The following is a 143,878-nucleotide window of genomic DNA, read 5'->3' as shown; positions in this document are numbered from 1 at the left end:
TTTTGACAAGGTTTAATTAAAAGTGTCTTGACATTGTTCAGGGAATGGAAATGTGTTTTCTTTGGCTTTGCTGCTTTATTCATATTAGCCATGCCTGGAAAATGGAAGGAACCCACAAAGTTTGCATAATGCTTTTCTTTGAATGATTGGACTGCAAGCATTTAGTAAAAACACTGGCTTTGGAATGTATTCAGACCCCTTCCTTTCTCTACATTTTGTTGTGTTTAGAAATGTGTGCCAATTCATTGAAAATTAAAAACTAAAATATCTCATATACATAAGTATTCAGATTACGCTGCTCGCTCAACCAGTAAAATTCTTGTCTTCTGTCTTGATTTAACTCACAGGTGCCCAATCCGCCAGGAGTCGCTCGAGTGCAATATGGCAAGACAACCATATTCAACTGCTAACAACCCAAACCTTTATGGGACCCTTGGGCTAATCCACGAGCAGGATTCAAACATGTGAGACAGTATGAGGTGATAAAGACAATTTCTGTAATAAACCTGACCTGAAGACATCCAATGTTGTGGCTGAAAGTTTCAGATACTAATGTTTGGGAAACAAATGCAAAAAAGAAAACCCATAGGGCTGGGACTGAAGATGTAACCCTTTGCTTAACAAACGTCCAGTTATTTTTGCCATAATAGTCATAATTCACTAAAAATATTCTCTTACCAAATAGGTAGGCCACCCAGTAGGTGTTTGTTGCAATTTATTCAGTGCGCACAAGGGAACCAACCACACCCCAAAAATTTTACCTTGCCGTTATAAGGTAATCCTATAACAAAAAGGGGTGTAAGAAAAGCCTCTGTGCAACATATTTTCTCTGCAAAATGGTTGTGCTCAATCATTAGGGGACATCCTTGTATGATATTAATGTTTCTGAGATCGACTGGTTTGGTGTGCCCGCCCTGCATAAATGAGCAGCAATTTTATGATTCGTTTTTGACTAAAAATACTCCACCACAAGCAATTCACAATTCAATTCATCCTGGCCTGATTTGCAAACCTACAGCCTAGCTTACAGTGAAGCAACACGATTGCTACAGAGACTGACCTGAATAGTTGCAGGCATCCTGTCGGTGAAATGGATTGTCAGCAGGTGAAAGATAGAAACGGGGATGAAGACCTTGAGTACCACACTCACCCCGCTATTTACATGGTGAATACATTGTACACAATGAGAACAAGGCAAACTGATAGGGGTTAAGCCAGCGTGGGATTTTGATGATTCTTCTCACCAGAGAAGTTATAGTTGAGGCACACAGTTGTAAACAATTTGAATAGCATCCATATACAGGAAGAGACACATAGATTGAGCCGTATGAATTGTATGATGACCATTAAGCATGGGGAGGATTTCAGGGATTATGTTATACAATCAAATGACTGTCAGGAAATTTAGTTGAGACATTTTTATTATTATTATTAATTTTCATTCATGTATCATTGTCAAATGATAACATGAGTCACATCGTGGGGGTTCTGTGGTTTTCCATTACCTCTGCGCTTGTCTACTAAAACGTGGCCTACTTTGTATGTCTCATTTCACCTGGCCCATGCTACAATCTTATTGAGATGTATACCCTTAGAGACGATAATCTGTGTTAAAAATACACTAAAATAAACACTTTTTCCCAGATCCCTCTAAGTACACTTACTATTAGGAGCTAACTATGACGATCTGCTTACTCCCAACACAGATAATTACGAGGAAGCTTTTCTAGGCCCCCAAACCAAGCCTTAATTGTTTGGCTGAGGACATCTGCCTGTGAGTGAGGCACTGGATTCAAATTGGTATCGGGAAAAGCAGGGACGAGGTACTTATCATCCCATTCTGCTCCATAGATAACTCAGCTTGAAGGTCTATGTGTTACGCAGTATAGATATCAGGAGCAGATATCATGGACAAGAGGGAGACAAAAATAGAGGAATAGAAAACATCCAGGGATACATTTGAAATTAATTCAATGAAGGTACACATACACATTAGGACTACTTTTTCCTTACTGGGAATGACAGAAGAGAAAATTCATAACCAAGTGAGCCAGCTTACCCCAAAAAATGAAATGTATATTTTATGAATACATTTCCAACCATGGCAGAGCTAGCCTATTTCCATTTAATCTCAGGGGTCTGCAAATGTATGCAAACGAGCAGCACATTTCAGATGAGATTAACTCAAGTCTCCTTCCTAATTGTTATGCACAAACAGAAATTAATTAAACTGACTGGCTAATTTGACTTGCTCTGAGTTGACTAATATATACACAAGAGATAATAAAGTCACTGTGCTGCAGTGTCTTGAAATCACCTAAACATTTTTGACATTGGGCAAATCAAGTTGTGCTTGAATTGGGCCTGAAAGGTCCAGAACGGTGTTCCGGTCCTAATTTTAGGCAAACAGCATTCCAGTTCCATCTTTAGGCAAATAGGCAAGCCTTATTGGAACAAGCCTTATTAACACATACATTTTAATAAATATAGTTTCATGAGCTAAAATAAAGGATCCCAGACATTTTTCCACATGCAACTGCATATTGACCTGCACACTCACCAAACGTTTCACTCCTTAAGAATGTTTGGGATTCTCTTGATCAACATGTACAACATCAGGTTCAAGCTCCTGCCAATATCCAGCAACTTCGCACAGCCAATAAAGAGGAGTGGACCAACACATTACAGGCCACAATGACCAGCCTGATCAACACAACACAATGGTGAGATGTTGCACTGCATGGGCCTAATGACCATGGCAACAAATACTGACTGGTTTACAGATTCACATCTTTATATTTTTGAATGCATATGTGACCAACAAATGCAAATCTGGATTTCCAGTCAGGTCAAATCCATAACTTAGGGCATAAACTATTTGCTTATATGAACTGTAACTCTTTATGATTGTTGCAGTTGTTTTCTGCGTAGATGGATAGAAGCTGTACATTATCTCCCTAAGTATCTCCCCAAAATCCAACTTAATCGAAGACAAATATACTCTGCACATGCAACAGACCCCACACAGTATTTGTTACAGTATATATTTTAGCATTTCAAATTCAACCAGTAAAATATACCCTTTTCCAACTAATCTTTGCGTCCTACTCCTACCTTTTCCCCCAGGAAATTACCTAGTGGCATACAGGGGGAGGCTTTGAATCAAACCTTTCATGAACCCTCTTTCATAATCCCATATGCTTGGAGTGAACTGAGTTGGCACTATTTTGTTCTTTGAATATGCTAATTTCTCTGCATTGTAAATATTTCTCATTTACAAGTGCAGTACATCTCTGCCTGGTATGGACACATTAGTAACGGTATTCCCATTGCCTTTCTGATACAGTCAAGAGGAAAAACCATATAGCGTGTCTCATCTTAAACAGAGTTCTGTACACTGTTAGCGAGTTAATAGACCAAGCAGGGGTACAAACAAACACACAAGTTCTGTCCTTGTGGTTGTGCACACAATTTCATTACACATCTTGTTAATAATACATTGATAAAAACAACACTACGCTATTCTTCACACTCATCAGGTCTGAACGGATAGAAAACTAGAACAGCAACCCCATGAGTCGGCCTGCGCTGCGGCTCTCACAAACCCGTGCTCTCAGAGGCCCCGAGGCCGATTCAACCTGATATGTTGTGTTCTTTAGAATCCCATTGTTTGTTGCTCACGTCTGCAACGGAGCAAAGGAGAGGAGGGGGGGATGGGGGGGAGGGGGGGTTCATTCTTGTCTGTCAGCTTGTTGCTATGAGGCATGAATGGGCTAAAACAACTTTCCCATGCAGCGGTGGTGGTGGTGCTTACTGGTGGAGTACCAACTCAGCACGTTGACTGGTGTCTGGCTCGTGTTCAGTGGGCGCCGGGGGTAGAAATGGAAGACAACTTTGGAGAACGTCGGAATCAGTTGTGGGATGACAATGAAGAGAGAGGGGTTTGTTTCCTGCTGTATGTGCGGATGTAGGCACACAGACCAGACCCGCGAGCGAATGACACCCCTCGTGAGGAATTAACAGATGTTTATGGCCCCACCTCTTCACTGTAGCCCATCCCTGATCTGTAATTCTATCCCGGCACCCAAATAATGATTTTCAACATTTCACCACCTTTTAATGTAGCCTCTCATTTTAAGATGCCATTCTTCCATTGTGAGGAATTAATCCTTTCATGGCAGAAAATACTGGGAGCTAAACTTGGGGGAATTATCTTCATTTTGGCTTGTTTTGTTTTGCAGGTTGTACCAGGAGCTGGGACAAAGTGCATTTCCACATGGGAAATACTGTAGTGTAGTTGGAAACCTAAGTAAAATGATGTCAGTTTTAGAGTGAGTTTATAAGACAAAATAAATTATTTGATGAAAAAATTATTTTGGCCTTTCTTCTGTTAGCCCATGTAAATTCATTGAATAGCATTACAATTTCATACATGATAATAACAAAAAAGACTAAAAATGCATGATCAGACAGTATAACAGGGCTTTCTATTACAAAACAAGAATGTGTTGTAATCAGTGCTGTAGAAAGGAGGCCTTTTATAAAGTGTAGTTCTGGGGCCTTTTGAGACCCACATCTGCTGGGATGTGAGGACTTCCAAAGCCAGTATTGGGAGGGGTGACTGAGGAAGCATCCAAAGCTAGGACTGGGAGGGGTAACTGAGGAAGCATGCATAATTCAGTAGGGCAAGCCACACGGCCAGCCTATTAAAGTTAGATAATGTGGCAGGATCTGAACTCTACTGTTACAGAAGTGAATAACTCAAAAGCATAGTTTTTTTTGTAATATTCATTAGTGGTCAGTGTGTGTGTGTGTGTGTGTGTGCGTGTGTGTGTGTGTGTGTGTGTGTGTATATAAGACCTCACAAAGATAGTAAAACCTGATATTTTTTAACCAGTCCCCAGAAGAAAAAAGTTTATTTCCAGTTTAGGGGTTAGGTTTAGGATAACGTTTACAATTGGGATTAGTGTTAGAATTAGGATTAGGTTTAGGCAATAGATTTAGCATTGATGTTGGGCATAAAGATTAGGTAATTGAAGTTTGGGTTAGGTTATGGTTTGAATTGGGAGATATGGAAAATAGGGAAGTATTTCTTGGTTCCCTACAAGGACAGAATAACAAATGTGTGTGTGGGTGGGTGGGTGGGTGAGGGTGTGTGTGTGTGCGTGAATCCTTTCTTCTCTGCCTTTCTTCCTCCTTTGAATATGTTCTTTGGCTAGTAAAGCCACAACCATCTCTCAACCATCTCCCGAGCCACCCCTCTGTTCTCTCACAAGGCCTCTGCAGTGAGCGGGGTTACCCAGGGCCAGCTGAGACTGCCACTCCACGATCAGCTATCATTTCACCAGCTCCCCTCGATCAGAAATGAATCAGGCCTAGCTGCGTGAGTCAGGGCTCGGCCTCTGATGTGGACCACAGCAACCTCTACTCCCAACTCCCAGTACCCATAGTGATCAATGTTTCAGTGTTAGTATTTTCCAGAGGACACACAGACTCTCCTGTATTTTCACTTACATAATGTAGAAGTGTGGCTGAATATATTTAGTAAGATCACACTAGAAAATATAATAGAGATTCTAGCTACCATGCACAGCTTTTGTGTGTTGAATAGATAACTGAAAGATATCAGTTGTGGTAGTATACTGACAGTTTCAGCTACTTGAAGGTATAGTCTGTTTAAATCATATTAAGGTGAAATTGCTCTTACCTTGGGTGCTGTCTACAGACCCATGGTATCATAATTAAGTAATAATTATGGAGTGTGGTAGACCAGAGGCGTCGCCAGGATCACAGTACATTTGGGGCTTTGCCCACCCCCCGCCCTGCCCGGGACAGGAAGTACAGGGATTTAAGGCCTACACTTCTACATTGTAATAATGTGTGATCGGAATTATAGATTAATAGCTCTAACTAGTTACCAGATGAATTGCTCTAACTAGTTACCAGGCAGTTAGAACTGTAAAAAGATCTGGTCTCATATAACACGGATTTCAGATACAGCATACAGGATAACAATGGGTTATTGTGGGTCTTTAGACAAAACCCAAGGTGTGGGGAATTTCCCCAAAATGTTTTTTTTTTTGGTCGACTAACTATCCCTTTAAGACATTGGCTCAAATCTAGGTTTTCATCATGTTTGGAAATAAAACTCAATTCTTAAACAAAAAAAAGTATATCTAGGCCTACATAATTTCTTGTGTAGCAACTTCCAGTCGAAGTCGTAATGTTGTCTGAATGGTTTCGATGGATGAATAAAATAAAAGACAACCATAGAACATAAAAATTATCGCAAAAAAAGTAGCCTACCATCTGTTTCAAGGCTCCTCCCTTCGTGAATAGTGAGATGTAACCGGACCGCAACCCTCATACATACAGAAAGACAGTTGAAGAAGACCGAAATAGCCACTGGCAAAGGACGGATTTAAAATCTCAGTTGCGATTTGCCGAGGTAAATTCTCTAAACGAACACGTCCGATATAAAGTAACGTGTGTAGACTAACATTTAAATGAGTCGACTCCTATAGTCGTTTTGGTTTTTTCCTGGAACATATACTATAGCTCGCCAAAAACACTCTAACGTAGGCGGATCTGCGTGTTTACGCGCTACGGAAATTTGTGGCGTGTTGGAATTGATTTGGAATGAAGAAGGATAAAGTTTGTATAATGTTTTCCAATTTGGTGTTTCTGATCATTCTTGGACTTTTACGTGGAGCAGAATGTCAGTATGGCGACCGTGGAATGTCCGTTCCGGACCATGGCTTTTGTCAACCTATTTCTATTCCTCTCTGTACGGATATTGCCTATAACGAGACTATCATGCCGAATTTATTAGGTCACACCAACCAGGAGGATGCGGGGCTTGAAGTACACCAGTTTTATCCGCTCGTGAAAGTTCAATGCTCTCCTGACCTGAAGTTTTTTCTCTGCTCTATGTATGCCCCTGTTTGTACGGTTCTGGAAAAAGCCCTGCCTCCGTGTCGCTCTCTCTGCGAAAGAGCGAGGCAGGGTTGCGAGGCATTGATGAACAAATTCGGCTTCCAGTGGCCTGACCGCCTCGCCTGTGAATCTTTCCCTGTTCACGGAGCGGGTGAGTTATGCGTTGGGCAAAACGTGTCAGATAGGAGCGCTCATATTAATCCTACGTCGGATGTAACACAATCACCTTATGAGCCGCGTACTAATGTGATTGAAAAGTTTAGGTGCCCCATTGCATTGAGAGTACCACCGTATTTGAACTACCGTTTTCTTGGGGAGGAAGATTGTGGTGCACCTTGTGAGCCTTCAAAATCCCATGGTTTGATGTACTTCAATGAGAATGAGTTGAAATTTGCGAAGGTATGGATTGGAATATGGTCTGTGTTATGCTGTGCATCCACCCTGTTCACAGTTTTGACCTACTTAGTGGACATGCAGAGGTTCAGCTACCCAGAACGGCCCATCATTTTCCTATCCGCTTGCTACACTATGGTGTCAATAGCCTACATAGCGGGCTTTTTCCTGGGAGACAAGGTGGTATGCAACGACCACTTTGACAGCAATATTAAAACGGTTGTCCAAGGCACCAAAAAGGAAGGGTGCACCATTTTGTTCATGATGCTCTACTTTTTCAGTATGGCCAGTTCGATCTGGTGGGTCATCCTAGCCTTGACTTGGTTTTTGTCGGCTGGGATGAAGTGGGGCCATGAGGCCATCGAAGCCAATTCGCAGTACTTCCACCTGGCGGCGTGGGCAGTGCCCGCCATCAAGACCATCACCATCCTAGCGGTGGGGCAGGTGGACGGTGATGTGTTGAGTGGGGTGTGTTACGTGGGCATAAACAGCGTGGACGCCCTCCGAGGCTTCGTCTTAGCCCCGCTCGTCATCTACCTCTTCCTTGGGACATCTTTCCTCCTGGCTGGCTTCGTGTCGCTCTTCCGGATCCGGACTATCATGAAGCACGACGGTACCAAGACCGAGAAACTGGAGAAGCTCATGGTGCGCATCGGCATCTTCAGCGTGCTCTACACAGTGCCTGCAACCATTGTCATCGCGTGCTACTTTTATGAACAGGCGTTCAAGGAACAGTGGGAAAAGAGTTGGGTGAGTCGGATGTGTAAGAACTACGCCGTGCCGTGCCCTAGGCATCATCACCCGCAGATGTCGCCAGACTTTACCGTCTTCATGATCAAGTACCTGATGATGTTAATTGTGGGCATCACCTCCGGTTTCTGGATTTGGTCGAGTAAAACGTTGAATTCGTGGAGGAGATTTTATATTAGACTGGCGAGCAAACAGGGGGAGACAACCGTCTGAGGCTGTATGCTGTTTTCTGTCCCCTGAACACAACCACACACACGAACTGAAGGAAATGTGACTGTGACACTTTAACAAAAATCAATTTTTGTTGTTGTAAATAAGCTTTTTTAAGAGTTTTGTATTTACACGTCTATATTTGTATTTCAAATAGACCACACATTTGGTCCTCCTCTAAGGAGAAAAGCTCTTAGTAAAATGGGGAGATTTGGACTGTCTGAACATTTGATACATTAGTACTATTGGTGGTTCCACTTTTTATCTCCGTGTCATCCCTGTAGTAGGAATGACTTTGTTTAAGTCAACAAGACTCTGTTGCACTTTTGCTATATTTTATGGGTCATAATGACTTTGTTCACAATCATTCCGTAATGAACACTATTTCAAACACTATTGACCTAGAGATAGGCCACTTTACAGTTTGTTTCTATATGCATATTTCTTTTACTTTCTGTTTTATGGGATGTTTGAGCATGCATTATGTTTCAGAAGGTGTATTTTTGGGGATATTTTACCAGTAGAATGAATGCAGACTCTGCTCCAAAGAAAAACTATATTAGGCTATTTCTATTAAACTATGCTGAATTTAGCACTCATTTACAAGCCTTTCACATACAAGGTTAGCTCCAAAATCATTGCTTTTTGCATCCATACAACAATAGTCTACTATCTGATTGCAGTCAAATAATCCAGCTGTCCACACAATTGTCCAACAGCTGTTGACCAACCACTTTCTAGTCACCAAGCGATTTTTCTGTCCATTAAATGGGTGAAAATTACTAATACTGCAACCTACATGTCTTTGTTGAATAAAACATGATCTCAACTTTAATGAGTGGTCCTCTTTGAAACTTGTCACGGGTTAGCGTTATAATTTATGCATCGTGACCTGCATTTAATAATACTTAATGGTTTAAAAAATGGTATTCAAAAAATATGGCAATATTAATATAGTCCCATTCTGAGTTAGATGTCTTGCTCATTGATAAGGGACATCATAATTTTTTTTGCATGAGACTGGTCTTAATAGGGCTGATCATCGTAAAATATGCTCAGCATAAATGTCCAACAAAATAGTGTAAAGTGTAGCCTGTAGAGGAATATCCAACAGGGGTTATGTAATGGCAAATCTGGAAAATTGGTTGTGTATTGCTTAAGAAGGCCACTGATAATAACCAATCATTATTTGCCTAAATATTATGCAGAATAATGCGCCACGTTTATCATCACCAGCCTAGATGTTCAGCATTGCCTGCTTTCTCTCCTAAACACCCTGCCAGTTTGGGCTGAAGACATGCCTTTTTAAATTTGAACCATATGCATATTGAACCATAATGTTTCAGTTAAATATAAGTGCCTTAAAGTCTTTACCTGTCAAAGTCAATACAGAAACTCTGTGGCATGTGCTGTGTGCTCTCCTAGGACAAATACCCATTCTGTGACGATGGACAAGAGCAGCTCGAGGGTTGTATTACTGATACATACATGTCAATGAAGGAATAAATGCATTAAATGTTTTTCTGCAATGCTTCGTGAGTGAGAAGTTTGGAACTGAGGCGTTGGTGGAACTTTAAAACATAATACTGCATTCATGACTACCCCAGTTGGTGGAAATTAAAGGCTTTTTTAACCTGCATGACTTTTAAAACCTAAAGATGGTTTAACCAAGTGGTTTATAATTGATCTTTCCTTGTGGTGAGAGTAAAACAAATAGAATTGCAATAGTTTCAGACACTGTCTGCCCTAATGAACACAATCCTAGTATTAGTGAATTGAAAAGTCTACATTGAAATTAGAATAACATATAGGGGCTATACCAGAGGATCCAAATGGGTTGAATTTGAAACAGTATCTCCAGGAGGGTCTGTAATCTTATCAAACAAATGAAGAACTAAGTACCAGTCATGTTTGTGAAGGCTGAGTTGGTGAACAATGCCTTATGTCTACAGTTTATCAGTACTTTGACCTTCAAATGGCATTTCTGCAACATTTAAAAATTCAAAATTTTTGTTGAATAGAAGGAACTGGTTGTTGATGTTAGAAATAATGTTGGATATTACAATTTAATTTAACCGTTATACAACCAGGTAAATCATTATTTCCAATGATGACCTGGCAAAAATTATTCAAATACAAGATGACAAGACAACATGCATGATCAGATAGCAGGTCAGTAGATTTGTTTTAGAAGAAGTAAAGTTTTCTGGTTTAAAGGTTTTTCAACTCATTTGTGGCTGCATTTCTTTCTGACAGCAGGATCAGTGAACAAGGTGGTTAATAGTAGCAAATTTCATAGTGCACAAGGATGGAGTTTAACAGAGCTTGAATTAATTATATATAAATCATAATTTATGAGTTAGAAAGCCTTAGTATGTGATTCAAAGTTGTCTGGCTAGCCCACATGACTACATCATGAAATACCACTGGAGATGCTATTTAAAGGACTACTCTGTGATATAGACAGCTGTGGTTTCCTATGGCTCTGTGGCTAAAACAAATTAATGATTGTGGTATTAATGTTCTCATGCAAAAGGCATATTTGTTATACCACATCCACGTCTTTCCTGATAGCACTCTCAAACAGACTCAGTCAGACTGCCATGTTGGCAAGCAGGCTAAGGACGAGTGAGTCACTGGAAGGCAACAAGATCAAAGAAGCCAGAGAGGTGAAATTGCATGGAACTTGTGGCATTGCCAAACATCTGTTTTCAGATAAGTTGTTGGGTTGGAAACAGTATATGATAAATTAAGCGAGGATAGGAACTGATGAAACACACTGAATAAAACAGTGGCCAATCACCATGCAGTACACCATATAATTATATAGTGTTGATTAGGGCATCTTGTTTTGTTTATTTGACAAGGTCTTTCTTGAGGAGTTTAGGATAATTTTTCTCCTCAAGCACCAACAAGGGAGAGTAGATTTTTTTTTGGAAAGCAATGCGACATGTGAATACTTAACCCAATTCATCTTTGATGCGTGACGCAGCGGTTGGGTTCACCCTTCAAATGCTTCCCCCTAAAAAAAACTTACACAGCCCAGAATCAGCCCTCATTAATGCCAGGGACTTCTCAGTCCCAGAGCCACCACTAAAAGACAGGCTGCCCAGCCTCCTGAATCCTGGAATTCTAAGAAATAAACTAGGCCCAACTATTGCTTCTGTTTGGAAGCTAAGGGGAAATGAGCCAAAATGACAGCAGACCAAGCTGCTGTTAGAATGTTAGAATAGAAATAGTTGATGCATTAGATCCACCCCTGTAGATGCTATTTGTTTCAGCCTTTAACCTAGAGACCGGAGTGCCTTTACATTGTATATGCACTACTGTTCAAAAGTTTGGGGTCACTTAGAAATGTACATGTTCGTGAAAGAAAAGCAAAAAAAATTGTCCTTTAAAATAACATCAAATTGATCAGAAATGCAGTGTACACTTCGATAAAGTTGTAAATGACTATTGTAGCTGGAAATGGCTAATTTTCAATGGAATATCTACAAAGGCATATAGAGGCCCATTCTCAGCAACCATCACTTCTGTGTTCCAATGGAATGTTTTGTTTGCTAATCCATGTTTATCATTTTTCAAGGCAAATTGATCATTACAAAAGCCTTTTGTGATTGTTAGCACTACTGAAAACTGCTGTGCTGATTAAAGAAGCAAGCTTTCTTTAGACTAGTTCAGTATCTGGAGCATCATCTTTTGTGGATTTGATTACAGGCTCAAAATGTCCTGAAACAAAACATGTTCTTCTGAAAGTCATCCGTCTATTCTTATTCTGAGAAATGAAGGCTATTCCATGCAATAAATGGCCAAGAAACTGAAGATCTCACACAATGCTGTGTACAACTCCCTTCACAGAACAGCGCAAACTGGCTCTAATGAGAATAGAATGGGGAGTTTGAGGCCCCAGTGCACAACTGAGCAAGAGACAAATACATTTGTGTCTAGTTTGAGAAACAGATGCCTCAAAGGTCCTCAACTGGCAGCTTCATTAAAAAGTACCTGCAGAACACCAGTCTCAACATCAGCACTGACGAGGCGACTCCGGGATGCTGGCCTTCTAGGCAGAGTTCTTCCTCTGTCCAGTGTCTGTTTTTGGCCAGTCTGAGATATGGGGTTTTCTTCGCAGCTCTGCCCAGGATTTGCATTCCATGCATACAAAATAATTTCTGTTGTCAAGAACGGTCAAGAAACACTATCATTCCATTATTACTGCAGATATTAAAATGGACATTGGCTGACATTTGCCATTGCAAGCATGCCAGCTAACTATCCTGTTGAATTTGTGCAATATTTAATGGAAGGTAAATTCGGGGGACCTGGTGGAAAATGTTTGGGAACCCTGCGCTACAGCACATTCAGGCTACATAACCCCATGGTGTATAAACTACAACACCACTGATTGCATGGCTCTCCGAAGGATAGTGAGGTCGGCCCGAAGCAAAGTCTGGGGCACACTGCCTGCTCCCCAGGAAATTTACCCCACACATTGCCGCCAAAGGCCACCCAAGCAATGGGCTATTCACACCCTTCTACCATCCAGCAGACAGAGACATTCAGGAGGGTCACAACCAGGACAGAGAGATTGAAAAAAGCTTCTGCCCCGATTGTCAAACTGTTGGATTGTCAAACTGTTGTGAATCTGCCCTGCAATAGCTCTTTTGCACACTCGCACACAAAACACACATCCCAGCTTATTTGTGTGCAATTCCCTGACACATACTCAATCTCATTCTTCCCAGGGACACGCAGTCTCTTTCACTAACACACACCCACAAATAACGTATGTACACGCCCATATATTCACCCACTCACTCTGAGTTCACCCAAGCATTTGGGTTCACACACAACAACATCTGCTATCATGTTCATGCAACCAATAAGATGTTGTAAATCAGGGGCCTATAAGGGAGGACAGTACACGGAGGAAAGGAAACAACTTCCTAATATGTCAGCCTTTCTGTTAAGGGGAGTGGGGAAAGAAGATGGGTTGGGATGTGATGGCTGAATGTTTTGCAGGCAGGGTCCGACCAATGCCGTAGGCAGTATTGGTCGGTATTGACTGGAGTTAGTGATGTGTTTGTTCAGTCTGGGGTACTAACACACCTTTTCCCTATCTTCTTAACTCTTCCTATCTCTTGTCACTCTAGTCTCTTTTTCTCTCTCTCTTTTCCCGTGTTCCAAGCAAATATGACCCAGAGGATGGCTGTTACAGTTTGTTTTCACTTTGCATATTTAAATTAGTGTTATTGCGCTTCTGTTACTTGAATGTCTTGTCTATATTTAAAACTACTCCCTTGAACAGCATTGCCCCTAGAGACTAAACTGAGATGGGACATTTTTATAAAGCTTTTATCAGACAAATCCATGCAGAAACATAAAATATGTATTCGGGTTTTGTTTAATGCATGTTGTGGCAGGGCTACGTGTTCAGAAAAAGATGGATCACAAGTTATGTTTTCTACAGATTATCATAACAGAAGGAAAAAGGTGTAGGTGGAAGCGAATTTTGGGGAATTCCCGAAGACAAACACATTTTCATACTTTTTACAGGTTGCTTTATATAGCAGAGACCACCTGGTCATCTGTACTGTCCAGGTTGCTCAAACGTTAGATAATGAACTATTTTGCCCCTACAAAAACATGTATTTTTTTTAAATATAGACTGCTTAGAACTGGGTTTGAACCCACAAGTCTCATATTTGTAGATAACACTGAACCTTTGTTTTTGCATTGTTGCAAACCTTAGCCTGACCTTAACTAGTCAGAATGAATACATACCAATATTTCCAAACTTAAGCCTAATGTTAACCAATCAGAATGATTCATTATCAACTAATGATAAAACCTGTAACCACATAGAACAAAAAAAACATACAATTAGACCCATTTATATCTGAAACCATGAGGTGCTGTTATAGTGACCATAAGGCATACTACTACTTAACAAACCTCTGCTTTGTAGCCACAACTATTATTTTAAATATGGCAGGAAACTATTTTGGATTAGATGTGACAGCACAGTAAAACATAGGTTTTACATAACATGTTGTAAGCATAACATGTTTGTTACTGTATCTGTGCTATAATATATGGATATCATCTGTGTGTGTATTTTCCACATCTTTGCGTACATGTAGAGACCTGATATCCCCACAAACATAGTAAAAACCTGAAAAATAGGTCCCTACAAGGTTTTCTGTCAGCTCTCCACTAGGAACATTTTAATTTTTGATTTAATAGTAAGGTTTATGGAAAAACGTGATTGGGCATATTTTTACAATTGTGGTTACTTATGTTTAGGCATTACTGGTTTGGTTTAGCATTAGAACCAAGTTAAAGTGTATAGGTTAGGTTATTGAGGTTAAAGTTATGGGTTCGGACTAGGGAATAGGTAACATCGATTACTGGGTCAAGGTTAGGTCTCAGAGGACAGTAAAACAAACATAAATGTCCTATCTCCACAAAGATTTTAGTATAAGAAGGAACTCCCCATAACAGATAGTAAGACCTGACAATTTGGTCCCCACATGTTTTTTTTTAACTAGTGCCCACACGGGAAAAAAGGCTATTTCCAAGTTAGTGGTTAGGTTTAGGGACAACTTTGTCCAAAAATAAAAATGCAATAATAAACATGCATGATAATGCAATTCTGCTGAAGAAACGCTGTTACCATTTGTTATTGCACATAGACAATTAGATAAAGAGCACTGTAAGTAGTATGTTCTTAACTTTATTCACCATGAATACGGAATTGTTTTCTTGTTTTCCTTGTTGATAAAGACCTATTGAGGCAGAACAGTATTTGGCATCCTACCCGAGGCGTTGTTCTCCCTCGGTAGTTTAAGTTGGAGTGTGCTGCGTCTAGACTCCGTGTCTACATGCTGCCTCTAAAGAAAAATGGGATTTAAAACTTTGGCAACGATAAATTCCTGTTTCTGTCGTCAGTTAACTTCAGCTTTGTCTGCACAGGAATGTCATGAATCATTACGAGAAAGTATTTTTGAAAAGAAAACAAGAATGTGTGTGTCTGGAACCCACTCAAGGGGCCTAGAGTACACTGTGCTGTCTGAGGGAAATCTTTAGCAGGTTTCCCAGTACATATGGATTTGAAATGTCAACATTAAAATGTTAGGACTCATTTCTGGAAAATGGCCCACTGATATCAAAGCATGTTATATTTAAAAGTCTAACACACTGGTCACAAGTTAAGATTTGACCCAAAGCCAGGTCCAAAATGGAAATTCCCTCACAATTCCATTCAGTGAAGTTGAATTCAAATATAATGCTGGACTGCCATGGTGTCAGAAGATTTGTCAAACGGTTGTGTCCTTTTAAAGTGATTATTAGACATCAAAAGGTCCCAAACACTCATTCGCACAACAAATGCCTGGTGGGGCAGCATGGGTTGTAGAATGTTTCCTGTATGCAAACAGATCTTGACATTGTCGTGTGAAAGCTGTTGAAGACATGACATAGATGTGTGTAATGTTTCAGAATGTGTGCATGTACTGTAGACGTGGGCATATATGGAACATGGTACCATTTACAAATGAGTAATGGGTGTTATTGTACCTTAGAGATCTTCAAGGCAAATCAACAGATACCTGTTCAAAGACAGATGCATATTCAAAGGCCGCCCCCCCTATATTATCTATTTCTTGTGTACTAAAGGTAAAACTGTGTTGTGATGATGAATGGCTCTGAGACGAATGGGTGTTTCACAGGCAGGTAACTGCATGATACCAGACCTTCTAATAGCCAGGAAGGTATGTCCGCTTTGAACGTGGGGGTAGTGGCAGTGTCTGGTTTACAGTTCACTTCCATTCAGGGGGGCAGTCAGGGTACATTCAATTTACCAAAGTGCTTCAGTCTCAAGATAAAGGAGGGTCTGTGTCTGCTTCCTCACTCATGAATGCTTATAATTTCGAAGGTCTGCTGGTATGTGGGATTTGGTAGATAAAAGAACCACTGGCATATAATGTGGCATTGTTGTCTGGAATTTTAAAGAACATGGGAATTTGATGCTCATTCTCAAACGCATGCATGGTCCTAATTCTTAATAAGATCAGTCAGTGTGTATAGAATTAGCATACATTTTTCCCACATTTAAATTAGCTCAGAGGAAACTTGATTTCATTTTTATTATTCATTTTTACTCATACAGTGTTGCATTTACATTACATCCCAAGACTGCATGGCAAACAAGAAACCAGGCAAACCTAGTTCAGCCAGCCCGCAATAAAATGTGGTAATTGTGGCTGCCCATTCGAGGATCGAACCAGTGTCGCCCACGTGATAGGCTGTGTCGTTAACTACTATGCCATAGTAGCCAGTGAAGTGTCTGTCCATCCTGAACAAATCCTAATATCCAACAGAACGGTTTTATTTTAGGCTGCCTATAAGGTTGTAGCCAACAACGTTTTTGTCTGTCCTGAACCTCAGGCATGCGTTTTGACTGTTACTGGAGTTGAACCCGGGACCTGTTCTTCCGCGTCTCTAACCACTACGCTATTTAACAAGGGATCAGTCGGTCAGTTAATTCACTCTTCTAGGCCAGTTCCGCTTACGCGGTCTGGCAAAAAAGTAATGAGATAAGATCAACTCACTAAATAATTTTTGACATTGAAAGAACCAGAGTCTGTGTGTGTACCATTGTGTGAGATTTTGCATGTGTGTCTGAGGAAGTGAGATAATTGTAGTTATTTTAGGAATGCTTCAAATAACATATTACATACCAACCTGACACACCTATTTAAAAACATGTCCAATAATCGTGAGTACAAAGTGTTTTGGACACATTTGACTGCTTAAATTCCAACAGTTGTAAATTCAAAAACCATTTCAGTACAGCCACCTGGAGACATTTTAGGGTTTTATGTTGTTGTCTGTAAAAAAATAATAATAAGACGATTACATATCTGATCTATCGGCATAGTTAACATCTGATCCAAAGCACTGAGTAGCAGGATATCCGTGGCCTCATTCAACTCCAGCTCCTGGCTATAGTTCTTCACTGGGAGAACACCGGACAGAGGACTACCTAGAGATGCACTGATCTCCTGAGCCTGGAAGACGAAGAAACGTACTCTTTATTTTCTACGGAGAGAAATAATCTGCTTTACACGTGACACACACGAGTACATGATTTAAGAATGACACTGACTATGTAATTAAATGAGCATAATAGCTCACATTTTGTTATATGGAATAGCTGTAATAAATGTTCTGCAGTTCTTCTGACACTAGGGGGCAGGCCTCGTCAACTTTGGTCAGTAATACCAGCTGGGGAATGCCTAGAACAAACGTTGGAAAAACTGTATGTCAGGGTGATTAAAAAGTGAAGTTTCTCATATTGATGAATCTAAATGCAATACACACTTTACTTAGACATCCTTAGGAAGTACTATATGTATTTATAAACACAAGTTAAAAGCACATTACTCTGACAAAGCATTATGAATAAAAATAAAACAATCCCTTACAGTCACAAAATTCATGTCATCTTCCATTGATTTACACATCTCATTGGTTTTCTTGTCAATCGCCGCTAACCTCTCCACGATTTTGGCAGACATCAGAGAGACATTGCAGGCGTCCACCACGTACACAGAACAGTGGATCTTAACCTTCAGACTGACATGCTTATGATATCCAGGGGCATCCTCTCTCAGCGGTGTCATGAGATTAAACTACAATCCGTCTTTAGGGCCCTTTGGTTGTATCAGGAATTGAAATGCAGATGCCCATTGCGTGATCGCACGACATAACAACCGCATACCTAGTAACAGACGGCCTAGCTGGACGCCTTGTTCCCTTGGGTGAATGAGTTAGTGTTTTGTTTGAGAGTCAAATGCTTTTTATTTTTGTATTCATTTTTATAATTAGAAATGTTATGAATGAAATATAAAAATATTTTGTTTTATATATCCAGAATGCATTTCATAAATTATAAATCATGTTAAGTAACAAAAGTATTTAGTTCTACGTTGTAACAGTGGTAAATAACTTTTGGGATGAGGGACGGTAAAAATGTTTTTTTTTAACATTGAGCCCTGTGGTCTTAAGTCTTCTTTCGCTTCTTCGCAGTTTTTGTAGTGTATGCTGTAGTAGACAAGGGAGGAATTGGCAAATCGTCGTCCAGGTCTCTAGCCACCATCATAGTTTCTTACGGTATGCAAACTTTACTTCTATGGCATTCCTATGCTACATACACGCATATCAACCAGGTAAATGGCTTTCATAAAATAAGCCATGGAGGAAGGCCCGCATCGCATAAGGCTATTCGCTGGAACAGAATTGGCTGGAATGTAACGGCACGCTCCAAAAGTTATAAATTGACATTCCACTGGCACTGAACTGTCTGTGTTGCTAAACAACTCTTAGAGTGCCTCATTAGCTTACAAAACATGTTTCTAGGGGACAAAACGTTTGTTCATTTACTTAAATAATATTACCTAGTGCATCTTTAAAGCCTGAAGCACCAAATATTGAAGCACCAACTGGCTTTCATTAAATTAGCGCCAAACTTACCCCATCATAGTACATAATGTTTGCAAACAACTTTATATAGAAAAATACAGGATACAGTTTTTAATACTATTTGAATGTCATTTTTAACCTCACCATGAATAATCTCGGTTATAAACTCAGAACTATTTTGCATAATTTGTTTTGCTTGATCAAGTACTGGTCATGTGTTAAATAAAATTCGTCATGAGCTCCCCCAGCTCTCACTTTAATATTACCACCAAGCTATGGCCAAAATGATCCCCCCCTTCATAAATTCAAAAAACGTTAACACTTGCAAATTCGGGATTTACCCAATGCAATAGAACAAATGCAGCTTTTGATATTATTCTAATTGTTTCATGACAAACAATTTACGTTCACCTATTTTGGGTGATTAGGCCTACCGCGTGATCTAACTGCAGAACCTACATAAAACTTTTGAGAAAAGGCTACATACCTAGCCATGTCCTTCAGTTTTTATGCTATAAGTTGTCTAAAACAACAATTGAAATAACAGAACTTTGTCTTCGACCAAATTAACTGCAAATCGGTCAAATGGACGGTCTCTTCATTGACGCTAATGAAAAGTTAGCTTCACTTTCACAGTAATAAGTTTCACTTTAACGGCAAAAAACGCAATTAAAAAGTCCACGGCTAAGTAGAACCACCTTAGGCATAAATACCATGTTCAGCAGAAGTGTAAAGTACAATGTAAAAGTACTTAGTTATGTTCATATACTTTTCAGAATATATTTTTAAGGCTTATTATTTGAGCTTACTGATTAATTAATTTAAAGATATTCACTTAGTCTCCAATTGGAGTTTCTGATAGCATAATGTAAAAAAGAAATACCCTCCAATCTGAACTTCAACCCCAAAGCCATTGTAACATATCAAATCAAAAGTGCTGGAATACAGAGCCCCCCAGAGAATGCACAACTTGTTTTAAGAGCTATGTGTTTTATAAAGAATATAGACAGAACTCTTCAGGTACTTTTCAGTATCCATTAAGATTGACCAAATAACATGTTTGTCACTCATCAGGGCATTAAAACTGTAAAGAGTAATATCATGATTGAATATTTTAATAATAGCAGGTCGACCATCCCCACAGGTGGTTCCCAGTTTTCATATTCGGACAGAAATATTCTATGCAAGAATGAATAGCCATTTTCTGTAAAAACAAAACAAACAAAAACATATCTTGACTCTCATTGGACAATTCATCCAGCAAAAGACAATTTCAGAATATCTGATTATTCACAGACTTTGAAGACAGTGTCTTGATGCCTTCTAGCCGTTTGCAGTTCTGTTCTTCCATTGGTACAGGTAATGTTTCCTCAGAATTGAAGATAACTTTTTATTAAGTAAGCTGCCTCAAAACCAATCATGAGAAATTAATTGACAAAGTACTATAATATGCATATATAGGCGAGTAATCACGGGTCAGTACAATGAAACTTTAGTTAAGCCTACTCTTCCGCTTTACATTAAAATACATATTTCCATGTGTAACACTCCTGGCTCCATGCATTTAAGTGGTTTGCCTGGGGGAGACAAGAGTTCAATACCAGTCTCTCCTTCAACAGTATCTCATCCTATAATTCCAACTGTCAAAAGCCTTGGAAGAAAAAAGGAGAACGTTTACTCTCCAAAACTGCATTTAATCTACTAAACACCATATAGTTTACTTTTAATAATTTTAGGGACAATTCAATATCTTATTGGTTAGGCGAAGAGTGTTACACATGTAGAGCTCATGTTTCAGGCAGTGATGGTTATCCAACTCATTCATCTGACAAAAGAGCCAATCTTTCCAATTTGGCATCAAAGCGTTTTCGGCTCATGTCCAGAATGTTGATGCCATTCTTTTTAAAGTCATATTGGAGTTTAGTAAGCTCTTCCAATCGCTGTGTGATGTTCTGTGTGCTGTATTCTAGGACCTTAGGTTTCTCCAGTATCTGCGCCATAGAGATCCCTCTTTTTAAAAGACAGTCCAGTTTGGAACTTAGTGTGTCCGGACCTATAAACAGCACAGTGGGGTAGCAGATGATCAGTTTCTTCACGTTGGCTTTCTGACAACCAAGTGACATCATTTTCTCTTGAAGCCTCTTCAGATTTCTCTTTAGATACTCATTGGAGAGGTCCAATATTTCTGCCCCAGTGCCCTGAAGCAGAGCCAGCAACTCAGGGTCACTAATATTGAAAGATCCCTTAAGGAAGTCAATGTTCGCCTTAACCCTCTTGGTGCTGCGGATGAGGATGTAAAGGTTTCGGGAAATAACTGCTTTGGCAAACTGCCTGTGATCTTGGCCACCTAACTCTGCAGACATATCTTCCAGGAATTTCACCATCTGGCGGTTGAGCTCAACACTGTTGGAGAAGGTCCGTGGCGCTGTGGTCAGCAAGCGGTGGAGGTCCTTGGCATCGAGACCCAGCGAACTCAGGAACACAATGTTTTTCTCCAGGTTATCGTTGTCACTTGAGCGGAAAAAGGATTCAGGCGAGCGGTCCAGAATATTGATGATCTCTTGGTCGCTCTTGAAGATGCCCCGCCACAGTGCCCAGCGTTGCTCCAGGTGTTCGCCTGTGCGAGTGATGGCGCGGGGGTACCGGGAGATAATGCTGGCCACTACTTTGCGGCTGGCACCTTTGCCATGGAGGAAGTTAGCTAGGCCTTGCTCATTGGTGATGAACTTACGGAGTACTCCTGGTTGGCGCTGGCGCGCCATCTTCACATCCACCCCCATGAAGGTCAAGCTTTCCAGCAATAACTCATTTTCACGTCCTGCTAGAGGCTTTAATTCGCTGGTATTTGCTGAGATGGTACAAAGCCCCCTGGGAATATCTACAGAGAACAGATGAGTGGGAGACGCAACAAAGCAGCTAATAGCTCGTACAGAGGTTCTGTGAAGGCTCCACAGTGCCCTCACTCCTGGCACCAATGTCATCGTCATCAAGGACAAGACATGGCGTGAGACCTGGGGGGGAATAACAAAAGAAATAACAAATGAACTGTATGTGGCCACTTGTCGAAAGTAGCATACACAGATAACACCTAAAAAATGCTGACACTTCTATGCCAAAAATCACCCCAGGATCAATATCCCTGGAGTAACACTGAATTGCAAAGAAACAACACAATGTCATATCCCAAATGCATTAAAGTAGCTCCAAGCATCAGTCTGATCAGGCTGAAGAAATGACAAGAGCTGTGTATGCACCCAACCGTGGGAAGGTTTCTGCACCTTCTAACATGGTCAAGCCATGAATGTCCCTATTCAGCAAACAGGTAGTACCAAGACTATAGGATTGTAAAACAATGTTTTTGCCATTTTTACATTTTGCACTTTATTTTTGATTTTGCACTGATACGGCATTACATATTCTTCTTGGATAAATGCTGAATATTTTGCCAAATAAACAAAAAATCTTAAACATCAGAAACTGGTTTTCAATAAATTTTTGTGCTGTACCAAAAACATACAGAACCGCAATACATACCAAACTTTGGGTTATGCTACTGTTGCACCCATAGAATGCAAGCATTGAAATTTAGAATCTTTAACATCGCTATCTACTATACTGACATTGGTATCTGTCAAAATATATATGATAACATAATGAAGATGGAAACGTTGTTCTCAACTAATTATTAGGGTATTTTAGTTAGTTGTATTTCCAAGTCCCAATAGTGTAATTTAAACTAAACGGTAAACAATTTAAAGTCATTAGCCCCAGTTCAACTTCTGGTTATTTCAGTGGCTTCTATAGAATATTATTGACCATGCCAGCGACATTATCAAAATAGAGACAGGTACACATGTTATAATGGCACAAGACACAGATGAGACCTCTTTCCATCTCAAGGAAAACAAACACGGACATCAAAAAGCAGTCGTATGTGATCGAAGAACACATCCAAACGGGCAATTGTGAAGAGTACTGTAATACACAACGTCTAAACAGAAATGGGCAGATAAAGCCCCAAATCTTTTCTGGGCTAATATGTTATCCACTGACACTATCTCATCCACTGACTGAGCAAGGAAACATTTCCAAAATAGATGTACCAGTTTTGCAAAAAAATTAACATTATCAAAACATTACTCACCATACTTTAGTTCGGTCTGAATTTTGTTTCATTCTCAACCGTACACATCACTTTCGATCTAGGAAGTTCCAGTGTTCCTCGCTAAAAAAAACGTATCAGAAAACTAAGGGCCTAAGGTGTATGCCGCCACCTACTGTGGTGGAGTGTCATACAAACCCTCCAGGGTTCCATGACTGGAATGCAGCAATTCATGTTCCACTGTTAAATAATGTTTTTTTGTGTGAAAGGGTGGTGATGGGAGTGGGGTTCTGTTCCGTTTAGTATTTTTTCTGTCTTCTTGTTTTGTTATAAATAAAAAATAAGCACGCAATTGTATTTGAAACAGTAAATAATAAATCATTTCTGAAATTCAAATGAGCTAATATGAACCCAGTTGTTTTCAAAAATATACACCTTAGTCCTTTGTTAAATATTTTTTTAAGTGTAACAATTGCAAACAAATGTAGTTGACTAATAATTAGGCACTCTTCTCCATTATACGGTGTAACATTAGGGGATACCATGGAATGGGTTAGTGATGGTCCTGTATGTTGGGACTGATGATTACATTTCTACTGTGGTGGACAGGTGGAGTCGGCCTACATCTCCAAAACAACCATAACTTTGTACAGTGGGGCAAAAAATTATTTAGTCAGCCACCAATTGTTCAAGTTCTCCCACTTAAAAAGACGAGAGAGGCCTGTCATTTTCATCATAGGTACACTCCAACTATGAGAGACAAAATGAGGGGGAAAAAAATCAGAAAATCACATTGTAGGATTTTTAATTAATTTATTGGTAAATTATGGTGGAAAATACGTTGTTTTTTTTTTGCCCCACATTCTCTGAACCTGCTACAGTATCTATCCTTCATAAGTGTCATAAGCTCTGACCCTGACCCCAGCCTCAACCTAGTTTTAACAATTTCAAAATTAAATTTCAGTTTGCAGACCAAGAGAGCCTTACCAAAGTTGTGTACATCACAGAGGCAAATGGAGGGCTGAGGATAATGAGGGTGGGAAATCAGCCAGTCAGTATATCACCACGTTTAGCACTGTCAGCAATACACTAGATGGCACCAGAAGGCTGTGAATAACACCAATCTGCTTTCAAATAAAACTACTGTGCTTTGCAATTAACTGAATATGTCAACAATTTCAAACAATACTATTCTATTACCATTGCTCTATAACTACACCCAGGGAAACAAATAGAGTAATGATCTGTTGGACACATCACATTCACTTGAGCCTTTAAAAACAACAAGTCCCTCCTTATATCCTGGCCTAAGTTATGCTCATCTAAATTCCATTATAGCGATTCTGGAGGGTTTTACTGTTACGTTTTTCAATTATTACAATCACTAAAATGCACTCCAGATGTTCTAAGAATATTTCAAACAAATGGCAGCAACTGCTATATTATTGAATGGGTCTGTGAAGATTAAAAATCTTTTCACATGGCAAAAATGAAAACACGAGACAGAAAATGATTAGGTCCTTTTCAAACCTGCTATACGTTTGTGTTCTATAGCGTGGACAATAAATGTATGTGACTTGATGACAACATAATGAAGTTTGTTTCCAACATTGGGGCTGTTTTACTAAACAACTGAAATATGCTTTTTGTTTCCTTTGCGCAGTACTAACGAGTATCATGGCACTGGAATTGTCCCAGTGCTAGTATTAATAAAGGCCTGCAACTCCTTCAATCAATCCCTCTCAAGGCTGAAGGAGGAGAACTGTCTAGGTGTTGTCTTGCATTGGACGATGAGGCACAAAGGCCCTTATACTTTATTCATACCAAGCTTCCAATGCCCCAGTAGCCAGCTGACTCCTCTGTCAGCTGTCCACTTCAGTTCCCATTGCAGTGACTCAAGGGCTCGACAAGGAGTAGTATCAGCCCCCATCTCTTGATGAGCCCCTGCGCTCATACATATTTTAATATGGCACAGAACAATCTTCATTATTCAAATTGATTTTTCCTCCACCGCTCTGATGTTAAAGAGAGAATGCTTCTTTCTGAAGCACCGGCCTCTGCTAATTTAAGTCGTGTCTGGCAGGGGAGAGGCCCAATATTACTGTTCTGTCCCCATAATCAACAGTACAGAGTGTTTTTCATTATGATAACCCCTGCATCCTAATTCTCCAGTCTCGATCCACAGCTCATTATAAAGAGGGACACGTCTGTGTGTTGGTACTGATGTGATGAACAGTTGTGCTGGCTTAGGTTGCTTGTTGTTATGTTTGCATCCTGGTCACATAAAAGAAAATATATTCCTTATGGCATTGCCTAAGTCTACTGCAGGAATGTGTATACTTTAGTTCTAAGTACACACTTCAAGAGTGAATTGAAAAAGCAAGTACAGATGTTATTGATGCCAATAGGTTACTGTAAGCTAAGATAATTGGCCTAATGAAACATTTTGAAATATAGTGCAGTGACAGTTTTGACATTCTCATCAGACCTCATCTGGAGATGCAACAGCGATCATCTGAAATGACTGCACATTATTGTACTTCATCAGGTCCCCAATGATCCTGTAAACGGGTAAAGCCGCCCATTGATTGGTCTTAGATAAAAGTTACTGGGCAGGCTTAGGATCATAAAATCAACAAGAAAAACTATTTGTGACTACCACTACAACTTATAGCCTACTCTCAGCCTACAACAGTCCCTCTTAAGAAAATAAACAGAGGTTGGGGTCACTGTCGTTTCAATAATGGCACTGAATGGAAATTTGGTAAATTTTCTTAACCAACTAAAAATGTAATGGAATAAAAATGGAATAAACCTCAACCAACCCTGCTGAAAACATTTACCCAAACAACCCAAAATAACAGTACTTAACATTGTAGAGTTAAAATACTTTTGTCCACTTTTGGACTATGAAACCTGCCGTAATTTTGAATTAATTTAAAATCCATTAGTTTATGCCAACGTAACAGTGCTTGGGTTACTGTGCCACTGTTATAATACTCAGTCATCCATTATTAAAGGCTAAAACTTTCGGATGTGCAGCTGGTCTTCGTGGAGGTGCCTAAGAGACGACAAAAAATTCCCAGGTGGGAGCTAAATTCTTTTATTTGGGATATAAAGTGGGTGGATAAGGATGTCAAAGAGAAGATGGGTGGAATTCAAGATCTGTCAGACCATCAGCTGCACAGCTCCTGTCAGCCGAAGACACAGACCTGCTTCTCCTGCTGCTTCCAGTATGTATAGTGTTGGTCTGTGTAGAATCTTAGAAGGTATGGAGTTCATTTTTTCTGTAAGATTTCTTAATCTCAATGACATTTACACGGTGGATTACCAGGGTCGGCACTATGAGATGGTTTCCCAGAAACAGATGAAGCGGCCTTATGTGGAATAACTTGTGATGGGGTTAGGGTGAAAGAACAGAGTGTAAATGTGAGACGCGCGATCTAAATATGTGCCAAGTGAGCTCTAATTTTACATTTTGGAACATCATAGATGTAGATACAATCATAAGACCATTATAGATGAGTATCATAACCATTTTTGTTTACCCTATGCCTAGCTTGAATGACATTGTGCATTTTTTGAATATATGTTCACTGTAACTGGAACAATGTAAAATGACCCTAGTAAGAAATAATGTTGCTTTAATGATATGTAACGTAAATGGGTCCTGTTCACTTTGATCGGGCAGGGAGGGATTGTGTCGTGAGGTCAAAATATATGCAGCATTAAATGTATAATCACCTTTATTCATGATGTACAGTGGATATAAAAAGTCTACACAGCCCTGTTAAAATGCCAGGTTTTTCTGATATAAATGAATGAGACAAAGATAAATCATGTCAGAAATTTTTCCACTTTTAATGTGACCTATAATGTGAAAAATTCAATTGAAAAACAACCTGAAATCTTTGAGGGAAAAAAACAAAAAAAACAACTCACAATAACTTGGTTGCATAAGTATGCACACCCTCTCAAAACTATGGATGTGGCTGTGTTCAGAATTAACCAATCACATTCAAACTCATGTTAAATAGAGGTCATTACTAACCTGCCATCATTTAAAGTGATTAATCACAAATAAAGTTCAGCTGTTCTAGTAGGAATTTCCTGACATTTTCTTAGTTGCATCTCAGAGCAAAAGCCATGGTCCGTAGAGAGCTTCCAAAGCATCAGAGGGATCTCATTGTTGAAAGATATCAGTCAGGAGATGGATACAAAAGAATGTCCAAAGCATTAGATATACCATGGAACCCAGTGAAGACAGTCATCATCAAGTGGAGAAAATATGGCACAATAGAGACATTACCAAGGACTGGACCTCCCTCCAAAATTGATGAAAAGACTAGAAGAAAACTGGTCAGGGAGGCTTCCAAGAGGCCTACAGCAACATTAAAGGAACTGGAGGAATTTCTGGCAAGTACTGGCTGTGTGCTACATGTCACAACAATCTCCTGTATTCTTCATATGAATGGGCTATGGGGTAGGGAGGCAAGACGGAATCCCTTTCTTACAAAGAAAAACATCCAAGCCCGGCTGAAGTTTGCAAAAACAACCATCAAGTCTCCCAAAAGCATGTGGGAAAATGTGTTATGGTCTGATGAAACCAAGGTTGAACTTTTTGGCCATTATTCCACAAGGTATGTTTGGCACAAAAACAACACTGCACATCACCCAAAGAACACCATACCCACAGTGAAGCATGATAGTGGCAGCATCATGCTTTGGGACTGTTTTTCTTCAGCTGGAACCGGGGCCTTAGTCAGGGTGAAGGGAATTATGAACACAAATTTTGGCACAAAACCTTCCACTGTCGTCCGTTCGAAAGCTGAAGATGAAGTTGACCTTTCAGCATGACAAGAACCCAAAGCACACATCCAAATCCACAAAAGCATGGATTCACCAGAAGAAGATTAACGTTTTGGAATGATCCAGCCAGAGCCCAGACTTGAATCCAATTGAACATCTGTGGGGTGATCTGAAGAGGGCGATGCACAGGAGATGTCCTCGCAATCTGACAGATTCAGAGAGCTTTTGCAAAGAAGAATGGGCAAATATTGCCACGTCAAGATGTGCCATGCTAATAGACTCCTACTGAACAAAACTGAGTGCTGTAATAAAATCAAAAGGTGCTTCAACAAAGCATTAGTTTAAGGGTATGCACACTTATGCAAACACGTTACTGTGAGTTTTTTATTTTTTCCCCTCAAAGATTTCAATTTGTTTTTCAATTGAATTGTTCACGTTATAGGTCACATTAAAGGTGGAAACAATTCTGACATGATTTATCTTTGTATCATTCTTTTACATCACAAGAACCTGGCATTTTAACAGGGGTGTGTAGACGATTTATATCCACTGTACATTCACTTATACCCAGAAATGTGCTTGTTGTAAAGGTGCTGCAACATACAGGACAGAATAAACAAAATATACACTCACCTAAAGGATTATTAGGAACACCTGTTCAATTTCTCCTTAATGCAATTATCTAATCAACCAATCACATGGCAGTTGCTTCAATGCATTTAGGGGTGTGGTCCTGGTCAATACAATCTCCTGAACTCCAAACTGAATGTCAGAATGGGAAAGAAAGGTTATTTAAGCAATTTTGAGCGTGGCATGGTTGTTGGTGCCAGACGGGCCAGTGTGAGTATTTCACAATCTGCTCAGTTACTGGGATTTTCATGCACAACCATTTCTAGAGTTTACAAAGAATGGTGTGAAAAGGGAGAAACATCCAGTATGCAGCAGTCCTGTGGGCGAAAATGCCTTGTTGATGCTAGAGGTCAGAGGAGAATGGGCCTACTGATTCAAGCTGATAGAACAGCAACTTTGACTGAAATAACCACTCGTTACAACCAAGGTATGCAGCAAAGCATTTGTGAAGCCACAACACTCACAACCTTGAGGCGGATGGGCTACAACAGCAGAAGACCCCACCGGGTACCACTCATCTCCACTACAAATAGGAAAAAGATCCTCTGATGGCTACTTCCAGCAGGATAATGCACCATGTCACAAAGCTCGAATCATTTCAAATTGGTTTCTTGAACATGACAATGAGTTCACTGTACTGAAATGGCCCCCACAGTCACCAGATCTCAACCCAATAGAGCATCATTGGGATGTGGTGGAACGGGAGCTTCGTGCCCTGGATGTGCATCCCACAAATCTCCATCAACTGCAAGATGCTATCCTATCAATATGGGCCAACATTTCTAAAGAATGCTTTCAGCACCTTGTTGAATCAATGTCACGTAGAATTAAGGCAGTTCTGAAGGCAAAAGGGGGTCAAACACAGTGTCAGTATGGTGTTCCTAATAATCCTTTAGGTGAGTGTACATATGTCTACATACTGTACATTTACAATAGTAAAAAGTGGTGAGCATATCAGTATGTTCTATATATTTATATACAGTAATTTACAGTTTGCATACAGATTTACAGTTCCCTATACACTCAGTGGCCCCTTAAATTGGTACACTTATCAGGTGCTGGGTAAGACTCCCTTTTACTTCCAGAAGAAGCTGAATGTTTCACGTCATGAGAACGATTCCTTAATCATTTTGGTCCTAGCTGACTCGATAGCATCATGCAGGTCCTGCATATTTTTTTACCACAAACTCATGCTGCAAACCTTCTGTTTCACCTCACACAAAAGGTGAGAACAAGGTACTCTGCAGGACATTCAAGGAAACAGAAGTCACCGTCATATTAATGGAACCCGTGTTGCGTATTCAATGAATGACTTCTGCAACCGATTGCTGTAAATATTGGTTATTTGAGTATTTGTATCCTCAGTCGGAAAAGGGTGGATTGCCCACTCCAGGTTGGTGGAGAGTGCCTGCCTCAAGTGGATGAGTTTAAGTATCTAGGGGTCCTGTTCACGAGTGAGGGAAGGATGGAACGGGAGATTGACAGACGGATCGGTGCAGCTTCTGCAGAAATGCGGTCGATGTATCGGTCTGTCGTGGTGATTTACCGGTCAATCTACGTTCCTACTCTCACCTATGGTCATGAGCTTTGGGTCATGACCGAAAGGACAAGATCCCGGATACAGGCGGCCAAAATGAGCTTTCTCCGCATGGGTGGCTGGACGATCCCTTAGAGATAGGGTGAGAAGCTCGGTCACCCGGGAGGAGCTCAGAGTAGAGCCGCTGCTCCTCCACATCGAGAGGGGTCAGCTGAGGTGGCTTGGGCATCTGTTTCGGATGCCTCCGGAACGCCTTCCTGGGAAGGCGTTCCGGTCCCGTCCCACCGGGAGGAGACCCCGGGGAAGACCTAGGACACGCTGGAGGGACTATGTCTCCCGGCTGGCCTGGGAACGCCTCGGTGTCCCCCCGGAAGAGCTGGAGGAAGTGTCTGGGGAGAGGGAAGTCTGGGCATCCCTGCTTAGACTGCTGCCCCCGCAACCCGGCCCCGGCCCCGGATAAGCGGAAGATGATGGATGGATGGAGTATTTGTATCCTCATGATTCACTGTTTGGCTATTTGAGTTAACAACCGTGTACCATCTAGTACGATACCGATGCCCCACCAAAACGACCAAGTAGTACGAAGTTACTTAATTACACCGCTGATTAATCTGTTTACTAACAATTTGACTATACATTGGATGCTCTCATGAGGTGTGTTCTGCTCAGTTAAACGTTTATTCCAGAAATGTCTGCACTGAACTATTTGCACAAAAGTATATAATAAGTTATTGCACAAATGTATCCATTGCATCAAACAAGTATCAAAACAACCAAAATTATAAAATAAAGAATACAACTTTGGAGGGAAAGTTAATAATTTCAACCCTACTCATTATTTTTAATGTTAACCCCGGAGAAATGTGATTGGTCTAAATTTGTCAGCATATAATGAACAAGCCCTTTGTCAAAATGTTTATGGGAAAAGACTGGCCATTCGACTTCTAGGACCACAAAGAGCTTTCCCCAAATTCTCACAGTTTTCACCAGGGCTGTATTCATTTCTCCAAACAACTGTAGTTGATATTGGGCAAATTCAGAAGTCACAAGTCCCTACCTGTTGTCAAATGCAACCCAACAGCTAGGGACCTATATTAATTTGTCCAATGGAAACAGTCTTACTAAACGTTTTACAACTAAAAACATTTTTGGCTGAAATGAAAAACCATAGAACAGCACCGACTCCGGTTAACGGCTCTCCAACCTGGAGTTCAACAACCGGAAGAGGTTGGGTTGTATGGCGCTTGGGGAAATGTGTCAGTCAGTACCAACCATTACACAATGTAGCAAACGTTCAATCAAACTGAACCCACCCTAGGACGTCATCACATCGGTCTCGTGTTTACGTGGATAACATGGCGGCGGCGATGTGGCTGTAGCAAGGAGCCTGGTCCTAATGCTATCCTTCGCAGTGATTTAAGACTATTAAACAAATATTTTAATGTCAACCTACAGTCACTCTACTCACAGACTCTGGGTGTATTAGCTGACACTTCGCATGAAGCCCTTTTCTTCTCTCAGCCACAGGGACAACGGTAATGGAAGACGAAGAGAGGCAAAAGAAGCTCAAGGCCGGCAAAGCAAAGGTATGTTGACCTACTTGCTATCGGACGGGGTCCATATTTTTTTGACGTTTTTAGTTAAGTAGCTTAATAGCCAAATTGGCACGAGATAAGAAAAATGTATCAATTGTGCGTTTTATTTAACTGTTTTGGGAGCACATTCCGTGTTCCCTTCCAGTCAGCTGTCACTAGTAGAATGCGCCCCCCATGGATGACACTGACAGCCCGAGCGCTTGGGTTGGGTGTCTGGTTAGCAAGCATGCAATACTCTCTTTGTCATGCTTTTCATTGCTAACTCATACTCATAGCTAGTGCCATTTCTTCCAAAAAGGATAGTGGTTATTAGAATAGTTGTTAAGCTGCTTTGGCATTTCCTGTCACGTCAAACTTATAAAGCTGAAAGCTTGATATTCTTGTGAGACAGGCTTTTCAAGGAATGTCCTTAGCCCGGGTTTCTAAAATGCTTCACCCGCGTTTCTAAAATGCTTCACCCGCAGTTACAATTAACAAATGTCGATAACCGCTTCCAATTAAGATTGACATTTAAGGTTAATTTAAAACGTACTATGACATGTTTAAACTAACCTGCAATGTACGATACCGTCCTAGATGTATCTTCCAAATGTCAGACATCAGTTGGTGTTTAGATTGGTGTTTAACAAAACACATGCTCGATTATTAAAATAAATATTTTACTCTATGAAATATTCCAACCATTGGTGTACCACCCTCTTGCCTCTTTCACGTGTCATCTTCACTGAGAGACTCGAGTGTCATTAAGACATGGGCGCTTAAGGATGGACACCCACCTGCCTTTATCAATTAAAGGTTTGAAAAATACAAGATGGTTGGAACCAATAATTTCCCTAATAATAATTCTGCAGGTTTTAAATAAAAATGACCCCTACTGTAGACATTTAGATGTATCTTTGACCAAATAAATATACAAAGATGTCCCACAGGCATGGTGTACCATAGAGCACGTTTGCACGCCATGCAGATGTGATTAGAATACCTACATTCTAAGTTATGTGTTTTATTTATCAGTAGCACAATTTCGTAAAAATTAGCAAAGCATGCCATAGCTAATTAGCACATGGGTTTCTTTGTCAATTTGCCTTCTACCAACAAGCACCATGGATATGTGTGTGTGTATATGTACAGTGGGGAGAACAAGTATTTGATACACTGCCGATTTTGCAGGTTTTCCTACTTAGAAACTATGTAGAGGTCTGTAATTTTTATCATAGGTACACTTCAACTGTGAGAGACAGAATCTAAAACAAAAATCCAGAAAATCACATTGTATGATTTTAAAGTAATTTTTAAGACAAAAGGGATAAAATTGTAGACCTGCACAAGGCTGGGATGGGCTACAGGACAATAGGCAAGCAGCTTGGTGAGAAGGCAATAACTGTTGGCACAATTATTAGAAAATGGAAGAAGTTCAAGATAACGGTCAATATCCCTCGGTCTGGGGCTCCATGCAAGATCTCACCTCATGGAGCATCAGTGATCATGAGGAAGGTGATGGATCAGCCCAGAACTACACGGCAGGACCTGGTCAATGACCTGAAGAGAGCTGGGACCACAGGCTCAAAGAAAAACATTAGTAATACATTACGCCATCATGGATTAAAATCCTGCACCGCACGCAAGGTCCCCCTGCTCAAGCCAGCGCATGTCCAGGCCCGTCTGAAGTTTGCCAATGACCATCTGGATGATCCAGAGGAGGAATGGGAGAAGGTCATGTGGTCTGATGAGACAAAAATAGATTTTTTTGGCCTAAACTCCACTCGCCGTGTTTAGATCTTGGCCAACAACCTCCTTCCCTCAGTAAGAGCATTGAAGATGGGTCATGGCTGGGTCTTCCAGCATGACAACAACCCGAAGCACACAGCCAGCGCAACTAAGGAGTGGCTCCGTAAGAAGCATCTCAAGGTCCTGGAGTGGCCTAGCCTGTCTCCAGACCTGAACCGAATAGTAAATCTTTAGAGAGAGCTGAAAGTCTGTATTGCCCAGCGACAGCCCCGAAACCTGAAGGATCTGGAGACGGTCTGTATGGAGGAGTGGGCAAAAATCCCTGCTGCTGTGTGTGCAAACGTGGTCAAGATCTACAGGAAACTACTATCTCTATAATTGCAAATAAAGGTTTCTGTACCAAATATTAAGTTCTGCTTTTCTGATGTATCAAATACTTACGTCATGCAATAAAATGCAAATTAATTACTTAAAAAATCATACAATGTGATTTTCTGGATTTCTGTTTTAGATTACATCACTCACAGTTGAAGAGTACCTTTGATAAAAAACGACAGACTTCTACATACTTTGTAAGTGGGAAACACTGCCGATTTTGCAGGTTATCAAATACTTGTTCTCCCCACTGTATTTGAAGCATCTACAGATTAGCTATCCAAATAACATGTTACCATAGAAACCAATAAACTGTCACGGTTGCCTACTTTATGATGTTATGATAACACAACCTCATAAGAGTAGTGATGATGGTGTAAGAATAGAAATGTCACTTCCCTGGTAGAGTCTAAAAATATAGAAGGGTGCATCGATGCAGATTAGAGGAAAGAAGACCGGACTGGACTTTCAGAATTTGCGGATACAGTGTCATTGGCTGTGTCATTCTCCTGTCTGAATCCCTTGATGAGTTTATACCCTAATCCACCATTCCATGACTTGGCACCGTTATATCACTGGAGATTTATTTGGAGGCATGTGTTCATTTTCTTTTTAACCTAGTGTAACCCTACTGAAAGAACTCCTCTCTAACCTGTTTTTATGTGCTGTGTATAACACCATCTTCCATAAATAATTTTGCAATCGATCTGAGGAGTAACCACGAATGTATGCATCCCCATATTAGGATGTTGCCTCAGTCGTGCTTTACAGTGATGGTGTTATTTGGGTGGTGGTTAGGGTTAGTTACATTTAAATTTAGTCAGAATACTAAACTTTTTTTCCACAAGCCTACAGAATCATGTAGCTCTGTCAAAGTTTCCATTACCTTCTTGGTTCCTTTCTCTGCAGGCAGGCCAGTTTAGCCCCAGGACACTTACTATGGAGCCATGCTGTTGTAATACATACAGACTGTGGTTTGGCGTTGTCTTGGTCAAATTAAAAAGGCCTTCCCTGAAAAATATGTTGTTTGGATGGTAGCATAAGTTGCTCCAAAACCTGTTTGTATTGTTCAGCATTAATGGTGCCTTCACAGATGTGCAAGTCACCCATGCCATGTGCACTAATGCACCCCCATACCATCATGAATGCTGGCTTTTGAACTGTGCGCTGGAAACTTGCCAGATGGTCCCACTCCTTTTTAACCCAGAGGACGCGATGACCATGATTCCTCTAAATAATTTCCCATTTTTATTGGTCAGACCAAAGGACAGTTTTCCACTTCGCCATAGTCCAACTCGGGCCCAGAGAAGGCACCAGCGTTTCTGAATGTTGTTTATGTATTGTTTCTTCTTTGCATGGTAGAGTTTTAGTTTGTATTTGTGAATGCTGGAGCATACTATGTTCACAGATAATGTTTTTTGGAAGTGTTCCTGAGCTCATGCAATGATGCAGTGCCACCTGAAGGCCTGAAGATCACGTCCATCCAATATTGGTTTTTTGGTTTTTTGCCCCTGTTCCAGATTTTTTGAAACTTGTTGCTGACATCAAAATCAAAGTGGGCATATATTTTTCAAGAAACAATAACATTTCTCAGTTTCAGCCTTTGCTATGTTGGCTTTGTATTATTTTCTATTGAATATAGAATTTAAATGGTTTGCCCATCATTGCATTCTGTTTTCATTAAAATTTTACACAGCGTCGCAACAGAGTTGTAAATATAGTCTGTAACACAACAAAATATAGAGAAAGTGAATTGGTCTGTATAACATAGTTTAAACATCTGTAAAATCAATTGTCATCTGTCATTGAAAAACAATGTATTGATAGTAACCAACAAATGTAAGCACCTTGAGTTTGCTAAATAGCTTTGGTGTTTGGATAGGAACTGAATTCTATGGTCAGATGAGGGTACATATACTACTGAAACTAAGGGTCACAATCATTTTAACAGTATGCCAATTCACAAGCAGACAGAAGTGTTTTAAGGCTCTTTATTTCTGTATATAGGAATGGTCTGAAATCTCTAACAGTGTGTCAATGTGTTCCCCAATCTCTCTATCCTTGCAAAGTGTTTTCAGTATGCACAACATACTGAAAACAATGGTGCCTATTCTTTTTTTACATTTGTGTTGATTCCCCTGAATCATTGAAGAACAGTATATTCCTGATGTTGGAAAATTACAATGTAAGATCTGCAGTAAATACCATGCCTTTTTTTGTGCATTTTTATCTGAAGTGTCCTTGTTTGGGACTCTATATTGGACCATAGTAGACCCAGACTGAAGCTTGCCTAAAGATTACAGCAAAACTCTTCTAGTTATAGGCAGCTATACACCGAAACATGGTTGTGTTTTATGAACGAGAGCTAGGTTTATTCTAATTAAATATGTAAATAAAGTAAATAAAATAAAAAAACAGGAAATAATCTGTTGTTTATTCATCTGCTGATGTTGTATCAGTTATGTTAAGATCTGTTGGGCTCTATCTCCTCTTACATATTGTGACTGAGTATCAATATTTGCATATAAAAAACAGACAAAATGCATAGACATCCTTGCATTTCTCTTAAATAATTCTGTATATTTTAAAATGTTAACTGTGAATTGACATTTGTAATAATTCACACAGACCTGATAGTCTGACAGGATACTGTAAATTACTGTCAAATACGCTAAAGAGCGTTCATTGGTCTGTTATAATCAAATCAGCTTCAGGACGGTTTACTAAAAGTACTATCCCGTCCAAACAAGCTGAAATTCCTTGCACAAAGGGAATTATCATTTTTACCCAGTTATTTCAACCTTAATAGTGTGTCGATATCATAAAATTATATGTCTATTTATGGTTATATTGATAACAGAGAGACAGTGGGAAAGCTAGAATAAAGCTAAAGCCGCAGTGGACCAGAACTAAAGCAATGATGCAGCAGTATATGGGCACTGGAGGCAGCAGCCAGAGCATTAGACCACCGCAGGCCACTACAAAAACATTACTGGGCCTTTAACAGTGAAAACCAGTTCCATTTGAATTTATAATAAAATGTGTATGCATTTTTAATGATATATCAAATATTTGGAAGTCATATAAACCCCCCTATGCTCCATTGTGTGGTGATTCTCAGTAGTTGCAGTCTTAATATTAAAATAAGTATTTAAAGGACTGGAGCCATCATGGACTACATTTGTGCCTGAGGGGAATGACAACCCACAGTTTCTGATGTTCTCTGGAGCCCAGATGCCCAAAATCTCTTGCTTAAAAAGAATTCTAAATTCACGGTCTGCAGGGGAGAATAGTTGGAAACATAAAAGACATCTTCAGTCTTTCATTTCAGTTGCAGAAGTGTTATAAAGCGTTGACATGTTTATTTTTTTCTGGAGATCTGCCTTTTTCAGGATATTTAGCCTACTGGACCAAAAGATCCAGTCTTTCCCTGAGCTTCTGCACATAATGTGTATGATGTTCAAAAATGATCTTGACTTTGTTTTTTTTTCTGTTTGGTACATTTTACGGGGTAGGATGGTAGGTTTTAATGGTGTTTATTTTTAATTTATCTGTTACCTTTTTTTTACAGTGTATGTAAAGAATGCACATTGCAACAAGCCACTTGATTGATTTACAGAACTTTGCCTAAAATGTGATGCCTAAGATTATGACAAGTTATGTAGGATATGTTCTGAACCCAGTTCGACTCATTTTAAATGTTATTCCTGGTGGCTAATACCAATTACAGATAGCAATACAAAAAGCAGTTGTACAGAATAAAGCAAGTAGATCTCTGCCAATGGGAGAGTTGGTGATCTAATATCTTGATTTCCCGCTGATGTTCAATGGGGTTAAAGTCCAGGCTTTGGCTTGGCCACTCAAGGAGGTTCACAGACCGCATGGAGGGTATTAGCCAGATGATGAGCTGTACCTTATTTTCGTCAGACTTAGCACTTGGCATTCAGGCTTAATAGTTCTATTTTGCTCTCGCCAGACCAGAGAATCTTTTATGTCATGCTCTTCAGACGGCTTCTCATATGCCTTTTACTTATGAGTGGCTTCCGTTTTAGCCATCCTGCTATAATGGCCTGATTGATGAAGTGCTGCCGATGGTTGCTGTCCTTCTGGCAAGTTTTCCCATCTCTCCAGAAAAACTCTGAAGCTCTCTCTAATTTGGCTGTATTGCTAGAGAGAGAGATTCTTGGTATTTTCAAAATGTCAATTTCTCAATGCTGGAACCCACTTCTTATGGAAACATTCAATGCTTCATGAATTTTTTAAAACCTTCCCCAGATCTGTGCCTCAACATATATTATGTCCAATCATTTGAACCCAGTCAAGTTCTGGAGACTGCTCAAGGAAGATCAAAGAACACAGGAGACATCTCAGGTCAATTTGGAGTGTCATGAAAAAGGGTCTGATTACTTAGTGTGTCAGATTTTTCATTTTTAACTAACTGTCTTATATTGAAAAATAAATATGGTGCTTTGTCATTGTGGGATATTGTCTGTAGATGGCAAACAAACTCCATATACAGACAAGTGTTTGGCCATCACGAGTATTCAGGTCCTTTGCCTTGAGTGCATATATTGCACAGTTTAGGTGTGCAAAGTTAGTTTAGATGTATTCAAAGAGACTCATGGCTGTAATTCAAGTAAAAGGTGGTTTCACCAAGTATTAACTTCAGTGTATTCTCTTATCCAAATAGGGAATTTTATTCTTTAATTTTACATTTATTTTCAGAGATTGTACATTTATTTCTTGACTTGGGTATTGTGTTTTAATGTGTTTATATGAAAAGTCTGATTTTATGTATTTTATTTTAGGCTGTGAAGGAACATAAGGTGAACATTTTGCAAGGGGGTGGTGACATTCTATGGTTTACAAAATCAGTGTTCATATTGAGCCATGTCTGGGGATAAGATTTAAAATGACTGTTTTTTATTAAAGTCTAGGAATTTCTGTATCCTAGTAGGTTTTACTGGATCATAGTTTTTGTAATATAAAGAACATGGTTTGTATTCTGCCGAAGTAGCTGGTAAGATAAACTGTACCCACAATTGGGTTTGATGGCTGTTAATTTTATTCCCTGGTTGTAATATGATTTCTTGACATCCTCTTTTGTTCTTCAGCATTATAATTAACAATTGTTAAATTTCAGCAGCTAGACAAACATGGTCATATAAATGTATACAATGTCCAACATTTGCCTTTTTCTGCCAGCTAGTGGCCGATCAGAGCCAATGGGTCAGTGTTTGTGCGGATTCAAGAACAACCTGTCATGGTTGCTATGGAAGACCTAATTATATTGGTGTCTGGAGTATCTGGAATAACTTTACACAGACGTCACCACTTTGGAGCCATACAAAGGCCCCAACAAATAAAGCTGGTGATGGGGACGAATTTGCAGACACTGGTGAAACATGCCCACTGGTGAAATATGCCTACATATAGTACTCATTTCAGGAAGAAAGAATTACAATGAGAATATGAGTGCCCTGTTTTGACAGTGTGGTCTCATTGCAATAATTGTTCCTCAGATGTTGAGTGATATGTTGGTACGCATCAGGTTGCATCTCGAAACTCTTGTAGTTGCTAATTTCAGAAGAAAATGACATGACTGGTAGAAATACGGTGGAAGACCCAGCCATGACCCATCTTCAATGCTCTTACTGCGGGAAGGAGGTTGTTGGCCAAGAGCTTGCGATACATGGCCCCATCCATCCTCCCCTCAATACGGTGCAGTAGTCCTGTCCCCTTTGCGGAAAAGCATCCCCAAAGAATGATGTTTCCACCTCCATGCTTCACAGTTGGGATTGTTCTTGGAGTTGTACTCATCCTTCTTCTTCCTCCAAACAAGCGAGTGGAGTTTAGACCAAAAAGCTCTATTTTTGTCTCATCAGACCACATGACCTTCTCCCATTCCTCCTCTGGATCATCCAGATGGTCATTGGCAAACTTCAGATGGGCCTGGACATGTGCTGGCTTGAGCAGGGGGACATTGCGTGCGTTGCAGGATTTTAATCCATTACGGCGTAGTGTGTTACTAATGGTTTTCTTTGAGACTGTGGTCCCAGCCTTTTTCAGGTCATTGACCAGGTCCTGCTGTGTCGGGCTTCTTAAAGAAAAACTAACAGGTCTGTGAGTGCCGGAATTCTTACTGGTTGGTAGGTGATCAAATACTTATGTCATACAATAAAATGCAAATTAATTATTTAAAAATCATACAATGTGATTTTCTGGATTTATGTCTCTCACAGAGAGATTCCGTCTCTCACAGTTGAAGTTAACCTATGAAAAAAAATGTAAGTAGGAAAACCTGCACAATCGGCAGTGTATCAAATACTTGTTCTCCCCACTGTATATGTTCTATTTGTATCACTTGTACATTAGATTGTATTCATATTTAGTTTTTCATTATGTATATAGCATAGAACAACAATCCTAGTTCATGAAAGCGTGGCGCCGTGTCCTGGATGATTCCAAATCCCAGCCGGTCCAGAGGCCGCCCACTGCTGCCTTCTTGGTTCACGCCGCTCTGTCTGCCACAAGGTGTTACCGCTGGTGTCGCCTCTTGGTTTGAAAAGCACCATTAGAGAATTTAGTTTGTATTCAGTGTTTTGCAGAGGAAACTCTGATGCTAATGGATGCTGCAATGCACTCTACGGACAGTCCCCATTAAAATGAATGGGCCTTATTCACAAATGTCTTCCTACGTTTTTTTCTTAAATTTGTTCTTGAGAAAGGTCCTAAGAAAAAGTATGTCAGATTCTTGACTTGTTCTTAGACGGCAGAATTGTTGGCACCAATGATTTTATAATGATGAATTCCATTGTCCTTGTAAATTGAAAGTGTGTGACAGTTGTTCCTAATTAGCATAGATATAAATGCCTTGCCAATACCCATGAAATGGTATGCGACTGCAAGGCAGTGTGTGCACAGAAATCACACTCGTAAATTCAACAGACAAGTTGAGGTCAAGGATGCCCAAACCAAAATCTAAAAACAGTGGAGCACCTGACTCCAAACATAAAAATAAGTTCAGTAGTTCTGAAGTGGAGGTACTGCTGCAGGAAGTGAACCGCAAACAAGCTGTCATATTCAGTAGCTTCACTAGTGGATATAAAATGACAACAAGAAAAGATGCATGGGACTCAATTTATTTTTCAGTGAACGCTGTATCCGGAGAAGCGTGCACAACTGAGGATGTAAAAATCGATCTCAAATCTTAGGCCAAAAGAATATTGCCAAACACAGATGAAAATGTTAACAATAGAAATTAATAACAAATATTTTTAATGATGAAATATTATTGTAATTTACAGGTGCTGGTCATAAAATCAGAATATCATCAAAAAGTTGATTTATTTCAGTAATTCCATTCAAAAAGTTAAACTTGTATATTGTATTCATTCATTACACCCAGACTGATATATTTCAAATGTTTATTACTTCTAATTGTGATGATTATAACTGACAACTAATGAAAATCACAAATTCAGTATCTCAGAAAATTTGAATATTCCTTAAGACCAATACAAAAATTATTTTTTTTGAAATGTTGGCCAACTGAAAAGTATGAACATGAAAAGTATGAGCATGTACAGCACTGAATACCTAGTTGGGGCTCCTTTTGCCTGAATTACTGCAGCAAGATGGCGTGGCATGGATTCTGTGGCACTGCTCAGGTGTTATGAGAGCCCAGGTTGCTCTGATAGTGGCCTTCAGCTCTTCTGCATTGTTGGGTCTGGTGTATCGCATCTTCCTCTTCACAATACACCATAGATTTTCTATAGGGTTAAGGTCAGGCGAGTTTGCTGGCCAATTAAGAACAGGGATACCATGGTCCTTAAACCAGGTACTGGTAGCTTTTGCACTGTGTGCAGGTGCCAAGTCCTGTTGGAAAATGAAATCTGCATCTCCATAAAGTTGGTCAGCAGCAGGAAGCATGAAGTGCTCTAAAACTTCCTGGTAGACGGCTGAGTTAACCTTGGACCTCAGAAAACACAGTGGACCAACACCAGCAGATGACATGGCACCCCAAACCATCACTGACTGTGGAAACTTTACACTGGACTTCAAGCAACATGGATTCTGTGACTCTCCTCTCTTCCTCCTGACTCTGGGACCTTGATTTCCAAAGGAAATGCAAAATTCACTTTCATCAGATAACATAACTCAGCAGCCCTTTTTGTCTTTAGCCTAGGCGAGACGCTTCTGATGCTGTGTCGTGTTCAAGAGTGGCTTGATACAAGGAATGCGACAGCTGAAACCCATGTCTTGCATATGTCTGTGCGTGGTGGTTCTTGAAGCACTGAATCCAGCTGCAGTCCACTCTTTGTGAATCTCCCCCACATTTTTGAATGGGTTTTGTTTCACAATCCTGTCCAGGGTGCGGTTATCCCTATTGCTTGTACACTTTTTCTACCACATCTTTTCCTTCCCTTCGCCTCTCTATTAATGTACTTGGACACAGAGCTCTGTGAACAGCCAGCCTCTTTAGCTATGACCTTTTGTGTCTTGCCCTCCTTGTGCAAGGTGTCAGTGGTTGTCTTTTGGACAGCTGTCAAGTCAGCAGTCTTCCCCGTGATTGTGTTGCCTACAGAACTATACTGAGAGACCATTTAAAGACCTTTTCAGGTGTTTTGGGTTAATTAGCTGATTAGAGTGTGGCACCAGGTGTCTTCAATATTGAACCTTTTCACAATATTCAAATTTTCTGAGTTACTGAATTTGGGCTTTTCATTAGTTTTCAGTTATAATCATCAAAATTAAAAGAAATAAACACTTGAAATATATCAGTCTGTGTGGAATGAATGTATACATTATATATACGTTTCACTTTTTGAATGGCATTACTGAAATAAATAAACTTTTTGAGGATATTCTAATTTTATGACCAGCACCTGTAATTCCTATATGTTATAAAACTGTAGAATTTAAGAAAACACTAGAAGTAATTAGTTGGCTCAAATGTGCGTACGTGTGCTCTTGAGTGTGTGTAGATTCTGTTCTTACCTAAGAACCTATCCCAAATAAGAAAACATTGGTGAATGTCAGAACCATTTTACATACTGCGTAAGTGGGATTTAAGAAGGAATTTCTTCTTAGGAATGGTTGGTGACTGAGACCCAATGGTATCATCGGGATTGTTGATGTGGCGTAAGACTGCATCGTCAATGCAGCTGTTGAGGTGGTTTAAAGTGTTTTACCTTGTCATGTCATACTGATATTGTTTTGAAGGGCTGAAACAGTCCATTCCACTTTTTACAGAAATGTGCTTTAGGCCTAGTACGTTTTCAGATATTAATGTGATTGTTTGTTTGTTACTCTCGGCAAATTGTGGGCTTATGTTACAACATTGTTTCTGCTCTTGGAGGTGGCAATTTTAATCGATCCTGCAATCCATAGCGAAACCCTATGTGCTATTCCCAACCCACAAGCAACTTATGTGCTGAATGTTTTAACTGCCTATACAGTATTCCCACTCTGACTTGTCCTTATTGATCACGGGGTAGGCTAATTAATCAGACTGAACTCCCATGGTGACTCAGTTTTGGATTCATGAAGTAGACAACAACATTTGTCTTTGTTTACTGTAGACTGTAGCTGAGTGCACTCTGGTTAACCACATTTAACCGGATTAAGAACAAATTCTTATTTACAATATTGGCCTGAATAGCATCAAAAAGCCTCCTGTATGGGACGGGAACTATGTTTAAATAAAAATCAACAGACAGAAGACCCATGGCAAAAGCACATTCCCAATTAAACAAACATTAAAACATAAAAAACACATTTAGAGACATTACTTAACTACAAAACATAAGACCAGACAGCATGAGTATAGCATACATGCAATCAACATAAACCTGTTAGCAGACAATGCAAAGAACAACAGGGCTAAGCATGTTTTGATAATGGGCCAAGACAACCTCAGGGCGGTATTGCACATCACATGAACTACAATGAACAAGCACGTCACATGAAGCAGTTGCAGGTGTCATTCTATAAATGTGCTAGTGATTGTGTTCTTGAATGTGGTGATTTTGACTAAAGTTTCTAGTTTCTAGATCTATACATTTCTAAACATTACCTCTCAGGCTACCTAGAAATGCAGTCAGTTAATTGTTAAACTTTTTACCTTTGAGCAGCCTGAAGGACAATTAGATGTTTGATGTTTCCTTCTTTTTAAAAGACTTATCTTTAGCGTGTTACAGAAGATAGTGAGCAGTGGTTGTACGTTAACCATCTAATTAATAAAACATTGACTTTATTCCACCCATGTTCTGCTGTTATAATGAGGCTATTTATTGCCAACAATAATGCCTCAGTTTATGTGTGGTGCATGCATTTGTCTATCAGTCGTATGTAGCCATTTGCTAATGATATCCATATATTTAAAGATTTTCTGAGAATGAAAGAAGAAACAAATTTCTTACCAGTAAAAAAAACAACAGAGAATATCAAGGTGAAATATACATTTTCTATAAAACTATACGGGGAAAAAAAAAGTGTAGAGCACCCCCGCAGGTGAGTAGCCAAGAGAAGAATGTGCCCATTGAAAGGAAAAGAGTACAGTATCTGCCATAGTAGATACTGTTAGACACCCCATCATCAAGAAACCTATTGTGATTGCTCTCACAATTGAAATATACATTTTCACCCACTCATAACATTCATTAGTCAAACCCTGTGTCCCTCCTCAAGTTATTCATTCCTACCATCTCTAGTCTGGAGGTTGTCCCACCTAGCCATGTTAAAATTACTTCACTGTAATTTATTCTGGATGAAATGTAAAGGTAATTTTGTGCTATAATTAATTTAACTGAATGTCCAGTAGCACTGAGTCTAGTATGGTATGGTGTCCCGTGTTGGGCGTTAATTGTGTTAATCTATCATTAGTAATCAGTGGGGATCAAGAGTGACACTGAGTAACAGATAATCGCTCTCTTGGAACGGTGCCAGCTGCTGCATTAGCTAACCTGGATTTTCTTTGGAGGTGGTCTTTCGTAGCACCAAGCTAACCACCTCGGTTCGAGTCTTGAGTGTGCCGCTAGTTGAGTGTCTGGGAAGCCTTATGGACAATGCAATTCAGCCAGCATTGCCAATGAGGAAAGCTTTCTGCAATCTTAAAATGTTCCTAATCCGTTGGGAGCTGTGGCAATAGGACAGGGCCGTCTATTCAATTACATGAGACAGAACTGTGGAAGGGAGAAACGAATCGGGGTGGGTCGTGAACCCAAAAATATACTGAGAAATATTGAGTAGTGAAAGCTTACTTTTTCCAGTTACTATGTTTTTGCAAAACACTGTCACTTTTAATCCATCTGTTAGACTGCAGATGGCATTGTACACCTACATAGGCCAGTCTCTTGTGCTTGTTATACTCAATAGTCCTCAAATAGATCAAGACCGCATCCTCTACACTTGGCAAAGATTAGTCTAAGTATTCAGAGGTTTACACTTAATTTTCTTTGGTAGATTATGATTTGTATATGTTTCTGTTGTGCAATTCCCCACAGACCTGTAGGACTTTTCATCAGTGTGGTGTTTCCCAGACCATCTACCGACTATTAGGATCACCTACACTATGCCAGCCAAAACCCTTTTGACATGCATCTACTCATTAGCCATCCCATGTCTATAAGTAAGCCTAGTTGAGACATGTTGTCGTTTTAGTTACCCTAAACCTTTATAGTTTCACTGGATATCAAATGGTGATGTATCACCAAACAAAATAAAGCTGCATGTTATCCTAGCCCATGTCATTAAACGATCATGTTTTAGTTGATACTTAAATTTATTCCAATTGTAAGTCACTACAAACCCTCTCTACGCTTAATATGTAAAGGGTTTTGAGTAGCTATTTTCCTGACATCTTTGTGCGTTATTCCTCCTAAGGCTCTAGTGAGCACCTCTTTAGCTCTGTTTAAGCAAAGCATTTATTTGAAAGGTTGCAACATTGTAGCTACTTTCTACCTGTGGACTTCACCAGTAGGGAAGCAATCCTGGTTCCTGTGAGTCTGTAGTTAGCATAATGAAACTTAGTCATTACTTTTGAAGATCTGCAAATTATCAGTATAAACAGAAAGTATGTTGTGCATATAAGTATAGGATTCCAAGTTCACCTTAGTGGGAGTGGCTTTAGATATCCCATTCTGGAACTTTAATAGGCATGTTGAGTATATCAAATACATTTTTAAATGTTCTTAGAAATTATGTTTTTGGTGTGTCACATTGTTTTTAATGTGTGCAAATGTATGTACACACATTTAAAAATAAAATCCAAATAATGTATTCAACCTCTATAGGGAAGTGTACACATACTTGTGTAGATAATGTTTGGGTACACGCTTTAGCCCTATATTTATTTCCATTTATTTGATTTCTAAATGGGAATTGGTTGGATTTTAAGCAACATTGTTCCATAGTACAGACAGCCTTCTGCCAGCTAAGCCGACCATAGTATCCTTGGCGACAGGGACTACCTGCCGTTCACTGTGTCATGTGACACCTGGTGCCCATAGTGGCCTACAGTGAACACCCTTGCTGTCATCCAGGTACCGTAGCAGGATATTCAGTTCACTGGCTCCTGCATTATCACTCATTCCCTTCCTCCCACTCAGTGGCTGTTACCAGATCCTCATGCATAATGGATATGAGGGCCTTTACTGTCAAAGCCTTATAGTTAGCACCGGCTTTCTCTTGTGGTGATTAACTGTATGGCACCCCTGCTGTCTGGGCAGTGAGGGAGATGTTGTGTGCTTATGTGTGTGTGTGCACGCCAAATGCACACAGAAGGAATTGTGTTTGTGTGTGGAGCACGCTCTGATAGCCTACATAAACAGTGACTACACACTAATTGGCTGTCTGTGTTTATGTGTTGTTAAATTACTCATTTCATCTTTGATAGTGTACATTTGAGCAGCCCTGGTGTATTGTAAAGCACTACAGGATATAAACCCTTATAGGGTTTCTCCCCGGCCTAAGTGCCCTGTTCCAGTGCGTGAAAGTAGGGCCGGTGATACTACCTTCAATCAGACAAACTGCTTAAAGGCACCAGATTTACCCATGTACAACTTTATGTCCACACCCTCCATCTACGTTTATCTCAAAGAAAGTCTTAACCCTGAAAGAAAATTAGACCGAATGAAGATAAGTGGTTGATTAGGACCGACTTTGGTGTCTTCAGACCGTGGCTAATCCATAAACCGTCCTTTGTTGAAGTAGCATTTTCAAGATTTAGCTTCATACAGTCAATTCAGGGGTATTCCTCCTTGCCTAGCCATTTTCCTAGCTATTTGTTCTTCGAAAGACGTCACTTAACAAATTCTGAGGGGAAGCAGGGTTATCAAAAAACTTGACGTGGGTGAAAACCGCAGGACATCAATATGCCCAATTACCCAGATGTAGCTTGGATCCTTTGTGTAAAGGAGCACTCAAGATCTTCCATCATGACAGGATGAGATCACTTTTTTTTTTAAACAGTTTTTTTGTGGAGGTGCTTGGCTGTTTCAATAGGGTGATGATGTAACCGGAATACTACCAGAGGTCACCACGTCTGGGATTTGGTGAACCGCTGAAGGATTGGTCTGAAGAAATGTTACTACTCTCAAATGAATCCACAGATCAATGGAAGCAAGGCTGACTATTCAAGACTATTTAACTATGTTTTGAAGCTATTACCTAATGTGTTATTCGAACTGACAAAAAATGAATATTTGGGGTTTTGAATCTGATGGGGTATGACATGAGATTTTTTATTCTTTAATTGGTATATTTAATAAATCTGTACATACAACAATTTGTGTAGAGACTAAGGATCCCTACATGAAGTCGTACAATGTTTGGCATCGTGGAAGTTTACAAAATCTAATCCTTTTAGCGGGTATTTAAAAGATTATGGGTAGCCACAACAGGAAGCAAAGCGTTTCTGTCATTAGTGGTCTGTGTACGGTGAGGATTCACATTTGCATTCAAGGTTGATGGTTTCGCGACGCACAGAATGTTTCACATGAGCTTGACCAAGCTCTGTAGCACTACTGTAGGTATTTTTTTTTTTCTTGGCAAATTTATTTTTAAGTATATTTTTGAATTAGGAACAGCAACTAAAGTTGTTGATTCTTTGACAACCTGATAGGAAAAACCTAATTAATCTAATTGAGGTGAATTCCCTCCTCAAGATTTAAAATTTATTGTGGTTCCTTTTTTTTCTTACATTATATACAGCCCTACATTTAGCATAACTTTTAGCCCAGTCGTTTTAGATGTAATATAGTAAGTGTTCAGAGTAGCAAAGCATCTTATTAGATGTAAAATGTAGCTTGTTTGACCTCCTCTGAAGCAGCCAGATGGACACTGTAATCTGACACTGTAATCTGTGTTTTACTCTAACTGACCATGCCTGTTTTGCTCCCTCTTCTTCTTTTGTGGACCCAGTTGGCTGAGTACAGGCAGAGGAAAGCCAATGCCGATGGGCAGAAGAAGCAGAAGAAAAAGAAAAAGAGGAGAGAAGCGGACGACGACCCAGATGGAGGAGGCACAGGGAAAGAAGACGCTGAACAAGAGTTGGATAAATCTGTGGAGGAGGAGTCGGGAAGTGGGGGTGGGGTAGGTGGCGGAGGAGGGGAACCGGTACCTTCTACCACAGAGTTTGGCTTTGCCAGGACCCTGCGGAGCGGCGAGACGGTCAGACACGACCAGACGTATACCATCGAGGTAAGGCCAAAAACCTCGGGGCCATCCTTAACCCTTCACAGCCCCATGTGACCTGTCAAACACCTGGTACGCTTCTTTTTTGTGACCAGTACATAACCGTTGAAAATTACTTTAACTGTCTGTTCCTCCCGCTTCATTGATTCTGAGAATGTGCCTTGTATAGGCTTGAACGGTAAGTGGTTTTGCTCAGGAGCGTGAAAATGCGAGTGATCTGGTTTACCTGGCCGGGAAATATGTTTAATTTTTAGGCACTTGTTGCCTTGTTTTAACAGATATTTCTGTGCAGACTTCATTACCAAACCTGCTCATAGACAAGGTAAACTGTGCTAAACTACCAATTGGCTGGAATAAATTCTCAATGAAAATGCGAATCCCAGGCCAAGCACAAAATCATTAAGGTTTTGGTTATCATGTAAAGTGAATGGAAGGGACCCGGATAATTGATTTGCATTCTGTTGCTTCAAAGACCTTGTCTGAATCCATTGGAGCAGAATGATTCAGAAGTCTCATCACCTCAACAGTCCCCGGAATTATGCTGTTGCCATGAGCTACTTTTGTAAAGGCAGATTTTCAAAGGCTCAATATTAAAGAGATGAACCGTAAATCGGCTGATACCAGTCCCTGTTAGGGCTGTGTTGACTATCGATTCAAAGAATCTCAGCATCGTTTTGGCTGGGTTTGATATTTGAGCATTTGAGTTGCACAAACCCTTATGTCTAGTTGGTTTTGAGTTGGGTTGAAACCCTCACTGAATGGGCTTTTCCATAGTCTGTAAATCTTTACACTTTTTTTTTATACTGTAACGCAACAAGATATTTGTTAAAACTAAAATGCATCTTGCTTCCTTACCATAAAAAGCAGAATAAAAATGGCATGTTGCACATCAGTTTGCAATGTTTATAACTGCCAGGGAAACAATACTGAACAGAGCAGAGTTCTCTTGTCTCAAGGGGTACAGACACTTCTGATGCACCACTTGTTTTAATTGTCTGAAAGGTTTTCAATGGCTGCTATCGACATATTACTGTGTTCTATGTCTGAAGAGGATATAATACCAAAAAGATAGGAGATGGATTTGGTGAAAGTGTCTTTATAAAAGCTTCAATGCAGGCTTGCCCAGTGAATCACCCCCCTTTCTCACTAATGGCAGTCTTAGCCTGTTATTAATTTGACTATGCTACATTGTCAATGTGAAATAGTTTCTGCCGTTCACAGACAATGGGCTAGCCCCTCACAACCTTGAGCCTTTTGAAAAGCCCTGTCTCCAATGAGAGCGGATGTGCCATGTCGCCCACAGCTTTGCACTCCACCAATGTCGAACAACTCTTCCTCTTCCTCTACCTCTTCCTCCGTTCTCTTGTAGTACCTGTGTCACAAGCGGTATTAATCGTTTTCATCCCCTCTGTTGCGAAAAAATCCACACTGCGTTTTCCCTCCCCTTGCTGCTGAAGGTGACTGGGAAATGATGTGTTGCCGTGGCAACAGACAGTTGCCTTTAACTGGATTTGGCTGCCTCATCCTAATGTTGGAGAGCCTCGTGGCCTCGCAAGCACAAATCTGACCCAGAGCTGATTAAATAGGAGGACTGCTTGGCTGCATTTTCTTTGGTGGTTGTACCCTTAAAGTATTGTCCTGCATTTCTCTGTCATCACTACTGTTTTTTTTTTTTTTTTTATGCATGCATACATTTGGAGAAAAACTGCTTTATCGTTGAGTTGCCACTTTTGCCATTAAATCAAAACGTTGTCATAGGTCCAAAATTCTTGCTGGGCTTTAGACTCATTTTATTCAGTTTAGACCCGGCTGAATCCACATTTCTAGTGATGAGACCGCTAAATGGTTCAACCTGTTTTGAAAAACCTTTTGGTTTTTAGTCTGTTTCATCTGACAACGCTGTGTTTTCATTCCCAGGATGAAGGGTGTAATTGGGCCTCGGCAACACAATCGAATTACCACAGAGACTGTCCAAGTAGCAATGCAACTTCTCTAGTAGAGAGGGGTTGCTGTGGAAACACTGGCTTCAAAGTGTTCCCCTTCAAGGCACTTGTATAGACTGCCTCACAGAGATGTTTGCATGTACTAACCTGTTGTATTGTCTCTGACATGAGTGCTGTAATACAGCAGGTTTGCTGATTATCTGACGTTTGACATCCTGATACTAAATCTGCAATAAGCCAGCTGGCTTTCTCTGCAATTCATCACCCTGCTTTTAGCACATATTTTATCGCCCACAATAGAGTATATGCCGATAATTTATCTTCATAAGAGGATCAAGATAGACTGAACGACTTTGGTATTGGCAGCAGTCTCTATGATTCTGGGGAAGGTGTTATAGGAATTGGCACGTTGGATGTAGCCTAAAAGCAACAGTAATGGGTGTGATTATGATGTCCTGTCTGACTCAGATTATTGTTGCTTTTGGGTTACCTCCAATATTGTTTCCTATAAAACCTTCCCCAGAATCACCTGACCTGCCCAGTCTCATAGGCTAGAGACAGTTGCTGATACCGAAGTCATTTAGTATATTGATTCTCTGTGAAAATAAATTATTGTTACTATAAACTTGTGTATAAAAAGTGTATTTGCACAGACCTGGCTGGCTGATAATTTTTACCATTTCAGAATGTAGCCTAGTTTCAACCTTAACTGTGTGGGAATATCAGGGGAAAAAAAGATCAGGAAAAATGTTCTGAAAAGGCTCTAAGGATCACTATCATGATTCCGTTGTGAGAAAAATTTCTTTGAAAAGTAGGTTGTGATTAAATATGGGGCATCATGCTTCCAAAAGGCCCAATTGGGTTTAGATCAAACAGGCAGATCATTTGACATCGCCAAAATACAAATGCTTTGCAGAAACAAACGTGTAAGCACAAAGACAAAATCAGAGGACAAAAGCCTTGTCATACTGCAACCTTCCTAGTGCAGTTCATATAGGCTGCATCGTTGGCATATAACCTTTTTCATCATCAAGAGTCTGTCATGAGATAATCAATTTACCCCTGTGGTCAGTCATCAGCCAGATTGAAGAGCATCCCTGGTCATTTACATTATTCTGATAATCCGATGTACAGTAGGCCACATAGACAGCAAAACACCTTATCGCATTACATTTTATTTAATCATAATGCAACGCTAATTCAGTTCTGATTAAATATCTCAAAAGCTTATTTCCCTCTTTTTTATGTTATACCACAATACTGGTTGGCTTATGTTTCTGTTGGCCACGTGTAGTTGGCCTAAAATGGCGGGTCATTCTCATGTACGTACTGATAGATCCTCTTGTTTCCTATTGCAGCCAGATAGTGAGGTGTCCACCACAGCCGAAGACTACTCCTCCGAGGTGAGTTAACGACAACATAGCCAATAACCATAACCAAACAGAAAGCACTTTGAAATACACCCAAAGTACTGCACTCGTAAACAAATAGTTCACCCAACATTTCTTATTTGACTCCTAAACTTTTTCGGTTATTTCCCCACACATCAGGGAGGTTGAACTGATTCGACCTGTGATTAACTGGCCTCTGCTTTGGAAGATTATTGTTACGGTTCAGGGCTAAGATTCCTGGACAGGCCTGTTCCCAGGCCGCCTCTTAACAGACCATGTGACTCGACTAGCTTGTTGCCAGGCACTCAGCTCCCCGGGTCTCTACCTGGCATTAATCTGAAGTCCAAGTAGACCTGTTACACTTCTTGCCTCCCCCTCTTTTACAAGGCCACCATTAAAAGCTCTGCCTGTGAAGGTGGCGGCAGTCTTTACATTAAAGCCTGATATGTACAACCATAACAATACCCACCTTCATTAGATCCCTCCCTTGGTGCCTTTTACACCAATGAAACATGGTTAGCTGACGTTAAATCCCACTGCTTGACCAAACAGTATTGTTAATTAACAGGTGAATGGATGCCATGAAATGACCGAGATGGAGACTTGCAAGGAGTTTATCTGGGTATAGTACAACATCCAAATAGACCGCAAGCTGCTGTTTATCCCTAACAATCTGACTCGCCGTTGCATTGAACGCACTCCTTTTCTTTTTTTTTTGGTAACACATTTGCTCCGTCTCCGCTTTCTGGTGTCCTTACACTGAGGCTTTTCTCAGACTAACTCACTAACCAAATCCCTTTTATTCTCTGCTTCTGGGTTTTTAATTTGAAGGCCAGGGACTGCACAACAGCAACTGCAGCACTGAAGGCGGGCTGCTGCTAAGTTCTTTCTCACCATTTTCACAGCAGGTTGGGAGAGCAGAGTACAGGCACTGCTTGACATTTCAGAGGTGTAAATAACTATTGAAGTCAGAACTGAAAGAGGAAAACTGAGGGAGAATGAAGACAAGGAGAAAAAGAGGGCTTGGGGAGTGGAGTGGAGTGGTGAAGCGGCTAGATGAGGATGTAGAATTATCCAAGAGCTGCTCATTTGCCACGGCACATAGGTAATCCTGCTATTTACAGTCAGGCAGGGACACCGAGAACGAGAATGAGAGCTGGTTAGAAAGGCTTCTAATAAAGTTGTTTCTATATGGGATTTTTGTTCAGTAAAGAAGTAGAAGAATATACGTAGGTAGAAAAACAAGTAACTGGTAAGCATAGTGAAGAGGATGAGTCAATGTAGGAACAGGACTGTTTACTTTAATGGTCACCTGGTTTTTGGTAGGCTTGGATTTTTAGCTAGTTTATTATTGTTTTTCTTACCTATTCTGTGGTGATCTTGGGTGCTGGATATTTATTTTATTGGTGATGTTTGAGTTTAGCTCATTTCTAGGCCAGCTCTCCTTCCCCTCTGTTCTGTCACATTCTTGGGTGCTGATTTAAAGCTAAGCAAGCTAGACGTACAACCCCCCCCCCCCCCCACCCCCAATTGATATGGTATTGCTGATCTCCCTGACGACAGGAGGAGGTGGACCCTGTGCAAAAGGAGGTGAGAAGCGGAAGGGTAGAGGTCATGGAGGAAGAGCTGGCTGCCAAGACTCTGGCCCTAGAGGAGCTGAGCCGAGAGCTGGAGGAGATCAGAGCAGCCTTTGGTACAGACGGGGTGCAACAGGTAGTCTGTGCTTGTGTGTCTTTATCAGTCTAATTCATCACACAGATTGCATAAGAGGTTGGCCTTATTTAGCCCATGCTGTTGCCTGACCTTCCTTTAAGGAGGGGGCGGCTCTCATATGGCAAAGAACTCTGTTAACCCGCATAGATATTCCTTTTCAGTACAATGCATCACCTGTCTTACTTGGTTAAAAACATTGATCTGTTGTTGTGTTATCATCCATACTGAAGCCACCAAATTGGCCTGACTCTTCCGCCTCATCATTAAGAGATATTAAATCCAGTCTACAGATTTCTTTTTTAATAGAAAATTGTGACTTCTTAATCGTTAACTTTTATAATGAATGATATTCGCCTGACCTTATTTCTGCTTCAGCTGCAGGACTTTGAGGCTGCCTTGAAGCAGCGAGATGGCATCATCACCCAACTCACAGCAAATCTACAGCAGTCTCGCAAAGAGAAGGACGAGGTCATGAGGGAGTTCCTGGAGATGACTGAGCAGAGCCAGAAGCTGCACATTCAGTTCCAACAGGTAATTCTAGTCCAGGCTATACCCTACACTAGACTACATGTTATACCATAGTATTCAAAATAATATACCATATCATCCCATGCTTGTCTATAATAAAATAAGAAAACAAAGATATGCCATGGAAGTGTAGGTTTTGGTGTACCTGTCTTATACTATTTAGTTTTTTTTGCTTCCAGATTTTATTTTATCTTTATTTTATTTATTTTTTATTTTATTATCCTGTTGTTATGCAGCAAATGTTATGTGAATGTTGTCATTTTCCCTCATGGCAATGTAAACATTGTTTGATTGACAGCTGCAGGCTGGTGAGACTCTGAGAAACACCAGCCACAGTAGCACAGCGCAGGACCTCCTGCAGGCCAAGCAGCAGCTTGTCCAATACCAGCAGCTGCTGGAGGAGATGAACAACCAGGTCAGGGGGCACCAGGAGAGGAGTGAGGAGCAGCTGCAGCGAATCAGCCAGCTCCAGCACCGGCTCGACGAGGCTGAGATGGTGAGACAGCTGCCTGGTTGGTGTTACACGGTGCCTGACATATGGGAAAATATATCCTCTTGAATGAAATGTTTCGAGGTCTAGTCAATGGGTCTGTTTTCTGGGTGGTTGACTGTATTTTTTACTCGCATTGTCGTACTACCTCACAAAACACAATTTAGTTGCAAGTCTGTTTATAGACATTTTATTGCAGTTGCTTTAGTATGAGACTGACATTTCATATTGGGCTTTATGTCGGTCTAATACTTGTTTTTCTTTCCAGGGGGGACGAAGCACTGGAGAATCATTTGCACAAAGATTAAATGAGAAAGACCTACTGATTGCTGAACAGGAGAGAATTGTGAAAGCTCATGAGCATTCCCTAGCACAACTTCGAGAAGAGCTTGCACATGTGGGCAGAGGGGCTGGGGAGACATTTGCCCAAACGGTAAATGAAAAAGACCTGCTGATTTCAACGCAAACTGCAATAATAATGGAACATGAGCGTACACTTAACATGCTCAAGGTGGAGCTTGCACAGGTGGGAAGAATGACTGAGGAGGCATTTGCACAGAAGTTGAATGAGAAAGCGCTGCTGATCGCCGAGCAAGAGAGAGTAATGTCAGAACGGGACTCCTCTCTCCACCAGATAAAAGAGGAGTTGACAGCCTCTGAGAAACGCTTCAACAACCTGAACTTGCAAATGACTGCCAAGGCCCAAGAGCTAGAGAGCTGTAAAAATGATTTGGATAACTGTAAAAGGGACTTAGAGTTCTTTAAGGGTGAGTTGGATAAAAGTAGGGTGGAACTGGAGAGCCATAAGGGTGAATTGGACAGTTGTAGGGTGGAACTGGAGGGCAGTAAGGGTGAATTGGACAGTTGTAGGGTGGAACTGGAGGGCAGTAAGGGTGAATTGGACAGTTGTAGGGTGGAACTGGAGGGCAGTAAGGATGAGTTAGAAGCCTGCAGGAGTGAACTATCAGTCTCTAGGCAGAAGGAGCGGATGTCCTCCAACGAGATCCAGCAGCTGATGGGTATTGTGGAAGACCTCCAGAAGCGATGCCACCAGGGCAGCCTCTCGGAGAGTGAAACCCTCCAGAGGATGGAGGAAGACTCTGTCCACAGGCTGGATCACCTCAGGGCAGAGCTGGATGAGATGTACGGTGAGCAGATCGTTCAGATGAAGCAGGAGCTTCGCCTGCAACACTCTGCGGTCCTGGAACAGCTCACAAAGCAGCATCACGAAGAGCTAGATCTTCTAAGAGCCCAGAAATCCAGTACCAGTCCCAAGGTGGTCATTGAGCTCAAGGGCAAGATTGCAGAGCTTCAACAGAGGCTCCAAGAGGCCCAGATGCTTTATGAGAAGGGCAGACAGGAGCTTACCCTGGTGGCACAGGAGAAGCTCAGCCTTGAGGGGCAGGTGAATGACCTGCTTCAGGACCTTCACTCAGCTAGGTTCCAAATGGAGCAGGCCTCCCAGAACTTTGCTGTCTATGAAAGCCATCAGGGTGAACTGCAACGCCTCCAGGAGACTGTGGATTCCCTGAAGGCCCAACTAGTTGCTGCGGCGGAGGTGGCAGAAGATATTGAAGCCAAGCATGAGTCAGAGACAACAAACTACAAGATCAAACTTGAAATGATGGAGCGGGAGAAGGATGCAGTGCTGGACCGCATGGCTGAGTCACAAGAGGCAGAACTGGAGAGGCTGAGAACACATCTTCTTTTCAGCCACGAAGAGGAGCTCATTGCCCTTCGGGAGAACCTCCAGAGGGAGAGCCAGCTCAATGCAGAGAATCTCCTAAATGAGGCGTCCATCCGGCACGGACGAGCCCTAGAGGAGTTGAGGAATGGGTACGAGGAAGACCGAGATGAGCTGTTACACCAAATTGATGCACTGAAAGATGACCTGAAGATGGCACTGCACAGCTCGAAAGCTGAAGAGTTGTTGGTGCAACTCAAGGAACTTCAGGTGGAGGCTGAGGAATTGAGAAAGGGTGGAGAAGAAAGGGTCAGATTGGAGATGGAAATCCAAACACTGCTGAAAAAGAATGAGCTGCTAGAAAATAAGTCCAATGAAAATGAAAAGGCCTGGGAAAACAAATGGACGGAACAGGAATATGAAAATAAGGTTTTAATAGAAACCAACAGTGCCATGAAAGATGAAGTTGCATCCAAAATGGAAAAAATTATGTCTCTTACCATAGAAAAAGAACAAAAGCAACGACAAGTAAAAGAGTTGCAAGACCAGATTGAAATGCAGAGGAATACATTCTCTTTTGCTGAAAAGAACTTTGAAGTGAACTATCAAGAGCTCAAGGAGGAGTACACATGCCTTGTGGAGGTAAAGGCGCAGTTGGAGGACAGGAATCTCAAGGACACACTTGTGTATGAGTCAAAACTTGCCAACCTCCAGTCACAGATACAGGAGCTGATGGAGAACAAGGAAACTAGCAAAATGCAGGACAAGTCCGTAGACACCTGCAGTGCTTTGCTGGAGAAAGACACTACTGAGCAAATGGAAAAGCTGAAGGTAGCTCTGATTGAGAAGGAGGAACTTGCTGTGAGGCTATCTAAGGTTACTGAGCAGCTGACTGTTACAGAAGGTGAACTGGATGAGCTGGAAGGAGAACTGAGGCAGGTCAAGAGAGAAAACAAGGGCATCATTACAGTGAATGAAACCATGGAGGAAGAGCTTGAAAGACTGCAAGAGACTCTGAAGGAGAGAAAGGGAGAGATGGAACTGCAGAGACAGGGAGAAGAGGGAGGTGAAGCTTCTCAAAGCCAAGCTAAACTCCAACAGGGGGGGCTGCCTGATCAGTCTGTAGCCCCAGCTTGCACCATCGACAATCCTCACGTACAGATTGAATCTCTCAAAGGAGAGGTAGATGCGCTCCGCTCCACATTACGGGTCGCCGAAATGGAGCTGGACCGCCTCCGACACACCCCGGAGGCTCAGCATCAGAGCCAAACACTAGCTCTGTCTGCAGCCCCTTCCCTGGTCTCAACTGTGGGGGAGGGACCTGTTGAGCGTAGCTCTGCTGTGAAGCCTTTAGCCTCTGGGTCAGACAGGCGCAAGACACAGCAGCGGCGAGGAAAGAAGAAGCGTCAGACTTCAGCCCAGTCAAAAGAAAAAATAGAGACTGAGGAGGTGACGAATAGAAACAAAAAATCTGGAGGTGCTACTGCTGCAGCAGAGCGGGACGAGCAGGCTCTGATGGAGAGCCCGGTTCCGTCGAGCTCAAAGCAGAGGACCAGTGAGGAGAATACCACGGGCGGGTTCCACGCACACACACAGGCAGAAGGCGTTGGGAAACAGGTAAGAATTCACACACAGCAGCTGCTGCAGTTCTCTTAGCGACAAGCGCCTTGCTTTTCATCTGTTCTCGCTCTCTTTCAATCACTGCCTTTTTTTGGAAATAAATCTTTTGAAAGTATATTTCTGACTGAGCTGTTAAGAGGTTTTTACTGAGCGTTTGCATTGTGCTTATGTAAATGAACAGTAGTCAATAGACTTGAATTAACCAGTAAACAATGTGTCACGTTCACAACCAGTACTGCGTAATGATGTCTTTACTCCTTTGATATATCTTACAACTGTCGATAATTTCTTGATATAAGTGAATTTTAACCATTTAAGCATTTACTGAACCAAAGGCTAATTAAGGTAAGGCTTTCCTGTAGTAACACCGAACAGTTTATTTTAGTGCGTTTTTTTAAATTTAGCTGCTAGTGACAGATGAGCTTTATTACAAGGTGCCTGAGTACCTAGAAGCTGGCAGTCAGTTTGAAAACAACAGTAGACCTTTAGGTAAAAAGGCTCAATATTTTGTCTCTGGCTGTCTGGTCATACCAATAAAACATACGAGGACATACTAAAGGGGATAATCAATGGGTTCGATGCATACAGTAGATGGCTGTAAAGACTAGGTGAGCCTGTTGCATAAAAACAGTATTCATGCTCTACTCCAAGTAGTGTGTTCATTTCAAGTTAAGTTGAAATCACCCTTAAGCTTCACTTAAGCTGTTATGTAAGAATTATAATCAGCATTCTACTCAGCTCTACAAAGCTAAAAAGAGCCATGAAAAAACCAAAAGCAAACAGATATCTCTTCTGATTATGTATTTCTTTAGATGCGTAACTTCTTCCCTTTTATATAGAAATCTGCATACATTGTAGTTTCTTTCCGTCCTGCAGGCATTAAGTGCTCTGAGGTGAGAAGCCATTTTGTGTCAATGCTACTCATGTGTCTCAACTATACATTTTCAAGGCTTTACCTTAGAAATATGTCAATGCACAGCATCTGTCCCTCATCTTCCATCAATTCACCACAGTGTGGTCAGTTTCACTTACTGGGGAAGAACCCCCTAATAGACTGCATTATGTAGCATCTTCATGAGCAATGCAAAATACTATCCTATTTTTTGTATTTGCTTGGAATTAAAACCAGCACAAAGAGGCAATAGTACCATTTTGTTGTTTTTGATACTAGTTCTCCCAATCTTAGCATTCATTGCTGTTAATTAGTTGTCAGTAAAGGTATTATGCACTGCTTCTGCAGATGTCTTTGTCTTTAGTGTTCCTGAAAGTCTTCCATTGTTTTACACCGTATGCATTGTTTCTGGACTGTACATTGTTAATGTGTGGGTTTTTTGTCACATGTATAAACTATTCCGTTACAGCGGCAACTTTTGTTATCCTCTTTTTAGGGAAAAACGGTAGATGGGATGGCACGTCAGACAAACCTGGTGGCAACGCGAGAAATGCAGGACGGGGACTGCCAGGCCAAAGAGCATGTAAATGTCACCCAAGCTCACATCCGTCTGTGCTTTCAGCTCCTTCTGCCTGAGTCGCTCACTGCTGCCTTTGATGCATCACAGAGGAGTTCATTGGTTTGGGAAGGTCAATCAACAGGTGCCAAAGCCTCATACATTGCTGTGGGTGCCCAGTAACAAGTCTGTGAAGAAAGGCAAACCTTTCTTGTCACAGATGTTATGTTGACCTATACTTGGCTTGTTTATTGTCTCAGTGAATGCTATATCACTCATACTATACTGTGCTAATACTTAGGTGAATAGTAAGCAATATTTGGCAGTTGTTGAATGCACTTTCTTAGCAGTGTTTGCTAAAGAACAGTGGCACATTCTATGTAGCTTTATGCAATAGGTTAGCGAACATATGTTTGATACCAGACCTACAGCAATATGTATAGCGATTGAGTAGGTTGGATGAAGCAGTTTAAAATAGTATTACAAAACCACATTACCATTACTCCCAAAAATGCACTGCACAGAGCAATAACTGTAGGACAATCATCAAAGGAATAGAAAATCAGGATTTCAGAGCAGCAAGAGTACGGACATTTTCATATTTTTTAACCCACAGTTTTGGCATAGCATGCACCGTGATCTACCAACTGAGCCATTAACGGACAAGAGGAAAGCTGTTACTCCCTGATGCCTCTTATGTTTTGCTAAAGGCCTGGTTCTTTCCCAGTGTCTACCATCTGCTGGCATTCCCATTTCTTCTTGTGGGTGGGGATGTACCTTCTGGAAATGTTTGTTTAAAGACATAATCAACAATATTACTAGTATACACAGCAGGCATGGATTTTCTTGTCCCTTAGCATGCTAGCTATTCTGTCTGGCGAGTTGGGTACCTGCAAGCTAAGTTCTATAGTTGTAGCGTTCTCCTATAACTTGTTGGCTCAACTGGCTTCCTGGTTAAGTGAGTAGTGTTATAAGAAACAGCACAGCTTGGTGAAGCATGTATCAGAGGAGGCATGTCCTGATCTTTGACTCTCCCTAACCCCTTGGGACTGCGATGATAAAAGGTCATAACTACGGTATCAGTCAGTAGTTTTGACAAACCTACTCATTCAAGGGTATTTCTTTATTTTTGCTGTTTTCCACATTGTAGAAAAATAGTGAAGACATCAAAACTTAAATAATACCAACGTAATCATATAGTACCCAAAAAGGTGTTGAAACATGTCAAAAAACAATCAACTCTTTGCCTTGATAAAAGATTTACACACTCTTGGTATTCTCTCAACCAGCTTCAATGGGTAGTCACCTGGAATGCTTTTCTAACAGGAGATCCCACATATACTGAGCAATTGGTGGCTACTTTTCCTTCACTTTGCGGTCCAACCCATCCAAAACTATCTCATTTGGGTTGAGGTCAGGTGATTATGGAGTCCAGGTCATTTGAAGCAGCTCTCCATCACTCTCATTCTTAGTCAAATAGCCCTTACACAGCCTGTAGGTGTGTTTTGGGTCATTGCCCTGTTAAGCCCAAAGCAGATGGGATGGAATGCTGTGGTAGCCATGCTGGTTGAGTGTGCCTCGAATTCTAAATAAATCACAGACAATTCCACCAGCAATGCACCCCCACACCGTCACACCTCCTCCATGCTTCACGGTGGAAAACACACATGCCGAGAATGTGTTCACCCGCTCTGCATCTCACAAAGACACTGCGTTTGGAACCAAAAATATCTAATTTGGACTAATCACACAGATTTCCACAAGTCTAGTATCCATTTCTTATGTGTCTTAGCCCAAGCAAGTCTGTTCTTATTGTTGTCCTTCAGTAGTGGTTTCTTTGCAGCAATTCAACCATGAATGCCTAATTCACAAACTGTCCTCTGAACAGTTGATATTGTGATGTCTGTTACTTGAATTCTACGAAGCATCTGTTTGGGCTACAATCTGAAGTGCTGTTGATTTCTGAGGCTGGTAACTATTGAACTTATCCCCTGCAGCAGAGGTCACTCTGGGTCTTAATTTGCTATGGAGGTCCTCGTGAGAGCCAGTTTCGTCATGGCGCCGGATACATTTTGTGACTGGACTTGAAGAAATTATCAAAGTTCTTGACATTCTCAGATTGATTGACCTTCATGTCTTGAATTAATGATGGACTGCCACTTTGCATGTTTGAGCTGTCCTTACCATAATCTGGGCTACTACAGTGCAGACATTATGATGGTCTTCTGTATACCAACACAGCTGAATTAAATTCCACAAATTAACTTTTAACAAGGCACACTTGTTAATTGAAATGCATTCCAGGTGACTACCTCATGAAGCTGGTTGAGAGAATGCAAAGTGTGTGCCAAGCTGTCATGTCAACCTACAATAAGGAAAGGGTGGCTAATTTGAAGAATCTACAGTATTAAATGTATTTTAATCAATTTAATACTTTTTTTGGTTACTATGGGTGTTCTTTCTTGGTTTTTGATGACTTCACAGTAATTGTACATTGTGGAAAATGGTAAACCTAAAGAAATACCCTGAATGAATAGGTGTATCCAAACATTTGACTGATACTGTACATTATACATCAGTATTTACTGTATGTAATCTCTCGGTCTGCAGCTGGAGTGCAGGCTGCAACTGGAGGCCCAGCGGATCAGCCTATCTCAGATCCACGCTGCCCAGCTGGAGCTGCTCTGCGAGCAGACCGAGGAGGCGGTCTGTCTGAAAGAAGGCAAAGGTGTGCGTAGGTGTGCGCGTGCGTGGGTGCGCGTGTGTCTTGGAAGGTGGAGTTTCAGTGGAGAGATACGGCACTGTTTGTGTGGGAGGGGAAAGGGGATCAGTAATCATTTGTGTACATGTTTCAGAGTGTCAGCACGTGCACGCGTTCATATTTTATTGTGTTTTATCTATTATTTATTATGTCAACCATGGTATGAAAAGCAGATTATAAAACGGGAGACTGTCACTTCTGTTCTCATCCTATTTTAGTAATGGAAGTATATTAGAATGTACCATTTATTCTCAATGCAGGCCGGTAATAATATATGCTTTTCTTGTTTTTTTCTCATACTTCCTAGATGATATCAAAAGCTCCAAGTATCAGAATGTGGTCCAAGTTGTGTCTGATGAATGCGAACAGATCATCCTGGTAGTTTACCTTGATTATATACTCACACACACCGCATAGAGTAAACCTAAAATCACATATTTGATTAGTGCTATTTTACATTGTCAATTATTTTGATCTGTTTTATACTTAATTATTTTGGGTTTTTAGATTGACTTTTACCATATTACAGAATTTGAGCTGTTTTGCCATTCTTTCCAGTCCTTTGCTAAAGTTTTTGGAGAGGAGTTCTTGCAGTGTCTCCACCACACGGACGTCAAAGACTGGGAGATTCAATGTTCTGAGAAGGAAGAATCCAAAGATCCCAGTGCTGTGTTACAGGACGCAAAAGGTGCTTTACCGCTTGGAATCTTTTCCTAAATGTGTATATGCTGCTGACTAACAAAAACATTTAAACTTCCCAAAGTATTTAACCCCCCCCCCCCCCCCCCCCTTATATATTATTTTGCATATATAAGCAAACCTGGGGGGGTTTCCTTAACCAGGTGTCCTTCATCAGCATCTCTGTATCTGTCTCTCTCTCTCTCTGTATGTACATTGGGGAGAACAAGTATTTGATACACTGCCGAGTGACAGAATCTAAAACAAAAATCCAGAAAATCACATTGTATGATTTTTAAGTAATTAATTTGCATTTTATTGCATGACATAAGCATTTGATACATCAGAAAAGCAGAACTTAATATTTGGTACAGAAATCTTTGTTTGCAATTACAGAGATCATACGTTTCCTGTAGTTCTTGACCAGGTTTGCACACACTGCAGCAGGGATTTTGGCCCCTCCTCCATACAGACCTTCTCCAGATCCTTCAGGTTTTGGGGCTTTCGCTGGGCAATACGGACTTTCAGCTCCCTCCAAAGATTTTCTATTGGGTTCAGGTCTGGAGACTGGCTAGGCCACTCCAGGACCTTGAGATGCTTCTTACGGAGCCACTCCTTAGTTGCCCTGGCTGTGTATTTCGGGTCGTTGTCATGCTGGAAGACCCAGCCACGACCCATCTTCAATGCTCTTACTGAGGGAGCATTGAAGATGGGTGCGAGATCTTGCGATTCATGGCCCCATCCATCCTCCCCTCAATACGGTGCTGTCGTCCTGTCCCCTTTGCGGAAAAGCATCCCCAAAGAATGATGTTTCCACCTCCATGCTTCACGGTTGGGATGGTGTTCTTGGGGTTGTACTCGTCTTTCTTCTTCCTCCAAACACAGCGAGTGGAGCTCTATTTTTGTCTCATCAGACTACATTACCTTCTCCCATTCCTCCTCTGGATCATCCAGATGGTCACTGGCAATCTTCAGATGGGCCTGGACATGCGCTGGCTTGTGCAAGGGGACTTTGCGTGCACAGCAGGATTTTAATCCATGACGGCGTAGTGTGTTACTACTGGTTTTCTTTGAGACTGTGGTCCCAGCTCTCTTCAGGTCATTGACCAGGTCCTGCCGTGTAGTTCTGGGCTGATCCCTCACCTTCCTCATGATAATTGATGCCCCACAAGGTGAGATCTTGCATGGAGCCCCAGACCGAGGGAGATTGACCGTAATCTTGAACTTCTTCCATTTTCTAATAATTGCGCCAACAGTTGTTGCCTTCTCACCAAGGTGCTTGCATATATTCCTGTAGCCCATCCCAGCCTTGTGCAGGTCTATAATTTTATCCCTGATGTCCTTACACAGCTCTCTGGTCTTGGCCATTGTGGAAAGGTTGGAGTCTGTTTGATTGAGTGTGTGGACAGGTCTTTTATAAAGGTAACGAGTTCAAACAGGTGCAGTTAATATAGGTAATTAGTGGAGAACAGGAGGGCTTCTTAAAGAAAAACTAACAGGGCTGTGAGAGCTGGAATTCTTACTGGTTGATAGGTGATCAAATACTTATGTCATGCAATAAAATACAAATTTATTATTTAAAAATCATACAATGTGATTTTCTGGATTTATGTTTTAGAATCCGTCTCTCACAGTTGAAGTGTACCTATGATTACAGACCTCTACATGTTTTGTAAGTGGGAAAACCTGCAAAATCGGCAGGTTATCAAATACTTGTTCTCCCCACTGTATGTATATATGTGACATTTTATTTGTGTCGCTCTATAGAAACGTATAGAGACCTTCGGCAGTTGAAGGAGAGGATTGAACAGGAGCACAGTCGTCTAGTACACCTTCAGGCGTTACTGAAGGCAGATGTCATTAAGGTAGGAAGGACTGAAGTATTGTTTGAAAAATGGCATGAGTTGATTCATTAGATTTTTTGAGTTACTTAAAGATTGTTAATCATCATTACGACAGGGTTGAAATTAAGCTATGATGGTTTTATTTTTTTTGGTACTGTGATTACTAGGACATTTTCACTTAACTTTTAAACATGTAACTGTATTAGAATTACCAGTAATAATTCTGAGAAATTACAGCTAATCAGCTTTGAATAATGACAACAAATGTTGTCAAACTCTGTTATTGTCTTTCTTAGTTCGTGGAGATGCAGCAAGCTTACGATAATCTGAAGCTCAGCAGTGAAGAGGAAATAGCCAGCCTGCGCAGGCACATGGACAGCGCCGTTGTTTCCCCACACAACATCAAGGGTACGTCTCCATTTACACTAACATACTGTCTGTGCGTCGAAACCCATATCACCCCAAGTTGGAATGTGGTGCCCATATTCCACGGCATCTGCAAGCCATAATCCCCAAAAATCACTATCTGCTTCCACCACGCTTATGGTAACACTGTCTCTAACCAGACCTGAGGGAGACCACCTCTCACTCTGCCTCCTCCCACGATACCGAGGACATCCAGAAGCTCAGTGCCGATGTCCAGCAGCAACAAGTCCAGCTGCAGGAGAGCCACATGCAGGAAGTGGAGCGCCTCAGGGCCTACTACCAGCAGCAGGCCAAAGAGACAGAAGAGCGCTACGCTACAGAGCTCTCCGTTCTACAGCAGCGCCTCCTAGAGGTCACTGCCGCCCAGTTCAGGTAATGGCCATGCAGACATCTGTGTTTTCTAAATGGAATCTTGTGCATATATAATCTAATCACTGCTGATGTAAGTTGTTTAAATGAAGGATACAGTGTTTTTCAAAATGTTCCGTACCATGGTGTTGTCCTGAACAAACTCCAGCTTCTCTATGCTGTAATATGGGGGTTCTTTATCCTGATCCACAAGGATGTAGATGTGTGAAGTGGTTAAACTCTCCATTTTACCTCCCCGGAGAGTCGGGTCAGAGCCATGGGATAATCTTTTATTGGCGGTTAACCTGGAGCAGTTTGGGTGAAGTGCCTTGCTCAGGGTCAGACTGACAGATTACTTTGTCAGCTCTGGGACTCAAACCAGTAACCTTTCGGGTGGGGCTGTATTACAGACTGGTGGTCATGTAGGATATTTCCAGAGTTGTAACGAGTAGGAAGATGTGATCATCCCTTTCGTATTGCTTAAAAGCTTGAATCCAATATTTGACCTAAAACATTAGCCTCCGAAAGAATCTAACAGATTCATATGTGTTTATAAAGAGTGGAGCAGTGTCCTGATCACGCCAGTCATTATAGTTTGAGAGGCGACAGCCGGCATTTAGGGCCACTTTAATAGCCAAGCCATCTCTTTATTCCTTTGAAAGTTTTTAATGTAATTTTCCTTCCCTTAATTGGGTCCATCATTACTAGCATGTATTCATTTTCCAGATTTTTTCACAATAATGGTGTCGGCTAAACAGACAATTAAGTAACATTTAGGTTATGATATCAATATGAGCAATTGATATTACCAAGCAGCTTTTACATTTTGTTCGGTGGCTGCATACAAAGTGATTGTCATTGCATCAAGCTGTGATTATGTATCTCACTATTGTAACTCATTGAATAAAAGCGTTCTTCATCCCTAGAGGGTATGGTAAAAATAATAATGACGCTTTCAGACCAGGGCTGATTTCAGTGCTTCCAGTTAACCTTTCAAAATAATTGTCTACATGTAAAACTTGAAAGTGTAGCAAAGCAATGATACCTCCTCTTCCAGCAACATATAGCTTGTGAAATGTTTACGCTGGTGGTAAAAGCATTGGGGTTATATTAGTCATTAACCCACTAACACACAAATGAGTGTGCGTGCGTGCGTGTGTGTGTGTGTGTGGGACCAAATGTCCCCATGAGTATAGTAAATCCACAAAACATTGGACTCATGGGGACCTTTTGCCGGTCCCCATGAGGCAAATGTCAATTTCCGGTTTAAGGTCAAACTTACAATTCATTTTCGAGTTAGAATTGGGGTTTCTTTAAGGTCCAGGTGTTGTTGGTTAGGGTTAAGATTAGGGCCAGGCAGCATGCGATTTTCTGGTCCCCATGAGGATAGCCATACAAACTTGTGTGTTTGTAGGCTGTCACATTTAATTTAGTTGACGTGTGTCTTGTTTTATGTGTTTTCTTTTAAAACGACATCTTTTCTGAACAGATTTAGCCCGGCAGATGCTGGACAGCTCGATGCGCGGACAGGGGAAGAAGATGAGGCAGGACTAAAGGTTTGCTCCCTCCACTACCACTAATTCCTAATCACCACACGCCGCCCCCCCCTCAAACCGAGCCCAAACTCAGATTTGAATTAAGACTATTAGCCGTCACTGCAAGAGGAGGATGAGGAGGAAATGCGTGAGGGGGGATGGGGAATTGCAGCCTTTGGCTAAAACCTGCCCCAGATCCCTGGGTGGCTGGCTGCTGTGAGAGGCCACCATCAAATGGATTTTTATGTAAGGGGAAGTCGGAAGAATTTAGGCGCCGGTTATGTAAGTGTTTAGCATAGCGTGGACGCTAGTGTTAGCTCAGTGATATACCACGGTACTCGAGTTAAAGGCGGATTCTGTTCGCGTGAGTGACCCGGTCCATTTCTGTCAAGTCTACCACTATCAGTCCATCGTCGGCTCGTTCCCTAGATCTCCAGTCTCTCAACTCAGAGGAGAACAGTGGAGAGGTGAGGAGCTCAGAGGTTGAAGGAGGAACTAAAGAAATACAGGGTGAGGAGATATCAGAGAAATGACTGCTGAAAGGGAAAGATGGGAAACACAGGATGTCGACCGAGAGGTGGGGGGAAAGGACGTGAGAAAGGGGGGAGGGAAGCTGAGGTAGGAGGAGAGGAATAGATGATAAGGACAGATTAATGAGAGCAATCAGCACCATGTGCAATTATGGCTTAATAACGATTCAGTTAGAGACCTAGCTAGGGGAAAAAGAGAAAAGTAAAGACTTAACTATTGTAGGTTGACATACTGGTGCTTTATCCACACTGAAGCTCTATAGAATGTCTAGTATCTATTTATCAGTGCATCATTCAGCCCCGGGAGGCATGGGGAGTAGAATTGGTGCATTTGTCTTCCGCGGGTGGCTGAGATCTGGGGGAAGGGACTGGGGCGCACAACGAAAAGTATTTCTTTTTTAGTGTTGATTCGGTTGATACTGTGTTCTTGTGTTTTGTAATCTGACTTTCAATCTGTTTCTCTCGTCTCCTGTTTTATTAATTCCATTCTCTCTGGCTCGTGTTTCCCCTCTCTGCATGTCCAACCTTCGTCCTTTTCCTTGACTTCCCTTCCCTCCTTTAGTGGGTGGTGGACGACGCGTTTTTGGAGGGCGTGGACGCAGAGCTTTACGGGCCTGCCAGGTCTATGGGCCTGACGGGGCAACTTCAGACACTGAGGAGAGCGCTGTACCAGAAGTACCTCCAGGAGGTAGCCTCACTGAAGGAGCAACATCGCGCAGAGCTCGTCCTACTCAGAGAAGAGAAAGAGAAGGAAAACAAAGAGGAGGAAGGAAAGGAGGAGGTCGGGTCACAGGCAAAGCAGGACCCAGAGGTCATCAACGGGGGCGTCCGCTCTATTCAGGAGCCCAGCCCCGGGGGCCAAGGTGGGCAGGATCGGAGAACCCAGGAGAGGGTGGAAGAGGAGATTGCAAAGGTAAGAACGTAATTGTGGACCACAGACAAATGTTCCTAACCCTAACCCTAACCCTAACCCTAACCCTAACCCTAACCCTAATTAAGGTGCAGACATATACAGTATCAGGCTAAATATGGGTTAGAATGCTTTTTTTTCTTTTCTCTGAGGTTCTGCTCGTATTTGAATCTCCAATCTCCTCCTGTACTTGAACACCATGACCCAAAGCTAGTCTGCAAGATATTTTTTTCCTGTTGGAGAATTTAAGACTAACAAGCAAGATAACATATTCTGAAGAATCCAGAAATGTTCTTGGTATTTTAATATGCAGCTTTTATAGCTCACCAACTGTATAACTTAAGGCACAATGAGCCTGTAAACTATAGAAAAATAATGTTAGTTGTGCCGTGCTAATGTTTAATAAATAATGTTTATACTGCACTGATTTATTTTTTTTAAATGGCAGATTTTCTGCCTCAGAGTGGCTCCCTTCAGAGTGTGGGGAGCAGTACTTTGTATGTATTTAGCAAAATTTCTTTGACACCATTCTAACACGTTATCTCATCTCTTCCAGGTAATAGTTCAGATGTCGGTGGAGTTTGCCCAGCAGAGCGAACTGGCCCGTATCGCGAAACTCGCCCGGGAGACCACTTCTGCTGTGCAGACTCAGTCAGAGGAGGGCGAGGAAGGGATGGAGGAGGAGCAGCCAACCCCCAGGAGCTCACTCACCAAAGAGATTTCATTGGAGGAGGTGCAGCAGATGTTCAATGAGGAGAAAGAGCGGCTAGAGAGAGAGTTGGATGAGAGGACCACTGAGCTCCGCAGAATTAAAAAGCAGCTTCTGCGTGGACTGTCTGGATTTGAGCAGGTTAGCATTGAGGGTTTGATTCCCTCAAAGCAGATTTCTGCTTTGTATTTAGGTTGGCATTAAATGCTACGATGCTCATGCTAAACCCTGTATTGAACATGGTATATATGCATTAGTTCAAAAGTTAGACTAGATTATCTGTGGGTATTTCATGGTGTTTTTTGTGAAAATACCTCAAATGGGTGTTCCAGGAAAGTATTTGAAAATACTTTCCAATTTGGTCAACAATTCCTTTTTTTTTTTTTTTTATTGGAAGTATTGAAATATTCAAAGTATTTGTTTTGGGCAGTGACATTGAATCCTACGAAATAGCCCCCCATGCTTGATTAGGCATAACCTATACTGTATGATGACACTGGATGTCAGGTTCAAAGCTGAAGTGCTGTGACCAGAGTGTTCAAGAATGTTCAAGAAGATTACTTGGAACATATGCTTTCTAACTACAGTTTAAACCATACGTTTCCAGGTTGTCAGTTGAAGTGAATGAGTTAGTGTTTCCAAACCTTTTGACTGATACTGTTTTGTTTTTTACATATTCATTGGGGTTCACATGCAAACCGTGAAGAGTTCCCCTTACTGTGGCGTTATGAATAGGAGTACTTTTACAGCTCTAGCTTTACACCATCTAAATGTTATTGTAAGATTTCTCTATCACCAGGTTCAGGATTTCAAATGGATATTTGCTGGGAAATTATTCACTGCCAAAACAATGAGTTCTATAGTATTTCTTTCAAACAGTGAAGGCCTTTCTCAGATCTATAGTTGGTATGGGACCCTATGTCCAATTTTGAACAAAGGACCATTATTATTTTGAAGAATTGCAATAGAATTTGTGGTAATGGGAACATAAAGGGAACATTATATGAGTAGAAAACAAAATATGATGTAATATACATAAACAGATGCCAACATGGGTCAGCAAAAGTATTAGGGCATATATTCTGGCAGGTGTTTCCAGCAAGTTAGTCATGGGTTTTTCTTTACATGCATTGTGCAGGCTTAAGACGGCTGTCAATGAGAGGACCAATTTCAGTGGATATATACGTCCGAAGCCCACTTCTCCATGCAGAACAGCTTTCAACGTAGTCACATTTGTGGGCTCTTGTTCCATCTTCTCCCACAACTTCCCTTATTAGGCCATTCCAAAACATTATATTCCTTGTTTCTCAATCATTATGATGTAGACCTGCTTGTTCATTTCACAGTTTTACTCCTCGAACAGCTAAGCTTTGTCTCACCCAGACTCACTGTCTTTAGGAACTATCCGTCTTTGTGGTTCACCTAATAATAAAAATGGGCCACTGGGTATATATCTATGTGTAAGTGTGTGTGGGTGTAGGAAAGATGTAATATTGGATGCTAGCGCTACCAGTTCTGCTGCAGCTTTGACCCTGAAGTTAATGAAGGGGAACATTTATTGTCCATTTGAATCTCTTAACAGCCTACTAAGGGAGACTTGCGTAATCAGGTTGACTGGGCCTAAAGAACACTTACAGAGTATGTGTTATGTGTACAGAATGTGACGTCCAAGCCATTTCTCATTGAAAGGCATTTGTGTCACTGAGGTGACCTTGGAATGTTTTTAAGCGTATAAAAGATATGTAGAAATAATATCCCAACATACTTGAAAGGCTTGCTTAGCTTTTAAAAGAGGTTAGATTAGCTACCAGCTAATGTTTATGCCGCAGCGTCAGAAATGTTTGAATATTTTGACTGAAACAAGTACAATGAATTGTATCATTTTGCCCAACAAATAAATGAAGGTCCTTTTTAAATTTTCAGATGGGGTTTTCCTCCGATGGAGATGGAGAGACTGAGAGGAAAGAAAGTGAAATGAAGGAAAGAACAGAACTCAAAAGCCAAGTCTCACAGACTGAAAAGGTAATCATTTTTTGCAGTTCAGTTGCACCTCAATCTTGTTGGGGGGAATGAGCAGAACATCTGGATGACCAGTCTGTCAAGCCTGGCTTTCATAAGCCAATAAGAAAGTTGTGATCAGTTCCTTGCCTAATAGGAATTGCCTTAATCTGCTTAGGACAATCTTTTTTTGTATCTAGTTTACGGTAAATGTCCAGCTGTCATTTCATCAGCCAAATGGTAAAATACAAAGATGGATATAGTAAGGTTATACCAGAAACCGCAGTAACGTCCAGCTCTACCCTCGTACAGTGAATATAAAAAGTCTACACACCCCTGTTAAAATGCCAGGTTTTTGTGATGTAAAAGAATGAGACAAAGATAAATCATGTCAGAACTTTTTCCACTTTTAATGTAACTTATAATCTGAACAATTCAATTGAAAAACAATCTGAAATCCTCTAGGGGGGAAAAATGAAAAATAAAAAAACTTTACAATAGCCTGGTTGCATAAAAGTTCTGACATGATTTATCTTTGTCTCATTCTTTTACATCACAAAAACCTGGCATTTTAACAGGGGTGTGTAGACCTTTTATATCCACTGTAGGTGGTTCCTAAATGACTGTGAAGATCACTAGATAAGCATTTTATCACAACGAGCAGCACTTCTGTTCCATGACCAAGAGAGGGAGCTGCTCTACTTCCCGCAGAAACCCATTGACTCAGGTGCACCTGTTGCCATAGCAGCACAAAGATACTAGTGTTTCCCTGGTGAATGTGGGTCTACAGGGCACAGTGCTCTGGTCTCATCTCACTCCACTTGCCTTCTAACGGTCACGGCTTTAGCGGGCCTGGCCACCGCCGTCTAGATCTACAACTACGGAAATATACCTGTTAATGGGTCATAATGACGGGGCTTTTGTCGTTATTCTCCCTCCTGCCGGTCCGCCCACTGAAGAGGACCGGAGAGCAGGAGGAAGGAAGGGAGGGACACCAGGAGGTCAGGAGGAAGATGGGTGGCTTGTCTCTAGGTGGAACAGATGGTTCTTCCTGTCCAGACCATCAGGTCATCACTACTGAGAGGTATGACTACGGGACTACAGGGATGTTTTATTGTAGCTATCGAACACCCATAAACGGGTTTTAACCTTTGCACATTTATTGTTACTTAAATTGATAAAGTGGGTGTGGTAGGCGAAGTGCATACAACACTGTCTCGGTATAAACTGTGTTGTTGAGTAGCTTTCACTTTAATGTTACTTTAACAAAAGTTTTTAATTGGTAATATATGTGCCTTTTGTGAAGAAAACATGAGTGTGCAGGCAAAACGCATGTCTTTTATTTCTTATGAGATTCATATTCAACTGGAGGTCATAACAGAATGGCACAATCATAAAATAAAACATGGCAACAAAAATAAATGAACTGACCCCTGTTCAAAAGTCTGCATACCCTTAGTTCTTAATACTGTGTATTGCCCCCTTTAGCATCAATGACAGTCTGCAGTCTTTTGTAATAGTTGTCTATGAGGCCCTGAATTCTTGCAGGTGGTATAGCTGCCCATTAGTCTTGGCAAAATGCCTCCAGGTCATGCAAAGTCTTTGGTCGTCTTGTATGAACCACACGTTTTAGATCTCCCCAGATTGGCTCAATGATATTAAGGTCAGGAGACTGTGATGGCCAGTCCAGAACCTTCACCCTTTTCTGCAGTAACCACTGGAGGGTCAACTTGGCCTTGTGCTTAGGGTCATTGTCGTGTTGGAAAGTCCAAGAGCGTCCCATGGGCAGCTTTCCTGCAGAAGAATGATAACATGCTGCATTCATAATGCCATCAATCTTGCCTTTAGAGCTCATAACCCCCTAAACTTCCATGATTGACAGTGGGGATGGTATTCTTTTCACTATAGGCCTTGTTGCCCTTTTTCCAAACATTGTGCTTATGGTTGTGACCATGCTTATGGTTGTGATGAAACCATTTTGGTTTCATCACTCCAAATTACAGTGTGCCAGAAGCTGTGAGGAGTGTCAAGTTGTTGTCGGGTATATTGTAACCGGGCTTTTTTGTGGCATTGGCACAGAAAAGGCTTCTTTGTGGCAGCTTGACCATGCAGCTCATTTTGTTCAAGTATCGTCGTATTGAGCTCCCTGAAACAACCACACCATCTTCTTCCAGAGCAGCTTGTATTTCTCCTGAGGTCACCTGTGGGTTTTTCCTTGTATCCTGAACAATTCTTCTGGCAATTTTGGCTGAAATCTTTCTTGGTCTACCTGACCTTGGCTTGCTATCAAACCCCCCCCCCACCCTCCCGAATTTTCCACTTCTTAATAAATGATTGAACATTGCTGACTGGCATTTGCAAGGCTTTGGATATCTTTTTATATCCTTTTCCATCTCTATAAAGTTCCATTGGCTCAGTATCTAGCCTGCTCAGTGCATCCTCGTGAGAGCTAACAAACTCACTGACTATTTATACACAGACATTAATTGCAATTTAAAAAGCCACAGGTGTGGGGAATTCACCTTGTCACCTTGTGTGTCACCTTGTGTGTCTGTCACAAGGCCAAACATTCAAGGGTATGTAAACTTTTGATCAGGGCCATTTGGGTGATATGTTATCATTATGATTTAAAAAGGAGCCAAACAACTATGTGATAATAAATAGCTTCATATGATCACTATCCTTAAATAAGACTATCCTTAAATATGTTTTCATATATGCAGTTATGAGCACAACTGTATGTGTAATTGTGTTTCTGATGTTGAAGGACATGACCTATTGTGATAAATAGGCACAGGGTTGTGAAACCCTTTCTGAGACCTGGTTTGGCTTGTGAGCGCTACTTTGAAAACCTGCTCAAATTATACCAAACCTATGCAGCATTACTTGCAATATTAGTAGAAGTTCATCCAGTCAGACAGAGAGTTGTGCAGTGCATGTGACAAAGGGCAGAATTGATTTACTCTGTGTACATAACTTTGTTAAAAGCAGTGGCGCAATGTGTGCCCTGTCAACCCCACTAAACCCAACCATTGGTTTTAGGCGGAGACGGTAATCTTGTCCTAACAAAGGCTCCACCTTGTTGTTTAAATTTAAAATGGTATTTATTTCCCTTCCGTTCGTTTCTCAGGAATCTGTTACGTAAAGCCAACGAGAGCCTCCGTCAGGTGCTGAGCGATGTGCTCAAGACCACGGCAGCCGCCGAGGAGACAATCGGGTGCCACGTGGAGGGGTTACTCGGCCCCCCTTCCTCCTCCCGGAGACCCGCCTGGCAGAGGACTGAGAGTGAGCCATTCCGGCCCGCCTCCGGGCCTGCTGGGGGTTAGTCAAGCGTTTAAATGATGTAACCTGCAAGACCCCTTTAAGACCTTAGTAGAGTCACTGGAACCTTTATATCTGGAACCATCATGCCCTTTTGGGATGATACCACAACAAAATCACAATGGACAACAAAACACTTTGTTCTCCTCTGAAATCATTGAATGTGTGATAGAACAACTACATTTGTACTTTTATTTGAGTGGCCAGAAACACCAGGTGTTATTTAATAGTGCTATACTTTAAATATCGATTCAAATGTCACTTTCCAGTATGGAGCTTTCTTTCAAACCGTCACTGTTAAGGTAACTGAAACTAACAGTATCTTTTTACGGATACAGCTCAGTGTAGCTTCAGCCACAGCTCAGTGTAGCTTCAGCCACAGCACAGTGTAGCTTCAGCCACAGCACAGTGTGCTTCAGCAGGCAGACTGGGAAAAGAACTAGTTGATATCCCCAGGGACATTTCTCAGCCCAGCGCCAAACAAGTTACCGCAGAAAGCACCCCAGCTGCCAGGGGAAAGGCAATCCAGCCAGACTGCTACATCTGCCCATAGGCTTTGGGAATCGTATCCTGTAACTAGGAATGAATCCAACTCTGAAGATGACATGACAATGCCTCGCTAACAGCTTCAATAAGACTCTTATTACCGGGCCAGTTTTTCCTGACTTTGTGGTCTAACTGCGGCTCTGTCTTGTTCCTGGCCGTTGTCCCATATCACTACCCAGTACCAACAATATAATTGCCTCCAGACAGTCCTTCTAAATAACTTTCGTTTCTCACATCTTTCAATCGCACAGAGCAGATGACTGAATGAAGCGAATGAGGTCAGGTGCACTTTCTCAAAGGCACAAAAGCAGTATACCCTTACCTGGGTTTAATCCTGCAATGTTGTGTTCTGTCCATTTCCCCAACCACTCCCTATTGGATTACACTAGTTTCACCAGTGCTCAGAGTCTATATGCCCTCTCATCTGTCTCATCTGTCAGTTGTTGGTGTGTGATCTGAAGGCGGAGTCCACCAATGGGACGGTGTGTTTAAGACACAGCTCCTATCTTGCTTAGCCATATGTCTCCCAGTACCTACAAGGTTAAGTGCTAAAGTCTGCTTCTGTGTGGAAATATCTCCCTAACTGAACATCTGGCAGCTCTCGGCACACACGCACATAACACACACGTGAGTGCGTAACTAGGTGAGGTAATGTTGGATTTTACCGTTCAGAGAAATGGCCAACTTGATTTATTGCGGTTGTTATTATTATTATTATTATTGACCTTTTCATATTTTGGCCCATTTAATAAAAATAGGAGACTTTCAGTAAAATGTGTGCTTTTAGCTATTCAGCTAATTCTTGACCATATGTCACATGGCAGGTTTATGGAAAAAATCACCTCAATACAGACGGACAAAATGACAGATAACATTTAGAGTGCGACCACACCGAGCATAGCATGAGAAAGTAGACCGGTTATCAGCCAACATAGTCTACGCACCTCACAACGTGCCATGTAACTGAACTATACACTCACCTTACATGGTAAAACTAGATCTGCCGCCATGAATTTCTTTCCCCACCTGCTTTCTCTGGCCAGGACAGTGTGGACCACTGCACTGAGAAAAGCTTAGAGAAGTAGAGAGGAAGAGAGGACTGGTGTCCTTCTTCGGATAAAGAAGCAATTGGAGCGTTCACTAGCATCACGTCTGTTCTGTTCAGTTGTGTGTCTTGGGTGGCAGTAGCGGTCAACTAGGATAGAGATGGACTAACATCTGCTTAATGGATTCTACCTATACTTCATAATCAAAAAGTGTAAGTAAATGTAATACTGTCAGAAGGACAGTGCTCTCTGCTCGGACGTCTACAACAAGGAAAGGATGGGCAGCTCCTTTTGTCTGTTTAGACCTTGAATAACATCCACTATATTATGTTTATTTATTAATCTTTTCTTTTTTTTTGTGAAAAAATTACTTGAAAATTAATTAAATGTCCCTATTGATAGTTAACTTTGCCCTTGGTTTTGGCCTTTCCTAACCAGATGCATCAACCGGGGGGAGTTGCCAGGGCAGCGAGACTGGGGTGGACGACGTGAGCCTGTGGTCGGGTGAAACGGAAACGGACGAGGGCCTGGAGATATCCCAGCTGGGGACGACGGACAGCCACAGCCTTTTGCCAGGGGCGGAGCTTCAGCTGGAGAACGAGGAGTACCTCATGAATATCAGCTCCCGCCTTCAGGCCGCCGTGGAGAAACTGTTGGTGGCCATAACTGAGACGACCAATCAGGTATGTCACAGCAGGAGTAATAAATGTATGTGGTGTGTTTACCGCAAATGTTGTGAACTACACTCAAAACAATGGAGCTCTTTATCAATAGGTTTTCATGATTTGAGAGGTTGTTGTTGATCAAATCATTGGGGAAATAACTGCATTTTATTCTAACTTGTGTAACGGTACACTACATACCATGTAAGCACCTCGTAACTGTGTGTTAGCGGAATACCTTAACATCACCATAACATTCTCTAGAGGGCACTCCCTCTGTTACTCCACTTTTCTTCGCTGTGACTGTAAAGTTCTAGCTACAACAACATACGTGGTCTTTGTCAAAGGCCTTAATGACATGCATTGGTCTATTGTCCAACCTGTGAACGGCCACTCACTGTCTTTTCCACGGTCATAACCCCTGTGTGGTGTTTGAGTCCGTCCACACTCATTCCCTTTTCGAGATGAGACTGCAGAATCCTGTTTGCACTGGAGTATGGCTGGAGCTAGAATTAATTCACTACACAATGGAGCTGGCTCATTCCCAGCGGTTGCCCGTAGATACGAGGGGATTTGCATAGAGCGTTGTCAGTCCTCCCACCACCCTGTCACAATCGGGCTGGACTCGGGTGACTCCTCCTCCCTTCAGGCTACTTCCACCCATGCTCTGTGTATGTGCCTTCTGCCAGTCTAGAGATACTTTATCATCAGTAAATTGTGGTACAGTTCTTGCATTATACTGCTTGTTGGGTTTGCCCTAGATTCAAGCATTACTCACGGTGTGGTGGTCGTGCGTGTAAAAATAGCTCAAAAGACATTCTAGGACGAGCGGTAACGTAGTGTTGATGCTAGAGAAAGCACTGTGTTCAGGACAGTGACACTGATCCACTGATCCATCGGTTTGTCTTTAATGTAATGTTTTAAATAGGCTTTGCTTTTGGTTTGTATTGTGGTTTCTGTATGTTTTGGTGGTTCACTCCTCAATTCCAGTTTTTAGTGGCAGATTACACGCACGCTGAATGTGAAAACATGATCTGTTATCTTCTGTAGTCATATGTATTTTAAGACCAAGCAGATGACCTCCATTAAAGTAGCTGGCTATTATACAGACTGTTCAGGTGTGTATGTGCTTTTGCGCTGTGCTGCGTATATGTGTGAAGATCACTGCATGATCTCCTTCTCAGGACGATGGTTTTGCATGTTCAGAACCCGCCAGTGGGAAAGTGTCAAGTTACCAACAGGCCAAGCCTGAATCAATAGAAAACCTCTTTAGAATGTTGACCGAGGATTCTGAATACATTTTAAACGCTGTGTCAATTCAAACCGGACATAACTGCCTAGTGATGGGAAGGCAAGTTCACAAATCACTCAAGAGCTGTGTCCACAAGTCTGTAGTGATAGTCAACATAATGGTTGCCCTTCCTGATTGAATTGATCCGATTTTCATTGGCTGCTTGAGTGTAAATGCTGGTGAATGATGGTCGGTCGTTGTTGTCTTGCCGGGAGGGTCAGGCTCTATGTAATTAGTTTTTCTAGAAGGTTTTCCTGTCGGTTGGCTTTGTAAATCATTTGCTACAGTAGGAGTGTTGCACTGTGCACTAAACCTCCCGTTAGCGGCCAGTGTGCTGAATGCGTCGGCCTCCTGTTGTTTTACAGATTCTTACCATTTCGGATAATCCGTCAGAACGCCTCCGGTCCGTTCATTTGCAGTCACGTGGAAGATTATTCCTGTTTGACAAGCTTCTGCGAAAAGGGTGTGTTTGGGTGAGAGAGGTGTTAGGAGAGACAGTGTGTGTATTTGCATAGCTTATACCTGCCCCACTTGCCCAGGGACTTGAAACCACACCTACTCCCTTCCCGGTTTCACCGTACAACACGCTGCCCATGTTCTCAATCCAGGAAGTGAAAGAGGGAGAGACAACCAGCACCCAAACAGAGGGGGGGAAACAATTTGAGTGTACAGTGAGAGTGGAAGTAGGACAGAGAGACAGACAGAAAAGAAAGAAGGGCAGTGAGCCCAGCTGGATTGGACAGCTTTAGAGTTCACCCATGGTTGGCTGTTCATTGTGTGCTGCAATTAAGGGGGGGCCAGGAGGCTTGTCTTCCTTGTGGGTCGTGCTGTGTTGTCGTGGCGGCATGGAATTGTTAATGAGATTCCAGAGGGAGAGAGGCAGTGAGTAAGAGGCAGTGAGTAAGTGGAAGAGGGCGAGCAAGCCGAAGGAGTGCTGCTCAGGGGGCAGGGTCACACTGAGCTTGGAGAGCCAGAGCGAACCAGACCGACCAAGGGAATTACAGAGAGGAGAGATGGACCTCAGAGCTGAACCTCTCTTCAGTTGATTCCCCCCTCTGTCGCGCTCAGTATTCAAGAATGCCATTTAGCCACAGGTGCAGGATGTGACTTTGGACTTCCTCCGATACGAAGGATTACTTTCCCCTGCATACGGAGGAGCGCTGCCTGCTGCTGTTCTTTTGAAAGGAGTACTCACCTGAGACCTGTCCTGTCAGCTGTTCACCGCCACACGCCATGTCTGTGGATTCAACCCTGAGCCGCGACTCAAGTGTGTTTACACAAGGCTCTGTGCTTGGCAGCCCCGTGGATACCGTTGCTTAGAGCCCGCCGACGTCGCCAGGACTTGTCTGCTCTCTCCAGCTTGCCCCTCTGGGGCTCTTTTGCGCTCTGCTAACTCGTTAGCAATGCTGCTTGGCCAGCCTCAGCCGGAGGTGTTGTCCGCGGAGGTTGGTACATTGTAGATGCCAGAGGAAACGCTCGTGAACATTTTCAGGGAAGAGAATTATGGGGCAAGGATACACTAGACACCGAGAAACTCTAGTAGGACGTTGAATTGATCGTCCGCCAGCATGGATTCATACCGCTCCTACTGGAATTCAAGCCACCAGGCGATGTGGGTGGAAGGGGAAGACCAGGATGTGTACGAGGTGGAGTCCCGTGTACCGCTGCCCCGGCCTTTCCCCCTCTCCAGCGTCCTCAACGAGAAGAACGCCGTGGTGGTGCAGACTCAGATCTCCCACGTCAACCACAGAACCAACGGTCACCTCCTTAAAGTCATCTCCAAGATCTCCCTGCCCACGCCGCCTTATACGGTAAGTTGGCGTTCAGCTGCCGACCTGCCAAGGAACTCTCCGGACAGCTGCTCAAAATGTCCTGTTCGACACGGTGTCTTTCATTTGGTTGGATCGACGACAGCCAGTAGTCATCTACGTTCTTTTTATACAGGTCGTACGTGGCATGTTCCTATAACCCTGGTTGAAAAGACATACTGAGTGCTAACTTTGTACAGCTTACTTGCTTAATGGCAGTTTTTGGATTGGGCAATGTGAGAGTCACAGTGAGTGGTATTTAGAGTCCAACATCTCTGCCTTCACCTGGGCAGGTGATCGTGTGAAGTGAGCTTAAGACGACTCTGCCATTCTTTCAACTGACCCAGTGTGCGACTACTTCCTTGTTTCTGAATATCTCCATCTGTAATACCTTCTGCATGCCATTCAGTTTATTGTACAAGGGCAATTTCATTCTTATTCAGTCAGGGAAGAAGGCCTTTATGAATGTGTCATGGGTTATTGTCTGCTAGACCTGTCATTCATCTGTGTCTGATGGTGACGGGCTAACAATGAACAAAGTTTTTTTTTTTTTTCTTTGATGAATGCGCCAGGTTGAAGGAATAATTATTATTATTATTATGCATTACATTATCACCAACTTTACTTTATAGAAATCCACACCATACAATTATCCCACCGTGAAAGGAATATAGTTGTTGCTAAATGCAGGCTTGATTTGTTAATACTTCAAGCTTGTTGAGGAACTGTCCCACCTTCGGGATGTGCTGCTTTATGTCTAGACTCATCCTTAAAACAGTCCGCCACTAACCATTGCAGAACCCTGACTGTTACCGGGGTCCTGACCATGTGTGCTCACCCTCTGTGTTCCTCTGTGCTGGTATGTATAGTCCATGGGACAAGTGTTGTCTTTTAGCCCCGTGCTGTTGGAAGAACAGGGTAACTGTGAGGGTCACAAAACTATCTGAAACCATGAAGCAACAAGAAGAAACGTCTCGCTGAGGGGAAAACGCTCACATTTATATTCGACTGGAATTTGTTTTGGTTGTAACTAGAGTTCTAAACGGGACCTAAATGTTTTATTGGTCTTCATGTTTTACCTTCACGTGTCATGCTTACTGGATACCCTGACGGTTTTTTCCTGAAAGGGTCTTTGCTCGCTAACGTTGTTATCTCCCTGTCCACCTCTCCACCCTGGTCAGCTGGAGCACGCCAGGGTCACCCAGACGGAGCTGATGCGCGAGTCCTTCCGCTACAACCAGGAGATAGGCGATCTGCTGCGACGGCAGGAGGAGCTGCAGGACAGGCTGGCGGAGGAGGGCCGTGCCCGCGAGCAGCTGGCTCTGGAGCTCCACAGGGCGGAGGGTGAGTGGGGCGGGTGGATGTGTTTGTCAGGGTATGCGCGTGCGTGTACGTTCATGCGTAAGAGGCTCGGAAATGTGTCGTTTTTCTTCTTCAGGTCATCTTTGGGGTTTTTAATAGCATTGTGACAGACATGAGCAGTTTCCTTGTCAGGGGTAGCGATTATGATGTCACATCCCTGTCAGGAATAGCTGGGTGACGAGACGGATGACTGATACAGAGGCGCTTCACTCAGCCCATCCAATTCCTCTGACAACAGCATTGTCCAATCCACTGGCTTTTTAGTATAAACATGCAACTGTTTATAGGAATTTAACAGGTATAGCATTCTGGATGTTGGGCGACCTGACTGATGGTAAATAATGGGGATTTATTGCTAATGTTGAATTTAGGTCTGTGTAGTTCCTGCTGTAGTGTGTGCAAACATGGTGTCATGGTGTGTTATGAGGTATGGCAAATATTTGCTCTCATAATCTCCTCCCAACATCTGATGTTTGCACGTGATCCACCATAGATAATTGATGACTTTGGATTAGTCCAGGATCATCATTGTCAGTGTATGAAACATGTCTTTGCCTATGTACTGAACATTTGTTTAATCTGAAATGGGTGACTCTGTGATGAGTAGAGTAAATAGACACAGGCCAATGTACTATCTTTGATGCTATTACATTGATAGACTTTCATTTTTGTCATGACTGTCTCTTGAAAAACATCACCCTGATATTTACAGTGATTTAAATCACCTCGCGACAGTCACCTGATTTGACAGTATTAAAGTGCATACTTGGGAAATCATCTTTGATACTCGTAACCTTTGAAGATGCAGCCAAGGCAAATGACTTTGTTTTTCATGTTCATTGTCCCATTCATTTGTTTGAACACACTGAATGTCAACCAGCGATTCGGCCATCTTTTGTCCTGTGTGATGTGCTCTGAAATACCCATCTCCTGGGTGTGGTGGTGTTTGGATTGCTGAACTGGTTTCAATGAAGACAATAGGCAGGTTTCCATAGACCAAGGTTCAGTTGTCAAAAGCAAAGTATCAAAAAAATAATTACGGCGTTTGTAATGCAGTGTAGGAGAAATGCTGTCAAGATTGAATGAATATTTATCTCTTTAACAGTGGTGGATGGTTCTTCTTACAACGCTTTATGGCTGGAGAGGAGGCAGTGTCTTAAATCAAATGATGATTGCAAAATCAATTTAGGCTATTTAACTGAATCTAATGTTTTATCTGAGACAAGGATTGTCTTGACGGTCAGTAATCCCTGAATGGCTTCACATGCATTGTGAAATGTTGTGGAATTGCGAGGCCATTGTAGAATTTATCCTCAACATTAGTGTGTTGATACAACACTGCAAGGACTGGCAATTCATATTTAAAGGAAACGTTTGTGGGTCAGAGGACATCAGGCCAGAGTTTATAAAAAAAAAAGAAACTCTCCACCTTCATGTATAAACCGTTTCTATGTGACAGATACAATGTGATTGTTTGTGTGTGTTTGCCCTCAAGGGGAAAAGGAGCAAAGATGGAAAATATCTTGTCGTTGTTGGACTGTTTAAGTGTAAAGCTTTTTCAGTCAGCGAGAGCTGCGCCATTAGTTTATATTGCTCCCCCCCACATGCTAGATTAAACTTTATGGAAACCGTTTAGCGGAAGTCATGTTCTGTAAAACACCTTTTTGCTTTGAAAGAACTTTGTTTTCCCCTGTAGATTTCTCTATTCCACAATGTTGTAACACTTCAGTGATCAGGGAGCCATTTAAACTTGTTACGTAGCTCACTGCCTAGCTTTAACCTGCTCTCCCTTAATGAGCACCATGCGACAGTCTAATAATGACTTAGAAGTATTACTGAAACTAGACATGTTTTCTATTTTTGCTGTTATTACCCCTTTAAGGGACTGCATACCATGCACAACTGCGTACACACACACACACACACACATTCTGTCACTTCAGGTACGTTGTCTTCTAATTTTTCAGGTTTTGAATTTCCCAATCGCGCTGAACTTACCCCGACATGTATAGTAAGTGGGAGCATCATCCAAGCGATTCCACTACGTTTCAACTGAATTGACAGTTACTGTGCCCCCAGAGGGCTAAACAGCCATCTGCAGTTGTAGTGAGATTGTGTCTGCCAGTTTCGAATCCATATTTTGGCTGTATCAGACACTATATCCTAATGTAGTCAAAATGCATACATTTTATACATACATCTTATCATAAGATGTTATAGGAATTAAAACACCATCTCATCTGTAGTCAAATATCCCATTTTGTTTTTGTCTGCTTTAACTGAGACATAATTTCCACAGCATCATTTAAGAAATCAAACTGCCTCCGTGGCAAATTATGAATATCATGAGCCTTACTTAAACGCGTTACTTTTGTCGTGATTTTTTTACGACTTGTGTGGCAAAAACATCAGACCACATAACCATGCAAAGACATTTATGATTTGCCATATCCACCTCACCTATTTATTATAGCTACTATAAAAAATTGTTTATAGTAGCTCTACTAAATTGGTGTGCCTAAGAAGCGTACTAACACTGGCTAGGATATCACTAGGAATTTCTCTGTGATGTGCAATGGTGCCTTCCCAACTGATGCCATCAGGTGATTGTCAAGGGGTTCGTGCATGTGCCCAGTGACCCGGAACGTGATGTGTGATAATGGAGTATGTTATCGTGTTGGCAGCTTAGCCCTCTATAGAGTACACTGTCAAGCAAAATGGGTTTGACGTTTGTTCCATGTGAATATTTTGGTTTATGTACGCATGAATTGCCTGGATGTGTCTGTGTGTGCTTATTTTCTGTGGTGAATTTAACTATGTACTTTTGCTGTTTACTGTGGGTATTTGAATGGATAATATGCGTGGTGTGAATTCATCGTTCAACCTTCTCCAAATCGTTAATAACACCCTCCCCCCCGCCGCCAGGTCTTATTGACGGCTACACAGGCGAACGGGCTGCGCTGGAGGACAAGGTGCGTCAGAAGGAGGAGTTACAGCAAAGCCTTGAGCTGGAGTTGCAGGTGAGACACTGGCCAATTCTAAAGTCTACAGCCACCATTATAACTGTTTATATAAACCCTGATGGTGGCAGGCTCCCACGTTATCATGTCATTTAAATCAGATAGGCTGTGCCTACTAGGTCATTATGTTTTTTTTGTCCAACAAATCAAAGTCAAAACGGTCCGTGCAGTTGGAAAGGAAACGCGTAAAGTTATGTTTCACGTTGTTTCCAATATGCTTAACTGAGATCGTGCTATGCAAATTCGGTTCGGTCCCCCAGTCTGTGTTTATTGGCTAACCACTTCACCAACTAGCCTTTAACTGAATGTCATTGGATCCTGCAGGTTACGAGCAGCCGACTACATGAGCTGGAGCAGGAGAGGCTGCAGATTCAGGAGGAGCGGGAGATCCTTTCTCGGCAACAGGAAGCCATGAGGGAGCACGCCGGCCCCCGAGAGTTACGTACGTACCCTGGCACTTGCTCCTTTTTGGCTTTGAAAGGAACAAAACATAAAAATAAACAGTCGGTGATATTCGAGAACTTGGACCGTTGGCTACTCATGTGGCACGTCACTATGTTAGGGTGGGCAGAGTGAGGTGAGGCATACTATCGTTAAAATAGGAAAAGCCACTTTGACTATGACAATTCGACATTCGTTGTTGTCATTTTCTTAATATTGGTCATATGTCTAAGATAAAACAGGCTTAGGATGGTTGATGTATTTCCTTCACATTTGACTTTGACTGATCATCCTCATCATACAGTATCACCTTGCATGCGCCACTCAATGGAAAACCAAACGATCCTGTCAGGAAATGTTGTTTGCTTACTTATACTCTTGGTGTTACTGTTACCGCACTTTGTGGAATTCCTATAGAAAGGGTCGCCCCGTATGATGTAATGTTTTCATGAAGTTTGCAAATCGTTACTGCTTGTTATTGTGATAAAATAGAATCCATGTAGTACATTTACTGCAACGTATAGACATCTCCATTGGGTGGTGTTCATTAAGCACCAAATAGAAGAAAGTGGACTGAAACAGAAATTGACCTGCTGGTTTTTCTTTCTAAGCTCTCAAATCAGGGTCTGATTTAGACCTCGGGCACCATGTGAATTACTTGACTTCCAAGTAGAATAGAAAAGCACTACTTCGGTTCCCTAGCCTCAGGATAAGATCCACTACAATTACAAAACTGTTTTTATAGTTTGCAAACCTTTTAAAGTGTTTTTCAATGCATGTCCTAACGAACAAGTCCCAGATATTTCATCAGGGAGCTTGTTTGGCACTAGTCAATAGTTAATGTTGCTTTTCTTTCATCTGGTGCTCTACCTCAAGGTATTCTATAGGTACTCTAATTATGAACAATGGTAAGTAAACATGAATTGAATGTACAGGGGCCCATTTCAGGAACACTCCACTCCTGCTCTCACCTCACAGTACTGGCTCATCCATCCTTTGTCGACACAGCTATAACCAGTACCGCCACGGCTCATGCGGGGAGGCCCCGCCCTCTCGTCTTCACCTCTCGCATCCTTTCCCCCTCCAGTCTTCCCCCCCTTTTTTGACGAGTGCATGTTGAAATACTGTGCTTTCTTATTCCTCCTTTAGGCCTAGTTGAAGCTGCAGTCGTTGCAGCACCTGAAGCAGGTGTGTCCCACATCAGAGCATGGCCAGCCTATCTATTTTACCTTTTCGTCTCTAGTCAAGTGGCACTTCACAAATATACTTTATTAATCCCCAAATCCAGCTACTCACAAAATGCTTGGAGCTTGCTTGCTATGGGCTCTCTCAGTCACTAACCTCTGCTCATGCTGTTTTCTTTTTGATTCACTTTTTTGTCTTGGTGATGTCTAATGGGTCAGTGTAATAATTCTCATGTTTGATGATTGAGCATGATTGAAGGAATCCAATTAGCTATATATTGATACATTTCTACTGTACAAGCATATGTTTCCTCATTGGCAATCATCTTTGCTGGCTAAATGAAAATGTATTGGTGAGATGAGTTCAGTTAACCCTAACCTTAGAAGACGCTGTTGTCCATGTTAACATTGTGGTGGCAATATCCACATCCCTTTGGCATTAAGATGATTGCTCAATTAGGACTGTCCCACCCCTTGCTTGTAAATGCATATGGGGCATGGATATTGCAATGTATACGTCCTTAATCTGTGGTTTGCACTCTTACCTGTTTGTAAGTTGTATTAGTACAGTGGGGTTTGATCTCCTGGGTGACGTTGGGTTATTTATTGTTGGTTGGTTTAATGATGGCAGTGGATTCCTAAAGGGATATGTGTATATTTGTAATATCTTATGGGAGTCTTGGTTTATTGTTACATGATGCTGACATTGAGGACTACTGGGGACATTTTACAAGAAGCGGCAATGGCGATAATTTAATGCGGTTGAAATGAGTTAAACTCGAGTTGAGTAGATGTGAAACAACATATTTTAATTATACTTATATTTGAATTTTATAGTCTGTAGGTCTGTAATGGATTTCTCAGTTTATCTATCAACCGTCCAGATGAACTCAATCTCAGCATTGGGCCCTCTCTATTAATGAAATTAAATCCTTGTGTGACAATCATTTGGACAATCATCTCCCCTTCAAAGCTTCAGTATGTGACACTTTCCTTATTTCCCTCCCTTCACCGCAGACCTCCTGGAGGAGACAGAGAAGCTGATGGCGGAAAAGGTAGAGGTTCAGCGGCAGGCAGAGAAGGAGAGCCTTGACCTTCTACACCAGGTAAAGACATTAGAGGCAGAGCTGGAAGAGCAGGTTAACCGGGTCATCGAGCTGGAGAACGCCCGCAAGACAGAGAGCGGGGACCTACTGCAGCAGATCCAGGCCCTGGAGAAACAGCTTGATAAGAACCGGCGATTCCTGGATGTAAGGGAACAAAGGCCAGCGGGACAGAAGGCATTGGGTGGATTGTTGGATGTGAATGAATTGATTCTGGATGGTGACGGATGTCTGGTGACGAATTGATGGAGATGGATTGATATGTTGGATGGTTGGACATGGATGGATATGATTAGTGGGTTTTCTATGAATTAGTTGATGGATAGTTTGGTATGAATTGATGGATAGATGGGTATGAGTGAATGGTTGGATATACAGATGGATATGCATATGGATGGTTGTGTTCTGAGACCGGGATGAATGGATAAGGAGAGGGGGAGGGGTGTATTGTATGAAACCTAACCCTATCCAGATGCATATGACGGTTAGATTAATGTAAATGTTGGCTACTGGGGGTTAGGCTATGCATAGAAGCACTATACCTGATCCATCATTAATTCATCATCCATGCATTTCTTATTTGATGGACTCTGAAACAGAAACAGAACAAAACATCCTGTAATATTTCCCATCTGCCTGTAATTGAATTAGATTTGTAACGGGTATTTCCCATATGTACCGTCTTTTGAAGGTTTTGTCTTCATCTCTGATCCCCAGGAGCAGGCTATCGACCGGGAACATGAGAGAGACGTCTTCCAGCAGGAGATCTTTAAGCTGGAACAGCAGCTGAAGGCCAGCCAGAAGCAGCAACCTGGCTCTGAGCAAAGAAGCAGAGAGGTAACAAATTAGTTGTGCAGTGGTGCTAGCATTCAGCCCAGTTACCTTGTCCTTTTTCCTGTCATAAGGGTAATGGCAGTAATGTTGATTCTCAGCTTTTATAAATGGACTGTTGGACTGTAGGCCCATATGAGGGCTCAGTGTCACTTGGGACAATGGGAAGGTATAATTACTGGCAGTTCCTGGAATAGGATCCCAGACAAGTGAAACTGGCAGTGCTGATCAATGTGTTGTGGAGGATTATGACCGTACTGTATACGCTGTGATTTATTGGCGTTTTAGGCTAACAAGGGCTACAATTATCTGTCTAGACCCTGTCTTTTGTCATTCACTGCCATGGTGTCTGTGTTCTATTGTCTTTAAGGTGGTACATTTCATGAAGTTTAGGCTTTTATTTGAGCATTTTATTGAGTGTCTGAAGGTGGTACTCTCACAAAACCCCAAATATATTCTTTATCCTTAAAAGCTGTAGAGGTTTTGTTGTTATGGTGTTACAGAAGTTAGTCATTCAATAGATTTTAAAGGACTTTTCTGCTGAGCAGCAGTGTCAATCTGGACCTTTGTGGTCTGTCTTTGCTAAAGGTTTGTAATGGCATTATAATAGCAGCTGCTCATAACAGCTGTGATACTCTCTGGTTTACTGTACATTATCTGTGTTGCTCTGTCTGTATGCTTGCTTTTGCCATCAGTTGTGTTTTACATTAATCACTATACTGTTTGTTGATATCGATGACCTTCTTTTTGTAAGCTAAATTCAATAAGCTGTATTAACGCCGCCTTTCTCTGCTATCACAGCCTTAGCGCCATTTCTTCTCAACTCCACCTCCTGTTAGCCACCGCTATGCTCATTAAAGGCCATTCTCTCTTTCCTGCTCTCTCTTCCTCTTTGCCTCTCTCCCATGGCAGGTGGACCAGCTGACCTCCCAGGTATTGCTATTAGTTGCCTTGAAACGCCGTTTCTCTTGTAGACAATCCCATCAGTTGCACGGTAGATGCCTAACTGCGAACCACACTGCAGCCTCTCCCCGTCTCCCTCCCCGTTCACCTTCATACCTCTGTCCACCGCAGCAGGCGGCTCTGCTGGAGGGGGGGGGGTCGTTCCATATGATTTCAAACACTTTATTACTGCATCTGTTTTGATTTGAAAGGGTACTTTTTGTGCAAGGGTACTTTTTGGTAGTCTGGCTGACCCCTGGTAGTCCTCCTGGCTTTGAGTCTGGAAAGTGTGTTCTGATGTTGTCTGCGAGAGGCATTGATTATGAAGTCAATGTGCACCGCTGGTTGGATATCCCCCATTTCAATTTAATAGAATAATAATAATCTGTGTTTTACTAAACCAAAATGTCATGTTTACTTACAAAATATTGAGTGTTAATGAGGAAGTTCAGGGTGTTGCGCATGCAAATCACAGGTAAATAAGAACAGCTCGCACATTTTCTCAGCGAATGTTGCGGTTACATGAGGCTCTTGTCCAAACCAGTGAGACACAGCTCCTCCTGCGCTGTCAGCCAGGCTAATGTAATGGACCTAAACATCAAACCGTTTAGATAGGTTCTTGAAGTACATTTTGCATACCCCCCACTATACCCTCAGTGTCTTCATCACTGACAGATATTATGAATTGATTTGAATACAATTTAAAAGCTTACAAACTGGGGTAAAAGTTGATTCAATATTTTCTTGAAAGAAATGTAATTCCAAACCAACAAGTGGTGAAATGTCACAGCTGTGTCATTACAGTCTGTGGGCTACACAAAATGGGCTAAGCACCATCCAGCCAAGCCTGCCATGTCTTGTCACAATCACAAACTTTTAATCTGAAGGGGGGAAAAAATTATGAAATAGGGCAGTCTTTACATTCAACAGTGTTCAGTTGCACATTATCAAAGTGAAAAGCTGAAAGTCAAAGCACATAGTTTAGTTGTAAAGAGCTGGTCTGTGCGTGTTTAAAAATACAGACAAGCAAAACTGTCACAGACAATTATATAAACGGCTTCTAATCATTCTTAACACGTCATGACATTTGGTTAGTACAAAAAAGAACAATCAAAGCGATCTTAATATTGTTGTGGAAATTTGCTCTAACCAGTGTATTCTCACTGATTAAAGGACTGAGAGTCCTTGTTCAAATTAGAAAAGGAATGTGAGGGGATCTGGTATTTGCCTAGGGGGCATCATTGACTGGTATGTTCTCTGTAATAAATACTGTTGACTGACCTGTATTGAGTTAGAGACTCCTCGGACGATTATGTTTGTTTGCAAATAAGTTCTCGTTAGTTAGTTCTCGTTCTTCCAACCAATACCTGGAGGTCAGTAGTCTGTCTATACTCCTGAAGTTCTGATTGTCTGTCATTATGCGTTAGCATTTACATTGTGTACGTGTGTATTGTGCATACAGTGTATTCACGGGTGATGTCATAGGACGTTCCTAACTTGAGACTTTCTAAATGGAATCTACTATGACCTCATTAATCCTTTTTACTTTGTGCATACTCTTCAAAATGTGTCCATGTTTTCCAAAAATGCATTGTTATTTATGTTGACATTTCACTCTGGTTATCTCTCTGGTAGTAATTAGGTATTGACATATTATTTATGTTTGTATGTTGTATCAGCTAACTTGCGGCGGTCTGTAGGGATTGGTCTAGTCATGTTTCTATGGTTGAAATAACACCAACCCTCTATTGAAGTGTATGTGAAAATGAGGAAAGTGTTAGTTTGCAATTTTAGATAATCGATGTAATGGTTAAAATATTATAATAATGACAAGCCCTGTTTGCAGTGAGAAAGTTATTGAAATCAATTGGAACAACCCAACATGCCAGTATAAAAAATAAAACGTATATTAAACTCAAATCCCACCTGTCTGTCCCTCCCATATTTCCCTTATATGTATTTTCTCCCCCTCTGAACTGTGTGGCAGATGTGGATCTTCTGACCTCACAGTATTACTCCGGTCTATATTAAAATCAGCCCTTTGTTGTTTAGTGGCGCTGTCTAATTGAAATTCTATTTTCCTTCTGCCTCTCCCTTTCTCCCCTACAGTGGACGGATCTATACTAGTGAAACACACCATCTATAATGACAGATTCTCTTTGCTAGCGTTGTGGAAGCCCTCCCCTCTTTTCCAATTCCACCCCCCCCCCTCTCTTTCTTTCCCTCCCTTTCCTCAACACAGCAGGTGGATCAGCTGACCTCCCAGCTAATGTATCGTGTTGCTACTAGCTAGCCACATTGATACAGGGAAACCACAGACGGTGCCCCCCTCACTGAAACCCTTCTTTCCTTCTGCCTGTCCTCCCTTTTCTCTCTCTCTCTCTCTCTCTTCCTGCTCCTCTCCCAGGTGGAACAGCTGAACGAGCAGCTGAGGGAGAAGGCGGACTGGTGCAGCGAGCTGCTGCTGGCGTCGGAGCAGCTTCAGCGTGAGGTGTTCGAGCGCGACGAGGAGATAGACAAGCTGGAGGGCCGTATCCGCGAACTGGAACAGGCGCTGCTGGCCAGCACCAAGGCGGTGAGAGAGATGGAGGGGGGAGAACTGGGAGGGAGACAGAGCATCAGGGAAAGACGACGGGAAAATGAGGGACCAAGCGGGAAAGCGGGGACAGAATGAAAAAGATGCGAGCGCAGGCTCCTTCCTGCCACTGATGCTGTTTTTACATCTAGCCACGACTGCTCCCCAGAGGGGGGAGGTGATGAATGTGTGTGTCTACGCGCTTAATGATCAGTTGGCAAACAGTATCACTGTTGGTGGGTTGAAACATGGAAAAGGGAAAGAAATGTCCCCACATCTACTGCCCAGATTATTCATGACATTGCAGCAGCTGTACCTGATGTATTTCTCTAGGGTGTGGGCATAACTGGTTGATAACAAGTGTGTGTGTGCGCGTGTTTGTGTGCGCGTGTGTGTGTTTCAGGTGGAGGATAAGAGACAGCATGTGTCTGTTAGCGACCCAGACGACTCTATTCTGAAGGCTCAGCTACAAACTGAGAGAGAAGCTCTGGACCGGAAAGAGAAAGAGGTAACATATTGGTATAATGGGGTTTCTTAAATCTGCATGTTTAAAGGGGAGTTTCTTGGTAAATGTGTAAAAGGCCCTCAATGGTTTGCACTAAATGGACCTTTGCTTGGTGTGTTCCATTTCCATTTGAGTATCAAATGATGCACACAAGAAAGGTCCCCTTGTTGGTCATGGTTTGAAACCCAGGTCCTTTGTTAAGTGAAAAGACCAGCCTGACCCCCCCCCCCCCAGATCTGTAACCTGGAGGAGCAACTGGAGCAATTCCGGGAGGAGCTGGAGAATAAGAGTGAGGAGGTGCAGCAGCTCCACATGCAGCTAGAGATCCAGAGGAAAGCGCTGAGCACCCAGCAGCAGGACCTGGAAACCAAGGACCGCCTGCTGCAGGTAAACAGCCAACACATGGCCAGGCTAGCATGTATTTAGTCTTGCTAATGTTTAGATTAGTGGTGAATGACCTATCAGCGGCCGTTAAATAAAAAAATAAAACAGCTGCTTCTAGCTAATGTATTTCTCCATAAAAGGTTGGTAAACTGTTATGCAATTTTTTTCAATGTTTGGACTGAAGTACATTTACTTGCTTCACCCACCACTACACCACTGGTTTAGGTAAAGCGTTACCTAACCAGACAGACAATCAGAAAAGCACACACAATAACACTCATTGGGTATACCCAACCACTAAGTCATTTGAAATTCAAACTTTGACGAGGATAAGCATAATAATGTGTGTTTGCGACCCCAGCCGCACATCAAGGCTAGACAACCCAGCTTTAAACATGGCTAATGTGGGCATACCAAGCAACAGTGTTTCACATGGTAGTTGCATCTCATTAAACTTAATACCTATTTAATGTAGATAATACAGTTAGATAAAAACTATTCACTACAAACTACATTTTTAGTGCCGAATGTAAGGAGCCTTCAAGCTTCTTTGTAGTACTACTGAAAGAATGCGCAAACAAATTGTTTCCGTTAACGTCATTGAGACTTAATATTCATAATATTCATAGGTACAGTAGTATCCCCACCTCCAGTGATGGCGAAATACCCTTCAATGTTATTTTTAGTCCCAGTTGAAGGGTGAGTGTGTTGTGTTGAAAGCCAGCAGATCATAATCACCGACATATGATAAACTTTTGAAGGTGATGGAGGAGAAGGACAGGGAAATAGCACTTCTTAATGAACAGATGGCTAAACTTCAACACACGGAAACATCCCCTGATAACCAGGTAACCGTACATACATATATGTTAGACAGGAGGACCATGTGTTCTTCTGTTCACATATATGTATAGGTCTGTGATAGTGGATTAGTGTGTGTGTGTGTTGCTTGACAGCCTGTTCATTTCATTTGTGAAGTTGGTTTTGTAAACCCATCATTTCATTTCAAGTTTTGGTAAGTAGGCCTCTAATGCTGTGTTGTCTTGCATTGTGGTACCTTGACTTGGCTTGTTAAATGTCTGAGACACTAGGTACACTCTGGAATTGTCCGGCAAACCTTAATCAACATTTATTATAGTTTTCCCAAACCAAAAAGTAAACTGGTTGAGATTATATAACCAAAAATGTTTAAAATATGGCACAGCTGTGTCTCAGAGGTTTATAAGTGCATGAGGCTGTATTGGTGTATTTCTTCCTCATCTGCATCTTTGTTGCTACAATAACTGTTTCATCTGTGCCTTCAGGAAATCGATAGAAAGGAAGAGCTACTGCGGGAACTTGAGTCTCAGATGGACTGCATGCGGAGCGAGCAGCAGCGCCTGAAAAGAAACAGCGAAGAGGAGCTGGAGCAACTTAACGCCGTCATCGACAAGCTGCAAGAAGAGCTAGCCAACATTGAGCGAAAGCATTCCTCAGAGACAGATGAGGAGCTCAAGGGGCAGTTAGAAAGCCAGTTTGGGGGTCCCAGCCAGGAGGAGTATGACGAAATTAGGCAAAAGATGGACCTGGCCACAAAAGAGCTAAACGCCATTAAAGGCGAACACGGCTCACTCCTGGAGAAATACAGACACTTGGAGAGCCAGTTGGAAAGCCAGGTTGGACGTCCAAGCAAGGAGGAGTACGACGAAATGAGGCAAAAGATGGACTTGGCCACAAAAGAGCTAAACGCCATTAAAGGCGAACACGGCTCATTCCTGGAGAAATACAGACACTTGGAGAGACAGTTGGAAAGCCAGGTTGGACGTCCAAGCAAGGAGGAGTACGACGATATAAGGCAAAAGTTGGACGTGGCCACAAAAGAGCTAAACGCCATTAAAGGCGAACATGGCTCACTCCTGGAGAAATACAGACACTTGGAGAGCCAGTTGGAAAGCCAGGTTGGACGTCCAAGCAAGGAGGAGTTCGACGAAATGAGACAAAAGATGGACCTGGCCACAAAAGAGCTAAACGCCATTAAAGGCGAACACGGCTCACTCCTGGAGAAATACAGACACTTGGAGAGCCAGTTGGAAAGCCAGGTTGGACGTCCAAGCAAGGAGGAGTATGACGAAATGAGACAAAAGATGGACGTGGCCACAAAAGAGCTAAACGCCATTGAAGGCGAACACTGCTCACTCCTGGAGAAATGCAGACACTTGGAGAGCCAGTTGGAAAGCCAGGTTGGACATCCAAGAAAGGAGGAGTATGAAGAAATAAGGCAAAAGTTGGACGTGGCCACAAAAGAGCTAAACGCCATTAAAGGCGAACACGGTTCACTCCTGGAGAAATACAGACACTTGGAGAGCCAGTTGGAAAGCCAGGTTGGACGTCCAAGCAATGAGGAGTATGACGAAATGAGGCAAAAGATGGACGTGGCCACAAAAGAGTTAAACGCCATTAAAGGCGAACACGGTTCACTCCTGGAGAAATACAGACACTTGGAGAGCCAGTTGGAAACCCAGGTTGGACATCCAAGCAAGGAGGAGTACGATGAAATGAGACAAAAGATGGACCTGGCCACAAAAGAGCTAAACGCCATTAAAGGCGAACACGGCTCACTCCTGGAGAAATGCAGACACTTGGAGAGCCAGTTGGAAAGCCAGGTCGGTCGGCCAAGCAAGGATGAGTACGACGAAATGAGGCAAAAGTTGGACCTAGCCACCAAAGAGCTAAACACCATTAAAGCCGAACATTGCTCACTCCTGGATAGGTACCGGCATTTACAGGAAAGCAGGCTAGCATTAGTTGAGTGTGAAAAGGAGCAGTCAGACAATGCAGCAATGGAGCTACAAGATGCCCTGAGGGAGAAGACTGCAGCCTTTGTGGTGGTGCAGGCGCAGGTCCAGGCGCTGGAGCAGAGTGCCACCTCCAAGGTGGAGGAGCTGAGTCTACACATCCAGGAACTTGAGGCCTGTGTCAAGGAGAAAGACACTGAACTGACCAACTGCCGATTCCTGGTTGAGCGGGCCCAGGAGGATGCAGATGAGCTCCAGCGCAAAGTCCAGAACCTGGAGGACAAGTTGAGGGACAGCGTGGCTGCTGTCCTGGTCAGTCAGGCCCAACTGGGTGCTGTCCAACATGAGTCACATCAATCACATGAGTCCAAGATCCAGAGAACCAAAGAATCTGGCCACCAGGATCCCCTTGTAGAGATTGAAGTATTGGACTTCGGTTTGAAAGAAATGTCCCAACTAGCAGGGGTCCAGAGAGCCAAACATGGCTCCACAGGAAAGGTAGTCCTTCTGACGGAGAAGCTCCGTGAGTTAGAGGTAGGCCTGAGTGGTATGCAGAAGGACCAGGAGCTGCAGAAGCAGCTACTCTCCAGCTCTGAGGAGGAGGTAGTGGAGTACGAGCAGAGGCTGGTCGTACTCATGGATCTGCTCAATCAGATGAGGGCATCCAAGCCTGGTGGACAGCAAAGACTGTTTACGCCCGCAGAGGTGGGAGTTAGCTTTAGCTTGTACTGCTAGCTTTGAGAGATGTATTAGCTTTAACCATGTATTCTAGATTGGACTACCTGTGCTTACATTTGTGATAGATTGGACTACCTGAGATTGTGTACAGTGCTTACATTTGTGATAGAGCAGTTTTTGCCATCTTTTGTACACAAAGTACACATTGTTGTAGGTACCATATGAATGCTAGAATATTTTTCTCCTGGTAATATATATTTGTTTGTATTTGTTTGCTCACTGAAGTCTGTTAAAAAGATGCTAACGTTTATTTTCCCTTAGCATTTAAGTGTCACCTTTTAGATTATGTCTAACTGATGTTTGTACAGTTCAAATGCTGATAAGCTGTTCACTTTCTCAATTCTGAACTAGATTTCCAGAGACAATGACTCTGCTGTGTCTGAGATTCTAAAGGAGCTACAGGAGGCCAGGGACGAGACTTCATCCACCATGGAACAGCTCAACAATTACAGGGAAATAAGCAGTGAACTCCAGCTGAAGCTCAAGGTATTATATCACAGTCAACAACCCTTTTTTTAGTTGGCAAACTGGTCTTTTCAACTCACTACATGAGAGGGAGTGATAATTATCATGTTTTGTTTTTCTTTTTAGGCAAAAGAGGTTATAATAGTAAAGCTTCAAGAAGACATTCAAAGGGTAAGAAACAAATGTGAAAGGACGTTCGATACATTGGTACAGTTCTGTTGTGCCATATAGTAGATTAAGTATTGCAAGATTTTCTGGTTGTCAACATCTTTTTCAAGTTGTGAAGTTTTCTCTGACCACAGGTATCAGTAGGTGGTGAGGAAAGGGTGTCTGAGCTCCAGCTGAAGTTGAAAGAAGTCAAAGAAGAGGCTGCTGCCACCAAAGAGGAGCTCAACAGCTACAGAGAACGCTGTGACAAACTACAGGAGCTGCTACAGGTATAAAGACAGATGCACTGTTATGTAAAACATTTGTGAAATGTTAACCAAATTTAAATGTGTACTTGTAGCTTTTTCCCATAGTTATAACCATTTAATTTTTTGTAACAAAGGAGAGAGAGATGACCATAGCACATCTCAAAGGAGAGCTCTACCAGGTCAGAGTCTTAATGCAGTAAAAAATATTCCAACTCTACTAAAATCCTGACTGACATTTCTTCAAGTTGGTACCCTAACTTTGCCTTTGACCTCTGTCCTTTCACCTCAGGTCCAGGCCTCATCGGAAGGCGACCGTTCCTCAGCATCCAACCTTCTCCAAGAGCTCCAGGAGGTCCGAGACGAGGCAGCAGCTGCCAAAGAACTCCTGAACTGCTTCAGAGAGTGCAGCGAGAAGCTCCAGAACGATCTCCAAGTCCGCGACCTGTCCATCGCTCAGCTCCAAGAGGAGCTACAACAGCTCAGAGTAGCCTTGGCAAAAACCGCTGAGTCGACATCAGCACAATCCCCTGTGTCGCCTGCGTCACCCTCACCCCAGCTGCAGCAACAAGCTCCGCCCTCCCATCCAAAAAAGAAAGGCGGGAAACCCCAAGACTACCGGCAAGGCGCAAAGGAAAAAATGTTAGCCGCTTCCAACCAAACGTCCTTCGACAAATCATCCAGTCAAACATCTGGTTTTAACGCCTCTCAACATCTACACTGTGCAGACGCTGGCACCCAGACAGAAATGGTAACCTACCAGATGTCTGGCCATGCTAGACGTCTGGATACCAGGTCTGTTTCAGAGGACGAAGATGTGGAGGAGATGATCGAGGAGTACCAGGAGAAGATTGTACAGATGCAGGAGCTCCACGCAGCAGAGATCCTGGACATGGAGGCCCGGCATATCGCAGAGAGCGAGGCTCTGAAGAGGGAAGCTCATATGTTGGAGGAAGAGTGCAAAGTTCTGAAGACCATCATCGAGAAGCTGCAACATTCCCATGAGGTGTGTTGGGCAGACATCATCTCAACAGACCAGATTTGGGTTCATTATGCAGAATACGAGAAGTTGACATGAGAAGTGAAATGGCATGACAGAGACAACCTGAACACTGCATTTTAAGTTTATTTGACTAAATCTGGTTTCAGTGTGTAGAGTTTCACTGCACTATTTTGTGTACTGACCTAGTTTCATCCCCTCCAGGTTGTATCGAGACCAGAGCGTCCCACCGGATTACATTTCAAAGATGGCTACACCAGTGGTAAGTTACTGTGGTGGAAGAGTAGACAACCCTGTTCTTAAACTTTTGCAGATAATGCAGGGTTTTGTCCCATCTGGGCTCTGGACCTGACTGAGCTAATTTACCTGTGCAGTGTTAAATTCAAGACACATGGTCTTCCAGGTCGTTTAAAGAAAGACTGCTGCAATAGGGTTGGTGTAAACAAAAGCACCAACTAACATATCTCTTTCACAGAATTCCGGGATTGTTTTGGTATTGTCTCCAAAAACAATACAGTAATATTTGGTTACCATTTACACATAGAAATGAGAGGTGTATTTCCAATTATTAATTACAATTATTAATTTAGAAGCTGCTGGGTAATTTGGTTTTCTTTATTCAAATACATTTTGTGATGTATTTTGCTGTGTTACAAATAGTTATGAATTCAAATTTCAACAGCACTGAGTATGTGTACATTTTAGTGTGATGAAGGAAATTTAAAATAGTTGGTATACAATGCATTGGGTGTGTACGTGAGAACATGAACTGAGAGCTTTTGAAATAGTGAAAATAGAGGGGAGGGGGCAAAAAGGGGGGGGGCTATGGATCAGTCTCTGTCTTTTCCTTTTAGTACCTTGCTCCCATGATGATGTGATATGTTGGAGCACCGGACAATAACAATGAAGCTTGGGGGTATTTTGCGCCAGAGGCGTCACTAGGATCACAATACATTCAGGGCTCAGCCCCCCTCCCGCCCCGCCCAGGACAGAAAGTACAGGGTTTTGAATGTACATGCGGAAAATGTTGATGTACATGCTAGCGGCCTACACGTCTACATTGTCACAATGCGTGATCGGAATTATAGATGAATAGATCAGGTGCTATTTGTTGACGCCACTGTTTTGCATATTTCCATAGTGAGCCGCCGTTGGTAAAATTACAATGACTGGCACAAGCAAGGCGGGAGATACAACCAACTGAAATTTGTTAGTCACATGCAATGTCTCAGTTTGCCCAAGGGGAGGCTCCGCATCATTCATGGGGGAGATGGTTTACTGTTGCCTTGTATTAACCACGCCACACCTTGCACCCTGCTCCAGACAGCAGCTCGGACTGGAGTCAGCGGACCGGCTGCGATCTGCCTAACCTGCAGCAGGAGTTCAGGACTACGCCGGAGGGTGCCAGGAAAGAGTCGGATGATGCCTTACCGGACAGAATAAAGGTGACAGAACTACTTTTGGCATGTTAAGTTAAGCGTAACATCAGCATATGCCAATCTATTTGAGTGCTCCAGTGTAGATGTCTGGGTTGAAAATGGTTACACGATAAATGTGCTTATGCGGGGCCACTGCAGAACCTTCTCCGTGAGGTACACCAGGAGGGCATGCAGGTGCTGTCCCTGTCTGAGCTGCCAATCCCTGAGGGACAGGCCGACACGGCCGGCCCGCTCCACCACGCCCAGGGCTGGCCCAATGAGAGGGAGGCCTTGCTGGCAACCGTGGAGTCCCTTAAAGCCCTCATTGGCCAGATGCAGACCCACAGCAGGGAAACCCAGGTAGAAGCATTGTGCTTGTAGTGCTGCCACTTCACTTGGAGCACAGTTAAATACAGCAGGGGTCAGATATATTCAGTTTTCTTTAAGCATGCACATCTGTGCACTTGTTTATTTTCAGACATCAGACTGGCGTGGAGAGTTGCTGGGCGCAGTGCAGCAGGTGTTTGTGAGGGAGCGGAGTGTGCTGAAAAGAGCCCTTTACACTGAACTGGACCAGCTGGACACTACTGATGCCATCATCCACCTTAATGAACTGGAGCACAGGCTAGCCGAGCAGGTCACTGAAAAAACTGAACACAATTTTGCCTACTAGTATGACATTAGCCTCTGACTTGAGCCTTTGCATTAAAACTCAGAGCAAGTAGCGAACACACGATTATCTGCTAATTTCAGTGTAAGCCTTCTATCTGATAGCCAGAAGTACATATTCACAGTAACGGTCTACTCTTCCCAGCTTTTCTGGTGGTCATTTTGTGGTGTTTTTCTTTGTGTTCCAAGGTAAAACTTTTGTTTGTGTGTATATCTACAGGATGCTCATCACAGAGATGCCATGGGGATTCTACAGGCTGCTGACAGAAACAGTTTGCTGACAGAAGTCCGGCAGCTCCGAGACCAGCTTGAAGACGTCCAAGCCCAGGAGCCTGACAGAGAAGCCAGATCCATCCAAGGTCTGTAATCTAGCCCTGCAGTGGCTTGTCATGCCATGTGTGTTAGGTAATTGGAAGGACACAGGGATGAGATATGCATAGTACCAGGTGTCTGAATGGGGATTTAATTATTCATTGATTGACTAATTGACAGTACATTTTCTTAGATGCAACCATCGTTTAACAGCAGCTAATACCAATAACTTGCCTGTGGTTTTGTCTGGTTGTTCTACCCACTCAGGTGTTCAGGGAACCCACACGCTACAGCAGGCTGACAGGGTTCAGCTGGAGGAGATGAAGGCTGAGCTAGCCCAGACCAAACTAGAGCTGGAAACCACGCTCAAGACCCAGCACAAACACCTCAAGGAGCTGGACACACTCAGGTAAGATTAAAATGAAGGAACGCACAGACGTGGGGCACATGCACGCACACAGTTTCTTGGCTTGACTGAGCACATTAAAGAGCTAAACATTCTAAGGTAATGTTTGTGTGTTAGTCCAATTAAGAGTTCTTTAGAGATCAACTTCCTGTCATCTTCCTGTATTACGGATCATTTACATTCCCAGTGGCTACTGAATGGATCCAGATGGGTGACCATTTCCTTGTTTCTAGGACGGAGGTGTCGAAGAAGGCTGCTGAGATGGACACCTTGACGGACAGACTGGCGGAGGAACAGAAGAAGGCCAGGGAGCAGCAGTGGACCTTTGAGAAGGAGAAGTGTAAATCAGACAGGAAGACAGAGTTGGAGAGAGAGGAGCTGGAGGTAAGTGTTTGTGGGGGGGGGGGGGTTGTTACACTAGGTGTGCACTGATGGGAAAGTTAACATTTCGGTTCCCCAGCAAATATGCCAAGCAGATTCAAAATCAACCTGCCACTCATTTTGGCAGCCGACCCCTGTACACCATAAAACACACAATGAATGACTATGTTGTGTAATGATTGCCTACACGTCCTTTTTACTGGCATAAAATCTCAAATATTATTCAAGCTATAAAGGGCTTAAATTAGGTTGTTCGCCTGAAGACCTACAAAACCTATTCTATTTACATTAGATGTAGATCTGTACGGAAAAAGACAGAAATCATCACAATCCCCTTTTTTTGTGCAGTAAATAGTGAAGGCTTTGCTCGGGGTGTGTAGACCTTCACCAGCAAACACAGTATCTCTTGTCTTTCCACCCATTCCCTGTAGGATCTCAAACTGGCTTTGGAAGAAGAGCAGGGTCGCGTAGCTCAACTGACCATAACCTTAAACCAGGAGCGCCAGTCCATTTCTCAGCTGTCCCTCCGGTCCGAGCAGGAGCTCTCCAGGCTGCAGACCCAGGCTTCGCAGCTCCAGGTCCAGCTTGAGTCTGAGCGAGCAAGGGCCCAGGAGCTGAGTAGTGCCCTGGGGAGAGAAAAGGAGCTCCGCCAGCACAGCTCCTCCAGGGAAGGAGGCCACGAGGAGGAGGGGGCTGAGAGGGGTGCCGATAAACTGGACGGACGAATGAGGTCCTCCGAAGCTCTGCTGGAGGAACTGCAGAGGGAGCTGGATGAGAAGCACTCTCAGGTCAGCTGGAGACAAGTACATTGTGGGGGAAAGTTGCGGTGAAAAAGGGAATGTCTGTCATTGAGTGTTATCAGATCATCAACCAAAACCTAATATCAGAAAGGGAACCTGACTGAACAAACCACAGCATTGATACTAATTAATATATTTATTCCTAAAGTTACGCAACAAACAGTGTCCCCATGTGAAAAGTAATAGCCCTATTAGACCCAAAAACATGTTGAGGATAATGCAGGTGGTTTTTAGCAAACTCAAGGCATTCATGTTCTTCTTAGTGAGTAGTGGTTTCCAGCTTGCCACTCTGCCATGTATCCCATTTTAGCCCAGTATATTTCTGCTGGTGGAATCATGAACACTGACCTTAGCTGTGTTGAGAGATCTGTAGGTTCTCTGGATGTCGTTTTAGTGTTCTTAGTGACTCCCTGAATGACTTTTATGCCTTGCTCTTGGAGAGAGGTTGTCAGGACGGCCGCTCGGGGGAAGATACACTTTGATTACCGAGCAGACTAAACAAATGAAACAAGCCTCCTAAGTTTGGTGACTGTTTTTTATCAACCAGCTAATTATTGTAATCAAGTATGTTAGATTAGGGTTGGAATGAACACCTCTAACTCTCCACGAATAGGGTTGGCGAGCCCTGACAACGCTACTATAGTAACCTCCAAATGTGTCCTCCTCACTGAATCCTGTGACTCCCCCCCGTCCGCCAGGTGGTTCATCTGCTGAACGAGGTGGAGGCCCAGAAGCTGGCGGTGGTGCAACGGGAGGAGGAACTGACCGCCGCTGCTCAGGGGTCACGGGAGGATCGGGAGGCTCTACAGGAGGCGCAAGGCGAGTTGGAGGATCTGAGGGAGCAGTTGCGGGAGTCCGTCGAGCGGCTGGAGAGAGAGGTGCAGCGGGGGAGGTGGCTGGAGCAAGAGAAGGAGAGGCTGCAGGAGGGGATGGCCCGTCTGGGCGAGGGGCCACAGCAGCAGCCTGACAGCCAGAACGTGAGTCACATTCATATATCCCTCATTCATACTTCCAATGAACCAGTTAGCGCTTTTCTGACAGACTGTGGCGATTTATGCTCAGCCGCTCAATAACATCGTATCGTAATCCACAATGTCAGTTGAGTCTGTCGGTGAGTAGTACTTCCAGGTTAACTCTGCAACGGGCCTTCAGAGTTGCAGGCCCTGACTGCTAAATGATCATCATGCTAATTATAATAGTGACAGCATTTCTTACAACAACAGCCGCTGATATACGTCAGCTATTGACCGGCTTGTCTGGGCAACCGACATTCTGTGATTTCCTGTGCCTCCTGGAGCCATCTGTGTGAAACCTTGCGTTTTCTAGGCCACGTCATGGTGGCTACTATTCCTTGTATGTCCATGCTGCAAATACTAATTTCGTCACCTATACTGTTGGGAGAAAATAAAAGCTTGAACCTAGCAATGCAATAATCAGAACAAATGTCGTGACACTACTCTGTTGGTCTCTGTACATATACTCTGTCTTGTTTCGATGGTTGTTGAAATCCATGAAATTAAACCTGATGTAATCAACTGTTATATGAACGACTGAAGAGTTTCTTTCTTAAATAAATTGCGAACATTTTCCATCTTCCACAGCAGCAAGGCCAGCCCACTGACCGGACCAGAGACTGGGTGCTCCAGCAGAAGCCCAACGACACACTAACCGTTCCCACCCACACGGCCTCTCCTCTCCAGGCCTCCGGGACCGGCAACATCGCCCTTCTCCATGAACACAAACACTCGGACAAGGTCCTGGCCAAACTGCAGATCATCGCAGCCAGGACCCGGTCCTTAGTCAGCCAGGATCCTGGACGGTACGACCCGGAACATTGTCTCAAAGCATTTCTACGTGTTGTGTTGATAAATACAAACGGAACATTTTGCTGTGGTAATAAATGCTCTATATATATGCTGTATGTGCACATGTACATTTATGTGTGCGTTGATCTGTGTGCGTGCAGGCTGACCACAGAGGTGGACGCTGAAGGCCTGTCGTGGCTGCAGACCAACGTTGATGAGGTCATCACTATGCTGCAGCAGTCTCCAGTTCTCCCCACGGCCCCTGAGGTGAGATGGCACTTCTAACTTCACAGTGCATCAATTCAACTGCAGCTTACTGTGCTACAACCAATACAAAGTGAAGCCCTCACATTAGATACATAAACCACGTGCTGTAGAAAACCCAAAAAGGAAACAAGTGACCGACAATTAGGACATGGCCCACACCTGCCGTTCTGCTTCATAGTGAAGTGTATTAACTTCAGTGGCTACTCCAAAACCATTCCACCTAAGACACTTCTTACCGATCCAGTCTATAATAACTTCTCTGATGTGTCTCTTCAGGGCGTCGCCCTGTTGGCGGGAGGCCAGTCCAGCTCCCTGACCGAGCGGCTGCTGAGGCAGAATGCAGAGCTCACCGGGTTCGTTAGCCGTCTGACCGAGGAGAAGAATGACCTGCGCAACCAGGTCCTCCGTTTAGAGGACGAGCTTCGCCGCTACCGCCAGGCTGGCCTAGGATCCGGGGACAGCGTGAGTTGCAATTCTTAGACCACTGACGTACAGAATCCGTGGTCGCCCTGGAACATACGGCCTGGGGGACATAGTGAGGACAGCATTCTGGATTGCAGAGGGGTCTAGAAATGGCTGTGATTAGAAGCGTTGAGGCATTTCACCACCCTAACACCCCCCCCCCCCCCCCCCCCCCCCCCAGTCCAACAGGAGAGGAGCCCTGGACCAGCAACAGGAGGCGGCCGGGGCTCTGTTCACGTCGGAGCGTGAGGCCTGGACCAGGGAGAGGAGTCGTCTGGAGAAGGGCTTGCGTCTAGCCCAGGCTGAGGTGACCCATCTCAGGGGAGAGATACGTACGGAGTCCCTCAGAGACATGACCGGACGGGAGGGAGACAACGCCCCACTGAAGGTGAGGTGAAAGCATTCCGGCGTATCTCCGTGACACGTGGCGCTTCCGAATCTCCCGCCACTCCACAACTGGTTCTATAGCGACTCACATCGGTGCTTCCCATGGGACTGAACCCTCCTTTCTCTCCCCTAACCCCAGAGGATGTACGGCCGGTACCTGCGGTCCGAGAGCTTCCGCAAAGCCCTGATCTACCAGAAGAAGTACCTGCTGCTGCTGCTGGGCGGCTTCCAGGAGTGCGAGGAAGCCACGCTGTCGCTCATCGCGCGCATGGGTGGCCGGCCGGCCCGCTGCAGCCTGGAGTCCCCGGGGAGGCGGGGCTTGACACGCTTCCGCTCGGCCGTCCGCGTCTCCATCGCCCTCTCCAGGTGAACGATGGGACCTTGGGCTTCTTTTAGCAACGTTTTGTCACACTAAACCTGCCGTGAAGCGCTTCTCCTGCTAGGCTGGCTAGTTGAACTTGAATTTCTGTATTCACGCAAACGTCAGACCTGGAAGACGTTCAGTGTTGGATTTAGGCAATTGCTGTACTGCCAAATTAACACCGTTAGTGTGGAAATCTGTGATTTAGTGTGGAAATCTGTGTCCATATTGTCTAATTAAAACTACGTCATTAGTTCTATGAATGCTTCTACTTTTCCAACAGTTCACAAATGCCAGCGGTCAAGTGCCAGAACATTTACAACAAAGACACTGACATAGTGAAATAAACGCACGTGTGTAAACAAAATATGATAACCCCTTCTCCAAATCTAGCCTTAACCCCTCTGAGGCTTTAGTAAGTAGTTGCCTATCCAGATATAGTTGGTTGATAGTATGACATTTTAGGGATCATCTATATGGGACTATCCACGTAAAGTGTGACAGATTAACATAAAGGTTTTATGCTGGAAGATTCATTAACCAGAGAAGTCAGTTATCCTGCCTCTGCAACCTTGGACTGTAGTTAACAGCATATCGCCCTCATCAGGTAAATAATAAGAACTGCAGTTTGGTCTGTTGATATTGAGGGTACTGCTGCTGAATTTTGTAGTTAATAAACTAAGGGTATAGCTGCTATATTAGTGAGTTTATATCTAAATGATACTTACGAATGAACTCATCAAGCTTTTAGCTGATTAATATTTAAAAGACAGGTGCTGTATTTTGAACATTTCTTGTGTTCATACAGTGTTATTCAGCATTGAGAAAAATTTATCTAATATAGTTCTGTAAGCTCACAACTTATGAATTCTAAAGATCCTACAAGCCCACCTTTTTTTGAACTTCTCTGTCCTAATTTTCCAGAATGCATTTCCTGGTCAAGCGATGGCATAAAGCTACAGGAATGAGCTCCACAACATCTGGCAACATGAATAGAAACGGCCTGGGACAATCACCAGGTAAAGAAAATCACATTGCATCACACTACACCAAACTCCAGGAAAATGAACATGGTGAAAATCACTTTGAATGAATTAACGCTAAATGAACACAGCCAGGACTTCAGTCAACAAGTGTACGCTATAGAACATTTTGTTAGGCTTCCCATTAGCATTAACATGGAATCACCAGAAAGTTGAAAGGTTTTTGTTTGTTTTAAAAATTTGCAGGCCGAATCCGTAATCCAGTCTTGTGAGAAAAACGCAAAAACGTCCTGACAAACATCCATTCCCTTCCTCTCCTCTCTCTCCCTCCTCTCTTCCTCTCCTCTCTCTCTCTCCCTCTTCAGGTAACGAGGTGAGGACAGACTCCCCCTACCTCCATCCGGGGAGTGTGGAGGTGTACGGGGAGAGGAGAGGAGCCAGCAGGGGGCGCACCGGACGAGACTCCCCCCGGTCTGCCCTCTCTTCTGTGCAACACCGGTTCAACACAGCTGGAGACCCTGGCCCGATGACCTGCTCCCACCTCCAGAACTACGACCCGGACCGAGCTCTCACCGACTACATCTCCAGGCTGGAGGCACTGCAGAGGAGGTTGGGCAGTGTGCAGTCAGGTAACACACAGACGCACGTCAAGTAAAACACGCAGACACACATCAGGTAACACACGCAGACATGCGTGGAACAACTACACAAATTCTGGAGTTAAAGCATGTAGTGCCATTAGTAGATATTGCCTCCTCAACTATGCTAGTAATGTTCTGGTCAAACGTTTTGGGAACTAAACCACTTTATGCTTTTCATCCATAGGAACTTCTTCATATGCTCAATTGCACTTCGGAATAAGAAGATAAAGTCTACTTTACATTGAAACTGGCTTGAAGAAACTCAGTTGCCTTTTCTTGTGCTGAGCTTTGGTTATTTTGTATCATTCTGCTGTATAGTATATATATATATATATTATGTGGGGACCAAAAAACCTTTTTGGTGTGTAGACATCTTATAATCAGGCTTTTTGTCGCCAGCACTTGAAATAGCTTCTATGTTTGTAAACTTTGGTCTGCCTCTTTATTGTGGATAATCACAATCATGTTAAACGTATATTTGTGGAATGATAATTTAAAGACTTGATTAATTTAATTTATACTGTGTATGTTGTTGTGTGGGTGGAAGAATACGTAGAGCAGGCGTCCCCGATTACTGTAGTCCTGGAGAGGTACAATCTGGGGTGTGCAGATCTTTGCTCCAGCCTGGCATTAACACACCTGGTCAATTTTTTTCATAGTTCCTTAAATGGAACACCATGATTTGATCATTACCGGTAGTTGTTGCTTGCTGGGCTGGGATGATATCCTGCACCCCTAGTAGTTTTCCAGGAGAGGAACTTTGACGTGGAGAATGTTTGACTTTACTGTGGAGGAGGCTGCTACAGGATCTGTGTACACTACACTGTGTTTTATTAGAACGGCTTCTTGGACAGACTACAGAGGACAATTTGTAGAAGACATATTTTTGTAAAGGTAAGCGCTTTGGAATCTCTGGGTATTTTGTCAAAAACTGAAATAAATATGAACTTTGAAAGACGTGGTCACACTGTTGTCAATTCAGGTACAAATTTAATAACAATTGTTCAGGTACAAATTTAATTAGTTCTGACAGGAACCAAATCAACGTTGAACTAAAACATTTACTGAATCTGGTATGGAGGAAATGTACTGTCAGTGTGAAGACAAAGTGAACAGGAGTTTTTTCCTATTGGAATTCAAATAAAATAATACAATTTTTTATATACAGCAAAATTAGGCTTCAAATAGTCTAATCAATCAAAAGAAAATGGAGAAGTCACTTTCCATCATCTAGGCACTACACGGGTCAAGCCAAACCCTGACCTTCCAACATTCCCACACTAATACACTTATCATGGTTGTTACGGATACACAACAAAAAAGGAAATGCACATCAGAATCAATAGTCACGTCTGGATGTAGTCTCATGTCAACCACTGTGCTCACTTTTACCCTTCCCTAATGGTTTACGGTCCATTTCTGCAATGGTTATGCCCATGCTTTTCATATTCCCTCTGGAAAAACCTCATCAGTTGTTCCATATTCATACAGGCCAATTCCCCCGTGTGAAGGGTTAAGGTGAGTAAGGCTGGTTTTGGGGGATCATCTGAAATGGCCTCGCCCGGCTGTACTTACAGTACCTAGTACACTAGAACAGGGAGCCTATTCTCCAATCTATACTCCCTGGCGCGTTTTGCTCTGGTTGTTTCTTAGTGTTGCCGCCTCTTGTATCTGATGACGGGGTTGTGCGGGGTGTGGATCATCGTTGTGTAGTTGATCGTGGGGAAGTAACCATCGACCAGGTCGAACTCGTAGAGGCGCAGCAAGGTCGACCAGATGGTCTTGATCTGTACGTAGGCAAAGTTCTCCCCGATGCAGCGGTGGCGGCCTACAGGACAACATCCATGGTTAATGAGTCCCGGTAATTACACTGACTGAACCAGGAGAAACGTTTAGGTGCGAGAGTTTGGTATGGTGGTAAAGTTCAGAAGCCTCTCCTGACGAAAGGTCAACGATTTTCTCATAAATGAAGCATCTTTAGTTAATGGTGATATTCACTTACCGGCTCCGAAGGGCACATAAGCAAATTTCTCGCCTGCAGCAGGGTTCTCGTTGAGGTAGCGGTCAGGTCTGAACGTCATCCTCTCTGTCCAGGTGTCCTGCAGACGGTGGTTGACTGTTGGGGACACACACACCTGGTGGCCGGCTGGGATTGTGTAGCCTGCTGCAGTCTGGGGGGGGGGCGGGGTGCATGAAAGGGGTCACTCATCTACTACACAAATGTATTCAGCAGGGTTGGAGCTCAAATCAAGTTCAAATGGGCAATTTACATTATGGACATTTCTCCCTGTCAAACTTGAGGTCCAAAATAGTTATTCTGTTTTGATGAGGGAGTAACTTAAGTATAGATGTACTGGCCCAATAATGTGAAGACTGGTCGGTCTTACCTGAGGGGAGCGGGCCATTCTCATCATGGTCATGATGGGGGGGCGGAGTCGGAGAGTCTCTTTCAAACAGCGGTCCAATAAATTCAGGTCCTTCAGCTGGTGAATGAACAGCAGAACATGTAATGGCAGGGAAAGTAAAGACTATTTCAAATATTTAACTGATAAAATCTATTCCATTAATGGGTTAGCAAATTTAGTACCGAGATATTTTATTTAGGTTTTTGCCATTTTAACACACAGTTGACTGGAATAATGAACTCTTAATCAAGCTTTGACTATTCGAATAATCTCTACTGCAAACGGCAAAAACATGCACCCTTAGAAGCTGCCAGGACTGGGTTTGGGAAACCTTGGTTTAGTAGTTGTATAAACAATCACTTAGCTACATACAATCTTCAGTTACCAAGTGGTACAATATTGAATAAGTCTGATTAACAAAATAATTTATTCAAGTACAAGCATGTACTAAATAACTGAATATATTCTTAACACATTATTAAGCCATTATGAAAGCATTACTAATTATTTCATTGTAAACAAGGCTTAAATACAGTCTGTGGCCACTTATGTATAGTCTCCAACAGGCCAGTGGTGAACGCTGACCTGGTCAAAATTGAGTGGGGGCAGGTCTTCTCCACATGCGGTTTTCTGTTCAGCATAGCAGCGATCCTGTAGGGCCTTATCTTTAGCCAGGAAGAAGCCCAACCAGGAACTAGTGGTTGAGGATGTGTGTTGTCCAGCCAGGAGTAGACCAATCAGCATACCTGCTATCTCATCATCATTCAGTGGCCGCCCATCCCTTAAAAATAAAGGGAAAACTGTTAAGAATGCAGTCTGAAATGACAGCTCAAAATTATCAATTTGAAATGGTTAATCACTTGAGGAACGCCTTGAAACCAAAGCACACTCTCTTCAGCTGGGTGCGAGGAATAGATACTTCCACATGTAGTGGCCTCTATCCCACAAACCAACTGTCTTACTTGTAGGTGGCATCTATCAGAGTCTGCAGCATGTCGTCCACTTTCTCTCCAGAGCTTCTGCGTTTCTGGGTGACTTTGAAGAAGATGTTTTTTATCTCCCTGTGTGCTCTGTCCCTTCGCCTGTAAGAAATATCATTATTATAGAATGACTGAAGTGAAAAGGAAGTCCCGCTCACCCAAAAGCCTAACCGAAAGATGAAATGAACGAGACAATGTCAATAAAGCTTCCAGCAACATTTCTTATAATTTGCCAGTAGCATAACCCATGGCCTTCATCATAAGAGTAGGGGTGTTAACCCCAGTGTCCAGGCTAACGTGATTGCTACAAATTAGTGTTGGATCTAATACACTTATAAAGAATAAGATTTATAATTTAACTCAGGCAAACCTGGGGATTTCACACAATCTTAACCCGGGGGTAGAACAATTAGAATTTCCATTTGATCGAAGACAAGACGCTGTGGCTTAAGCATTTCTCTTACCTGAAGCTGGGCAAGGGCAGCCAGCCAGGAAGCAGCCAGGCCGCGTGGCTGAAGCCTCCGTCCAGATCTGCGTAGAGCTGGGCCACCTTCTCATCCAACATGCTCCGGATCTCCTTCCCATGCAAACAGGCGCTGGCTGTCAGGATGATCAGCTCTGACAAGGCCTCAAACAGGTCTTTTTGAGGTGGAGGGTAGAGCAGATCGAACAAAGTCAGGTTCCATGTCAACTTGTAAAATGAGAAACAGGATTGATGAAAGAGTAACTATAACATGTTATAAGCAATATGACGTGTTCAATAACCACAATAAAACTTAATCATTCTGTTTCCAAGTACAGGAAGTAGCTGTAGGGACTAGAGGTTGATTTGGAACTGGACATAAGAGATCACTTTCCACTTTTAGATATGATCAGACTGTTTGTAATGGCACTGTTGTCATCTTACTTTCTACCCCACTGTCTCCCCATCTTGAAAAGTACTCCTTAGTTTCATCTTCGATTATTTTGACGTGCTGTTTGAAATGGGCTATGTTGAGTCCTGTCTTAAAGATTTTCTTCTGTTCCAGAAAGATCTACAATTGAAAAGGAGTTTGGTTACTTTGTTTATGATATTATTATGATAACACAGGAGGAACAAACTTCTAAATCAGTTGTGTGGGTCATTTTCTCTATAAATACTTAAAGAGCGTTTAATTATTTATTTGCTTACATGGTTAGGAACATCGTAGGCAACCCCTTTGCCAAAAACTGGTGTGGTCAGTTTAGAGTAGACATCCTCTGCATTGAGATCTTCATTTTTGCTGTTAAACATCAGTGTGGCTGCCTCACTACCCAAAAGGTAGGTAAACGTTTTGCCCACCATGGTAAAGCTGACAACGGGCCCATACTGTGAATAGATAGAAAATATACCTTGTTTTCCTCTACATTACAGGGTACTTATTACATAAAACTATTTACCTGTAAGGCATAGGATAAGAATACATATGATATGGAACAATAAACTCTGAAGATAATCATTCTTCACATCTAAGTAGTAGCACTTTGCACACTAAAATGTATCAGGTAGGCCAATAATTTACAGCAGAACTGTATTCTTACCTTTTCATACGCATTCTCCAGAAATTCAATGGGACTTTTCCCAAATGCTATGGCATGACCCAGAAATGGAAGGTAAGAAGGTATGTATGGTGGGTATTTCTGTGAGAAGAGAGCCGGTTTATTTTGAGAATAAAGTCAATAATACTACATAACTGCAATTTATCAACCGATTTATTCCATATTACGTACATACCTTGTTTCCATCTGAAGAAGTCTGTGACTGTTTGAGCACCATTTTAGAAAAATATCCCAACGTTAGGGTGATCACAGACACTGCAAGGACCACTGATGTCAAGTTGTCCCGCATTTTGTCGACAGTACTTTCTAGAAGCATACTACTAACTTGATATAAATGCATAGCCATTGTCTTGTATTCCGTAGTTTCTTCTGATCCCGTAGTATGATCCGCAGACTACTGCATCAGTCTTCTTGCATTGGCAACAAATAAACAAATTCTTAATTAGTTGTGACGTTGATTAAATAACGTCTAATTTGGTCTTCCAGAAGACCTGATTTTCGGAAAAGAGTGTATTCAAGTGAGCCGTAAAATTCCTCTAATCTCATACAGTCGGTTGCATGGTCTCTTACCTTGCGGTTAAAGCGATAAATTATGGGGGGAAAACCGTTTGCAACCGACTGTAATATTCACCGGCACCTCTACCTGTCGATATCAAGTTAGTCCTGCCCCCGCCTGACATATGAAAGCATTTAATTGGCGAATCGCTGTGTGTCCGTCAACAAGCTACACGCTCCACGACTGCCTTCCTACACTTTGGTTGGCTATCACTGCCTGGACTGATGTCTGGCTATATGATGTCACTGCTCAAGTACGCAGGACGCCTTAAAAGATTTCACATTGGTAGAACCGTATTTTCTACAGTCGACAATTAGTTAAGATGTCTAGAAATTCATTAGCTGGACTATTACGCCGAATCGGTGCCATTTGAATGTTCTAAATTTTCAAAATTAAACTTCATTCTTTATCTTTTTTCAACACTTATCTTTTTATCAAATAACACAAATGTTTAAATATTGAAAATGTGTTAACGTCAATCTCAGGCAATTGTATTATTTGTTTTACAGTTTCTTAATGGAAGATGGTTGCATTTTGAATATCAATTATAAGTCATGCTAACTAGTTGCTTTTTTCTCTGATTTAAGAGGGTATTTTACAGAATGGGTTACATGTTAAAACGTATATAAATCTGTAGCTACTAAGTCACAACATATGCAGGCGAAATGTATTTGTTTTTCAAAAACACCAAGCCATTTGTTTATTTTTAAGGGAGACCCCAACCTTAATATTTTAAAAATATTTTTAATGTGATGTATATCATCCAATTGTTTAAATGATGGAACAAACATAATTGAACAATAAGTTGTTTCTCTTTATTTGTTTTGTAGAACACAATTAAGTAACAGGAATGAACACTGGGTAACAGGAATGAACACTGAGTAATAGGAATGAACACTGAGTAATAGGAATGAACACAATAGGAATGAACACTGAGTAATAGGAATGAACACTGAGTAATAGGAATGAGTGCTTGTGTGTGTGAGAATAACTGATGTCACACAACTTCCTTTCAATGAATAAAACATTATATTTGGCAAAAAAATACCTTAGTTTAAATATCAACATAAAAGCTGTAACAATTGTGTGTGCATGCTTTTTCAAGAGTGTGTGTATGTGAGTGTGTGCTTGAGTGGCTGCTTCTTCCCTAAATAGTTTTTGCGAAGTTTGGAGCTGTGCTTTGGGTCATTGTAGGAGGAAATTTACTCCAATCAAGCACTATCCACTATTTAGGGAATAAAACTCCCACTTTACCACCTCCAAAGCAACCCCAGACTATCACATTGCCTCCACCATAATCAACAAATGGCGTCAAGCACTTCTCCAGCATCTTTTCATGTGGTCTGCCACTCACGAATGTTGTTCTTTGTGATCTGAACACCTCAAATCCTTGATTTGTCTGTCCATAACACTTTTTCCAGTCTTCCTCAGTTCAGTGTCTTTGTTCTTTTGTCTATCTTAATCTTTGCTTTCTATTGGCCATTCTGAGATATGTATTTTTTTTTTTTGGTAACTCTGCTTAGAAGACCAGCATTCCAGAGTTGCCTCTGCACTGTTGACATTGTGAATGGTGTTTTGAGGGTGCTATTTAATTAAGCTGCCAGTTGAGGACCTGTGAGGTGTCTGTTTCTCCAGCTAAACACTAATGTATTTGTCCACTTGCTCAGTTGTGCACCAGGGCCTCCCATTCCTCTTTCTATTCTGTACGAGATCTTCAGTTTCTTGGCAATTTCTTGAATGGAATAACCTTAATTTTTCAGGGAATAGACTAATGAGTTTCAGAAGAAAGTTATCTGTTTCTGGCCATTTTGGGCCAGTAATCGAACCCACAATTTCTCGTTCCAAAGCTCAGGACCTTAACACTTCCCTTTGCAACTAGATGGGCTCTACTACACTTGTAATATTAATAGTAAGATTCCTATTTATACTGTCCATATTCCCATTTCAACATTCTCTGGAATTGCTGCTACTTTCTGTTATGTATATTTGCAGGTACATTAGTCATTTACCACATAAATTATGTCTAAACTCTATTTCTCATCAATTTGATGTTATTTTAATGGGCAGAAAATGCTTTTCTTTTTGAAAACAAGGACATTTGTAAGTGACTTTTGAATGGTAGTGTATATACCAGACACATTTATAATGTCTAATTCATTCAAACATCTCACTTTTATTCAGTCCTGTTACCCTTCATATGAGTAACATGACTGAAAGCAACAGGACTGAGTTTTCAGCAAACCATTCACAAATACATAAAATTTAGCCACATGGCATCAATGATAGTATCATGAGAACACTTAGCAACTTCAAGCGGTTTACCAAAATTATATAAAAAAACAAAACAAAACATAATACCATCTAAGAAATAATTTAAGTTACAGGACTGAACATTGATATTGACATTCTCAGTCATACTTATAATATGATAATAAAATGCAGAAAAAAAGAGTGGCCTTCAGGAGTCTCCCATGGCCTTCAGGAGTCTCAAATGATGTTACTTCCTGTTGCTCATGTGACTTGTGCCCCACATTTTAAAACGGGATTGTGTCAGGACTAACAGGACTGAGTGAAAACCTGGGGACATGACAATTTTAGCTAACATATTCTGAATTTCCGATGAGAAAATGTTTTTTATGTCTAAATTGGAAATAGTCACACAATAATACAAATATAAAGAAGATTTCTGAAGCATTTTAATCATTTTCTTTCATGGTGAAGTGTAGTGTTAGGGAGTGGGGACAGGCTAAAATCCTATTTATTCAGTGTTCCATGTTTATTAAGGTTTTACATAATGTGTCATCAAACTGCAATTAGGATTTTAGCAGGACACTTTGCTTGATAATATAATGTATTAAACAGATACTGTTCATGCATATTTATGCATGTAATGGCCTGGAGACGGAAAAGGCACAGATTCAGCAGAATGGCCCACCTACTGGTGTCTACTCAACAGCGTGTCCGAAGTTGTAGTAGAATGGTGTAACCTATTTTCTTTTCTTTTAGAACTTTGATGTGTGTTCAATGATATCAAAGTAGTCACCAAAGGAGGGCTACGTTGAAGAATCTAAAATCGAAATATATTTTTATTTATTTAACCCTTTTTTGCTTACTGCAGGATTCCATGTTTTATTTCATTGTTTTGATGTCTTCACTATTATTCCACAGTGTGGAAAGTTGTAAAAATAAATACCCTTGAATGAGTAGGTGTGTCCAAACTGTGATAGGCACTTTTGTGGAGTTTTTTGTTAAACATAATTTTCAACATAAAGTGCATAAAAGTGTATTGATGCTAGGAGTACAGTAAGAAAATTTATGTAAAATGTACGGCCCCTTTAAAGACTAAGCAGCAGAAAGTTGAAACTGCCCATTTCAGTAAATTGATCTTAACGGGACAATTGTACCTACACTTTTTACTTATTTTCTTTTAAAATCAGATCTTTGGATTGACATGGACCATGCAATTGTTTGAAAAGCACAAGGAATTACACAAACATATATTATTCATTTTATTAAAATGAAGCATTAAATACATTATTTACAACCATGAACAAAAGAGTCCATGAAATTATTTGTAAAATACAACAAACCTTAATTTCCAATCAACAAAATGTAAAGACTTAAAAATAGATGTTCTTTTGTGATACAAAATCTATTTGGTGAAAACAGACTTTTCCCAAAAAAGCATGGGACTACAAAAGCAAACAAAACAACTGACAAAAAAGTACACAAGAATAATATGTTCTTTGAAAGTGAGTCACCCATATGCATATTTGTCTGTTAAACTTTTTTCATTTGAAGTAATGTTTCCACTCAACTTCATTAACAGTTTAACAATGAGGCCAGCCTATAGTGGACAGAAGGGAAAGGAGCAAATTAACACAACCCTTTAATTTAATATTGAATCGTTTTTCTAGGACACACATTGAAAATCCACAAATATACATCCATTGAAATGACTTAGCAAAGGATCTATAATTACCTGTTTGGTGTGCACAATGAAGTTCATCTTGTTGTCCAGACTGTGAATCTGAAAGTACTGATCAGCATGTCCAAGCTGCCACATGAAAGAGCCATACTCCAGACTGATAAGAAGGACCTGCAAATACACATTAGAAAAGATGCAAGTATCAGTAAAAAGAGGACGTCCACATAGACACATATAAAATATACCAAGCTTTAAAAATAAAAAAAATATAAAACAGGATACCTTAGAGGTTAATATCTATGCTTAGATATCTATACATCCATGGTTGCTTTGTGAGCAGTTAATAAGAATGAGAATTGTGCAAGCATGTTTCATGGGTCTTAGTATACTGCTGAATGCTCTATATTGTATGTCTAAATAAGTATGCTGTGTGGTTAATAAGACCTTGGTCTCCATGTTCATGAGGTGCAGGCCCTTAGTGTTGACACCCACGAAGACGCGGATGACTTTGTGGTTGCTGGAGCTAGCCTTGGTGAAGACCTGGCCCGTAAAGAAGGCGGCGCCATAGGTAGGGATGTCCCAGCAGTTCTGGAGAAAGAGCCTCTGGAGGTGGTGCATCTCTTTGCTGACACCCTCACTCGTGCTGAGGCTCTGTGGGGCGGATACGGTGTAGAAAAGGATAACGGTTTCAACCCAAACATGTAGATGTATTAGGAATGTCAAAATAACCGTGATAAAATGCTTCCGAGACTCAAGTACGAATGTAATTCCCACTGCTTTTCATTTGACATCCCTAAAAGGTTGTTATTACACACAAAATACGAATAAGGACAGTAAACCTGACCTTATACTCATGAAGAATCCTGTTTGTCCAATGATGTCCTTTGCTTTTCACCTTGGATATTGGGACAATAGATTTCAGGTTTTCCTCACTGTTTCAAAAAGAACATGTAGACACATGGTTAATGTATTTCAACAGTATACCATATTAACACAGCGTGTAATGTCTTCAAACCTCATTAGATTTACCCAGTTTAATTGTTTTGTTAATTTCCAACCCAGGAGTCCATTGGATCGGCGCATAATTTATGATGACAAACTCCCTCGCTGACACCCACAGGTAGGTTTTGAAAATGCCTGACCTAATTGACCGGGTGGCTAGGGCTAAAAAGATCATGGACATCCCTGCTGACAATGCCACCCCACCTGTTAATGCATGGCCAAAATGCATTGCAGCATGGAGCTCCCAGCCACACATCAGATCAAACTTGTAGACTGTTATGCCACCTGAGTGATCCTTTCTTCCATGTTAAAGAAACCGAATTGTGCCACATTGATTCAAGTCTTGGACTGAGGTAAGATAATTACTTCAAGAAGCCTTGCTTGTGCTTCTTGCTCTCATAGTTTCCGTAGATGATCTGCAGAAGCAGGCTGGCCAGAGTGATGAGCTTGCTGTCCAGGGAGGGGTAGAAGCCCTTGAGAAGGCAGTGTCTAGCCTCATCAAACAGGATCAGGATGGACAGTGGATCCTCAATCTGTGGGGGGGTAGATTCAAGATGATTAATCAATGGTGATATTCATTAATAAATAACAGTATCTGGGAATTAAACAGGAGATTAACTACCTTGTTAGATCTAGCTAAAAATGTTTAGGGCATTTTCTGAGGAAAATTTGAAATATAGAATTATCAAGATGATATTTCTCCTGCACTATTTCTGTTTTCCTCAACAAGTGATTTAGATTTTAAAAATGATATTTGTTTTTATGTAACATGGCATCTTGTTCTCTTAAATGATACATTACTATAAATAATGGGCTGCATTGTGAAGTTAATGTGAATACCTTTAACTAAATATTTCTAACAAAGTATATACACAAACATTTTCTAATACAAACCAAATCATTTAAATATAAATTTGATATTATATCAAATATTCAAATATATCTATTAGGATAAATTGTAAATAATACACAGAGTTAGCAAATAGAACTTCTAAATACATTCTAATATAAAAATACTTATTTCAGATAAGTCGTGTGTAGAATCGTGCCTGTAACGTTTACAAGACATTTAACAATGACAAGACTTGTCTCCTCCTTTTTCCCCTTACCCGAACGAAACCAGAACAGTATTACCCAGTGCACATGGAAAATTAGCAGTATTAAGGAGTGGATATTATTGCAAGTGTCTAAACAGAGTTTGAGGATTATACAAATCAATGCAAATGGATGGACCGCCGGCCACGTTTTAGAGGGGAATCTCATGCTCTTTGAACAAAATTACAAAAACATACGAAACATTACAATATTCCCTGCAGATATAAAATCCCAAATACTGTCTGTACAGACTGCAAGACAAAAATCCCTAAAGAGGCCAAAAAAAGCTGGGGGAAAATTGAATGGTTAGGAACCTTTTTCTCGACGTTGAGGGGCAGGCGCACATCCCTGCGGAGGAAAAGCTGCGGGGTCTCCCGGTGTGGATCCAGGACAGTGAGGTCGGTGACTATCTCTGTCCAGATGCGCATGTGTTGCAAGGGTTTGTGATAGGGTTTCAACTGCAGGTCTGATAGACGAGATGCACAGACACACACAATGTGTTATAGTCCCAGGTGTGCTGGACACCATGGCAGCTGCCGGGCGGCCATTTTGGATCTGTGACGGCGTGACTTACTGAGGTTCTCGGAGCAGATCCAGATGGTGAAGTACTGCTGGGTGTCCTGCGACAGCCGCATGCCCTCCATGATCTGCTGCACCGACGTGTTGTTGCCGTGCTTCAGCTCCACCGAGCGGTATGAGCCATCCATGCGGTAGATGCGCACTTTCTCATACTGCGAAACGGACAAGCGTTTGGAGAGAGTTTGTGTCCGTTTCTAAATCTAATAAAAGACTCACAATACTTTGAGAAGTCTGTTGGAATGGCGCACATGCAAAAGCACACACACGGGCACTTCCCACTCACTGGTTTTTTACTGGCTTGCTGTAGGACTTTCACTGTCTCCTCCCATTCATTCTGCTTGTTCTCTTCACATAGTTCAAGGGGCGATCTCTTTTGCTGATCCTCTATGTGCTGATAGAAATATACGAAAAACAACAGTAGAGTACATTTGCTTGATTACTATAGCTTTTTGCAATATATTGGCTTTCCTTTTCACCCAAGGCAGAGGAGACTGGTTCCACCAAAAAAGCCTGAATCAAATATTTAACTAAACCTTTTTTGGCTATCGATCCGAGTGTGCCATTGGTCTAAATATATGTCAGCGCTTCTCTCAGCCTTACCCGGTCTATCTCAGGATGCTGGAGTAGGAGCTTTACTATCTCTGAGTGGCCACCTCCTGCAGCAAAGTGCAGCGGGGAGCTCAGCTGGCCATTCAGCAGGTTGGGGTTACAGTTGCCCTTCTCCAGCAGTAGCTTGGTGGCCTCCACTTTACCATACCTACAGACAAAACACAAACATGGTTTACTCTTCAATTTGACAGTAGTTTGATCAAAACAATATGGCAAACCTTACAGGAACAACATATTTGGGTAAATACTTAACAACACGTCAGAGTGGACACTTATTGTGGTGTAAAACTGAGGTCAGGGCTGTGGCTAGGAATCCTGGGCCCACTGACTTATAGATAATATTGACATTAATAGAGTCAGTGGGCCCTGCCACGCCATGGGCCCCGGGAATCATGCCCACCATTCCTTGCGTCAGCTACGGCCCTGGCTGAGGTAGAACAGAAAGGTGCGCGGTTTGTGTGAGACGTACCAGCAGGCGTAATGGATGGGGGCCCACTGGTCGCTGTCCAGCTGTTTGACCGAGAAGCCACTTTCCAGGAGCTTGGTGAGCAGCCCTGTGTCGCCCTCACAGGCGCTGCGATGTAGAGGGAAGTCATCCACCCACTGGTGCTCCCTGGGGAGGAGACAGATAACAGACTTCCTTCAGTCGGATTGATCTCACAATGTCATGAGGCCTCAGAAATTTCCAGAACTTCTTCGAATGCCAGACGAAATTGCGTAAAGAAAACCCTGAATTGGCTTCTTTCCAATAGTTTTGCGCCGCTATTTTGAGCTCACCTAGCACAACGGAACCATCTGAATATTTGTGAAAATGCAGTATATTTCACAGTTTCGGACTGTGAAAGGTTGGCGAGAAAAATGTAGAGATGCTCACTCACTTGTCCTCAGTCACACTGTTAGAACCGTGCTGCCACTTTTCCCTCTTAGGGATCTGGATTTTGGAGTAATCAGGGGCACCAAGGCCAAAGTAAGGGTTGATGATGACTTTGTCCACCTGCATAATGCAAACATTTCAGAGAATACATAAACACTAAACAAACAAAGTTTCTGTTCACAAAGGTTCATGATGGTGATGAGAAACATCTCAGTTGGAAAAATAATTGTTCAACTTGTCTTGTGTGTTCTCCCTCCTTGGGCGCGGTATCGGGTGAAGGGCTCTCACCCGGTTGGTATACTGCAGGTCTGACCCGTACAGTGGGTTATGAATGCACATGTCGGCCTTCTCCAGAGACATCATCTTGCTCTTGATCTCCAGGGCCGTGTAGCCCATGTGTAGACCACCGTCGCTGGCCTTGCCCTCGCTGGTGTAGGCCGGGTTACTCACGTTGGTCTTGACTCGGTCCACTGGAGCGGGCCGGAACAAACCTTGAATGGCGTGAGGCACAGTGTGCTGCACAGCCAGCCACCTAGGTAGGGGTCAACCATTTTTACGTGACGGCCGACATATTCAATACACTGTAAGATATTCCAGATATGTTACGTTATTCCTTATCCCACGCATTCACGCTCAAGAAAGTCTGGGAGCAGCATAATGACAGCTTTAATAGCCTTCCTCAAGGACACAACAGCAGAGGATAGTTGTAATGATCTGAAACCCGCAACCACCTAGAAACCAGTCTAGTTTCCCACTTTTCACCCCCCAAGAAGTTTATAGTTAATAAAAGAATATTATGATTAATTGGCTACATACTATTTAGTTGACAATGAAGTGATAAAATATTTTTTATGATCCCATAATGCATTGTATGATCGACCAGGGAATGGGCCTATACCTGGACTATAACATCAGATTCTGTTGGCTCGCTTGCTAAAGATTTGAACAGTGGAAAATTAAGTAACAAAACATAAAAATTGAAGGTAGGTATGGCAGCCACTCAGAGGAAAGAAAAGCAATACATTATAAAAATGAAATACAATGATATGTGCCCTTGAGAAACTCCTTTAGTAAAGTTGTTGAGCAGCAGAAGCAAGAGAAAATGGGTAGATCTGACATTACCATGACAGGGGCAGCATCGCGGATTACAGCAAAAGGGGATTACAATTATGATCCAGGTCCAAAAGCAGCTAGCAGCAAAGTATTGTAATTGCAGGTACGTTTTGTTGTTGCTTAATAACAAGCTTCTATTCATCATGACACGAGAAACGTACGTACATTTTTGCGGGAGTAGTATTAAATATATATTTTAGTTGGGAAATCAGGTAGCAAGACTTTTGCGAAGGTTCGCACCCATGGGAGAGAAAGCTAAGCTTCGCCACAGGTCCCCTCTCTGTCTTCGTGGCTCTCTATCGCCCCGAGGTGGCAGGTTTAAGAAAGCCATGCAGACTGTTCAGTAAGTGAATTTAGGATAAATACTGATTTTGAGCTCTCTTCTACAAATTATTCAAAGATACACTAGATCAATATCTCCTATAGGAATGAATAGGAAATCATAGACAAATACTTACTTATCTAAAGTGAGAAGCATCTTTGAGGTGATGGGGGAGAAGTGTGTGCTTGTCTCGCTACACACACGCATGATATCGTGCAGACAGTAAAAACTAGGGCAGCCTGGGTGGTAGATAGGCTTGCTGTTATCTGTTAAAAAAGATCAATAAGCAGCAAAAACAGGAAATACATTGTTACCTAAGGCAAACTGAATCATAGCAAACCAATATTTTTCATCTGGGTAAGAAGTGGGCTCTATACTATCTTATCCCTATATAATTTTTTTTAAATCTGGTTATAAATAAATACATACATAGTATAGATATACAATATACAGACAGGTGACTAAAGAAAAACCTGAATAAACTAGAGTAACAAATGCAGATACTTCCATACAGTTGTATTGCATGATACAATTAAGCAATTAACATCCCATTGATTTTGTATCAAGATGCCGTGAGAAATAGATAAAAATAAAATAGATCTAAATGGTGGAGACATTGCTCTCCACCGCCATAATCAAAACACCAAACGAGGAAAAATCTTTTGAAAGAATGGTGTTCCGTCCCTCCAGTAGAGTTCCAGAGACTTGTACTGTAGAATCTATATCAAGGCGCATTTAAGCTGTTCTAGCTTATAGTGGCCCAACACCTTAGTCAGACATTTTATGTTGGTTTTCCAGTCATTTGTCATCCATCTGTATGTATGTGTGTGTGTATATATATATATATATATATATATATATATATATATATATATATATATATATATATATATATGCACTAGGTTATATAGCAGGGTAGATACTGAGCCGTGGGGAGCAGAAAAGAACAGTCAAAAGACCTGCGTAATAAGGTAATGGACCTTTATGAAGATGGAAAAGGATATAAAAAGATATCCAAAGCCTTCCAAATGCCAGTCAGTACTGTTCAATCACTTATTAAGGAGTGGAAAATTCGGGGATCTCTCGATACCAAGCCAAGGTCATGGAGACCAAGAAAGATTTTAGCCTAACTGCCAGAAGAACTGTTGGGGATACAAAGAAAAAACAATAGGTAACCTCAGGAGAAATACAGGATGCTCTGGAAAAAGACGGTGTGGTTGTTTCAAGGAGCACAATACGACAATACAAAAATGAGCTGCATGATGGAGTTGCTAGAAAGAAGCCTTTACTCTGCCAGTCCCACAAAAAAGCCCAGTTAAAATATGCCCGACAACACCTTGACACAACTCACAGCCTCTGGCACATTGTAATTTGGAGTGATGAGACCAACATAGAGCTTTATGGTCACAACTATAAGCGCTATATTTGGAGAGGGGGCAACAAGGCCTAACAGAATACCATCCCCAATCTGAAGCATGTATGGTGGCTCACTGATGTTTTGGGGGTGTGTGAGCTCTAAAGGCATGGGGAATCTTGAGAAAATTGATGGCATTATGAATGCAGCATGTTATCAGAAAATACTGGCAGACAATTTGCATTATTCTTCACAAAAGCTGCAAATGGGATGCTCTTGGACTTCACGTCAATGACCCTAAGCACAAGGCCAAGTTGACCCTCCAGTGGTTACAGCAGAAAAAGGTGAAGGTTCTGGAGTGGCCATCACAGTCTCCTGACCTTAATATAATCAAGCCACTCTGAGAAGATCTCAAACGTGCGGTTCATGCAAGACGACCAAAGACTTTGCATGACCTGGAGGCATTTTGCCAAGACTAATGGGCAGCTATACCACCTGCAAGGATTCAGGGCCTCGTAGACAACTATTACAAAAGACTGCAGACTGTCATTGATGCTAAAGGGGCAATACACAGTATTAAGAACGACTTCTGAACAGGGGTCAGTTCATTTTTTCTTTGTTGCCATGTTTTGTTTTATATATATATATAATGCATTAACATTTATAACATTAGGACTCCTGAATATTAAGTATAAAACCCTACCTTTGACATTGATTGGCACAATAAAGAGGGAGACTTCTTTCCCCTCATTGTCCCCATCAATAGGAAATGTCTTCATGTGCACCACACGCTTTCCTTTAATGAGCAACAGCAAAAGAGGGGTAAGTGCTTTGACAAAATGTGGCATTTGAAATGTTTCCACACAGAAAAACATCTAGACAAGTGTCTGACTACAAATCTGAAATCCCACCAGCATGACAGAAATAGTTAGTAAAACACAAAGCATTGCCCCATAACCTATTGTAACACAATCATAACCATGTTATAAAATGTATAGCAGCTGATATGAGCTCTTATAATATTATCATAGCCCTTTCATGACACAAATGTAGACATATTGTAGAAAATATGTTTATTTCTCATTAAATGTACCATATTCTTGCCAATGTAACTGAACACAGATCTTTGAACATCTTAACCAAATCTCCTGTGTCTCTTGATCAGATTATATTTTTATATCATGACTTCTGCGTCTGTTTATTAGTCATGGCAATTCATACTGGAGTTGTTTTACGGCTTGGATATAAGAAGAGTCATGAATGTGACATATCTATCCTCATATTACATTAATGATATGGCCATTGATTGGCCTTGAAATAACTAATTACGCTTTATGACACTCTGAAGAAGCATTATAAACATCATAATCATATAAGTGATATGCCTATTGTATATTCTATAATCAGTCAGAAAAAGGATGTCTTATCCTGTTCCTGATTATGTTTATTATGTCTTGTCCAGTTGTTTATTATGTTATCCAGCCATATAACATTGCAATGTACTGTGTGTCATGATTTTATGACAGGTTATGTTAATTTTTGTCAATTGTCATTACAAGTTATGATGGAGTGGAAAGGTGTTATGACAATGTTTTAAATGTGACCATATAATCTGTAGAAAAAAAGCAAGATTACCAATAAAACCCTGGTTGTTTGATATGGGTTTTGTTGTTTCATCAACATAATCTAAAATGGATTTGGCTTTATCCCCATCTGCTTGGATTTTAGTCGCCAGTAAAACCTTCTTCCGTTTCTTCTCTTTTCCTTCCAATGGAACCTCGATCAACAGAATCTGAAGGAGTAATAACATCACTAATGAAGGTAAACTCAAATACCTTCATGAAATCAAACAATGAATCATATAATTGTGATGTCATGAACAATATTTGGGTTACAGTAAAATAATATTGCCGCATATTTGGATGGGGCCTATTGGAATTTGGCTACTCTGAAATGTCCGCCTACAGAGCTTCTGACAAACTGAGCGTGCTTCTGTTTTTTAATAAGGGGTGTTAACAAAAGTGGCAATTCTGAAGACGACTTGAACAGTGACACAAATTCCTGAACATTTCTCTTCTCACACCAATGTAACAAATTCAATGTGAGGTCCTGACTTAAACCTAGCACCAAACAACTGCCCACAGATTAGGTGAAACCCCTTGCAAGTGAACCAAGAGGCTGTTAGATGTTGTAAGGTCATTAGTTGCTGAAATATCTTATTAAACATACTTTAGCTTTACCTCATAAGATTTAGCCCGATATTCCTTTGAGCTCAGACTGACTTGGTTCTTTGGACGAATGACTGCAACAAAAACATCTTCCAAGTTGTCTTGATTGCCCATGGCGTTGGTCTTCAATTCCTTTCAAGCATCCTACATAAGGACCAATTTATCAGGACGATGATGAGCACCATGCCTGCAATATTACAAATAATTAAATATGTTATCAAAATCAATTAGCAAGCCACAAAATCCTAATTATTCTACCAATCATCTATTCTATCTTACCCAAGTCAAATGTATGGCTATAACATTTTCTACAGGTCTCATTACTGAAATATCTATATATCTTATATTAACTTAACACCACATTGTCAACAATCGCCTAGGCTTGTACAGTGATTTTAACGAATGAAAAGGAAATAGTCTAATGACAGAAACACTTCGAGGGTAATGTGTAAAAGAAAAGATTTTCTAAATGTATATTAGATTGCGTTCAAGTGAAAATGTTATTATCAAGTCACGCCCCGGAAACCAAGCACACAGTTGCCTTCCTCTCACTGTTGATATCGCATAGGTTAGAGTATAAAATAGGCCCACAAACATGAGAGATATTATGCCACAATATTTGTCAGTAAAGAATAAAACTTTAGAGCAGGAAACTTGTAGTGCGCGCTACCAAGCAGAAAGATGAAGGTATCAGGTATCGCAATGTTAACATAAAAAAACGCTTTCAAACATACCCACAATTATGATCTCTTACAAACTTTGGAAAATACAGATAGTCGGTGTCTTCATTTTTCCGGATGTAACAAATCATAGACACGCACTATCAAATACGCTAGGCAAACTTTTAAGCAGATATTTGTGTGAGTTTCCTGATAATCATAACATCAGTTGCCGACAACTGCAGGAGGAATGGACAAGAGTCACATTACGCCCAGACGGTCTCCCTTCCACAACAGGGTACTCTGCTGGTTGGGTGGACTCAGTGCATTTATTTTTTTGTGGAAAATGTAGACAGATGTTATGTAAATAAGTGACATACAATCATCACTACATTAAAATTATTTTGTATAAATTTGCCTCAGGACGAAAAAAATATAGATAGGAACTTTTAAGCACCACTTGTTTTCCAGACTAATTTCCATTCCATTTAGAGCACGCCAGGTGTGAATTAAGACTATTGCTATGTTCGTTTGTATTTTAAATAGCAAATTCAATGTTTTTTTTTTTCAAGTTAAGTATGGTGACATTATTTACCACATAGCAAAATACCCAGTGGAAAAAGCTAACGTAAGACCAACAGAATATGTTTTATCTTTCTTCAGGTCAGGATTATTAAAAAGGGAAGTGCTCTTTTAGTGTGTGTGTGTGTGTGTGTGTCTGTGTGTCTGAGAAAGGAAATTATGTTTCAGTTAAATGATTCTAGTACAATACAATACTTTAATGAGGTCATAATTCAGACTTTATTAAAGGCAGCATGGAAACATTGACAGACAATCAGAGGATCTTGACAAACTAGGAACAACTGCCTCAACAACATTGAGTTCTCTTGACTCAAATAAATGGCCTTCAGCTTATATGAATAAAAACAGAAAATCAATGTGATTGCTTTGAATTTTGTGTTTTATTAATAATATACATTTGATTTGTTTGCTTAACTTGGTCTGCTTGATTAACTGGTTTCTGAAAAAACAGAAACCCCCTTTCCACACTTTTAATCACCAAATTCCTCCTCTCATCCACTAAACCTCTCTTGAATCTCTGGTCTTGTCAAGAAGGAACCACTGGACTTCACCACTATGCACTTTAGGATATAATCCAATATAATAATAAACAATATTTGCATTTTAGCAGGGCTGGAACACTGAAGTCACACTGCACAGCCAGTGGTGAATTCCAGTGGACAGAGAGTAGGGATTATTTACTGACATGACCCCCACCTCTCCCCTTCTTCAAACTTGGATCGTGGACGGTGTCGTCTTTGCACTGACTCAAAACCTCTTGCATCTTGGCCTGGATGTCCTGCACGCGTTTGGCCCATTTTTCCCGCACCTCATCCTCGTCGTCCTCCGTCACCGCTGTGTAGGCCATGAGGGCGATCAGGCCGATTTGGAACAGGTGGCCAAGGTGGGAACACCGGTGCTCCATGACCCTGCGGTCTCCGTCACAGTGCTCCAGGTACACCTTCAGCAGGGGCCTTCCGAACAGCGACCCAGTGCCCATGACTCCCCTGTAGAACACGTCCAGGCTCATGTCACCCTTGTCCCTCTCGTAAACCCGTTCAAATTCGGCCATGTGCCTCTGCGCATCTTCTGGGGCCTTTTTCACCAATGCCACCATGGTGTTGAAAGCGCCGTACTGGTGCTTAATGTACTCCTCATACTTGCCGAAGGTCTCATTGACCTCATCCACGCGGATCTGTCGCAGGCACTGGCGGTTCTTCTTCGATATGCTCTCCAACTTATTGTGGACTGCCTGGAAGTCCTTGTCCAGGGCGTGTGCCTCCTCGCCCACAAGTCCCACTCGTGCCACCCCCACCAGGGAGGAGACGATGCCAAACAGGGGGTCGATGGAAGAGGCAAAGGAGGAGACCTTCTCCACACAGCCCAGAACCTTGACTGCTGTCTTTCTGATCTGCCCAGCATCTGCCATTACGGTTTGCTTCTCTGACTCTGAAAGGGAGAGATGTATAAAAAGTAGTCATGACTTGAACCGTTTACAGTTTATCTTGTTTTTCTTGTTTTTCTTGACCATGTTTCTGCAGAATTTCAATCTATTACTTTTGACACACCAGGCAAAGGAGTCATCTTATTTTCATAGATGTATAGGTACTTATGTCACTGTGCCACTTTTACAAGTGCAGAATTTAACTGAGACAACACAAGAACAATGATTTTGTGTCACATGAGTAAGTTAACTGGTTTGAAAGGATTGTCTGCTTTTCTGTCATTTCTACATTTCTAATCCTTATTCATAGTTTAGTTGTTACTCATCACGCCCAGCCTGCAACGCAGTAAAAAAAAAGACCAGTGGGTGGGTCTTCTGGGTAAATTAAATATTATTAGATTGTATTATACCAGAACATTCTTTCAAAATATAAAATGTTTTTAAGGCATATTACAAGAAACATTAAATCTGAGTTCCATTCATTGTTGGGTAAACCACATTCGGTTTAGTCTTACCACATACTACATTTCCTGAATGTATTACCACAGACATGCATCTTATTTCCTTGATATCCCTTTCACTTAAATATACCTAAACAGAGTCCCTTTTCAGATACATCCCTAATAGCCTTCATCAGAATGTAAATATTAATCCGTTAAGCAACATTTCTTCTGTTTACCTGAGGCCAATCTCTTGGTTTCCTTATCCTCACACAAGCTGTCAGTATTTCCAAGCCACCATTTTCATGAATTCCCCAGCCTTAAAAGCCCAGCCTACATTCTGCCAAATAAGGAGAGAGGAGTGAGGAAGTGACGAGACTAGGCAGCACCTATTGGCTGGAGGGGGAAATGCAGCTGGTTGCTTTGTTGCTGTAACCCAAGCAGAGGGCACTGTATCCATAACAGGCATATCAAATGCATCACGCCTTCAATGTGTAGGTGCAAGGAAAACATCCTGTAGATTCATGCTGTGCAACAGCTGTTAAATACGACCCTCCCTTACACAGGAAGCGTCTCAGGTTCTAGACACTTCCACTCTTCCCAAAGCGGCTGAAAACATACCTGTTTCATGAGTATCTTAATTATTGTGTATCCCCCCCACCCCCACCACCCGAAAAATAAATGTTGGTTTTCCAAGCAAGCAAGCACGTTAAGTTATATAGCACAATTCATACATTGAAGCAATTCCATGTGCTTTACAAAGAAAAATACACTCACCTAAAGGATTATTAGGAACACCTGTTCAATTTCTCATTAATGCAATCATCTAATCAACCAATCACATGGCAGTTGCTTCAATGCATTTAGGGGTGTGGTCCTGGTCAAGACAATCTCCTGAACTCCAAACTGAATGTCAGAATGGGAAAGAAAGGTGATTTAAGCAATTTTGAGCGTGGCATGGTTGTTGGTGCCAGACGGGCCTGTCTGAGTATTTCACAATCTGCTCAGTTACTGGGATTTTCACGCACAACCATTTCTAGGGTTTACAAAGAATGGTGTGAAAAGGGAAAAACATCCAGTATGCGGCAGTCCTGTGGGCGAAAATGCCTTGTTGATGCTAGAGGTCAGAGGAGAATGGGCCGACTGATTCAAGCTGATAGAAGAGCAACTTTGACTGAAATAACCACTTGTTACAACCGAGGTATGCAGAAAAGCATTTGTGAAGCCACAACACGCACAACCTTAAGGCGCATGGGCTACAACAGCAGAAGACCCCACCGCATACCACTCATCTCCACTACAAATAGGAAAAAGAGGCTACAATTTGCATGAGCTCACCAAAATTGGACAGTTGAAGACTGGAAGAATGTTGCCTGGTCTGATGAGTCTCGATTTCTGTTGAGACATTCAGATGGTAGAGTCAGAATTTGGCGTAAACAGAATGAGAACATGGATCCATCATGCCTTGTTACCACTGCGCAGGCTGGTGGTGGTGGTGTAATGGTGTGGGGGAGGTTTTCTTGGCACACTTTAGGCCCCTTAGAGCCAATTGGGCATCGTTTAAATGCCACGGCCTACCTGAGCATTGTTTCTGACCATGTCCATCCCTTTATGACCACCATGTACCCATCCTCTGATGGCTACTTCCAGCAGGATAATGCACCATGTCACAAAGCTCGAATCATTTCAAATTGGTTTCTTGAACATGACAATGAGTTCACTGTACTGAAATGGCCCCCACAGTCACCAGATCTCAACCCAATAGAGCATCTTTGGGATGTGGTGGAACGGGAGCTTCGTGCCCTGGATGTGCATCCCACAAATCCCCATCAACTGCAAGATGCTATCCTATCAATATGGGCCAACATTTCTAAAAAATGCTTTAAGCACCTTGTTGAATCAATGCCACATAGAATTAAGGCAGTTCTGAAGGCGAAAGGGGGTCAAACACAGTATTAGTATGGTGTTCCTAATAATCCTTTAGGTGAGTGTATATGAAAGTACAATAACATAAAAACAAATACTAAAATGAAAACATCAAAACAAATGAATACATTATAATAATAAAAAATACAATAAGAAAACATATAAAGATTAAAAATGGGATAAAAACATAGGAAGCTATAAGGCTAAACAGTGTGGTTAAGTTTAAGTGCTCAGTCATAGGCATGTGAAAAGTGCTTTTAACCTGGATTTAAAAATTGAAATGTTTAGGGCATGTCTAAGATCTTCTGATAGTTTATTCCAGTTGGGTACAGCATAACTGCTAAACGCAGCTTCTCCATATTTAGTTTGGACTCTGGGCTCTACTAGCTGACCTGTGTTCATGGATCTAAGAGTCCTGCTCGGTTTATATTCTTCAAACATATAAGACATGTATTCGGGTCCTAAACCAGTCAGAGATTTATAAACTAAAAGTACCACTTTTAAATCAATTCTGTAACTGACTGGAAGCCAGTGCAAAGATTTAAGAACCGGAGTGATGTGCTCCAAGACACCTTATGAGGAATGCACTTATTGTAAGGAAAGGCAAAGAACCAAGTCAATGTAATACTAACAATGAATGATAAATGGACAATGACCCTCGCAAACTCAACTGATTTAGGATTTTGTTTACCAAGTGATTTTTCCAGACTAACTGGCAACAAGAACACAGTAACAATCGAAATGGGAGAGCAACCTGTAAAAATCCATCCTAAACCAGTTAGACAAAGCAGATGTATTAATAAGCAGAAATTTGACAGTGCTGTCGTTGATGGCCCATTAGTAAATTAGAATATTTGGGAGAGCCAATCCTTCTTCCATCTTGGATTTATAGAGCTCGCCCTATCCAATCTGACAACTTGGAAATATCTAAAATAGGCATATGAGGAACGGAACATCCTGATCTACAACTGTGGATTGTGCATTTGCACAGTCGAAAAGGCTTGCTTATCTATTTTGTTTTCGTGATGTTGTTTTGATGATGAAAATGATCTCTCCCTGTATGTTGGCATAATCTTTTTGTCATGTGACAAACAGCATGATCACATTCCAGCTGTGTTCAGTGGTCTCAAATGGCCATTGTGAAAGTAAGTATACAATTCTTGTCAAAAGATGATGCTGCCTTTAAAACAACTGAAAAAATATATAAGTAAAATCATGACCTAGGTGATTTATTTTCTAAATGAGTTTCCAGTTGTTTCTAGTTGCCAAGTGTTATTATTGAAAATGCTCAACAGATTGTTTTAATTTGAGATCTGACATTAATTGAATTCTGACAAACATTGCATGCATGCTTTCCAAAAACATTGTGTGCTTTCCACACAGCTACCCTTTCATTATGAGATATTTCATTTTATATATTTTATATAGGCCTATGCAATAAACGTCAAGTAGCTTCATAACTTTAATAGTCTCTTAGCATTCATGCTGCTGTTTAGTTGTAGATTTACAATTTACTCATACGGTGCTAAGGTTGCTTAGTACTGTAGTTTTAGCTAATGCATTCTCTCTACATGTATTATGTGTGAACCCTTGAGCATGTTTCCTTAGGTTGCATTCAGTTCGAGGACTTGGGTAAGGTTGGCTTGTACACATATGCTAATCCTGTTTTTCTATTTAATAAAGCTTTTAACTGATCTCTGTATTACTTAAACATGTCGCGTGAATACAGCCAAAGTTGTCTTGTCTACAAATGGGACAGTATTCAAAATGATGAATGTGAACTGAAATGAACTGAAAGGGTTGCTAAGGGGAAAACAGGCAGTTGATAACACAAGCAATCCAGATGTCATTCTTTAGCACAGGTCCAGTATCTGTTGGGCATTACTTTTCCCATCACAGGGTGCACTTTGCCCTGTAAACGTTCTACTAGAAGCGATCAATAAAGTTTCCATCTCCTGAAACCAAGGTTTAACCGTGTATTTTCCATTGATCATGCTAACAACGGGCCTTCCTCACTGACGCTCTGTTTCAGAACTTTGGTTATATATGCACAATCATAATCAGGTATTTGTATTTTTTCAGGTATTTGTATTCAAGTGTGTTGATTTTTTTCCAGGGAAAACCCACCATGTGTGTTGACTATAGTATAAGAGTTAGCATTAATTGATAACATTATAGATACCTTAATTATATATAATTGACTCAATTATTTGGTTATGACACTACATACCAGTGTGGCAGTTTTACTAAACTAAACATCTTGAAGAATCAATGTGCATTATCAATTAGCATGATAATTCAACAGGTAAAGAGTTATGCTTAGGCGTGAGTTTAATTTAAATGAGGTTTATAGGCATTGCTGCTTGTAGAGACAGATTTCCCAAGGAGGGATCTCTGAAGCTTGCATTTAAAAGAAACCCATGCAGATTGTATCAGTTTTCTCCTACAGACCACCATTCACTTTTCACATATTATGTGAGATACACCAATTTCTATTTTCATTTTAGGTTTTCAAAACAATCGGTCATTGGCGTTGTACTAGACTTTAAGCATCTCACTTCAGTGGTTATTGATTGAGTGTCATTAACCCTTATACATTTTATGTCAGTAGCAAACCAAACTATGAAATATTCAAATGATTAAAGATAATGTCAGGTATTGTTATGGCAATACCTGACAAAGATGTATTTCCTATGGAATGTAAAAGTATGACTCCTTTTTTTCAAAACCATTAAACATGTGCCCTCTGGTAACTAAGCCAGAGGGTACTGCCCTCCCACCTTTTGGCACCAAAACTGATTGGTCATTTTTAGGTCAACTATGACGGTGCGCCACATATTAGCTCGGAAACACCAACAAATATTTTTGGCACAAATGCACATGGCAAAATTCCACTTTTACTTGAGGTCCTAGCTCTTTGTTTTTACATTTAGTTTTGTGATTTAGTTGTAAAACCAAAACATATTTCGTTATATATTTGAGACAATATCAATTTCCTTATTTCTATTATGTTTATAAGTTACATTAAAATTGTTTTTTTGTTCATTCAGTATTATTATTTTTTTATATATATATTTTTTTTAACCTATTATAATAATAATATATCTGTATGTCCAACCATGTAAATATATGTTTGTTTTTTTGGGGTGTTTTTAATGCCTCAAGGCACTATATTTTAGGATTACAGAAAATGTAGGCAGCCATATTAAAAAAAGGTCTACATCACCATTTTCTAACCTCATATTATTTCCATTATAATTACAATATTATATCAATAAAAACACAAGCTTAGTTCATAAAGGCTTATAACAATATATCTGTCTGCTGCATTTAGATTTTCTGATTTTCTTTCAACCAAAACAACTTTTTCACAATTAATAAATGTTCTACCTGTTTTTGCTGCTGAGGCACATTTCATAATACACCAGCCCAGCATGCATACCAAAACGTGCTGAGACAATGAATGAAAATCATAAGAATTTGCTAAACATACAGTCAAAAAGATAACATATAATTCCGTACCTCAGTGTATTCAATTTCAAACCACTGTTTACACACTGCAGCTGCCCCGGGAGGTTATCAATTAAGTGTGAGTGTGTGCATGCCTATGCATGTGTTAATGTTTGAGTGGGTAGGACTCAAATATAGTTAAACATGTGTGGGGGGGAGTGCACGCGCACGTGTGCATGAGCACGCCAAAAGGTCAGTCTGAAAGAACAGTGGTGTGATTGGTCAAACCACCCCCCCCCCACGCACACACACACTCACTGACGTTGAACCCCCTGGATTTCCATGGGATCTGCTACATAAACATGCCCTCTTTTTACTCCAGGTTAGCACACTTGTTCTCTTAATTTTCTTTCCATCCATCTCCTTCTTCGGCTGCAGAGCTGTCAGGCCAGAGACTCCACATTTTAGGTTAAGGTAACCAGAGCATTGATACTGCGATGACTAGAGTAATGTTTGCTTCTCCGTGGGCTTTGAAAGGTTTAGCCTGCCATAGAAATTCCTAGTGGGGTGAGCTGGGTTCACATCCAATTCATTCATTGCCTGTATTTTGCATTTATCTGTTCCCACCATTTAAATGGGCATGCTTGCTTTTACGATCCCTGTTTGTGTGCGGTTTTTGGAGGTTTACAGCGTGACCAAATGTGGATGTATTGTTTAAGGGGTCATCTATGAAATTGCTCTGTGGCAACTCTGACAAAGCCAGGAAAACCGAACATCAGATACCTAATGTGTGTTAGAATATCAAGACTGGTTTTATCTATATTTGTTACAAACCTAAACCGTTTCATCCTGTTGTGGGCCAGTTAGTCTTGTTGTCAGCTGTGCCAACATAAAGCAGTTGCTATTGTAATGTGAAATCCCAAAAACCTCTAACAGTAGCATGTATTTGTTGGCATTCGGTCCTCTTGAAAACTGGCTCATATAACAATTAAATTGCCTATCTATGTTTATCTGTTGTGGTTACACCTTAATGAATAAGCAGTTCTAAACAACTTGCAAGTTCACATGCAATTTAGCATATATATATACACCGATCAGCCATAACATTAAGACCACTGACAGGTGAAGTGAATAATACTGATACACCCATCAGCCATAACATTAAGAACACTGACAGGTGAAGTGAATAACACTGATTATCTCGTTATCATGGCACCTGTCAGTGGGTGGGAAACAGTTGTGCTCATAAGTATGCATACCATGGCAGAAATTGTGAACATTCTTCATTGATTTAGAAAATATGACCGAGGATTACCTTTTATTTAAGGATAGTGGTCATATGAAGCCATTTATTATCAAATATTTGTTTGACTCCTTTGTAAATCATAATGATAACAGAAATCACCCAAATGGCCCTGATCAAAAGTTTACATACCCTTGAATGTTTGGCCTTGTTACAGACACTAGGTGACACACACAGGTGAAAATGGCAATTAAAGGTGAATTTCCCACACCTGTGAGAAACTGCTACTCTGGTTTCATGTGGTTTGAGGAACACAACAGTGAGTTCAAGGTGTTGACTTGACCTCAAAATTCCCCAGATCTCAAGCCAATTGAGCATCTGTGGGATGTACTGGACAAACAAGTCCGATCCGTGGAGGCACCACCTCACAACTTACAGGACTTAAAGGATCTGCTGGTAACGTCTTGGTGCCAGATACCACAACAAACCTTCAGAGGTCTAGTGGAGTCAATGCCTCGAATGGTCAGGGCTGTTTTGGCGGCAAATTGGGATATACACAATATTAGAGATCTACACAATATTAGGTCATAATGTTATGGCTGATCGGTGCATATATTGTATAAATAATGTCACTGTCTCAAGAAAGGACTTAAGACATGAAAAACATCAAACTTCTTCTCATTTGCAAACAACCAATGGGTGTGCAAAGATAAATGACTACCAATATGATAGTTCATTGTTCAGTTATATAGTTATACTGGTTGCTCTTCATTTTTTCACCCAAAGTTAGTCTTAAGCAATATAAAACATAAAGTAAATATGTCAGAATTACTGTCAGATTATATGTCAGAAGTTAAGGTTGTGACTATTCAAGTTTCTCTTTTTTTTTACCAAACTCAAGTTTTCTGACAGAAATGTTTTCATATTTAACATATGCCCAATTTACATTAAAATAAAGGCAATGTACTGAGATCAGGGCTGTCACCAGAAATCCTGGGCCCCCTAAAATGATATATGCCTGGGTCCCCTCACTTACAGATGACAATGACGTTTCCCTTTCAGGCCATGGACCCCGTGAATCATACCCACCTTTCCCTGTGTCAGCTACGATCCTGGCTGAGATTCTGGGTTCAAAGAACTAATGACCACATATGAATGACCAGGCAGATTAACTAAAGTACCTGTATTCTGAACAATTAACTATGTTCAGATTCTAAAATAGTTTTGAAAGTTGCACAGGAAAAAGTATCTTATGATCCTGCAATGGAGTGTGGATGTGTCAAGGTAGTGTGGGTGTGTCAAGGTAGTGTGGATGTGTCAAGGTAGTGTGGATGTGTCAAGGTAGTGTGGGTGTGTCAAGATAGTGTGGATGTGTCAAGGTAGTGTGGGTGTGTCAAGGTAGTGTGGATGTGTCAAGGTAGTGTGGATGTGTCAAGGTAGTGTGGGTGTGTCAAGGTAGTGTGGGTGTGTCAAGGTAGTGTGGATGTGTCAAGGTAGTGTGGGTGTGTCAAGGTAGTGTGGATGTGTCAAGGTAGTGTGGGTGTGTCAAGGTAGTGTGGGTGTGTCAAGGTAGTGTGGATGTGTCAAGGTAGTGTGGATGTGTCAAGGTAGTGTGGATGTGTCAAGGTAGTGTGGGTGTGTCAAGGTAGTGTGGATGTGTCAAGGTAGTGTGGATGTGTCAAACTGGTCTTGCCGATGAATAAACGTAACATTTGAAAGCACATATTACACCATCAAATGTTTAACTAATATGAAAACAAACTTTGCAGACTAAGTCCAATTCCTATATTGCTGCCAATCAAAATTTTACTAAGAATAATTTTCAACCTTTCTTGCCCACCCCAACTCAGTGCCACAACTGTATAATCATACATGTCAAGCATCAAAGGAGTCCCTAGGATGGGGAAGACACTTATGGAGCTAATGGTCCTCCTGGGGTGAGTATATTCAAAGGTTTCAAAGGGAGTCGAAGTTGTGTCAGCATAGTCTTAAATAGCTTAGGTAGGAGTTTTTTGTTTTACTTATTAGAAAAATCCAACAAAGAAAAACACAAAGAGACCGTACAAGAAGTGACAACGAAGTAACAAAAAAAACAGAAGAGAAATATCTCTACCCCCTCCCCGCCAGGATGAGAGGGGGGGTATCCCTACCCTCTAACCGCCACCCACACACTATGCCAACCCAAACATACACCTCCCCTAGCTCCTTCAACGTTCTGTAGTCTTGAACCAAAGGAGATTAGGATGAGACTTCACAAAACCAGAATAGCAATATAAAAGTGCTGTGGGGGGGCTGGGGGGTGAAAGTGAGTTGTGCTTATAATAATTAAACAGCTTTGGGATTACCTTTACTATCTTCTGGATTAGGTATTGACCTTGAACACCAGTGTAATCATCCACAGACTGGGCAGCAGCGCTGTCCAGAGACCGGAATACGACGACACCTCAGCCCCCGAGTTCCTCAACCCCTCCTGGATGGCAAGCATCCCAGACAGCTGCCCGCTGTCTGAAATCACCATGCCTGGCACCCACAACACCATGGCCTTCTATGGCAGTGTCTTGGCCGAGTGCCAGTCCTGGAGCCTGGGGTTACAGCTGCGCGCTGGCGTGCGCTTCCTGGACGTGCGCGTGCGCCACATGTGTGGCAACCTGACCATCCACCACGGTGTGTCCTACCAGTGGGCGCACTTCGGCGACGTGCTGGAGCCCGTGGCCGAGTTTCTCCGCGAGTACCCCAGCGAGACAGTGCTGATGCGGCTCAAGGAGGAGTTCAGCGAGACCTCCAACATCTACGGGCCAGTGGTCAGTTACATCCACCGCTACGCCGACTGGGACCAGCTCTGGCACAGTCGGCTCATACCCACCTTGGGAGAGACCAGAGGGAAGCTTGTGATCCTCCAGGACTTTGCCGGACCAGACCTTGGCATGCGCTATAGGTCTCTGGACATTGCAGATAAGTGGAAAGTAAGGAGATGGTCAGTTTGAAAGTTTAAAATGTGGCTAGACATTTTTGTAACTACAGTATCTCACAAAAGTGAGTATACCCCTCACATTTTAGAAAATATTTGACTATATCTTTTCATGTGACAACACTGAAGAAAGGATTCTTTGCAAAGTAAAGTAGTGAGTGTACATTTGCTGTCCCCTCAAAATAACTTCACACACAGCCATTAATGTGTAAATGGCTGGACACAAAAGTGAGTACACCCCTAAGTGAAAATGTCCAAATTGGGCCCAATTAGCCATTTTCCCTCCCCGGTGTCATGTGACTCGTTCCTGTTACAAGGTCTCAGGTGTGAATGAGGAACAGGTGGGTTAAGTTTGGTGTCATCGCTCTCACACTCCCTCATACTGGTCTCTGGAAGTTCAACATGGCACCTCATGGCAAAGAACTCTCTGCTCTACATAAAGATGGCCCAGGCTATAAGAAGATTGCCAAGACCCTGAAACTGAGCTGCAGCACGGTGGCCAAGACCATACAGCGGTTTAACAGGACAGGTTACACTCAGAACAGGCTTTGCCATGGTCCACCAAAGAAGTTGAGTGCACATGCTCAGCATCATATCCAGAGGTTGTCTTTGGGAAATAGCATTGCTGCAGAGGTTGAAGGGGTGGGGGGGTCAGCCTGTCAGTGCTCAGACCATACGCTACACACTGCATCAAATTGGTCTGCATGGGTGTCGTCACAGAAGGAAGCCTCTTCTAAAGATGATGCACAAGAAAGCCCGCAAACAGTTTCCTGAAGACAAGCAGACTAATGACATGGATTACTGAAACCATGTCCTGTGGTCTGATGATACCAAATAAACGTATTTGGTTCAGATGGTGTCAAGCGTGTGTGGCGGCAACTAGTTGAGGATTACAAAGACAAGTGTGTCTTGCCTACAGTCAAGCATGGTGGTGGGAGCTACAGTTCATTGAGGGAACCATGAATGCCAACATGTACTGTGACATACTGAAGCAGAGCATGATCCCCTCCTTTCGGAGACTGGGCCGCAGGGCAGTATTCCAACATGATAACGACCCCAAACACACCTCCAAGACGACCACTGCCTTGCTAAAGAAGCTGAGGGTAAAGGTGATGGACTGGCCAAGCATGTCTCCAGACCTAAACCCTATTGAGCACCTGGGGGGAATTCTCAAACGGAAGGTGGAGGAGCGTAAGTTCTCCAACATCCACCAGCTCTGTGATGTCGTCATGGAGGAGTGGAAGAGGACTCCAGTGGCAACCTGTGAAGCTCTGGTGCACTCCATGCCCAAGAGGGTTAAGGCATTGCTGGAAAATGATGGTGGCCACACAAAATATTCACTCTTTGGGCCCAATTTGGAAATTTTCCTTTAGGGGTGAACTCACTTTTGTTGCCAGCGGTTTAGACATTAATAGCTGTGTGTTGTGTTATTTTGAGGGGACAGCAAATTTACAAGCTGTAGACTCTCTGCTTTACATTGTAGCAAAGTGTCATTTCTTCAATGTTGTCACAGATATAATAAAATATTTTTTTTTAAATGAGGCGTGTACTCACTTTTGTGAGATACTGTATATGCTTGTTGTCTCCCCAGGTACCCACCCTCCTCCATGTGACTGAGAAATGGAAAAATGTGTATGAACACCTGGAGTTGGCCCGTGTGGGCAATAAGGCTGGTATCTTCCTCACCTACAGTAGCGGAGCTGGCTTCTTTGCCTATCCAAGATCCGTCGCCCAACGTATCAATGCCCGCCTCTATGACTACCTGGAGGCGCAGGCAGGACAGAAGAGACGTTTCGGAATTATCTCTATGGACTTCCCTGCCGCCCCCCTCCTTCAAATGATCATTGGCTTCAACTGAGAGAGAGAGAGCCCTTATTGGTCTGGCCTACTGCCACACAGACAATGTAGATTTGATCAAATGAAATTTGCTGGAAAACGACATGTGGTTTGGACCCTATTACAGCGTTAGACCGAGACCTATGGTGTCTATGGTGCCTGTCTCTCTGGGATTAAGGTATCTAGCTGGACCTACATAACAAATGGACTGACTCCACAACAGTACACCTGAAAATATTTGATTAACTTGGATATTAGAGTAAACACTTACTAGGCTCTGATGCACAAAGGGTAATCAATTATTTATAATTTTTTTCTGACAAGATATTATTGTGTAAGTGATGTAATTAACACACCGTCCCCTTTAAAACCCAACAGTGCTTCAGTTACAACACTGGCACTGGCTTTGAGTCACTGGCTTCAGTTACAACACTAACACTGGCTTTGTGATTAGACATGAATTAACTGAATTTGGCTTTTTTTTATTCATATGTTATCGTAGGGGGAACATAACTTGTGTTTCAAGCTTGTTTGATGACAATCTTTTTCCCAAAATGAATTGAATGGATTAAGGAAAAGCTTGCAGCAGAGAAGTACAATGGGAATGTCATACTGGACAAGTAAAAGCTCTCCCTCCCTGTTTAATCTCTTCTTGATGTGTTTGTTGACTAACAGTATTTATCTGAATATAAAGATGATTTATGACTTCGGCAATCTCTGGTGTCTGTGAAGTTGCTAGACCTCTGCCTGCATGTTTATTCATGTGAACCGTACGCACCACACCGAAAGGGCTTTGTTTTTTATTCATATTATCAGGAGAAGGTTACTGAGATTAAAAATCTCTTTTACAGGAGTGTCCTGGCCAAGATGGGCATCAACAAACAAAAAGTAATTTAAAGAATACAACACCACATAGGGAAATCAAAATACAGCAACCATACATGCGCCAATGAATAACCAAATAAAAACAGCAACGATCAAAAATTAATTGTAAAAGCACTTACAATTAGACTGGCCAATATATTAAATTTACCTTTAATCACAGCCAGTGTTATAACCTTGTGCATTTTAATGGTCAGATTGAAAACCATTCCATTAGGTTATATCGTCTGGACTAGCTGCACCCGTCTGGGCTACTGTAGTAACTGCCTCCTGTCCCCTACTGGTTTCTGTCTGGATCACCTCTCTCTGGTTGTTTTTCTCCAAGCTATGGGATCCCAGGCTGTAGGTCACTACCTCCGACAATTGCCCACTCTCAAATTCAAAATGGTTTAATAATAATAATTTAAACTTCTTTAGTGCTTTTCTAGGTACTCAAAGCACTTCACAGGTTGAGCATACAGGGTAAAATTATTTACAATAGGTACAAATGAATGGTAAAATAAACAACAGGTATGTGGTTAAGAATTAGGGTATCATGAGATGGAGGAAAGGGGAGAGAAGGGAAGTTTGAAAAGGTGGCTTTTGAGGGCCTGTTTGAGGGATGTTTGCCTGATGGATGTGGTTCGGGAGGGCGTTCCAAAGTTGGGGTGCGGCAACTGAAAAGGCCCTGTTGCCCCAGGTCCACAGCTTAGTCCTGGTGATTTTAAGAGTGGTTAAGTCTGCAGACCTGAGGCATTGGGTAGGGGTGTGGTGGACTGGGAGATCGTGAAGGTAGGGTGGGGCCTGGTCATCAGCAAAGCCGGGAATACGGAGGCCATGAGGGTGGAGGATCTGTCCAAGGGGAAGGATGAAAAGGAGGGGACCAAACACTGAGCACTGGGGGACACCATGGGTTACTGGGGCAGTGGAAGTCTGGTAGTTGTTTACGGAAATGTATTGATGTCTGTCAAAGAGATAAGAGTTCTGCCAGGAGAGGGCGGTGCCGGTTATGCCAAGGGAGTACTGAAGGAATGGGAGGAGGATGGAGTGGTTGAGGGTATCAAAAACAATGCTGAGGTCAAGGAGGATGAGGATGGTGATGAAGCCAGAGTCAGCAGAGAGACATATGTCATTGGTGATTTTCAGTAGGGTGGTTTCTATGCTGTGTTTGGAGTGTTTGGTGAAGTTTGTAAGCATCCAAATAGACAATGAGGGTTAGGGTTAGGTTCTGTGCTTCAATAATAAACCAAATGTGATATTTACATAATCCAGAGTTGGCACAATTAAACTATTTTCCATGATCCAAGTTTGGAAATCCTTTCAAAATAAGATAGATTTGTCACAAGAGCACATCAAATATTTAGTTGTTCCTTTGCAGAAATTCCCTAGAAGGATAAATGGCATTAAGTGTTTTGAAATATATTTATTTTGATTTAGGAGATATTGGAAAGCCAGTGTATATTCTCCTGATTCTATTTGCGTCACTTTCAGTGTATTCCTGCATAATACATATTATTTTAAGAGGTGAGGGAAAGCATTCCAGGCCCCAGTTCCAGCTGAAGAAAAGCAGACACAAAGCATGATGCTGCCACCACCATGCTTCACTGTGGGTATGGTGTTCTTTGGGTGATGTGCAGTGTTGTTTTTGCACCAAACATACCTTTTGGAATTATGGGCAAAAAGTTCAACCTTGGTTTCATCAGACCATAACACATTTTCCCACATGCTTTTGGGGGACTTCATGTTTGTTTTTGCAAACTTCAGCCGGGCTTGGATGTTTTTCTTTGTAAGAAAGGTCTTCCATCTTGCCACCCTACCCCATAGCCCATTCATATGAACAATAAGGGAGAATGTTGTCACATGTAGCACACAGACAGTATTTGCCTGAAATTCCTGCAGTTCCTTTAATGTTGCTGTAGGCCTCTTGGAAGCCAACCTGACCAGTTTTCTTCTTGTCTTTTCATAAGTTTTGGAGGGACGTCCAGTTCTTGGTAATGTCTCTGTTGTGCCATGACTGTCATCACTGTTTTCCATGGCATATCTAATGCTTTGGAGATTCTTTTGTAACCTTCTCCTGACTGATATCTTCCAACACTGAGATCCCTCTGATGCATTGGAAGCTCTCTGCGGACCATGGCTTTTGCTCTGAGATACAACTGAGAAATGTCAGGAAAATCCTGCTAGAACAGGTTATTGTAAGGTTTTTATTTTTCATTTTTCCCCCTTGAAGATTTCAGTTTGTTTTTCAATTGAATTGTTAACATTATAGGTCACATTAAAAGTGGAAAAGGTTCTAATTCTTTTACATCACAAATACCTGCCATTTTAACAGGGGTGTGTAGACTTTATATCCACTATATTATAAAATTTCTTGTCTAACAAAGGACAACCCTCAGTGATCAGCATGTTCAGTCTAGGAACTACCAGTGAATATACTAGGACCCCCTTAATCGTACAAGTAAGGGCTGGTGAAATCGCATTAATCACTCTACTGGATTCACTACAAGTGCACACTAAATTATATTTGAGTTTGAACTCATCATAACCTAACATATAACTATTGGCATCCATTAGATGTTGAACAGACCATATCCCTCCTTCCTGCCATTGTCTGTAAAAAATAATTTCTTCTTTATGAGTACACATCTATTATTCCAGATTGGCATGTTATGGGGAGAGAAATTATGCTTGTAAATTAATTTTCAATAACGGAGTACTTGTTGGTGAAACATTTATAACTTGACTGGCAGTTTACAAACATCGAATTCACATCTTCTTCTTCCGCTTCATCCGGGGCCAGGTCGCGGGGGCAGCAGTCTAAGTAGAGATGCCCAGACTTCCCTCTCCCCAGACACTTCCTCCAGCTCTTCCGGGGGGACACCGAGGTGTTCCCAGGCCAGCCCGGAGACATAGTCCCTCCAGCGTGTCCTAGGTCTTCCCGGGGTCTCCCAGAAACAGATGCCCAAGCCACCTCAGTTGACCCCTCTCGATGTGGAGGAGTAGCGGCTCTACTCTGAGCTCCTCCCGGGTGACCGAGCTTCTAACCCTATCTCTAAGGGATCGCCTAGCCACCCTGTGGAGAAAGCTCATTTCGGCAAAGCTCATGACCATAGGTGAGAGTAGGAACGTAGATTGACCGGTAAATCGACAGACCGATACATCGACCGCATTACTGCAGAAGCTGCACCGATCCGTCTGTCAATCTCCCATTCCATCCTTCCCTCACTCGTGAACAAGACCCCTAGATACTTAAACTCCTCCACTTGAGGCAGGCACTCTCCACCAACCTGAAGTGGGCAAGCCACCCTTTTCCGACTGAGGACCATGGCCTCGGATTTGGAGGTGCTGATTCTCATCCCCACCGCTTCACACTCGGCTGCAAACCATCCCAGTGCATGCTGAAGGTCCTGATTTGAAGGGGCCAACATGACAACATCATCCGCAAAGAGCAGAGATGAAATTGTGTGGTCCCCAAATCTGACACCCTCCGACCCCTGGCTGCGCCTAGAAATTCTGTCCATAAAAATTACGAACAGAACCGGCGACAAAGGGCAGCCCTGCCGGAGTCCAACATGCACTGGGAACAAGTCTGACTTACTGCCGGCAATGCGGACCAAGCTCCTGCTTCGGTCGTACAGGGACCTGACAGTCCTTAGCAAAGGACCCAGGACCCCATATTCCCGAAGCACCCTCCACAAGATGCCGCGAGGGACACAGTCGAATGCCTTCTCCAAATCCACAAAACACATGTGGACTGGTTGGGC

At 41.9% G+C, this 143,878-nt stretch overlaps 7 protein-coding genes across 18 annotated transcripts; 3 read left to right on the top strand and 4 right to left on the bottom strand.

Moving 5' to 3' along the window:
* The first annotated feature begins 6,327 nt into the window (after positions 1–6,327).
* LOC105012657 (frizzled-1) lies at positions 6,328–9,124 on the top strand. The gene has a single exon (XM_010873638.3). The coding sequence runs from the start codon at positions 6,640–6,642 to the stop codon at positions 8,290–8,292; it is 1,653 nt and encodes a 550-aa protein (XP_010871940.1). The 5' UTR covers positions 6,328–6,639; the 3' UTR covers positions 8,293–9,124.
* Positions 9,125–19,795: 10,671 nt separating this feature from the next.
* Positions 19,796–23,016, bottom strand: LOC105012656 (transcription termination factor 1, mitochondrial). Of its 2 annotated transcripts, XR_004576239.1 has the most exons (3): positions 22,916–23,016; positions 20,493–21,782; positions 19,796–20,422 (listed from the first exon to the last, which is right to left on the bottom strand). XR_004576239.1 is itself a non-coding variant. In XM_010873637.3 (2 exons), exons 1-2 carry the CDS (start codon positions 22,916–22,918, stop codon positions 20,589–20,591), a joined length of 1,197 nt encoding a protein of 398 aa, XP_010871939.2. In that variant the 5' UTR covers positions 22,919–23,016; the 3' UTR covers positions 19,796–20,588. The 2 variants fall into 2 exon arrangements, 1 of the variants encoding a protein (XP_010871939.2); XM_010873637.3 differs by having other exon boundaries at positions 19,796–21,782.
* Positions 23,017–31,173: 8,157 nt separating this feature from the next.
* akap9 (A kinase (PRKA) anchor protein 9) lies at positions 31,174–107,058 on the top strand. 8 transcript variants are annotated; one of them, XM_029122827.2, is made up of 55 exons: positions 31,174–31,435; positions 47,972–48,250; positions 51,546–51,590; positions 52,147–52,200; positions 53,142–53,291; positions 53,667–53,822; positions 54,118–54,315; positions 54,578–57,610; positions 59,002–59,088; positions 61,672–61,789; positions 62,130–62,200; positions 62,381–62,510; positions 64,268–64,365; positions 64,641–64,752; positions 64,911–65,142; positions 66,608–66,674; positions 67,746–68,096; positions 68,650–68,943; positions 70,726–70,824; positions 71,760–71,884; positions 73,931–74,085; positions 76,152–76,396; positions 80,656–80,818; positions 83,762–83,856; positions 84,181–84,298; positions 85,447–85,485; positions 86,499–86,731; positions 87,302–87,421; positions 90,765–90,932; positions 91,336–91,440; positions 91,672–91,824; positions 92,583–92,669; positions 93,126–95,300; positions 95,685–95,819; positions 95,925–95,969; positions 96,101–96,235; positions 96,349–96,393; positions 96,504–97,217; positions 97,416–97,473; positions 98,535–98,656; positions 98,789–98,989; positions 99,108–99,266; positions 99,519–99,657; positions 99,878–100,019; positions 100,250–100,400; positions 100,829–101,185; positions 101,896–102,174; positions 102,799–103,016; positions 103,164–103,269; positions 103,546–103,731; positions 103,913–104,119; positions 104,258–104,484; positions 105,404–105,498; positions 105,828–106,091; positions 106,288–107,058. In XM_029122827.2, exons 1-55 carry the CDS (start codon positions 31,388–31,390, stop codon positions 106,329–106,331), a joined length of 13,632 nt encoding a protein of 4,543 aa, XP_028978660.2. In that variant the 5' UTR covers positions 31,174–31,387; the 3' UTR covers positions 106,332–107,058. The 8 variants fall into 8 exon arrangements, with proteins under 8 accessions (XP_028978660.2, XP_028978658.2, XP_028978657.2 ...); XM_029122825.2 differs by having other exon boundaries at positions 73,931–74,121; positions 102,802–103,016; XM_029122824.2 differs by having other exon boundaries at positions 73,931–74,121.
* Positions 107,059–107,076: 18 nt separating this feature from the next.
* LOC105012654 (lanosterol 14-alpha demethylase) lies at positions 107,077–111,735 on the bottom strand. The gene is made up of 10 exons (XM_010873634.5): positions 111,242–111,735; positions 111,049–111,147; positions 110,660–110,836; positions 110,396–110,522; positions 109,953–110,127; positions 109,471–109,590; positions 109,094–109,289; positions 108,491–108,586; positions 108,106–108,274; positions 107,077–107,931 (listed from the first exon to the last, which is right to left on the bottom strand). The coding sequence occupies exons 1-10, from the start codon at positions 111,410–111,412 to the stop codon at positions 107,753–107,755; spliced, it is 1,509 nt and encodes a 502-aa protein (XP_010871936.1). The 5' UTR covers positions 111,413–111,735; the 3' UTR covers positions 107,077–107,752.
* A 3,383-nt stretch (positions 111,736–115,118) lies between these two features.
* On the bottom strand, positions 115,119–125,665 carry krit1 (KRIT1 ankyrin repeat containing). 2 transcript variants are annotated; one of them, XM_010873632.3, is made up of 17 exons: positions 125,461–125,665; positions 124,739–124,913; positions 124,134–124,290; positions 123,202–123,294; positions 121,281–121,410; positions 119,998–120,241; positions 119,714–119,829; positions 119,305–119,448; positions 118,827–118,983; positions 118,510–118,617; positions 118,222–118,378; positions 117,962–118,113; positions 116,919–117,085; positions 116,395–116,482; positions 115,995–116,201; positions 115,605–115,721; positions 115,119–115,469 (listed from the first exon to the last, which is right to left on the bottom strand). In XM_010873632.3, the coding sequence occupies exons 2-17, from the start codon at positions 124,838–124,840 to the stop codon at positions 115,380–115,382; spliced, it is 2,229 nt and encodes a 742-aa protein (XP_010871934.1). In that variant the 5' UTR covers positions 124,841–124,913; positions 125,461–125,665; the 3' UTR covers positions 115,119–115,379. The 2 variants fall into 2 exon arrangements, with proteins under 2 accessions (XP_010871934.1, XP_010871935.1); XM_010873633.3 differs by having other exon boundaries at positions 125,465–125,665.
* A 497-nt stretch (positions 125,666–126,162) lies between these two features.
* Positions 126,163–128,174, bottom strand: rpz2 (rapunzel 2). The gene is made up of 2 exons (XM_010873631.4): positions 128,070–128,174; positions 126,163–127,395 (listed from the first exon to the last, which is right to left on the bottom strand). Exon 2 carries the CDS (start codon positions 127,373–127,375, stop codon positions 126,641–126,643), a length of 735 nt encoding a protein of 244 aa, XP_010871933.1. The 5' UTR covers positions 127,376–127,395; positions 128,070–128,174; the 3' UTR covers positions 126,163–126,640.
* Positions 128,175–131,749: 3,575 nt separating this feature from the next.
* Positions 131,750–139,959, top strand: si:dkey-266f7.9 (phosphatidylinositol-specific phospholipase C). 3 transcript variants are annotated; one of them, XM_010873630.1, is made up of 4 exons: positions 131,750–131,820; positions 136,300–136,386; positions 136,851–137,412; positions 139,009–139,959. In XM_010873630.1, exons 2-4 carry the CDS (start codon positions 136,322–136,324, stop codon positions 139,273–139,275), a joined length of 894 nt encoding a protein of 297 aa, XP_010871932.1. In that variant the 5' UTR covers positions 131,750–131,820; positions 136,300–136,321; the 3' UTR covers positions 139,276–139,959. The 3 variants fall into 3 exon arrangements, with proteins under 3 accessions (XP_010871932.1, XP_010871931.1, XP_010871929.1); XM_010873629.2 differs by lacking the exon at positions 131,750–131,820 and adding an exon at positions 133,524–133,588; XM_010873627.1 differs by lacking the exon at positions 131,750–131,820 and adding an exon at positions 133,601–133,680.
* The last annotated feature ends 3,919 nt before the right edge of the window (positions 139,960–143,878 follow it).

This window comes from Esox lucius, chromosome 10, assembly GCF_011004845.1.
Source record: "Esox lucius isolate fEsoLuc1 chromosome 10, fEsoLuc1.pri, whole genome shotgun sequence".
NCBI classification, from domain to species: domain Eukaryota; kingdom Metazoa; phylum Chordata; class Actinopteri; order Esociformes; family Esocidae; genus Esox; species Esox lucius.
This window is presented reverse-complemented; position numbering and strand designations above follow the sequence as displayed.

Excerpts from the sequence above, each read along its gene's own strand:
- LOC105012657 (XM_010873638.3), top strand. The coding sequence starts at position 6,640 with ATGAAGAAGGATAAAGTTTGTATAATGTTTTCCAATTTGGTGTTTCTG.
- akap9 (XM_029122824.2), top strand. The coding sequence starts at position 31,388 with ATGGAAGACGAAGAGAGGCAAAAGAAGCTCAAGGCCGGCAAAGCAAAG. Across the intron at positions 97,474-98,534 it reads CAAAGATGGCTACACCAGTG|ACAGCAGCTCGGACTGGAGT; the intron begins GTAAGTTACTGT and ends ACCCTGCTCCAG. Across the intron at positions 98,990-99,107 it reads CCCACAGCAGGGAAACCCAG|ACATCAGACTGGCGTGGAGA; the intron begins GTAGAAGCATTG and ends GTTTATTTTCAG.
- LOC105012654 (XM_010873634.5), bottom strand. The coding sequence starts at position 111,412 with ATGGCTATGCATTTATATCAAGTTAGTAGTATGCTTCTAGAAAGTACT. Across the intron at positions 110,523-110,659 it reads CCTACGATGTTCCTAACCAT|ATCTTTCTGGAACAGAAGAA; the intron begins GTAAGCAAATAA and ends TTTCAATTGTAG. Across the intron at positions 109,591-109,952 it reads CTGCCCTTGCCCAGCTTCAG|GCGAAGGGACAGAGCACACA; the intron begins GTAAGAGAAATG and ends TATTTCTTACAG.
- krit1 (XM_010873632.3), bottom strand. The coding sequence starts at position 124,840 with ATGGGCAATCAAGACAACTTGGAAGATGTTTTTGTTGCAGTCATTCGT. Across the intron at positions 121,411-123,201 it reads TGTGCCAATCAATGTCAAAG|ATAACAGCAAGCCTATCTAC; the intron begins GTAGGGTTTTAT and ends CTTTTTTAACAG. Across the intron at positions 116,202-116,394 it reads GGATTCTTCATGAGTATAAG|AGCCTCAGCACGAGTGAGGG; the intron begins GTCAGGTTTACT and ends TCCGCCCCACAG.
- rpz2 (XM_010873631.4), bottom strand. The coding sequence starts at position 127,375 with ATGGCAGATGCTGGGCAGATCAGAAAGACAGCAGTCAAGGTTCTGGGC.
- si:dkey-266f7.9 (XM_010873630.1), top strand. The coding sequence starts at position 136,322 with ATGTCAAGCATCAAAGGAGTCCCTAGGATGGGGAAGACACTTATGGAG. Across the intron at positions 136,387-136,850 it reads GAGCTAATGGTCCTCCTGGG|ACTGGGCAGCAGCGCTGTCC; the intron begins GTGAGTATATTC and ends AATCATCCACAG. Across the intron at positions 137,413-139,008 it reads ACATTGCAGATAAGTGGAAA|GTACCCACCCTCCTCCATGT; the intron begins GTAAGGAGATGG and ends TTGTCTCCCCAG.